At 43.9% G+C, this 144,179-nt stretch overlaps 1 protein-coding gene across 1 annotated transcript; it reads right to left on the reverse strand.

Annotated features, from left to right (window-relative positions):
• Positions 1-17,471: 17,471 nt before the first annotated feature.
• Positions 17,472-114,567, reverse strand: DCTD (dCMP deaminase). Its single transcript, XM_029581542.1, has 6 exons — positions 114,237-114,567; positions 113,832-113,943; positions 101,728-101,863; positions 47,875-47,991; positions 46,489-46,585; positions 17,472-18,929 (listed from the first exon to the last, which is right to left on the reverse strand). Exons 1-6 carry the CDS (start codon positions 114,497-114,499, stop codon positions 18,860-18,862), a joined length of 795 nt encoding a protein of 264 aa, XP_029437402.1. The 5' UTR covers positions 114,500-114,567; the 3' UTR covers positions 17,472-18,859.
• Positions 114,568-144,179: the final 29,612 nt, after the last annotated feature.

The following is a 144,179-nucleotide window of genomic DNA, read 5'->3' on the forward strand; positions in this document are numbered from 1 at the left end:
CTAGTTAAGCATGATACCCATCTACATGCTTGATCACAATTAGTAACAGTATCACAAGGGATATAATGCCATCCCAACCAAATTTCTATTGCTATAAGTATGCCCTCAATTCATATTACCTGGCTTGTGGCCATGACTAGCCATCACTAGCCTTCCAAGAAAGCAGGCCTTTACCAGATGCTCAAGTTTTGAGATGAATACATACATATCAAACCTTGGAGAGTGAAAAGGTAATAACAAAAGATCTCACTCTGCAAACAATATGCTCCTAAGGTTGATTCAATCGATATACTTTGCATGAAACAGACCTCATAAATAGGGCACCAAATCTGCACATTGTTTTCCTGGTGCCTGCTGTTATGAAACTCTGCCCGCGGGTTCCCCCTCGAGCAGGCCCTGCTCACCTTTTTGCTGCTTCTGCCCAACGCGGCATGTGCCACCGGAGTCGGGCCTCCCATGCGGCCGGAGCCGCAGAGTTGTTGTTCCTCCTGTGGCCCGGAGGCCACCCTGGTTTCTTGCCTTCTCCGCAGCAGGAGCTGCGGACTTTGCCATGTCATCTTCGCGGCACGGAGGCCGCAAGCCCCGGGCTAGAGTAGTGGCTGGAGCTGCCCCCGGGGCCTCTTGCAGCGGCTGGAGCCGCTGCCGTCTTCAGACCTGCTTCTTAGGCCAGCCTGCTTCCTTCCGACGCTGTGCAGGCCACTGTCCACGGTCCTGCACAGCCAGCTTCCTGCTCCTCCTAGGCGCCCGCTCGCCTCTCTATTGGATTTAAAGGGCCAGGCACAGGAAGTGTGCTGGCCCCACCTAAGGAGTGGATTTCCTGCTCTAGCCCTATAAAAGGGCTTCTCCGTCACTTCAATCTTCGCCTTGCATCAGAGTTACTTCACTCTGGAGGCTCCTGCCTGCCAGAGCTCCATCAGGTCTTCTTCGTGGAGCTTCTCTTCATTTTGTTTCATCATGTCAAGTCATGTTCGTGCCTGAGGTCCTCGTCCAGGTGTCCTGGTGTCTCGTCTTGATCCTCTGCTTCCTGATGTCCCAGGTTCCTTGGTGTCCTGCCCTTCTTGGTGTTTGCTTCAGTGCTCCTGAGCCTTCTGGTACCTGTCGGGCCGTGCTCTCTCGATGTCGTCTTTCCCGAATGTGGAGTAGACTACAGATGGAATTCGTTCCTGTGCTCCTGAACCATCTCGTCCTGCCAGCCTTTGTGGAGCTCCGGGCGACTTATGGCTCCGTCATCGAAGTTCTGCTTGGCTGGATTCTTCCCTGCGCTCGTCCTGTTCTCAGCGTGGTCCGTGACCAGCCTCCTCAGGCTGTGTAGGGCGCGCAGTGGGACAGGGTGGTCTGCGACCAGTCCCGCAGGTGGACTGAGTAGGGCGCCCTGAGAGACAGTGCCAATGTCCTTCCGCCCAATCTCTCGTCTTGTTTGGACTTCGTCAACTTCCTCGTCTCGTCCTGGATGCCGTTGCATCAGTCTTGGTGTCAAGTCTACGTCTAGTTCCTGATGTCGTCGCATCGACCCTGGTCCGGGATGCCGTTGCATTGACCATTGGTCCATGATGTCTTCACATCAGCCTTGGTGTCATGTCCTCAACTACCTTGGTGTCATGTCTTGATCCAGCCCTCATCTCTGATGTCGTCCGCATCAGCCTTGGTGTCATGTCTTCGTCTGCGATGCCGTAGCATCGATCTTGGTGTCATGTCTTCGTGTCAAGACCCGTCTGCCCTTGACCTCAGGCCAGGTCTGCTGCTCCATGCCGATCCAAGCGGCAGGTCCGAAAGGGCTCGGAATGGTCGGAGGACCATTCACATTCCAACATCATCATGTTGTTGGCCTTGGGAGCTTGAAGGCCTGGCAGAGGGTAAGACCGTCTGCCATGGTGGAACATGCCGTCAACCCTCGGCTCGGTCCTGGATCCGTCTGGGGTCGGGCTGAGGCCCAAGGTCACACGAAAACACCCTGCACGTAACGGAATGCAAGGTCTTTCGAGGCCGCTCACGTAACACTTGCTGTCCTAATATAGACACATGTAGTGCCTTATAATTTATCATCATTGGTCTGAATGAGTATATTTCCTCCAAATGCCATCCAATTATTTTTTAGGTTAAATTTTTCAAAATGCAAATAAATACATATTTTTTCAAAAATCATTCTTTACAGAGGTAAAGCAAAGTAGACACACTTATCTTAGGGATTGATAATTTAAATTTTCACTAAAGTGCAAACTCATCTACAGATGAGCATGCATGCACGATAGAGCTCCCATGCAGGAAAACAATGGAACCCAAGACTTGGCGATATAACAAAAAACCCTCCTTAAGTGTGAGGTTGCAAGAGCCACAGGAAACTGCTTTCTCAGTTGATAGAATGGAATGCATGAATGGAAGGTCTGAGATGCAATGACATGCCCTTCATGTTTCTCATAGCATTTTTTTTTTAATTCTCTAAGAATTGCCTATCTGTCCCAGATATCGGACCTGCAATGCATATTATCTTGGAATTGCCCACAGGAGTGAGGAGGCAAGTGCCATTCTCTGGCCTGGCATTCAATGATATCTGTCCACAAGCAGGGATATTAAGCCTTATAAGAATGGGCAGAAGGGTAAGAGTGCTACAGGGTGTGCGACAGCGCCTCATGCAGGCAACAGTGTGGCCTAAGCCCAAGACTTTGCACTGTTTCTGAGAGAAAGTATACAATATTAAGCCATTGAAGATGTGCGGAAAATGAGAGGCACAATCCCTATGTATCCCCATCTGCCACTCGAGTAGCAATAAAAATCTGGTGGCCCATAGCAAGGGAAACATGTTGAAGTATAATGCCATATATTGTCAATGCAGGCACCTATCCCTGCAGCATTAGCACGAACGGAAATTGTGAGTGCAATATGGCCAGACGTGAGAGATGGCTGTATCTCTGCAGCATCGCTGCATGCCCTTTGGATCCAACGATGCCTATAATATATGCACTAGCCAAGCACATTCCCTGGCTTTGGGCTGTGAGCAAGGGTGCACTCATACATGAATTAATTTTCAGAGAATTAAGGGTTGAAGGAAACCATGAGAGCATCTAGAGTTATTTCAGATGCAGACTGAGCTATAATATCACTGCTGAGAAAAGTAAAGCACTTGCAGAGGAACCACCCCCAGCTTGGGGAAAATCCATTGTCCACAGGCCCTGAGCCCAACTTGACTATGTAAGAGGTAGCTTGGGGTTGGGGGGAGAAGAGAAAACGAGAGACAGGTATTCCATCCCAGAACCTTGGAACAAGCAACCGTACAGTGGGGAAAAGGAAAACCACCAGGTGCACCTGAGGAATAAGTGCCGTGCCTGTGAACTGCTGCTCATTAGCATAGATCAACAGCACCAATGCTGTGCAAGCTATGAAGTCTCTTGCTGAACACTCGAAGAACTATCCTGCCTGAAAAAAAACAAATGGTCCACAGCTGAAGCAACAGCTCATGAAAGAGAAATTGGTGTGAAAAAGCTACTACCACTGGAAGCCGTCACAGGATACTTCTATAATGATCTGTTATATGTACCGGTCTTGAACAGGTAGAATGCCATCGGCAAAACATTCCTGATAGACAAGCTAGTGCTTCACTGTCCTCAACTGTAGGAATACCTGCATAACATGGATACACAACAGTATGACCTCTTCAAAGTCAGGCTGGTCAAATCATTCTTAAACCACAGACAGGAATAGTACGGGACCTGAAGAACAAATTTCCAGATGCAATAAATAATTTACAAATCAAAGCTGACAGCAAATTTCATAAAATCACCAATAGGAATAGGAATTTGAAATGTGCATGCTGTCTAAAGGCCAAGAAACACCCATGTTACTGACAGGGGTGAATCATAGCAGATGACAGGTGCATGGATGCCATAAATGACCTGCTAAAGAAAGACAAGGCTGACACACAGAAAATGCTGACATGCAAGTGTTGGAGGAGCCTCTGATTCTACCTGGTCTATAAGTCAGATAGTGATTGGTCATTAGCTGATTGAACCATGACAGTATGCAAAAAACTGCTTAAGGTACTGCAGATGTTTTAACCTGAAAAATGTTATTGTACCAGAGCGGCATATCTTAACGATGTTGGCAACTATATGAAAATAAGAGAAAATTGGGTTTGGATCTTTGTTGCAAAAATACATGTCCGACTGGGCATGCCAGAGCAGTCTCAATCCAAAGGAATACGAGTATTACTGCAATATCCCAATAAACCATGCCAGAGTTCATCCACAGGAAAATGAACTGAAAAAAGGAGAAAAAAGGAATAGGACCAAAAGAAGATTTTAAAGTACTCTTAGCAAGCACACAGGAACTGAAATGCTTGGTAGAATACAGGAGAGATGGTGGTGCATCTCTTATTACTATATTGCTTTTACCAGGCTAATCTATAGCTAGCTCACCTGCAGCAGAGGCTAGACCAAGAATGGTGCCCATCATATTGGATTCAACTGCAGGATTGAATATCCGAAGGAATGAGGTAATTCACCCTAACATGGCATTCCCCCGAGCTATGCCACTACTGTTTTGACTACAGACAACCAGTCAGTAGCCAAAGCTATAGCTTTTAAAAGACAAAGTGCATCTGTCAAATGGATGGAGAGTCAAAGTCATGGCAAGGATGGATTGTAAAATATTGAACACACAGCAGGAGATGTGCTGTGTATCTGGAACTGGACTGGTGCACCACTGTCAGCACTCTACCTGAGACACCAGAGCTTTGCTGCCCAAATCCACCAGAATACCTGGTTAAATTGGCATGTGGGCAGAACAGAGGCATCCAAGGTAATTGAATTGGGGCACTGGGTACCTAATGCCCAAATGCAATGCATAACATATACACCAGGATGAGAATTTAATTGATAAAATTTCCAAACATAGGGACCCTGAATATAATTGCTATCTGAAGGCCAAGCAAAACTTGCTCAACTGTCCGAGGAAGGTGAGCCCAGTAACAGATGCCATAATAGACCTGTTGAAGGAAATGACAATATGCAGTAAAAACTTGCAGAACAGAATGACCATAAGATAATGGGTTGTTATCTGGGAACATGTGAAGTGGGGTGTGATAAAAACTTGTCCATCTGGTGCTTTCAAGCCATGACTACTAGCTATGCCCGCCAGTTCATGGAACTCCAGGATTCAAGTCTGAAGGATGTATAAAAGCATCTAATATAGGTGGGATTAACATGGTTTGGAAGGTTCCTAGATGAAAAATCCCTGACCACTTACTGCATGGATTTGGAGAGACACCATTCACCTGAGAGGCTACCAGCATGGGATCTATGTTGGATTTTGCCAGGTACTTGTGACCTTAATTGCCCACTGTCTGAAAGAGGCTGGGCCCAATGGACTGGTGTGACCCAATACATCCATATTTTGGCAGACCATACCCACTACGCTCCAAATGCAAAAGGCTCATGCTATACCTAAAGCCTCCACACTCGCCCAAATCCCTTAGCTCCCCTGGAGGCAGGAACAACTGTTGGATTGGCGTGCCAAACACAGATACTTCTTTTTTTTTTTTTTTTTTAATTACCTTTAGTTGAGCACAAGGTCGGCTTCCAGTTACAGGGGGAAAAGGCAAGGACTTTGGCCTTCTGCACCCATTTGCCTTTCAGCTGTTTTTTTTTTTTTTGTTACAGCTAAGTCTACTCTGGCTGAAAAAACAACTACCAGACCAAGGCATTCATCGAAGGGAAGGATCCAAAGAAATCACCTCAGGATTTCTGAACTAAGGGAGGGACCATAAGGTATTACCACAGGAGAATGGGGCGAATAATTCTCTTCTTTGAAAAAAAAATTTTTTTTTAAGCAATCCCCAGTAGGGAGATGCACGTCCACCATCTGCTGGTGAGGGAGTGATATATATATCACTGCAGTGGTATATATACTGTGATGTCAGCTTTACTCCGTCTCCATCTGCTGGTAGAGGTGTATAACCCACTGGTTCTGGACCCACCTGATTGTATGCTAAGTAAAAAAGGGATCAGCAACAGGAGTCAAAAGGATAGCAAAAAGGGAGCAGAGGAAGGAGAGAGAGAGAACACTAACTGTCAGAGAAAGCAGGCAAGCACCCAATCAATACCCCCACAGTGAAAAGGGGAAGATGGGGGAAGGGAGAAGGAAAGGATAGAGCAATTCATCACAGCTGTGGTAGCTCCTCACCACTGAACAGGGGCTGGCCAAGTTTACAAAGGTTTATTTATTTTAAAAGGCTTAGATTACACTACTTCTGAACAAGTGACCCAGTGCAAATTACAATTTTATGTACAAAATACATAAAACATTTACAGGTTCAATGTTTACTCAAGACTATGGTAGGGAGGATCTGAGGAGGGCTGCAAAAAAACCAAACAAAAAAACAAAAAAACCAACAAAACGGTTATGTTAAAGTGAGACAGTGGCATTTAGCATAGAGTTGCCATACACCAATAGCAGCAGCAGCATTCAGAGTGAAATGGTTGTCAGTGAATGTGACAGGGTAATGCTCTGCTCCTACCCTACCTGATTCACGTGACCCTTCTGCCCATAGGAAGAAGTTTATTATTTATACAGAGATGTGGATTCTTACTTTAGAGAAATGAACCAGTCTGAGTGTATGAAAATAATTTCTTTATTTCAGATAAAAAAAGTGATAAAGCATATGAATAACTTTGAGACATTACAGTGCTAAAATCTCATTTGAATCACACAGTGCAGAGCTAGAAGTGTAAATAATGCAACAATAGCAACTGCCACAATAGAGATTAGATAAACATCTACTAAAGACATTTCTCTAGTAAAATAAATGCATTTCTAATACATATCTTGCTAATACTTGCTAGAAATAATAGCACTTAATTAGAAAGGGCTCTCATATGCAGAAAAGTAAAATTCCTTACCAGATCTCACAAAGTTATTTTTAGCCCGCTATTGTCTGTCTCTCTTGTGCACGCGGTCAATCAAAGTTCTGCCTGCATTGCTTTCTTTCTTTGTTAGCAGTGGTTTAAATAAACAGAAAAAGCCAGGTAGGGACTAGTCTGCTCCTTCTCTTTCAAAAAAAGTTAACAAATTTGCCCCCCTTCCTGAAGGCTTCCCAGTGCAATAAAGTTGCCTTCATTGCTCCCCCCGACAGGGCTAGCCAGGAAGAGCTCCCATTTTTTTTCTAACCCAGAGCAGAGATAAGAAATAAAAAGATCTTCTATTTTTTTATTTTTCTTTCTGAGCTTCCAAGGACACAGGTGTCAGTTGGAAGACATCCAAAAGAGGCCCCTTTCTAGTTCATGGCATAGGAAAAGCAATTCTCATGTCTCAATACTACTTTAACATTACTGACTACACTGAATATACTTGATTACAAATAACCACATTTTCATATTTAATAACATTTTCTGACATGCTGACAACAGCCATTTCACTAGTTTGATTATTAGCTTATTGTAGTTTATTTTGGCTAATTTTAGTTGCTGTTTATTATGCCTTCCTTGAAGGAGGTGTAACTTTGAGAGAGGTAATTTGTGTGTATATTTGGTCAATTATCTGAGGATTTTTAAAGCAAACCAAACTTATACACACAAGTTCTCTTTGAAAAGACTCTGTACATTCTGCAATGTATATGCAGACTTGATTGCTATGTGGGTTGTTATAAAACTAAAAGCAAATTTGCTTACCAGGTGCCTTCGGGTCGAAAGAGACAAAGAGAAACACGGGAGTCCGAGTTTGTTCTCTTTGTAGTATGCTAAGGCTCTTTTGCAATCTAGTGTATGCAGTAATTTTTCCCTATCATTTGCGTGAGGTTTAGGGAAAAAGATGGGTAGTTCTATGGTTTGATTGAGATGGAATTGAGAAACTACTTTTGGTAGGAAGGACGGGCGAGTCCTGAGAACCACCTTTTGGTGATGAAACTAAATATGGAGAATAATGGACCAAGGGCTGTAATTCACTGACTCGTCATGCTGATGTTACTGCTATCAGGAATACAACCTTCCATGTGAGGTATTTTACGTGTGCTGAATCCATGGGTTCAAACGGGGAAAGCATAAACTGTTCAAGAACTATGTTGAGGTTCCACGGAACTGGAGGTTTAGAGATCGGAGGACGAAGGTGAGTTAACCCCTTAATGAAACGAAATAGTAAGGGGTGATTGGATATAGGAATATTGTTAACTGGTCTATGATACACCCCTATGGCACTGAGATGAACTCTAATGAATGATGTTGCGAGACCAGCTGCGTATAGTGTATGAAGATAATCCATGAGTAGCTCTGGTGAGCAGTCCAATGGTGGTACACCCTTGGAAATGCACCAGGTAGTATAGCGTTTCCATTTATAGCTATAAGTTTTCCTCGTTGAGAGTTTCCTGGATTCTAACAAGATGAATTGTGCAGAAGTGGAAACTCCTTTTCTGTTAAAAGGAGCCTCTCAATCTCCACACTGTCAAGTGGAGAGATGAGTGTAGTGGGTGTAGGAGCGTCGCTTGATCTTGGCAGAGAAGATCGGGACGATTCGGTAATCGAATTAGGTTCATGATGGACAGTCGGAGAAGGAAATTGTACCACGGTTGTCTCGGCCAAGCCGGGGCTATGAGTATCAATTGAGCTTTGTCTGCTATGCACTTTTGAATTGTCCTTGTTATGAGTGATATAGGAGGAAAGGCATACAGGAGGCCTGTTGTCCACGGGATGAGAAAGGCGTCTTGAGCGATCCTGAATTGGCTTGGTCATATCGAACAGAATTTGGGACCTTGAGCATTGATCTCCGTTGCGAAGAGATCTATCGCAGGCATCCCCCACTGAATGAAGATGTCTTGGGCTACATCCAAACTGAGTGACGATTCGTGAGGATGAAAGATGCGGCTTAGCCTGTCCGCTCTTATATTTGCCACTCCCGGTAGGTAAATTGCTTACAGATGTATGCAATTTTGGTGAGCATGTTCGAAGATTGCCAGGGTCTCCTTGCAAAGGGACCATGAACTGGACCCTCCTTGTTTGTTGATGTAAAACATCACCACTTGATTGTCCTTGTATATCATGACCCTGCGACCTTTCAGGTGGTCTTGAAACACTTGTAGTGAATTTCGAATCGCTCTGAGTTCTAATAAGTTTATCTGCAGGGTCTGCTTGGAGATTGTCCATAACCCTTGTGTTTCGTAAATCTCGAGATGTGCTCCCCATCCCTTGCGAGATGCATCTGTGGTTAAGACTGCGTTATGAGGAGGGGAACTGAATAATGCCCCCTATGGACAGGGTGGAGTCTAGGAGCCACCATGTTATGTCCTGTCTCATTTCGGCAGTCAACGATAACTTTTGGTCAACGGTTGTATTGTTTCCATTGACGTTTTAGTCCCCATTGCAGGCATCTCATGTGTAGCCTGGTGGGAACCGTGAAAACAGTCGCCGCCATGTGGCCTAGAACTATCAAAACTTGTCTCGCTGAAGGTCTTTGAGTATGATTCAACACATGGAGAAGTTGATGGAGAAGTTGACAGAGTTGTGTTATTCTCTCGGTTGGGAGGTATGCCCGGTTGCAAGTGGTGTTGAGGCATGCTCCTATGAATTGCAGTTGTGTTGGTTGTAGGTGTGATTACTGAAAATTGACCACCAGTCCTAATTCCTGTAAGCACTCTATCACCTACCGGAGGTGGTCGATTAAGATGTCTGGAGCCGAGGCAATTATTAGCCAATCGTCCAGATATGGAAAAATGGTTATACTCTGTTGTCTGAGATGAGCCACCAGCACAACCATACATTTGGTGAAAACCCTGGGTGCAACCAATAGTCCAAAGGGAAGAACTTTGTACTGGTAGTGGTGACGCTTGTAGCGGAAGCACAGGTATCGCCAAGAGGATGGACGGATTGATTGGAATATGTGTGTAAGCATCCTTTAGATCGATGGAACACATCCATTTGTTGGGTTGAATCAGAGGTAGGATTGATTTCAACGATACCATCTTGAATTTCTCTTTGATCAGGAATTTGTTCAATTCCCGCAGATCTAGTATGGGGCGAAGGCCACCCGACCTTTTGAGTATGAAGAAATATGGGGAATAAAACTCCGCTTGTCGGGTCTTCAGGGGAAATCCATCAAATGGCCTGTTTGCGAAGCAAAGCAATTTCCTCCCCCAGTTGCGGTTGGAAGCTTTGAATCTTTAGAGTGGAAAGGTAGCATGGGTTTTGTGGTAAATTGGAGTTGGTAACCATGTCGTACTCTCTCTAAAATTCATTGATCGGATGTTATTCTTTACCAGGCTGCCAGGCAAGAATGGATTCTGCCAGATGGTGCTTGGTGTTGTGGTGGTGGCTGGGTTACTAAAAAGATGGCGTAGATTTTACTGCAGCAGCCGGTTGCTGTGCCTGCTGTCTTTGGTTACGTGCTTTGCCCCTACGTTGGTTCGGGTTACTGCTGTTGCGGCGTAGAATGCTGGTAAGATGGATACAGTTGTGTACAAAAGGACTGATAAGGCCTGTAAGGTCTGCAGGCATATGATTGTTGACGAGTGGATCAGACATAATGACGTGTGGTCGAGTAGTGAGGATGTGATATTAAGGATTGAACTGCTAGAGCTTCCTCTTTCAATTTGCCCACTGTGTCCTGAAATCGCTCTCCGAACAGGTTGTCTCCTGAGCACAGGAGGTTCGCCAGCTTCTCATGTCGTACTGGAACGAAACCATGCCATTCTACGGGCTGCAATGGCTGTTGCAGATGCTCTGGAAGATGTCTTGAATCACTCATATATCGACCGCAGGAGGTGTCGAGAACATTCTTCCATATCATGAAGAGGCGGTGGTATCTGATCTGCCGTCGAGGAAAGCATACCTTTTGTGGCTTGTATGCACTCATATAGGTATTGTACCATGTAGAATTGGTAGTGCATAATGCGGGCATTCAGCATTGAGTTGTGGTACATCTTCCTACCAAACTCATCTAAATATCTGTTATCCTTGCCTGGTGGATATGAGGTAAGAACATAAGATCATAAGAAAATACCATACTGGGTCAGAGCAAGGGTCCATCAAGCCCAGCATCCTGTTTCCAACAGTGGCCAATCCAGGCCATAAGAACCTGGCAAGTACCCAAAAACTAAGTATATTCCATGTTACCATTACTAATGGCAGTGGCTATTCTCTAAGTGAACTTAATAGCAGGTAATGGACTTCTCCTCCAAGAACTTATCCAATCCTTTTTTAAACACAGCTATACTAACTGCACTAACCACATCTCTGGCAACAAATTCCAGAGTTTAATTGTGCGTTGAGTAAAAAATAACTCTCTCAGATTAGTTTTAAATGTGCCCCATGCTAACTTCATAGAGTGCCCCCTAGTCTTTCTATTATCCGAAAGAGTAAATAACGGATTCACATCTACCCGTTCTAGACCTCTCATGATTTTAAACATCTCTATCATATCCCCCCTCAGCCATCTCTTCTCCAAGCTGAAAAGTCCTAACCTCTTTAGTCTTTCCTCATAGGGGAGCTGTTCCATTCCCCTTATCATTTTGGTAGCCCTTTCTCTGTACCTTCTCCATCGCAATATCATCTTTTTTGAGATGCGGCGACCAGAATTGTACACAGTATTCAAGGTGTGGTCTCACCATGGAGCGATACAGAGGCATTATGATATTTTCCGTTTTATTCACCATTCCCTTTCTAATAATTCCCAACATTCTGTTTGCTTTTTTGACTGAGGTATGCAACTGAGGTATGCGACTTTGTTTTCTTGAATCTTTGCATCGCAGATTCTACTACAATTGAAGCATGCGATAATTGTTGCATAGAGTAAGGCGATGTTTTCCGCATACAAAATTTTATATCAGTTTTCCTTGAAACCGCTGACAGAGAGTAAGGTGTTTCCCACGATTTCTGTAAGACGGTATGTAGGAGATCTTGTGGTGGAAGACATGTTGGTTCCCCTGGAGTATCGAAAATTTTTAGAAGACCTAAGATTTCTGATCTAGGGTTTGTCTCCTCACGGACCTCTAGGTGTAATACAGTACCCACTTTTTCTAAACATTTTGGGTACGTATGGTCCTCTGGAGGAGAATACGGTTCCTGCGGTTGTTCCTGTGGGCCTGACGGGAACCCGGTAGATGATGATGGGGATGTTTGGGGAGACATGGAATCGATAGGTGTATCTTGATTTTGAATTGGTGAAATTGGTCATTTTGTTATTGGGGATACCGGAGGCTCCATTGACTGTTCTCTGGAAGTATGTGTATTGTGTTCCGGAAAACTTACAGATAGTTCGTTAGACATCTTAAAGGATGATTGAAGAGTTTCATAAAACCCTGCTAACAATTGGGATAATTGAAAAAATGCCTCTTTTGTGTGAGGAGGCATTGTTGAACGACCAGATTGTTTTGGTAACTCACATGCTTTAGGTTGCACCGGAGGTGTTTGAGGGAAAGTACTTGGAACGTCATATTTGTTCCCCATCTTGCTGTCTGTGGCCTTAACAGAATCATCTGAGGATGTAGATGCATTAGAGGAAGTGACCTGTATTACTTCTCTATGAGATAAGGTCTTTGCGCCTTGTGCGTGAGATGACCTAGAAGGGCTTACTTCCCATGTTTCACTCATCCTCGAAGCCTTTTTGTGGTGTGAGTGATGTGAATGCCCATGGTTATAGCATGACGATGATCCTGTGTGGATCCCACGTTTAGATGGCGAGCATCTTCTACGTTTTGATTTTAAAACTGTAGAAGGTGAACTCGAAGAGCATGAAGTACCCGAGTGGTTTGGTGTTACATCTGGAGAGGTGTAATGAGATACCTCTGGGGACTCATGTCGTCGCTTTAACCCATATTGTATTTGATGAGATGGGTGTTTTGATTTATGAAATGCTTTCTGTGGTGCCTCTTGCGGTGCCGTATGCTGTCTAGGAGTTGGGCTCCTTCATGCTCTATGTTGTTGGTGTGTACTGTGCGTCGATGTCTTTGGCGCCATGTGCGCAGATGTTTTGTGCGCCGATGTTGTCTTGGGCGCAGAAGTTCTTTGCGCTGACAGTGTTTTGGGTGCAGAAGATAACTTGGGCGCTGAAGTTTTAGGTGCCGCTGATTCCGGCGCCGATAGTTCAGGGCCTCTCGGTCCTCTCGGATCCAATGCCCTATGTCTTCGCGGCAAGTCCTTACCTCCAAGCCTGGAAGGGTGAGGATCCCACGATGACGCTCGTTTTTGAGATGGAACCACTGTTATTGAGGGGTAGGGGTGTGCATTCGTTTTGAACTTAAATGGAAAACGCAACTTATTTTTTTTTTTTGACTTAAAAAAAAGATGAGGCGTAAACGATCGGATTTCCAACTTATTCAACATAGCTATGTTGAATACGTTGGAAATCGCGATTGTTGATCTAAATACAAATTTAAACCCCTCACCCTCCTTAATCCCCCCCCCCAAGACTTACCAAAGCTGGCCAAAAGTTCCGTGAGGGTCCGGGAGCGACGCGTGGGGAATCACGTGGCGCCGACGTCACGTGATTCCCCTCGGGTTCGCTCCCGGAACCCTCGTTGGGCCCAAAAGGCACTTTTGGCCAGCTTGGGGGGGGTCAGGAGGCCACCCTAAGCTGGCCAAAAGTTTCTTTTGGGCCCAACGAGGGTTCCGGGAGCGAACCCGAGGGGAATCACGTGACGCCACGTCACTCTGACGTGGCGCCAGACCCCTCCTGACCCCCCCAAGCTGGCCAAAAGTGCCTTTTGGGCCCAACGAGGGTTCCGGGAGCGAACCCGAGGGGAATCACGTGACGCCGCGTCACTCTGACGTGGCGCCGACGTCACGTGATTCCCCTCGGGTTCACTCCCGGAACCCTCGTTGGGCTCAAAAGAAACTTTTGGCCAGCTTGGGGGGGGCCTCCTGACCCCCCCAAGCTGGCCAAAAGTGCCTTTTGGGCCCAACGAGGGTTCCGGGAGCGAACCCGAGGGGAATCACGTGACGCCGCGTCACTCTGACGTGGCGCCGATGTCACGTGATTCCCCTCGGGTTCGCTCCCGGAACCCTCGTTGGGCTCAAAAGAAACTTTTGGACAGCTTGGGGGGGCCTCCTGACCCCCCCAAGCTGGCCAAAAGTGCCTTTTGGGCCCAACGAGGGTTCCGGGAGTGAACCCGAGGGGAATCACGTGACGCTGCGTCACTCTGACGTGGCGCCGACGTCACGTGCTCCTTGCAAAGGAGTTCAGGAATGGCGTCCTGACCCCGCTGGACCACCAGGGAGTTTTGGTAAGTCTTTGGGGGGGGGGGGGGGATTAAGGCGGGTGAGGGGTTTAAATTTTTATTTGCACATATGGACATAGACTCAACTTATGGAATTCTCCATAAGTCCATATTGACCGCAAATGGGACCCCCATTCGACTTATGGACTTATGAACTTAAACTTTTGGTCTGCACATCCCTATTGAGGGGCCAGGCGAAGAATGAGCCTCCAGTGGCTCCGATAAATTGAAAAGTTCCCTCATCCGATAAGCCCACTGTTTTTGGGCCCTCAGGGACATTCGGGAACAAAATTCACAATCTTTTAAATTGTGCTCTGGGCCCAGGCATCGGTAACCCGTCATGGCCATCCGTGACCGACATTACTTTGCCACAGGTACAGGGTTTAAATCCCAATTTTTTAGACATTTTAAGAAAAACAATAAAACGCTGAGGAGAAGTCAGTTCTGCGTGCGATCCCGCTCGCGGAAAAAACAGACTGAGGAGAATCTGTTACTTTCCAGCACGGGAACACACGTGCAGCCGCAGAGAGCTAAAATCTAATCTCTGCTTGATAAAGCTCTGCCTCCTGGACCTGATTGACAGATCCCATGACAGCATGGCTAATTCAGCCCTGCTATCAACAGGAAACTTCAGTGATAAACAACTAAGCAACTAAGCATTTTCAGATAGTTTTTAGTCATTCTGGCATTTTCTTTGCTTGAAGTGAATACTAGATTTCTGGGAATTCTCTTCACATTTGCACTGGAAATTAAAATGATTAAATTTTAAATAGTACAACTTGTTCATCCCTATGCCTGGTGAAGATGACCAATGGTGAAACTACTGCCCTCCAAGACTAAATGATAGCGTAGAACAGGGAAAAGTAACTACGGTCCTCAAGTGCTACAGTCTGGTCAGGATGCAACTTCATCTCACAAATATTCAATGCAGATATCTTAAACCCAACTAGTCTGCAGCACTCAAATATTGGAGTTGCCTATCTCTGGCTTAGCACATCTGGTTTGGAAATGGCTCTCTTCATTTGTAGCATTTCATTTGTTTAATTGGCAGAATGTGCTCACCTGGTTCTTTTGTTAGTATTTGATTTCAGCAGCACATTTGAGTGAAGGCTATGCAAACTTGTATTGCGTAGCCGGTGATAACGGGGGGGGGGGGGGGGGTATGCGAGCGGAAGAATAGGGTTAATGTCACATAGTTAGTGGGTAAGGGGAGGGGGAAGGGGAAAGCAAGGGGTCAATAGAAATAAAGGATTTTGAATTGAAGTGTAGGGATTGGCTGGAAGAACAGGTATGGGTAAGGACAGCTGGATTCGCGCCTCAGTTGGGTGCAGGACGGCTGAGGGAGCAGGCAAGGAAAATTTCCCTCCCTCCCTCCCTTATTTGCAGTATGATTGTATATAATAAATGTTATGGTTGTAAGTTCCATTGTCGCAGTGGTGGTGGTTAACACAAGCCCAATATGGTTGATTTTGTTATTGTGTTGTTAAAAGGCATTCGGGGGGGGGGGGGAATCTTGTGTAGCGTGGGGCTGCTACATGAGATGGCCAATGAGCAAGAGGGGGGGGGGGCCGATGCTGAAAGGCCGAGGTACTTACCCACGCTGGTGTGAGGCGGGGTAAAGCAAATGGACTTCATTGGAGTAGCTCTACCACTGGGTTGAGGTGGGGAGCAAGGCATTAAGAATCTGGTAAATGGGGGTGCGGTATATTTGAATAGTGTATTAATTGTTAGGGGCTCAGGTTATGTTATAATAAACTGCGGCCTTTATTAACCAAAAAACAAATTGTGTTGTGGTTTTTGGAAGAATTATAAAAGGGAGGGGTGGGGGATGTAAGGGGAAAGTGAGTCTTGCCTCTCCCAGTTATTACTCCATTTGGTCTTGTTTTGTAATGTTGCTTTTCTTCACCCAATTGAGGAGTCACAAAAATGCTAATAAAGTACCAGTGTGCCACTTGATTAAATCCATTCTTCAGTACTTTTGGAAGTAAGGCTTATTGAATTCTTTGTTATTAATGTTAAAGACCATTTAGAAGGCTGAACATTCCAGGCCAGAGACACTTGAATATAGAAGGTATTGACATATTCAGGAAAACTAATTTGAGTGGATGTTTGATACAATATTAATAATCTTACAATAAGTAGACAGTGAAAATTTCTTTTGATATTTTTAATATTAGTACATACAAAATTGCATTGCCAACAAAAAGTATACATAGAAAAAGAGAAAGCATTTCCCCTAACATTTGTTTTAAAAACAAATTTGCAACCTAATCTCTACCAAACAGTATTCTGAAAATAGATCAAAATATTTAAACACTTTTTCAAAGCATGAGGCATGTGAAAATGTTTCTTGCAACTTGACTTTAGTGTCATCTCTGAGTAACGCTTGGATTCAACAGTATTTCTGAAGGTGGAACACTGCACAAAAATATATGCTCCCTCTAAGAAATCACAAGCCTAAAAATGGCCCTCTGCTTAATACACACCCAACTTTACTTTTATAAGCAATCATCTACAAAGGGCAGTTAAAAAAAAAAAAAGGATGGTGGTCTGTTTTATAAAACTTTCATTCTGATTCACCAAATGTGGTCTGAAAACTAACCACTGGAAAGAGAAAAATAGACTGTCTTGGTTCACTGATGCAAAATTTAAACACAGAATTCAAATAATTCTCTTAGTGCTCCTGACCTTTTTATGGGAAAAGAAATGAGTAATTATACTAAAAAGGAGGGACAATTTAATGTGGGATGGATATTTATCTTAAGAAGTCAAGACATAATTTAGTCTATATAAGTTAGTTATGACACCGAAATGTGCTGGACTTAGGATAACTATATAGCTTCATTTCAACAGGGGCAGTCCTGATTTTATCATTGCATCTATAAACCAGCAATACATATACCTTTTATTTACATTTATTTCTCACTTGATCACTATGGTGCTCTAGGCAAGCTACAAAAGGAATTAAGAACACAAAATTATACAATTATAACAACTTTTTACAGAAGTGCATGGGTCTCACAGGAAAGCTGTTTCTCCAATAACCCCAAATCATAGCTATTTCCTGCAGGCTACTCATAATATGCATCATCTCTGGACAGTTATTAAACTGGAATAAGTCATCCATAGTTACATTGGCAGTAAATCCTGGACTGGCTCAGCCTGTCCCTTTCTATATGGAGTTGTATGTTTATGCTAGCTGAACTGCAAAATACAAATGTTAAACCAACCAGCAGTTATTCCTTCAACATTGCTAATTTGGAATATTTTCTTCTCTTTTTTCTAGTAAATATTACCATTTTTTAAAATTCATAAAAAAGTGAAGCTGCTGTGGTTTACTTTTTTTGCACACATTTTAATCTGATATACTCTTTTATAGGAGGGGAGAACTGAAAGGAAAGGGAGGCAGAGCTACAAATACTAGAGCTGTAAAATGCCATTTCATCATTCTGCATGTGACAAATATTAGAACAAAACAATTGATTTGTAATGGAGCTACAAAAGCACATAAATAACTAACAAACAGCACAGGCATACAAGACCTGCTTAAAACAGATGTGGGTACAAGATAGAATAATTGTTTTATGAAAATCCACCCTTTTTGTAAAACAGCTCTGTTGGAAGCTCAAATCTATGATGACATTCAGCAGCATATTCAGCATGAATATAAATTTGGATAATACAAATTATCAGTACTGATACAGGCCCTGAAGCAAACTAGATTCTTTGCAGACCAAACTTCTATTGGACCAACATAAAATATCCACATGCGATTCACAGGAGCTTTCAAGGTCACACAGAACCCTTCTTCAGATGTCAAAAGTCTGAAGAAGCGACCTGTGTGGCCTCAAGTGCTTGTGTGCATCACAGACTTTGGCTCATTTTTAAATTAGGCCAACAAAAAAAGGCTCCATTTACAATTTGAATGAATCAGAACTGTTATGGGTATGCTGAACTTAAAAGAATTTTACAAAGAAGCCCCCCCCCCAAAAAAAAAAAAATTGATTAATTCAGCAAACAGCAAAAAAATACAATTCCTCCAGTAGAACCCCTACCCTAACAGAAGCACATTCATCAAGTCATTTAGATAGTGTTTCAGAAACAGACTTGGTGGATCCAGCAATCAATTTTGTCTAGAGTAATGGATAGATGTTTATTTGTATAAAGCTGTGAGTCTATTATGTTAAATCATGTTATGTTAGTTATTGTTCAGTTGGCTATTGATATTCAATGTATGTTGATTAATTGTATTTCTTACTTTTTGGATGGGTTCATAAGTACATGCGTTATTTTCTGTCTTGTATTACTATATTGTATTAACATTGTTCTATATTATATAACATTGTTCTTCACATAGAGCATCTATTGATGAACAAGCAAGTTATAAGCTCAGTGAATGGAATGAAATACTTTAGACAGATTTAGATTTCATGTAAAAAAAAAAGCTGGGGAGAAAGGTTTCAGTGTTTCCATTCTTCAGATGTGTACTCTGGCAGGAGCCAGCTATGGCAAAGTTATACATAACTTCAAAATAAAAGGAATTAGCAGCATTCCAGAAAAAGATAATTACAATCACCTAGAGAGTTAAGACCTTATTCAAAAATGGCTTTCTTCCCCGTTCTGCACCCACGGAAAAAAATCTTTAATAAATAAGGCCCTTAATCAGAGGTTTCAGGCTTGACTGCCGCTGTTAATTGAATCAAAGTCAATGACAATCTGTCTGCGTTTTGGTATAAACTTCCTGGAAAAAAAAAGAAAAGCAGATATTAGCCAGAGAGTAGTTAAATCATTGTTTGCCTTGACTCCCATATAAATTAAAAAAAAAATGACAGGGGGAGGGGAAGAGAGGGAGCATTTTCTTTGGATTCATTTGTCATTTTATCTCCACTGGAGCCAATTATACTGTACCACACAGAGAGAAATTTAACAGAAAAACTAAAACAAAAAGACAGTGCTTAGACTACATATTCTTTAGCCACAGGTGTTCATAAACTGAGGGGAAAAAAACGTTACTAACATTACTGCTTTACAAACTGAGGCCCCGATGTAATAAGGTGCACTATGCTGTGCACAAGTCAGCATTCAATTCTGCATACATTTCCATGCATAGAAAGCAAGTTTGCTTACCTTACATGATGTTTTCCATAGATAACAGGATGAATTAGCCAGAATACCTGAGTGACGTCAGGATGAATTAGCCTTGACGCCTGAGTGACATCATCTGGCATCGAACTGACCTCTCTCTCAGATAGTAATCTTTTGCTCTACTAAGCATGTGAAGAAATTCCTATTTGGATGTTGCTTTGTGAAACCCCTCAGTCGATTTTACAGATAAATCTAGCTAGATAGTTCACTCTCCAGGGAGGCAGATGGATATTTAACAAGGCTAACTCATCCTGCTGTCCAAGGTGAATACCATTTATGGTACGTAAACTTGTTTTCTCTGTTGACAAGCAGGGCTGAATTAGCCATGATGTGGGGAGTCCCAAGCTGAAGACTGCAGCAGAGCATTTACTTAAATAGCAATCCAGATATCACCGTGGAGAGTATACTACTGAGTGAACAGGCTATGCAAAACTGTTTGTTCAAATTTACACTCAGTCTTTGAGAGATGGTCCAGACAGTATTTGGATGCAAAGGTGTGTTCTGATGACCAAGTTGAAGCTTTGCAGATGTCTTCAAGAGGTATGGCTCATACATAAGCTACTGATGCAGCCATGGCTCCAACTTGAGAAGCCTTTATAGTGTCTGTAATTTGCAGGCCTGCTAGCATGCAGCAGCATGGAATGCAGTCTGCTAGTCAGTTGGACAATGTACATTTGGCCACTGCTATGCCTATTCTATTCACATCATAAGAGACAAATAGTTGTGAAGCCTGAAGATGGGACAGAGTCGTTCTTTTGTAGTAAGCCAAGGCTCTCTCACAGTCTAGGGCAGTATTTCCCAACTCTCTCCTAGAGGAACACTAGCCAGTCAAATTTTCAAGATATCTATAATGAATCTGCATGAGATTTGCATACATGAGGTCTCCAGAAGAGGCTTGAAAAACATGGGTCTAGGGTATGAAGGGTTCTCTCACCTTCATGTGCATAAGGTAATCTACTAATGCAGGGATGGCCATTTCTGGTCCTTGAGAGCAAAAACAGGCCTAGTTTTCCGGATATCTACAATAAATATGCAAGAGATAGATTTATATACAATGGAGGCAATGTGTATGCATATTCATTGTGAATATCCTGAAAACCTTCCCTGTTTGTGGTTCTCAAGGACTGGAGTTGGCCACTTCTGTGCTAAAGTGTTGGAGGTCCCTGGAAGGAAGGTCACTTGCAAGACAGCTTGATATCTGCATGCCCATTCCTATATATACACACACACAAAGAAACAATTAGTGCTAAAACATAAATAAATAAAGCTTTGGAAGCCATCATTGCAGAGTTTGTTTGTTTTTTTAAATGTAATTGTTCTCATCATTTGCATATTATAGTACATGCAAAAGATGTTTTAGGATTATTATGTATAAAGACAGTAAATATAAAAGGACCAAGTCTTTTAGAGATATAAACTACATAAATTGTGTTGTCTGTCAAACAGAGGGAGAGAATGATTTCAAGTTCCATGAATGGAAGAAGGGAGGGAAGACAAACAAGGAGGAATTCCATTAGCACAAAGGCAATGTCTTGAAATAAGTTACAAACTATATTCAAATATATTTCTGTAGAAATACACATTTATCTTTGTTTATATCCAAGCATATCCATTATTCGTTCACTCATCTGCAGAAAAAATATCTAAAGTCCTGAGTAATTTAACCTTACAGAAACTCCTATATTCATTAAGAGATAACGTCATGCTGCTTAATAATCTCTCTCTAAAAAAAAAAAGTCTTCAAACAAATCTCATTACCTTAAATGGAAAGGGGGAAAAACTACATATCCCAGAATGCTTTTCCCATTTAAAACAAAATCAAAGTGACATCATTTAACACAGGAGAGAAAAGATAAACATTTTCTGAATGAAATAAATTAATATTTACTGTCTAAACTACTTAAATGATTTATATAGTTTCACTGCTGTTTTGCACTTAATTTGCTCAAAAGGAAAATTAACAATATATGGACAATGGCCAAAGTAGTGCTAGCAGTTCTTATCTCTTTTTTAGACAAAATCAAAGCAGATTTCTAATAGTTCTGTGCAATAAAATTTACTACAGTAAGAAAATATGTTATTATACATACAGATACACTGGTGTCATTGAGAAAAAATAGAATTATTGCATTCATCAAGCTCTGAGTTCTCACAAACACATACATGCATTGTTTTAATATACTAGTGACAGCATAACAAAATCAGTTTAAAAAGAATTAAACCCCCAAATTATCAATGCGTACCAAAGTGGCATCACATATGTAAATATTTTGAAAATTTTGAGATCTTCAAACTAATATCTAAATTCACTATAAATAAGTTTCTTTAACAATGAATAATCGTAATAAGAATATAAAAGTTTAGTGTAATTAAAATAAAAATTCATTAGTGCTCCCAAGAAGCAAAGCAAAATACAAACATATCTAAACTATAATAGTGTGGACTGAAGCCAGCAATTTTTTTCACAGTTTTTTCTTCTTATAAGAGATGTCTCATAGTGACACCTTCAATGGGAGTACATCTCCAGCTGTTTGAAATCTAAATTTTGATCTACTTTATGTCTGTGTAAAATATAAATTTATCTGACTTTGTTTCCTACACTGTTTTAGGTCTATTTTTGTTATGCATAATGGTGTTGGTAAGTTTCTCTTCAAGAGAAAAAAGGAGTCTGGCTGTAGATCAATATAGGCTGGTGAAAGAGAAAAAAATGGCTAGAAGTCTTATAGATAAGGGGAAGAGAGAGAGAGAAATAGAGAAAATAAATCTGGACTGAAGTGGTTTTCTGGCTTGCTAAGCACAGAAAATGACAAAGCCTAATTTTAGACTATAAACCAAGAATTTTAGAAACCGAAAGACAACTCAAGCATATTACAGCATATTGTTACAGTGCAAAAAAAAGACAAAAACCCACCCACATACAACAGAGCACAGAAATTACACAGATGCTCTAATCATACAATCATATTTCTCTCTCTCTCTCTCTCTCTCTACTAAGCACTGCTGGAGCCGCAGGTGTTGGTTTTGCTAGTGCTAGGATTCCCCCCGCTCCTCCATCTAATGCAGTGGTTCTCAACCCTGTCCTGGGGACCCCCCCAGCCAGTCGGGTTTTCAGGATATCCACAATGAATATGCATGAGAGAAAATTTGCATGTTATGGAGACAGTGTATGCACATTTTCTCTCATGCATATTCATTGTGGATATCCTGAAAACCCGACTGGCTGGGGGGGTCCCCAGGACAGGATTGAGAACAACTGATCTAATGCATGAAGAACAACAGGAGGAGAGTAAGACACACAAAAATGACTAACAAGAACAGCTATGAAAATATAGCAATTCTTTATCACAACAGGCAAGATTCCATGAGTAAAAACCTGCTCTCCATGCAATAAGCTTATCATGACTATCTTGGTCACCCAGAGTTTATAGGAGGAAGAACCAAGGCTTTTAAAATATAATTAAACATAAAATCAGCCCATTCATACATTACTCAAGATTTAAAGTTCTTGCGCATTCCAACAAAACATGCATTCATTCCAATAATTGGTCTCAAGCATACATTCACACTGGATGTCCCTTCACCATTTTTCTATTCAGTTGGACTCAATCCAGAGAGTCTTCCAAGCATTCCAGTGGTAAACTGTTCACTAGCTAAAAACTGTTCAGGGAACCACCCTCTCCATAAGCCTGAGGGTATGAGATCTCTTATCATGGCTAGGCTCAACCCAATCTTATATTCACCCTGTGCCTACTAGGGCAGACTATCCAACACCCCAGAAGTAAATTGTTCACTGGTTGAACCCTGCAGTGGAATCCCCTGCCCTGTTTTTATCAGCGGTAAACTAAAACATACAGATATAAAAATCAAATGTATCTATCTACTGTCGATATGCTGCAAAATGCCCAAATTGCAAACATTTCCTTAGGGATGGGAGGGGGAGAGCAGAGGGTTTCCATATTAAGGGAAAGGAAAGTCCCTTACTTACCAGAGACCTCTATATGGATCCCCCTCCGCAGCCGCCGAACATAAGCACTATAAAATGTTTTGCATGGGATTCAAGATGGCGGATCTTTGAGAGGACATAGTGTTTGAGTTCCTCTAAAAGCCTTTTTCTTGAATGGTTATTTCATGCTGCATACTATGTGCAAGAGGAGAATCCAGGAAGGGCCGCCAGCTACCCCCGTGGCTGTTCCCTTGCAGCCAACAATTGCAGAGTTCCTCACCCAACCTTCCGAAGTCTCTCCGTATATAGGTTCCTTTGCAGGGACGTCCATGGAGTAAACAGACCTCCCGCGGGACACAATCATCTTTGAGCCCTGGTGTGTCAAAAACTCCTCCTCCCATTTGCAGAATGTCATCAGAAGATGACACCTTGCTGCCACATGGATGGTTGCTGCGACCTGAAGTAGCGGTGTCTGGGGGAAGTATTGCTTAGTCTTGAAGGGAAAATCCTTTTGGCTTACCAGAATAGAATGACAGGCAGTCTTTGTTGCAAGATCTGGGTGGGTCAAGATGATGCCATGAATTTCCAGACCCAGACTTCAACTCCAGTTAGAGGTCAAGAGGTTGCTGGAAGCAGCTCTTTTTTGTTACTTCCAGCAATGAGGTTGCAGTAAGAGCAATTTATCATGCATTGCTAGAGAAGCTACAGATTGTTACTTTAGATTTAACTTGGTCTGCCTTGGTTACTTTGGAAAAATCCAATTCATTTCTTGATCTTCTGATAAAAACATTCATATTCAAACATTGTTCTTTCTCAAAAAGAGAAACTAGAGGATCTAGTTATCTTACAATCACAAACAAATGTAATTCAAAGTGATCTTGTTAATGTTATGAAGATAGAAAATGTTCCTGTGATGGAATTAATATCACCTTTGGACCTTTTTAAAAAGTATTTGTTTAAAATTTTGAAATTCTCTGTTGACGCTATTCCACCTATCTCCAAAGTGTATTACCGCTTAAGAGACACTATAGATGGACACGTCAAGGAATAGATATGGATTTGACTGAATTCCCAGAATCATCTACAGAAGCCCAGGTTACAAGTTTTGGAACTCTTGATTAAATTTATATTTCTATAAGATTGAGACTCAGTGTTAATATCTTTTTTTTCATAATAGGCAAAGTCCTTTATATGGGCAGAAGATTTGGGCTTTTCCTGACATTACTAGGACTACACTGCTGTGCAGGATGAAATTTCTTAAAATGTGCCAGGAAATTTTGGCTTTAGGAGCAACGTTTGTTCTTCGTTATCCCTGTAAATGTACAATGAAACATTTAACGTGAAATTTGTATACTCTGAGCCTTTTCCACTACGTTATTTGGATTCTCATACTGGTTATAGTTTGTCAACTTGTATTTTTGGAATGTATAACTGTATCAGAAGCTTCCTCTCTATTTTTTTTTCCCTTGGTTGAAATTTGCTCTATTAGGTCTTCTCTCCCCTTAATTTCCTATAAGTTACAGGGTTGCTCAGCTGTGTATTATTACTTTAATCACAAGATTTCAACTTATATTTAGATGCTGAAATTCCATAGTTTTTTTTCTGTAACAAGTTTTGCTTGTGATTAAATTGAAAAGTTGATAAAGTTAAAAAAAAAGAAAATGTGGATGCTTCCCAATGCAAGAACAAACACTGAATACTGACAGCCAGCAAAGATAAATTCTTTATTAATAAGACATCTTTGGAGCAATGAAAATTTGCCATAACAGTATAAGACAAATGCAGAGCTCGTGAGCTTTTCGGCTGTACAATGGATTGTGTGTGTCATCTCCCCCAAACCCACACACCAATGTAAGTTGGGTTCAGAAGGCAGAAAAAAAGAATCGCTTTAATACTGACCTTTGACATACTTTAGCATTCTTACAGCCAAGGCTATGGGGCGGATTTTAAGAGGGTTACGTGCGTAACCCTTTTAAACCCCTCCTGCGCATGCCAAGCCTATTTTGCAAAGGCTCAGTGATGCGCGCAAGCCCCGGGACATGCGTATGTCCCAGTGCTCGAAAAAAGGGGCAGGACATGGCCAGAGGCCTCCGAAGGCCCACTAGGCCGGTGCGCGCAACTTATGCCTGCCCAGAGGCAGGCGCAACTTAAATAATAAAGGTGGGGGGAGGATTTAGGTAGGGCTGGGGGGCGGGCGGAGGGAACGGGGAAGCCATCGGGGCTCCCCTAGGGCTCGGCGCGCGCAAGGTGCACAAGTGTGCACCCCCTTGCATGCGCCGACCCCGGATTTTATAACATGCGCAGGGCTGCCCGCATGTAGGTTTGAAAATCTGGCCCTATTTGCACAAGTCTGATCATTTCAATCTTATTATGATGCTATTATCTTTATGTTTCTGCTACCAACTGATCTGCTCCAGAGAACTCTTCAAAGCACCCTTACATATCAGCAGCACAAGTCATGTCCAACAGTAACTGATATTGCCCTATCACAAATGCAGTCCTTGAAACCACTCACTTATTGGACATTGTGACAAAAAAAATGTTTTATTTATTTATTAAGGATAGCATTGAAAAGTTCTGTTTGGGGGCTGCTGAGGCAGTGAGGCAACTTTTAAGACAGATGTTAAAAGAAGATTTTTACAGAAAAATATATGTATAGAGAGATAATGTCTATGCTGTTGCTTGGACAAAAAAAGACTGAGGAGGCTCATGAGGCAATGTGCAGTACAGCAAAAAGCACTACTAGCTGAGAGAGGTCCATTCGGTGCCATCGGATGATGTCTCTCACATCATGGCTAATTCAGCCAAGTTTGTTGATGGATAACTGGACTTCTGATGTAGCAAGAAGTTTTATACAAACAAAGTTTGCATGCAGATTAGTGCTCCTTCATTCAAATCCCATGCTAAGACATTAGCCATTAATCTATAATGCAGAGATGTTTGTAGGCTTTACTCCACTCCTTGTCAGAAGTGGAATAAAGTTTCTGCAGCTAGCATTAGGTTAGGGCACTGAACCGGGATGTTGAGTTCCTATATATCCCATAAACCAACAATCCGAGGATAACACCATTAAAAAAGGGATGAGTATCAGAGAAAATCTTTGGTGCTCGATTTGAACTAATCCACAGGCTCTTGCCCGCAATGGGCTTCAACCAGTATCATCCACAAAGGAGCACTATAGTAGACGTCATCTACTGTTCCCATAAACCTATCAATTTATCATAAAAATTATTTATATTTTAATAGCTATTATATTAAACCAATTTTTTCAAAAATACCTTTTCACTATTTATTTATTTATTTTTATATACCGAAGTATCAGTGTTGGCCTTCACTCCGGTTTACATATGAACAACATTATATATAAGAACTCAAAAGACATCATACATAAGAACTCAAAAACATTATACGTAAAAATCATGATAGGAATGTGGTAACAGTGAATATTAGAATCAGAGAATAGCTGTAACAAGAGATAACAAGCCTAACAGGAAACGACGGATTAACAAAAGGGTAAAACTGATAAATTGGCGGAGAAATAGTTGATCTAGCAAGGTGAGGTGACTAGAGTCGCATGACTGGAAGGGGGGTATAAGCTGGGATTGTAGGGTAGATAGGAGGGGGACATAGGGGAGTTTGTTCCGAGGGGGGGGGGGGGGCTGTGGAGGGAAGAAAGGGAGATTGTGCTGTGCAGTGGTTAGTTTAGCCTATCCCATCCTTGAAGGCTTGTTTGAAAAGCCATGTTTTGAGCAGTTTTTTGAACGATATGGTATTTCTTTCAGATCTTAGATATGTTGGAAGGGAGTTCCATAGGTGTGGACCAGCTATTGAGAATGCTCTTTTCCTGGTTGTGGAGAGTTGGCTGTGTTGCTGATGGGATTTCTAGACAGGCTTTGTTTGTTGATCTGGTGGTACGTTGAGAGTGTTGTCTTTTGATTAGGGTGTTAACGCTGTCGTGGTCATCGTGGTGAGTTGAGTTGTGTATGATTGCTAGAGTTTTGTATTCAATTCTCTGTTCTATCGGGAGCCAGTGTAGCTCTTTTAGGATAGGGGAGATGTGGTCTGATCTTTTGTGACCTGTGAGGATTCGGGCTGTGGCGTTTTGCAGTATTTGAAGAGGGTGAAGAGTTGATTTGGGGAGTGAATTGCAGTAGTCGATGCTTGAGAAAATCAGGGTTTGTAGGATGGTTCTGAAGTCTGAATGGTTTAGCAATGGTTTTAGGTGCTTGAGAATTGATAGTTTGTGGAAACCTTCTCTTATTTTCAAGGAGATGTGCTTTTTAACGTTGAGCTGAGGGTCAATCCATATTCCCAGATCTTTAACATTTTCTTTTAATTTGATGGGGTTGTTGTTGATGGTAATGGAGTGATTATGACGATCTCCTGTGTTGGTTCTTTCAATCAGCATACATTCAGTTTTTTCTGTATTGATGCATAGTTTCAGATGGTTTAATAGGATTTTAATTTTGTTAATGGTTGTAGCTGCGAGTTGTAGTGCATTCTCAATGGTGTTTGTGACTGGGATGAGGAGCTGTATGTCATCGGCATACAGGAAGTAAGTGACACTGAGACTGGATAGAAGTTGGCAAAGGGGTAATGTTGAGATTACTTACCTGATAATCTCCTTTTCCTTAGTGTATACAGATGGACTCAAAACAAGTGGGTATAGTATGCTCGTGCTAGCAGTTGGAGACTGATCTGACGTCAGGAAGTGTAGCAATTCAGTAATTTCCTTGCAAAAGCTTTTATGGATATATGTGTGACTGACCGATCGTTTAAATGAACAGGATTACCCTGACCAATTGATGGTAGCTGGAGACCGCCAGTGTTCTCAACCGGAAGGCGTCGACACCCGGCAGGGTGGAAGCCCTATATAAGCAAACATGACTTACCGTGAGTTGGCAAATCCCCATGTATACCGGCAGCCGGGCGGGATGCTGAGTCCATCTGCATACACTAAGGAAAAGGAGATTATCAGGTAAGTAATCTCAACATTTCCTAGCGTGTAGCAGATGGACTCAAAACAAGTGGGATGTACAAAAGCTACTCCCAGACTGGGCGGGAGGCTGCCCGAGGTCCGTTTAGGATTGCCCTCGCAAATGCTGTGTCCTCCCTGGCCTGAACGTCCAGACGGTAGAATCTGGAGAAGGTATGGAGGGAGGACCACGTCGCTGCTTTACATATCTCCGCAGGCGACAGCATCCTAGGTTCTGCCCAAGAGGCCGATTGCGCTCTGGTAGAATGAGCAGTGACCTGTAGAGGTGGTGGTTTTCTCGCTTCTACATAGGCCACCTTGATAACTTCTTTGATCCAGCGGGTGATGGTTGGCCGTGGGGCCGCTTCTCCTTGCTTCTTCCCGCTGTGAAGGACGAACAGATGGTCCGTCTTTCATACTGCTTCTGACATTTCCAAGTATCTGGCCAGTATTCTGCCGATGTCGAGATGACGCAGTATTCGACCTTCTTCTGACTTCTTCAAACCTTCCGTGGTTGGAAAGGATATGGTTTGGTTGAGGTGAAATTGTGAGACTACTTTGGGTAAGAAGGAAGGAACCGTGCGAAGATGGATAGCCTCTGGAGTGATTCTGAGAAACGGAACACGGCAGGACAGCGCTTGTAGCTCTGAGATGCGGCGTGCTGAACATACAGCCAGCAAGAACACCATCTTCAATGTCAACAAACGGAGAGACAGGCCTCGAAGGGGTCTGAAGGCGGATCCCGCCAGAAATTCCAACACTAGGTTGAGGTTCCACAGGGGCACTGGCCGCTTCAGTGGCGGACGAATGTGTTTGACTCCTTTCAGGAAATGTGAGACGTCTGGGCGTTTGGCAATGGTGTTGCCGTCACTCCTGGGACCGTAGCAAGACAGCGCTGCTACCTGAACCTTGATGGAGCTGAGGGACAGACCCTTCTGAAGTCCATCTTGTAGGAAGTCCAAAATGATAGGAATCTTAGCGGCATGTGAAATGGTGCTGCGAGAGTCGCACCAGGCTTCAAAAACTCTCCAGATCCTGATATATGTCAGTGATGTGGAGAACTTGCGTGCTCGGAGGAATGTGTCTATTACCGGCTCAGAGTATCCTCTTTTCTTCAATCTAGCCCTCTCAATGGCCAGACCATAAGAGAGAATTGAGCTGGATCCTCGTGGAGGATGGGACCTTGCAGCAGCAGGTCCCTGTATGGAGGCAGAGGTAGAGGATTCCCTGCCAGTAGTCTTCTCATGTCTGCGTACCAGGGTCTTCTTGGCCAGTCCGGGGCCACTAGAAGAACTAGTCCTCTGTGCCGCTGAATCTTGTGTATAATGGCGCCCAGCACGGACCATGGAGGAAAAGCATATAGCAGGATCCCCTAAGGCCATGGCTGTACCAGGGCATCGATCCCCTGGGATAGAGGATCCCGCCTGCGGCTGAAATACCTGGGTACTTGAGCGTTGGACCTGTCCACTAGTAGGTCCATGCCCGGCGTCCCCCACTGATCCACAATCATCTAGAAAGCTGTGGGCGACAGCTGCCATTCCCCCGGGTTTAGGCTTTCTCTGCTGAGGAAGTCTGCCGTGGTGTTGTCCTTCCCGGCGATGTGGACGGCGGAGATGTCCTGGAGATTTGCTTCCGCCCAAGCCATCAGGGGGGCTATTTCTAGGGATACCTGTCGCTTCTGGTTCCGCCCTGTCGGTTGATGTATGCCACTGTGGTGGCGTTGTCCGACATCACTCTGACCGTTCTGTTTCGAAGTCTGTGGGCAAATTGCAGGCACGCTAGCCTGACTGCCCGTGCCTCTAGTCGGTTTATGTTCCACCCCGACTCTTCTCTGTTCCACCGCCCTTGGGCGGTGAGTTCTTCGCAGTGTGCTCCCCATCCGTTCAGGCTGGCATGTCGTGAGCAGAGTCCAGGTTGGGGAGGACATTCTTAACCCCCGGCTCATGTGGCCGGGCTGCAACCACCACAGTAGCTGGTTCCGCACTGTGGTTGGTAGAGGCAGGTGTACGGTATAGTCCTGTGATCGTGGGCTCCACCGAGACAGGAGGGCGCGTTGTAATGGTCTCATATGAGCCCGCGCCCATGGTATCACCTCCAGAGTGGATGCCATGAGGCCGAGGACCTGTAGGTAATCCCGAGCTGTGGGCCGGCTGGCGCTCAGCAGGGCCTGCAGATGATTCCGGAGTTTCGACTTCCTTTTGGAGGTCAGGCTGACCTTGTCTTCCTGGGTGTTGAATTGAACCCCTAGGTATTCCAGCGACTGAGAAGGCTGTAGGGAACTCTTGTTCAAGTTTACAACCCATCCTAGGCTTTCCAGAAGAGCTATAACTCTGTTGGTTGCCTGGTGGCTCTCCTCTGGTGACTTCGCCCGGATCAGCCAATCGTCCAGGTAGGGATGGACGAGGATTCCCTCCTTCCTGAGGGACACTGCCACTACTACTATGACCTTGGTAAAGGTCCGCGGCGTGGTGGCTAACCCGAAGGGTATAGCTCGGAACTGGAAGTGTTGGTCCAGGACCTTGAAGCGTAAATAGCGCTGATGATCCCGATGGATTGGGATATGCAGGTAGGCTTCCGACAGATCTAGGGAAGTGAGAAACTCCCCTGGCTGTACTGAATTCTTGACAGAGCTCAGAGTTTCCATGCGAAAGCTGGGGACCCGTAGGTATTGGTTGACGGACTTGAGGTCCAGAATGGGCCGGAAAGTGCCCTCCTTCTTGGGCACGATGAAATAGATGGAATAATGCCCAGAATTCATCTCCCTTGCAGGCACTGGGATTATGGCCTTTAGGGACAGGAGCCTCCACAAAGTAACCTCTAGGGCCGTCCTCTTGATGGGCGAACAAGGAGATTCCACAAACCTGTCCGGCGGGAGTCGAAGAAAATCCAGGTAATACCCTTCTCGGATGATGGCGAGGACCCACTGATCCGAGGTAATCTCGACCCACCTTCGGTAGAAGAGGGATAGCCTGCCCCCAATGGCTGCTACCCCCGGATGGGTCGGCTGATTGTCATTGTGGGGTACGGCCGGGACCGGGACCCGAGCCGGTTCCCCTCTTGTTGTGCTTAGGCCGAAAGGATGGTTCCTGGCCTGCGAACGAGGTGCTTGGTAGCAAGTCCTGTAAGGGTTGAAGCGCTGAGAGGTTCTACCTCTGGATGGTCTAGGAAAGGGGCGCTGGGTCCTCCTTGACCGATCTTCTGGTAGACGGGGTAATGGGGAGGCGCTGCATTTATTGGCCAGTTTCTCAAGGTCGCTGCCGAACAGGAAGGATCCCTCAAAGGGCATTCTCGTGAGGCATGTCTTGGAGGAGTCGTCGGCCGACCAATTACGTAGCCAGAGCTGTCTCCTGGCCACCACTGAGGAAGACACTCCTTTGGCTGCTGTACGGACTAAGTCAGAGGCTGCATCAGTGAGGAACAAGAGAGCTGATTCCATTTCTTCTCCCGGGGTGTTGTTCCTAGCCTGTGATAAACAGGAACGCGTCACCACTGTGCAGCAGGTCGCAATTCGTAGGGACATGGATACCACCTCAAAGACTTGTTTCAGAATGGTGTCCATGCGCCGGTCATGTGTATCCTTAAGGGCCGTCCCCCCCTCCACCGGAATGGTGGTGCGCTTCACAATTGCGCTAACTATGGCGTCTACCTGGGGGCACGCCAGCTTCTCCTTGGTATCCGTGTCTAAGGGGCACATGTCAGCCAAGGCCCGACCCCCTTTGAACGAGGCCTCCGGCGTATTCCATTCCAGATCGATTAACTGCTGAGCTTCTTGCAGGAGGGGAAAATGGTGAGACGTTTGGCGCAGGCCCTCTAACAGGGGGTTCATTCTAGGTTCCTTTGAGGCATCGTGGCCCGGAATAGCCAGCTCCGACAGGCATTGAGAGATCAGGCCTGCGAGATCCCCTTTCAAAAAGAAGCGCCTCATGGTCCGATATGGTTCAACCCCCGAGGGCAGTTCTCCCTCCTCTGGGGACTCGTCTTCCTCAGGGCAATCTGAATCCCCATAAGTGGGGTTCCGGGTGGCGCGTGGCCGTGCCTAGGCCTTGAGGGTCCAGGGGCCGGGTCATCCGGTATGTATGGACCCGCTCGGGGAGCAGCCTGCATTGTGACAAAGGCATGAATCCCCTTGAATAATTCCACCCAGGAGAGCGAAGCAGGATCTGGTCTGAGGGGTACCAGGTCCCTCGGGGTCCCCGGCTGCTCACTGCTGCCTGCTAGGTCCGGGATGTTCCCTAAGGAACTGGCAAGTACACTGGGCTGCGACTGGTCCTGACCCGGAACTCCAAGGGCCTCTTCACATTGGGCACATAGGGAGTCTGCTTCCTCGCTCTGTGTGGCTCTGAGGTTGCATGCCGAGCAGAGGCTCATGCCTGATGCTGGAGGGGCCGGCGCCGCTGACGCATGGGCTCTCTGATGCTCCATGTGTGCCTGGCGTATCAGCGGGCGCCTATGAACGCGCACCTACCAATGTACGCCTAACAACGTGCACCTAACAACGTGCGCCTATCGCGCGGTGACAAACCAGGCAGGAAAATGGTGACCTCCGTGGCGGATTGCCACATAGGCAGACTCTGCGAATCCTTGCTTCCTCGGAGACCAACAAGTAAAGATGCACACCTTACCTTGTCTTCGGCGCTTCCCGGTTGCGACCCGGGCGGTCTCCAGCTGCGGGGGGAGAGGGTGAGTACCGTCACCACCGCGCTCAAGGAAGTGCACCCGCTGCCTCTGGGCTGCGCCCGAACTCGTCTCGCTTGGGGGCCAAGTCCACGGTCTCGGGGTTCGGTCCGGTCTCGGGGTCAGCAGTCCTGTGGAGCCCGATCCTTTCAGATTTTTAATGTTTTCTGTTTTGTTTATGTTGTAGAGAATAAATTCCCCTGAAGAAGACATTCGCCAAAACAATGCAAATGTCGGGAGTTTGTGGGAGTTGAAGGAGCAGTGACTAGGTCTTTTGGATTAATAATAGCAGAAAATTGTAACGCTGGTAGGAAGGTTAAGTGATCTAGAGCAGTATGTGAAGACTCAAGATAAGTATGATTAATTCAATAGTGAAAAGGGTTGTTTTTTTTTTTAATTGGTTTGATAAGATGAGGTTAGCTATTAAAATATAATAGATAATTTTTATATTAAATGATAAATTGATGGTAGATTTAAGAGTAGATGACGTGAACTAGAGTGCTCTTTTGTGTATGGTTTGTGTATGGTTTGTGTATGGTTGAAGCCAATTGCGGGCAAGAGCCTGTGGATTAGTTCAAATTGAGCACCAAAAACTCTCTCTGATACTCATCCCTTTTTTATGATTAGATTTATGGTGTTATCCTCGGATTGTTGGTTTATGGGATATTTGAATAAGAGGTATTTTGCCAGGTTTTTTTTTTTTTTTACTGATAAGGTCCTATATATGACATTTACATAGTAACATAATAAATGTCAGCAGAAAAAGACCCAAGTGGTCCATCCAGAATGCCTAGCAAATTTTTTCCCCTTATTTCTTCTTAGGGTTAGTGTTGCTCTGTGTAGCTTATCCTAGTCAACAAGAGTTACCTTTTTTTGCATTGTTTACCCACTAAGAATCCTTTCTGCTAATCCCATAGCCTATTGAATTTCATTACCGTCCTTGATCTCACTATCTCTAGTGGCAGGTCAATCCATGCATCTACCAGCCTTTCCATGAAAAAATACTTGCTGACATTGGTCCTTATTCAACCCCCTTGGGACTTCATATTATCACCCCTTGTTCTACAGTTTCTTTCCATTGAAAAAAATTTGTTTCCTGTACATTAATACCTTTCAGGTATTTAAACATCTGTATCTTATCACCCCTGCCTCTTCTCCAGTGAATACATATTTAAGTAAATTAATCAAATTGCTGCTAAAACAGAGGATAATGTAGATTCTGGAATCCAATAGCTTACAAGATCGGAGCTGCATGGGTTTTACCAGAGGTAGATCTTGTCAGACAAATTTAATCGACAGAGTGACCAGAGAATTGGTTCAGGGGAGTGCTAGATGTAGTATACTTTGGGTTCTATAAGGGTTCTATAAGGCTTTTAACATGGGCATCATACAAATATACTCCAAGAAAAAGGGTATTATTAGTGGTATGCCATAGGGATTGGTCATTGAACCGGTTGTTTTCAACATCTTAAGTGATATTGTGGAAGGACTAAAAAGAATGGTTTGGTACTATCTGCAAAAAGACAAACACCTGCAACAGGGTAGACAGCCAGGAAAGAGCAGAAAACATGAGGCAGAATCTAGCAAAGCTTGATTAATAGTTTAGAGTCTAGCAGTTAAGATTTAATACTAAAAGAAGCAGTGTCATGCACTTAGGTTGCAAAAACTCAAGGAAGAGATACAGTAAAGAGAAAATTATTTTAAGAGCAAAACAAGAGAAGGATCTTGGGGTAATTATATCTGATGATCATAAAAGTGGCCAAATAAGTGGAAAAGAAGATGGCAAAAGCCAGAAAAATGCTTGGATGCATAGGATGAGGAATGATCAGCAAAAAAAAAAAAAAAAGAAGAAGCTGATCCTGCCCTTGTATGAGAATTATACTGTGTATAATTCTTGAGACTGCACCTTCACAAAGAATATAAACTGCATGAGATTGTCCAGAAGGTGGCCACTAATAAAATGGTCAGTGGTCTTCATTCTAAAGCATAAGGGAAAAAGATTTAAACAAGTATACCCTAGAGGAAAAGGCAAGACAGAAGCGAGAGGACAGAGAAAATTAAATACCATCAAGGTATCAATGCACAGGAGGCAGGCCTGAAGGGGGTAGACTCAGGAGTCATCTAAAGCAATATTTCTTTACAGACAGAACTTAAGAAAAAAAAACAACATCTGAAATATCATACTGGGTCAGATCATCGTCCATCAAGCCCAACATCCTATCTGGACTATGGCCAGTTCGGGTTGCATGTACCTGGCATATCTCAAGAAATAAACCTATTACCTGTTACTCGCTCATTCGGCTAGCAATAGCTTTTTTAAAGGATGGTGGATGCATGGAACAGTCTATCAGGCGAGGCAGTGGGAAAAAGGACAGCATCTGAATTCAAGAAGGAATAAGCACAGCGGATCTCTGTGGGAGCAGCAGGGATTATAGAACTGAGTAGTGGTGTGGAAAGGCACACATGATAGAAACATGACTGGAGAAAATGAGCATATGGCCTATGTCAAAATATGTTTTTGGTGCAAAAATCATATTTTATGAATGCTAAGCATATCTTGTATGTTGTTTTTTTTAAACACCCAATTCATTAGCATCCATTAGCTTTCTGAACCAAGAGTTAAATTTCTTTTTAGTGTGTGCATTCTCCCCCCTTCCCCCAGCAAAGTTTGATATTTATTCCCACCTTGCCCCGTTCTCGTACCCCAAAGTTTCTGAAAGTTCCTTTAGCAGTGTTAGATGTTTTTAAATGTAGAGAAAACCTGAGGTTTGAAAAGTCATTCCAAATTTCAAGTTTAAAATTAAAATATTTTACAAAAGCATCCTTCATTAAGGTAGAAGCATACAGCTGTGAAAATGGAAGAGACATTTGAAGACCAAATTTATACTTTAAAAAATTCTAGCCCACCCAATTAGCTGTGAAGAGCTAGTGAGATACTGTATTGATATAAAGATCATGCTTCTAAAGTTTTTATGAGACAGGTGACATTATGTCGCAATCTGTCTAGTCAACTTCTTCTGTGATTACCATTAGGCTCAGGAACTGGAAAAAGTAATTTGGTTCACTAAGCAATTAAGTGTACTGGCTTAGCTGTACTAGATGCAAGGTAAAACTGGATTTTACCTCATGCCCTGGGTCTGAGGCAGTATTTATTGCACTTATAAAAGGGAGTTTATATTGTATATATGGTGACCTATAAAGATCCAGGATAACCATACATGGAATAGAATGTTTTACATGGTCATGCCCTCTCTTCAGCACAAAGTAGGATTTTTCTGAATGCCATTTCATAATACCACTCTAATCTGGTTCCCCACTTCCAATTTTCCTTTTAGTCACCCGAATTGCTTGGTTGATTAACACCTGTCATTGCGTATCTTTATAACAAATATTCATTCTAGATTATAAAGCCTTCACTGCTCCTAGAAATAGTTAACTTGTACATAGTCAATGAAATAGCTGGAAATAGACCCCCTAATGGCATGGGTGGAAGCAAACCTACAAGGGATCTTGGCCGCCCACATTGCGGGAAAAGACAACGTTGCTGCAGATTACCTCAGCAGAGAAAGTCTAGATCCAGGGGAGTGGAGGCTGTCAACCACAGCCTTCCAGTTAGTAATAGACTGCTGGGGAACTCCAGCCAGGGATCTTTTGGCAACCCAGTCCAACGCCCAAGTCCCCAAGTTCTTCAGCCGCAGACAAGAACCGCAATCCCAAGGGAGCGACGCCCTCATCCAGACCTGGCCACAGGAAGACCTGCTGTATGCCTTTCCTCCATGGCCACTACTGGGCAGGATCATCCGCAAGATAGAACACCACAGGGGGCTAGTACTTCTAGTGGCCCCAGACTGGCCAAGAAGGCCGAGGTACGCAGACATGCAAAGACTTCTGGAGGGGAACCCTTTGTGTCTACTTTCACACAGGGACCTCCTCCAACAAGGACCGGATCCTCCATGAACATCCAACTCTATTCTCGCTCACGGTCTTACCATTGAGAGGACTTGTCTGAAGAAGAGCGGATACTTGGGGGCAGTGATTGGCATCTTGCTCCGAGCACACAAGTTTTCCACATTTTTAACTTACATATGATTATGGAGAATATTCGAAGCCTGGTGTGAAGACCGCGACATCCCTCCGCGGACAGTCAAAATTCCAATGATCCTGGAATTTCTCCAGGACGGCTTGAAGAAGGGGTTGTCTCAACTCCATCAAGGTTCAATTGGCCGTGCTGGCCTGCTTCAGAGCCAAAGTGGATGGCATCAGTCTATCTTCCCATCCAGACGTCTCCCGCTTCCTGAGAGGGGTCAAGCAAATCTAACCACCACTAAAGTGGCCGGTACCCCTATGGAATCTCAATTTAGTACTAGACTTCCTAGCGGGAACTTCTTTTAGACCTTCACGTGGTCTGTCCCTACGGCTCCTGACCTTGAAGGCTGCATTCCTAGTGGCAATATGTTCAGCCCATCGCATCTCCGAACTTCAAGCACTATCCTGTCTGGAACCATTCCTCAAAGTCACACTGGGATGCATACAGCTACGCACTGTCCCCTCCTTCCTTCCAAAGGTGGTTTCTCATTTCAACCTAAACTAAAACATCTCGCTGCCATCTCCAGATGAGCATAAGGACTCAGAAGACTCACACCTCCTTCACCATCTTAACGTCGGCAGACTCCTAGTCCAATACCTGGAAAAATAGGAATCCGTACGAAAGACTGACCACCTATTCGTCCTTCACAGCGGGAAGAAACAAGGGGAAGTGGCCTCGCGGGCAACCATAGCCCGCTGGATCAAAGAAGTAATCAAGGCGGTCTATGTAGAGGCCTGCAAGCCTCCACCTCTACAAGTCAAGGCCCATTCCACCAGAGCCCAGGCAGTGTCCTGGGCAGAAACCAAGATGCTGTCACCCGCCGAGATCTGTAGGACGGCGACATGGTCCTCCATTCACACCTTCTCAAGGTTCTACCGCCCACACCATTAGGGGGTCTATTTCCAGGGACACCTGTTGGCTTCTGGTTCCTCCCTGTCGATTGTTGTAGGCCACTGTTGTGGCGTTGTCCGACATGACTGACGGATTCAGCCCGGAGTCTGTGACTGAATCGTAGGCAGGCTAGTCTGACTGCCCCGGCTTCCAGACGGTTGATGTTCTATCCTGACTCTTCCTTGTCCCTGGGCCGTCAGTTCCTGACAGTGGGCTCCCAACCCTCGTAGGCTCGCATCCGTGGTGAGCAAGACCCAGGTCGGTGGGAATAGCCTTACTCCCTTGCTCAGGTGGTCTTCTTGTAGCCACCATAGGAGCTGGATCCGTACCTCCGCCGGTAACTGGAGGCGGACGGTGTAGTCCTGGGACATCGGGTTCCATTGTGACAGTGGGAAACATTGTAGTGGTCGCAGGAGGGCCCTTGCCCATGGTACGAATTCTAGGGTTGATGTCATGAGTCCGAGGACTTGGAGGTAGTCCCATACCGTGGGACGAGCACCATTCAACAGTTTTCTCAACTGGTCCATCAATTTCCTTCTCCTTGTAGGGGGAAGAATGACCTTGTCCTGTTGGGTGTCGAACTGGACTCCCAGGTATTCCAGAGACTGGGAGGGCTGCAGACAGCTCTTGGTTGCGTTGTTGACCCATCCGAGGTTCTCCAGAAGATTCTTGACTCTGGTGGTCATCTGATGACTTTCCTCTGGAGATTTTGCCCTGATCAGCCAATCGTCCAGATATGGGTGAACGAGGATTCCTCGTGATGGTCCAGGATCCTGAAGCATAGTAAGCGCTGATGATCGTGATGGACCGGGATGTGCAGATAGGCTTCTAACAGGTCCAGGGAGGTCAGAAATTCTCCCGGCTGTACCGCCCTTATGACTGAGCGTAGTGTTTCCATGTGGTAGTGTGGTACCCTCAGGTAGAGGTTGACAGACTTGAGGTCCAGGATGGGCCGGTATGTTCCCTCTTTCTTGGGGATGATAAAATAGATGGAATAGTGTCCAGTGTTTCGTTGGTGCGTGGGCACTGGTGTTATAGCCTTTAAGGTGAGCAATTTGGTTAGTGTGGTTTCCACTGCCATCCTCTTGGAGGGGGAGCGGCAAGGGGATTTCACAAATTTGTCTGGAGGGATGCTGTGGAAGTCCAGAAAGTATCCCTCTCGAATGATGGTTAGGAACCACTTGTCCGACGTTATCTCGACCCATCTTTGTTAGAATCAGGCAAGCCTGCCCCCTATGGCTTCTTCCTGTGGATGGATCTGTTGATTCTCATTGTGGGGTGCGGCTGAGGCCTGGACCTGAGCCGGCTCCCCTCTTGTTGTGTTTGTTTCGAAAGGACTGGCCCCTGCCTGCGGGGCGAGGTGCTTGGTATATATTCTTGTACGGTCTGAAACGCTGTTATCCTCTGCCCCTGGATGTTCGGAGAGAGAGGCGTTGGCTTCTCTTGATTTGTTCTCCGGTAGCAGAGGTACTGGGGAATCACCCCATTTGTCTTCTAACTTCTCTAGTTCGCTTCCGAACAGGAGGGTTCCTTTAAACGGCATTCTCGTGAGTTTCATTTTGGAAGATGCGTCGGCTGACCAGCTTAGGAGCCAGAGTTGCCTTCTGTCTGCCACAATGGATGGGACGCCCCTGGCTGAACTGCGAACCAGGTCGGAAGTCGCATCCGTGAGGAAGGATATTGCTGGTTCTAATGTTTCGACGGGCGTGGTGTGTTCCTGGCCATTGACAAGCATGCGCGTGTCACTGCGGCACAGCAGGCAGTGACCTGTACTGTCATAGCTACTGCATCAAATTACTGTTTAAGGATGGATTCCTGACGTCTGTCTTGGGCATCCTTGAGTGCCGCTCCTCCTTTGACTGGAATGGTAGTGCGCTTTGTGACAGCGCAGACCATGGCGTCCACTTTGGGAAACACCGGGAGTTCTTTGGCTGAGAGTTCCAGTTGATATAGGGCTTCCAGGGCCCATCCTCCCTTGAAAATGGCCTCCGGAGCATTCCATTCCAGGTCGATCACTTGTTGTTCGTCTTGCAGTAATGGGAAATGGCATGAGGCCTGACGGAGCCCGACCTGAAGAGGGTTTGTCTTTGGCTCCGCTGTGGCGCTTGTGCCAGGGATGGCCAGCTCCTTCAGGCTCAGGGACACGATATCTGGTAGTTCATCTTTGGAGAAGAAACGCATCATGGTTCGGTATGGTTCCGTTCCTGGAGGGATTTCCACTTCCTCCAGGGAGTCTTGGTCTACCTCCGAGGTGTCCGTGTCCCCCAAGGTTAGGCTTTTGTCCGGGGCAGGCAGGTCTCTAGGAGGCTGTGGCTGTGTCACCGGTGGCGCTGACTGTGCCTGGACAAAGGTTTGCAGACCTTTAAAGAATTCCACCCAGGAAAAGGTTCCTGAGTCTATATTGAACCCAGGGGCGCACCCTGAGGGCCCCGTCTGGAGGGCCGAGCTGGGGATAGAGAGGTCCAGGGTACTATCAGTGGATCCAGATTCCTGTACTGGCTGGGGGGGGCCCTTGCCCTGGTTCTCCCAGAGCCGTCTCGCACTGTAGGCACAGGGCAGTAGCCTCTTCATGCTGCGCAGCTCTTATGTGGCAGGCTGGACAGAGGGCTTGTGCTTTGGCTTTCTTGGCTGGAGGTGCCATGGTTTGTGCGCGTAGGGGCGTTCAAACCGGGTCTGTGCATTTATATGCGCGTGCCGGGAGGCTTAGATATGCGCTCCAGGTGCGCCAAGGATTTGCGTGCAGGCTGCAAAGATATGCGTGCAGGCCGGTATGTGCGCGCAGCCGAACTTGTGCGCCCGGTGCTGTTGAGTGCGGCGCTGTGCACACAGCACCTATGCGCGCGCCACTGTGTGCACAAGTATGTTATGTGCCCGGCTCGCCCCTGTGCGCACGGTTCAGTTAGGCGGACAGTACGGCGATCTAGGGGGGAAATGGCGCTGGTGACCACGTGAGTAAGATGGCGACCCCCCTGGAGGGTCTCCACGTGGGAGGACCCTCAAGCCAGATCAGGGTCTAGCCTGGACAGGGCTGCTTAACCCGATGGAACAAATGCCGACGGGCGATCTGTGCGGCTATCCGAGCCACGGAGACCGGAGACTTAAGAAAGTTTGTACCTTACCTTGTCTCGGTGCTTTCCCGGTCTCGTGTTGGGTGGTCTCCGGCTGCGGGGGGAGAGGGAAATACCTTCACCGCCGTGCTTGGTCTTGCACCTGCTGCCTCTCAGCCGCTCCCTCCTGGGGGCTAAGTCCAGCTGCCGGACCGAGGCTTACCTCTGAGGGATCTCGGAAATCACCTCAGGAATTCTCGACTGGGGAAGGGACCCTTCGGTATCACCGCAGGAGAGCAGGGCTTGTCTTGTAGAGGTAAGATTTTGGAATTTTCTTTCTTCTTTGGTTTGGATTTCCTAACGCTGAGCAAGCATGTGTAGAATCCCAAACTGCTAAGGAGACAGAGAAATACTGAAGAGCAGAGCTTCCTGCAGGGTATATTAGTGCTAACATCAGAAAATCTGACTTCATTTCCAACTGCTATCAGGAGCACACTATATCCATTGGTCCTGAGTCCATCTGCTACACGCTAAGAAATGCATTGATTTACAACTTGTCATGAGGATGAGAGTAGGTTTTCTTCAGCAGATCACTGTAACAATGATAACTGAAGGCATTTTGTATTACTTACTACATGTTGAAAATTTAAAAAAAAATAGAGATTTTGGACATGCTTGGGACAGATATGAGAGGAGGGCTGAAAGGTCAGGTGGAAGTCATGGGCGGGGAGTTGGGTTTAATTTCAGAATTTTATGTACACATCTACATGAAGATAACAAATCTCAACTGGGCATATTGGATAGGCCAGTTTTGTCTTTATTTGCTGTTATTTACAATGTTACACAGAGAAATTATGCATAGATGTTATTTATTATCACATTTTCTTGCAGTATTCTTCAAAAGAGACCTATGAAGTCTGCAATCAAAAGTACAATATCGTCTAATTTATTTTGTTGATCCTGTAAAACATTACAGTCACCCAAAGTATCCTATTTAAATTTGTCATTTTATTTTTCTCCTTCAGAATCAGTACAGTTTTGGCATATCAGGGGATCAGAAAACAGCAAATAATAAATTTTATACTTCAAGGTAGCACTTTCCTGGGTCTAACATGTCTCATTGGTTTATAATATATATTTTTAAATTTTCAACATATAGTAAGTGTACTATATAAGTGTACCTGCCAGCAAGTGGTTTATAGGTGACATTCATGTTAGCTGATGGCATACAGTTTTACGACTTCATGGTGATACAACAACAACAACAAAACCCAACACAGCCATCAGTGAATGGTTTTGGTTTTGGCTTGATGTAGACAGGGATTTAAGCCCATTACTGGAATGGTGGCTGGTTCAGCACAGGCTTTTTTTTATGACTTTGGCAATGACTGCATGAGTATGGGAGTGAGGATGTAAGACATAAGTGTCTGTTTTTAACGTGGGGAGTGCGGCGTCAAAGACTGCCTTGCCATCAAGGTTGTGGCTGGTGAAATTTATGTTTGATATATACATTGATGAAAATGTAAAATATGTAATGCAGAAGTCTGTTCTGTCTGGTCCCAAATAAACCTTGAATAAAACCATAAGGATACTTTTATGACAGAACAGTTCCAAACCCTCTTTCAATCTCTTGCTCTCACAAGCGTCTTTAGTTTAAAAAGTAGCACAACTTGATAAAGGCAGTTGCCAGTACATTCCTTTTTAATATATTGAAAATAAAACTTATAACTTAATTAGACAAGTACTAAGCTGAAGCATACAGTTATCTCTTCTTATTACAATACTAAATCAAACTACACTGCAACAGCAATAGACTGAAAAAGGAAGCTATTTAACCCATTAAGTAGCTAAAGTACAGATATAAATACATGCACACTGTTCCCTCCTCCTGCTTTCCTCTTGGAATGTCCAGGTTGTGGATGTCAAAACATTCGAGAGACACTCCCTTTGACCTGCCACATTCCTGTGATGGTGAGCCCACTGGAATCCTCCCATTCCCTCCCTTCGCAATCTTCTCAGTCAAGATTTACTTAGCAAACTCAGCATTACTGTTTTCTGCACTGAACATGGTGTAGTTTTTTTTTTAATTTATATTTTATTAATTTATATATATATTTATGACATATACAGTCATTAATAATACAGATATCCATATCATAAGAATTTTTCATCATCAATCATCTAATCTTTACAAAGGAAAAACAAACTAAAACTTAGACTAGATATCTTAGTTACCATGAAATCAAGACAGACATCCCGTATTCAATGAGGAGCTTACTTAGGAAATTATTTTATGCAAGGAAAATGAAAGTGTAAGCTTCTCAACATTCAAAATAGACAACTAAAATCTCACTCTGCTTTATTTCCCAATAACTTTTTTGCTTCTAGAAAAGATTTTAAATCTTCTGGCTCAAAATATATATATCTATTGTTTTCATAGCTTACTAAGCATTTGCATGGATATCTAATTAACAAGTGAGCACCCACTTGTTCAGCAAGTGCTTTCATATCTAGAAATTGCTTTTGTCTCATTTGTGTCGCTCTTGTGATGTCGGGGAAAATCCAAATCTGATGGTCATGGAATTTCACTAATCTATTTCTAAAGAACAGTCTTAAAACATTGTCCCTATCAGAGGGAAATACGAATTTAACCAAGACCGTCCCTTTTCTTTCTACCACCTCTTCACTAGAGGATTCTAATACCTGAGAGATATCTAAGGGAGATGACTGTTCCTCCAAAAGATTAGTTGATTTTATGAAGTATATTTTAGAAATAGGAGGAGAGGCTTCAGTTAGTATTTGTAAAATTTCTAACATATACTTCCTAAACTGATCTTGTAATGATGAAAATCTAATTAATGGAAAATTTATAACCCTTAAATTTAGATATCTCATCTCATTTTCTAATCTCTCTTGATTCCTAGTATGTAATTTTTCCCCTTGTATTAGATTAACTTGTATCTTTTGTATTTGAGACACCTTTTGCTCAATGTCTACCAATTTCTCATTATATTTCTTTACTTTTTCCTCATTTAGCTCAACACGCTGATTCATCTGTAAAGTAATGGTAGTTAGTTTTGAAATAGCATTTTCTAGTGTAACAATAGCAGTCCAGACTAAGTCTAGTGTTATCACAGAAGGTTTCTGTAGATTCTTCATGGGAGATATTGCAGATGAGTCTGTCAACCCAGAATTCATCACTTCTACAAGTGTACTGGGTTGTCCGTCCAATCCTCCCTTCAAGGATGGTTCTTCCCTCTCTACTGAAAATATATTGGAGGATTCTTCCAAAAGTCCAGTTGGAGTATTAGCAAGTGGTGACTTGGCTTGCGACATATCCTGACAGGGTGGAGTTGGAGTTGCCGGAGCTCCCGGACTTAATGATATTGGCGAAGCAGGCAGGTCTAATCCGGGCTCCTCCGGATGGCTTGCAGCGCTTCTCTCGGGAGAATTACCTGAAGCTAGTTTGAGAAATTTCTCAATTTTTCTTTGAGTTGGGGATGTCAAGGGAGTTGCAGCTGCCATCTCCCTTAGGCGTCCTTTCCTCTTAGTATGCGGCATTTATTTATAATACTATGTATTATATCAATTGAGAATTTAACAGCACTTTCAATAATGTTCATTATGGATACTGCCTCAAAAATGGAGGAGAAAGTTATACTTAAATTAAAAGAATCTTGATTTACTTACATACGGAGAAGTGTGAAGAAAGCCAGCCAGACAAAGCCGCGCGCGCCCCTTAGGCGCGTGCGGCTTGGGCGTCGCGCACCATCGTCGACTGCGCGCCGTGGGCAGGACGATTTTATAGTCCCCACTGGATGACGTCAGACGTGGAAGTAATCCTGCCCGGCGGGGCAAAGCAAATTCTCACCCTCTCCGGCTTCAAGGTAATATATTTCCAGGTAAAGTCAATTAAATCCAGCATCTCCAGAACACCCACGGGCTTTTCTTCACTCCTTCTCCTCCGAACATGGTGTAGTTTTTCTCCAATTTTGAGTCACTAGTGTCTCTGCACCTGGATACCTTCCTGGCAGTACAGACCTGCTTGTAATTGGTCCCTCCAGATTCCTCTCATCCCTCTACATCTATTTATTTATTTAATAATCTTATCTCTCACTACCTCATTTATAACAGTTCACGCAGGTTACATATTCAACACTCAAACCTAAAACATACAATACATTAAAATTTAACACACAATCATATACTAAAATACAGCAAAATAAAATTCTAAAATCCTGGTTAGCATTAAGGTACTGACTAGGATTGGAATTTTCTGGGTATAGGGTCATTATTTGGGGGGTTTGAGTAAAAAGACTGCCTATATCATTATTTTGATTATTTTCTTGGTGATTTTAATGTGCATTTATCTCAGTGTCCAATGTCTTATTTCTATGTGTGACTATTATGATGATTACTACCGCTCCAGGTATGGAGGAACAATAATTAAGGGAATTCTTCTTTCAAGAAGAGTCTGCTTGTTTAATGAATATTGATTTTCTGTAAGAGATCTGAGGATATATGTAAGTGTTCGGATAGGTGTGGTAGCATAGTATGAATATAAAAAAAAAAGTTTAGGTTTAGATCTGCTTAGATAGGCAGTTGTGAAAGTCACAAGAGACAGGAGTTTCGTGGAATTTTAGAAGGTTCAGTTTGGCCAATGTTATGCTTTGTATTCTTAGCTAACCTCTGCGTAGATCTCATGGGTATAGCCAGAATATATTATTGCAGCTTTGCATTTGCTCTGACTGGTAGAGATCCTTAGAAAAGAAGTTGTCGATAAGTTTTAGCTAGTTACAGCCAAGTCCAGACTGGATATTGTTTTCCACTTAGAAGTAACAGTTTTTACTAGAAAGAGTTACACAGTAATATGTTAACACCCTAAAGCAACAAATGATCAATTATATACTATTTAATCAATGACTAATTATTAATGTATGACCTGAAATTATATAATGCTCTGTTTTTCCTGAAAATGGCAGAAAGACTGCTTTAGCTCTCTTTCTCTTATGCATAAGATAATAAAAGAAATATTACCAGAGTCACTAGGTGAGGTTATTGTCTAATAACACTTGGTCAGCGGGTTGGCAGAGCTTTGCTGACCTTCCTCAGATTTTCGGGGTTCCATAAGAGGCTGATCCAGCTTTTAGTTTTGCCTCATTTCATGCATATAGATGTAGTCTTATTTTTCTGCAACACCAGCTATATTATGGGGCAAAAACTAGGTCTGGATCAGTTTCATTGAGCTAACTTGAGTGAAGTAGCAACCCTAGTTATATTAGGTGGTTCAAGCCCTAGCCCTTCACTTATTTAAACTATATGACTACATCAGAAGGAATAAAACACTATGATTTATGGGGTTTTTTAAAATTATTTTTTAGTGCATGGACTCCTTTTTCCACAGAACACTTATAGCCTGATGCACTAAGGCTTTGTTTCTAATATCTATGTGAAAAATAGTTAGTGAATCAGGCCCTTAGTATTAAAATGACATTTTTTATGCAAGAACAATCAAGTCACTCAGGAATTCATGCCCACCTGTATGTAATTCTAGTTAAATCAAACAGACGTCTTGCAGCTACCATTTCAAGTTTATCATGGTATTTGTCGGACATGAAAATAACTTCTTTTATACCTAAAAAAATATTAAGAATAAAGGCACATTAGTGAATACTTATGAAAACACAGACAAGCCTCGAATATTGTAACATTATGAATGCATTTACTGACTTTCAATAACTCAGATCTGCTGTGATCAGTATTTTATGTTAATGGGACACGGTGGACATTCATCAACACAAAAAGTGAAGTCAAAAGATGTTTTCGAAGTTACTTCTAGTCCCAATATTGGTTACTTAAGGACCATTTTATTTCTTTACATGGTACTCTAGTCATCAAACTCTAGTCAAACTCATTGGCCAACTGGGGCTTTTCCAGTGAGTTAAATCCTATTATGTGCATGATTTTAAGAAGTCTGAATCAAGCCATATATGTATTTTATGTCCAGACAATTTTAAAATAATAAAACTTGATTAATGGTTTCAAAACAGTGGATATAAATGCATTGGGACAAATTAAATAATAGAAATCAAATTTGTGTCTGCTTTTCTGCAGATGGGCAGAAATTGATTTTCATTTCTATGATAAGCTCTAATAAACCCCAAATTACTGTAGTAGCCAGTGGAAGATGTAAAAGATAACTACATCATCTAGTGTTTCCTCATAACAACACTTTGTACAATTCGACTTTAACTAAACCCCTATTTCCAGCTATGCCGGACCTTCACAGCACATACTTGCCCAGCAGCCCACAAAATGAATTGTTTGACTTCCACGTACAGTTTTGTGGAGCTGAAGTGCACTTTAGTTCAATAGATATTTACATGCGATATCCTGAAAAAATATGAAACTACAGATAGCACACTTGCAGCAATGTTGTAGAGTAATAACAATTATAATAGAGGATATAATTAAAGTAGGATCATAGAAGGCTTATGGCATTTATTAGCAAAGATATTTTAAAATCTTCAAATATCTTCTAGGCATTATGTTCAAATTAAAATTTCATGTATATGTTCCCAACAGACCTTATGTCATGAAGAACTTTATTCCTTTTCCCCTAATCTATTCACAATATGTCAGAGCACAGTGAATTGACAGTAATTATATGCAATGCTTGCGTTGTTCTTTGGCAGCTCGATCTAGGAAGTTGCAAACCTAAATTAAAAACATGCTAAGAATCACAGAGGATGCAATTAGTCTTGGCAATGTTCAAACATAAGGCACTAGGAATATCTTACAAAGTTGATAGTGCAATTAATTTAGATCTAAATAACAGCAATTTAAAATCCAATATGTCTGATGAGGTACTGAAGCACTGAGAGCATTACAAAAGTGACAAACGAAGCCAGCACAGCTCCTTACCTGCCTGGATGATGAGTTTTGCACATTCGTTACAAGGGAACAAGGCAACGTACATTCTGCAGCCCTTCACGTCTGCCGAGTTTTTGTTCATAATGGCATTCAGTTCAGCATGGCATACTGTGGAGTTCAAAATGGAAAGGGAAACTAACTCTGTAGCAAGCACACATACATCCAAATTCATAAAGAATAAAATATTAAATAAAGATGAGGTGACAAAGTATCAGTATGGCATTAAAATCCCTCTACCTAAAATGAATAAAAAAATAAAATAAAAAGAATGCAATTTACTCTATACTAGAGAGCTGTTAATGAAGAGCAATATATTTGAACTCTAGGATAAGTACTTGCATTGCCACCACAATATGACCACAGTACAGCAAGATTACTTGCCTGCAACTGACATTCTCTAATAAAAGAGCTGCTAAATGGAGCTCATATACCTGAGTCATAGGATGGGACTATTTGTGATGAAGGAACATATATCTGGCCTGATTCATTAAGGCAGGGGGCAGGCAACTCCTATCCTGGAGTGCTACTAACACGTCTGGTTTTCAGGACATCCACAATGAATATGCATGTGATTTGTATATAGTGGAGGTAGTGCGTTCAAATATATCTAATCCATATTTAGTTGGCTGGCCTAAAAACCAGACCCATTTGTGGCACACCAGAAAAAAATAAAGAAAACAAACAAAAGTTTACAGTATGCAAAAAGTTCCAAAAAAGGAGAAACATTAAGAAAAATTATTCATTGCATTACCCTGTATATAGACCACTAATGAGGAGGCATTCAAGAAACATGTCGATGAAAAACCAGCACAATTACTCGTATTCTTTTCTTATGATGCTGAGGACCCATGTATCCGAAGTTACACTAGGCCAACAGTTTATGATGAAAGTCATGCACTCTGCGATCCAGTAAAAACTTCATCCCAAGTGTTGATTGGATTGCTGGCTGTGGCTTAGTGGCCCGCTGCTGCTGAGTATGAGCACAAGGGGCCTGTTGAATATGGGACAAGAGCAGAGGAGAATAACACCTCCTCGGCTGGAAAAGTGCCTTCTCTCCCTCATTCCTGGGTACCTCCTGGAAGAGGAAGGTGGATCCAGAGTGTCTGTAAAGAGCTGATGAAGTGTTGCAGTGTCTATGAATCTGCACTACTGCTTCTTTCACAGTCTCTGAAGAGATTCTCTTTAGTGCATGGCACATCTATGAGTCTTTTCCCGACCTTAACTCAGAGGTCTGACACTCTCGATGCCATTTCAAAAACAAAAAGGTCAAACAGACCATGCTCTTTGAAATACCTTCCTCACAAGAGTATTCAGGGTTCTGTCATCCTTCCCAGGGGGCAGTGATGAATGGGTTCTATTCCTTTTGGACTTCTTGAATTCAACCAAAGACTGATAGAGTAGCGGCCTCTTTTTGAATCTGGGAGTCTTCTGGACAAGATAAATCATGTCTGCTTTCTTATTAATGGGAGTAACAGAAAGGGTTCTCCCACATCCTCATCTGCACCTCCTGAAAGTTATGTTTTTCTTAGGGGGCTCCACAAACTGGGAAATATTCAGTTTCTGCTTTCATCCTCCATTCTTAAAGTATAGAGAATGGTCTCTACCTTTTTTTTTAGAATACAGCCAGTGAAGGAGAGGTCCTCAGAAAGGGGATTTCTTTCTTTCTGGGGTAGGATAAGAGTCAGGGGGGTGACACACTGATCTATCTTTGTCAAAAACAACTTTCAAGATCTATAAATATACTGCCAAGAAAATTCAGACCCCTGACTGGTAGGTCAGTGGTCAAGACCCAGACGATCCATGTCCCACTGCCAGCCTCAAAAAGGGGTGCACTTGTTAGCTGGGGCCTGGAACCCATGGAATTCTGGTGCCTTAGGGAAGCTTCCTACCCCAATGAACTGGAGATGATCATTGGGAATGCCACCATCAACATGGATTCCCTCCAGAAACTGATACTGGTAATGGTACAAGGCTTCTGGGCAGCTGGAGAGACTTGTATTGCAGCAGCTCAATTCCAGACTATGCTGACCCTGATGCTGGAGCACCATGGCATCACAGTACTTTATCCAAAGCCTGCTGTAGATTCTTGTCCCAAAATATTAGATTCAGCTATGTAAGAGAGAGCTCTTGTTGAGGTATCTTACGACAGTCATAAATTGCCTCTAGAAGCTTTTTGGCTTATATGTGAAGCCCGTGAAGCTCTGGGCTTGACTAATCATAGGTCGCAAGACCTATGATTAGCCGTGGGAGGAAACACTAGCAGGCAGCGCTTTTGTCGTGCACCGCTTCTTTCATGCTCCTACAAGCCCAGCACTGACCACAATAGCGTCCTTCTACACATTAACAGAACTCTGGTTCCTGAAGCTCCCTGAAGAAGGAGTTACATACTCTGAAACACTGCCGAGTCGGAGGACAGACTTCAGGATTATATACGCTGACAGTGGATTCAAGCTAAGTGCACATATCAGTAGTTATACATTATCTATAGCTCCAGATGGACAATATCTTGTGCTATAGCTCCAGATGGAGAATATCAGGATTTCTTGCGACCTATGATTAGTCAAACCCAGAGCTTTACAGGCTTCACATATAAGCCAAAAAGCTTCCAGAGGCCGACCTCTCTGGCATCCCCAGAACGGCTATGGTGCAGCCTCCCGCCATCGCTCCTCCCAGGTACCTACTAGGGTGCACGCACAATCCATGTCTTTGTACCACCCTTGGCGCAAACCTCGAGGGCGTTCCCTCATGCTGACGTCACGCCATCCGGGTATATTACCTTCACTAATTTGCTAGCTCGTTAAGTTAGCAAGGACTCAAATCCATTCTTGTCTACGCTACTCTGCCGCTTCCGTGCTGCCGCAGGAAGCTCTCTCTCTGCCCTTCGGGGTAACCACTAACCTGGGTACCCACTCCTCGGGGGCCCGCTGCTTTCTTTCAGGTGCCTTACAGGGAACAGTTACTTGCTCCTCAAGGGCCTGCTCTCCCTGCTTCGGTGCCTGTACCATCTACGACATACCTGGTGGAATCGCACAGCTACAGTAACACCTATTTTATTTATTTATTTAGCATTTTTATATACCGACTTTCCAGTAACAAAATTACTGATCAATTCGGTTCACATTCTAAACAATAACATTGACAAGTAAATGTCTTACAATGAACAGGTTGAAATAACTTGGATTAAGATATATGGGGTTAATAACATAATTACAAGCTACGGTGCCTAATGTAGGCTAGATAGAAGTTGATAGGTATAAGGTTGGGTTTTAATATTAGACTGCAAAAGTTCATGTGATTTCGAGAGATGATCTAAATAGTTCTTTAGATGGTTACCATGGAAAGTATCATTGGCAGGGATAATCCGCAGTTTGATGTTATGGGAAAGCTTTGTTGAATAACCAAGTCTTGAGTCTTTTTTTAAAAGTCATGGAGCATTGTACTGATCTGAGTTCTGACGGGAGAGTGTTCCAGAGTTTAGGACCAGCTGTGGAGAAAGCTCTTTTACTTAATGCTGACTTCATCGGTGGGATATGAAGGTTGTTTCTGTAGGCTTGTCTCACTGGTCTAGTAGAGGTGTGGAATTGGAGAGGGTTTTTGAGAGGTTTAGTGAGTACTCTAACTCGACATCTTGATATTCTCTCAAGAAATGACCACTCATCAGGAGGATGTTAAGAGAGAACTACAGAGGTTCTGTTAGAATCATCTCTACGCCAAGCTATCCAAATGTGAATTTCACAAAGAGTCAGTGCCTTTCTTAGGCTACATCGTTTCCAATCAAGGCTTTCAAATGGATCCACAGAAGCTGGAGAGTATCAAGAACTGGGCGCAACCCACCGGGTAAAAGCTCTCAGACACTTCTTAGGTTTCACCTCAGCATATCATCCTCAATCCAATAGGCAAACAGAGAGGATGAACAGGACACTCAAGCAGGTCATTCGTGCCTATGTAAACACGCGCCAGAATGATTGGAGTGAACTGTTACCCTGGGCAGAATTTGCCATTAATTCTCATCCAGCAACATCCACTGGATCAACACCATTCGAAGTGGTCTACGGACGACTAACACTACCTCCACTGCCACTTCAGTTATCAGTGTCATCCCAGGCAGCTCAATCTACTACCAAAGATATCCAATAACTTTGGACTCAGACAAAAGAGATGTTTGCTAAAAGCAGGACTTCGAGCAAAGAAAGGATACGATGCTCATCACTGCAAGGCTCCAGACTTCAAGCCTGGTGATAAAGTCTGGCTTGCCAAGAAGCACTTAAGACTTAAACTTCCTTCAGCTCGCTTTGCTCCTCGTTTCGTTGGACCATTTTCCCATTCTCCGACGACTGGGCAATCTAACCTAGTCTGAGGCTACCATCTACTTTAAAGATCCACAATGCATTCCACGTCTCACTATTGAAGCCATTGATCTTCAGTGAGTTCTCCAACAAGATACCTGAAGCTACACCCTTAGATGCAGAAGACCGAATACAAAGTAGACCCAGTTCTCGATGTAAGAAGATGAGGCAGAGTATGGGAATACCTCCTGGCATGGGAAGGGAATGGCCCTGAAGAAAACACCAATGTCTAATATCCTGGAAAAAGAGATGCTACAGGACGTCCATCATTTGCATCCTCAAAAACCAAGACCTGGTAGGAAATAGCGTGGACGCCCTTTGAAGGGGAGTACTGTTGCGTCCATCGGTCCTAGACGGCTTTGCCTCGTTTGCCTCACCTTATTTACGGCTCCTCCCACTTACCTGGGAAAGATGGCTACCGCCGTGTCTACAAGACAACCACTCTGGTGTCCCCAGAACGGCTATGGTGCAGCCTCCCGCCATTGCTCCTCCCAGGTACTTACTAAGGTGCAGGCACGCGCACAATCCACGTCTTTGTACCACCCTTGGCGTGAACCTAGAGGGCATTCCCTCATGCTGACGTCAAGCCATCCGGGTATATTATCTTCACTAATTTGGTAGCTCGTTGAGTTAGCAAGGCCTCTAATCCATTCTTGTCTATGCTGCTTCCGTGCTGCCGCAGCAAGCTCTCTCTCTGCCCTTCGGGGTAACCACTAACCTGGGTACCCGCTCCTCGACAGCCCTCTGCTTTCTTTCAGGTGCCTTACAGGGAACATGTACTCGCTCCTCAAGGGCCTGCTCTCCCAGCCTCGGTGCCTGTACCATCTACGACATACCTGGTGGAATCGCAAGGCTACAGCAAACACCTAGTGAGTACTCTAACTCTCAGTCTATATCATCCACAGTATCTCCATCACCCGGTCATGAAGCAATTTTGTGTAAGGGGGGTAAGTAACCAGCGCCTGTAACTCACTGATCCTGCGAGCGGATGTCAAAGCAAGAAGGAAGAGTACCTTCCAAGTGAGATGACGTAACTCGCAGGAGTGCAGAGGCTCAAACGGAGGTTTCATGAGTCGCGCTAATACTACATTAAGGTCCCAAGCAGGGGCTGGGGGACGAAGAGGAGGCTTGAGGTGCAGGAAGCCCTTCATAAAGCGCACTAGTAAGGGTTGTGTCGAAATGGAGACATCCCCTGTACCCTTATGGAAGGCGGCCACCTCACTGACATGTACTCTAATGGAGGAAGTATGTAGACCCGACTCCGAAAGGTGCCACAGGTAGTCTAGGAACTTCGTGGTGGGGCAGGTAAATGGATCCAACTCATTTTAAGTGCAACATAATGAAAAATGTTTCCATTTAGAATGATAAGATCTTCTGGTAGAAGGCTTTTGTGAAGCTACTAAGACCTGGGATACAGAGTCTGAGAGGTTGAGAGGCCGTAAAATTAGCCTTTCAACATCCAAGCTGTCAGCGCCAGAGCCTGGAGGTTCAGATATCGCAGTTGGCCGGTGTTCTGAGAGATTAATGATGGATCTGAGCCCAGGCGAATTTGCGAGCGGACTGAGAGATTGCGAAGGATGGGAAACCACACCTGTTGCGGCCAGTATGGGGCTATGAAGATCATGAGACCCTTGTCCCGACGTAGCTTCACAAGAGTCTTGCATATGAGTGGAAGTGGGAGATAGGCATACAGGATTCCTGTTGTCCAAGAGAGGGTGAAAGCATCCCTCGGTGGAGTCTTTGGACTGCGATGTAGGGAGCAGAAGTTGTCCACTTTGTGGTTGTGAATCGACGCAAAGAGATCTATCGTTGGATATCCCCACTTTTGGAATATGAGTTCCGCCACCGCAAGGTTCAGGGACCATTTGTGGGGCTGAAATTTGCGACTGAGTTTGTCCACTAGTACTTTGTCCACACTCGCCAAGTAAGTTGCTCTCAGTAGCATGGAATGAAACAGAGCTAGAGCCAAGATTTGCGCTACCTCCCGAAACAGTAGGTAGGAGCCGATTCCACCCTGCTTGTTGATGTACCACATCACTACTTGATTGTCCATCTGGATTAGGATTGCTTTGTTGGATAAGCAATCTTTGAAGGCTAGAAGGGCATATCTGATGCTGTGTTTCTGCTGCAGACCAGGTTCCCTGAGTCTGCAGGTTGTTGACATGCGCTCCCCAACCTAGAGTGGAAGCATCTGTAGTCAGAATTGTTTGAGGTTCTGGAGCTTGGAAAGGCATTCCTATGAGCAGGTTGGACTCTTGGATCCACCAAGCCAGTGAGAGACAAAGTTGCCTGGTGACACGGACAATATTGGACATTGGATGGTGGGCCTGAAACCACTGGGATTTTAGTGTCTACTGAGTTACTCGCATGGCAAGTCGAGCCATTGGTGTAACATGGTCAGAGGCCGCCATGTCTCACAGAACCACGAGCAGTCGTGGTTCTGTGAGACTGTACAGTGTGTACAGCATTGCAAATGTATGAGCTCGGTTCTTGGGAAGAAAAGCCTTTGCTTGGATAGTGTCGAGATCCGCTCCAATGAAGGAGCGGGATTGGGTCGGAGTCAGATTGGATTTTTGATAATTTACTAGAAATCCCAAAGACAGTAGTAGTCGCAAGGTGAGATGGAGGGACTGAATTACCGCCTCTGCAGACTGAGCCCTCAGTAATTTGTCGTCTAGATAAGTATAGACATGAGTGCCCAAGCGCCTTAAGTATGCGGCTACTACTGCCAGGCATTTCATGAAGACACGGGGGCCGATACCAGACCGAACGGAAGCACTCTGTATTGGAAGTGCTTGTTTCCTATGAGGAACCGGAGGTATTTCCTGTGAGACGGGGTAATTGCTATATGCATGTACGCATCTTTTAGATCTAAAGAGCAAAGCCAATCTCCCTGTTGAATCAGAGGGAGTAGAGAGCCCAAGGTTACCATTCTGAACTTTCTTTTCAAAGATGTTTGTTTAGGGCACGAAGATCTAATATCGGCCGAATACCTTCCGACTTTTTTGGTATTAAGTACCACCGGGGGTAGAAGCCCTTTCCTCTTTGCAGAGGGGGAGCTTGCTCTATGACATTGGCTTGTAGAAGGGATGTGATTTCTTCTTCTAGAAGGGAAGAGTGATCAGTGGAACTCCACATCAGATGAGGTGGAGAGAGTGATGGGATTGAAAGAAAGTTGAGATGGTAACCTTGAGATATCACCGACAGGACCCACTGATCTGTGGTGAGGGTATGCCAGGTGCTGATGAAGTGGCCGAGATGGCCGCCCACTGGTAGATGTGGCAGTGGCTGAGGTGGACAGTTGCTCTCTAGTGGGCAGTCAAAAACTGGAAGAAGGCCCAGGCTGCGGAGGAGGCTGTGGCTTCTGAGGCCTAGGCTGGCGAGGTTGAGACTTCTGATATGGTCAAGACAGAGTCTGAGGTGGGTAGTAACTGCGTGCCTTAAAGATGGTTCGTTTAGCCTCCCTTCTGAACGGGCATTTAGAAGAGGTGGAGAGCTCCATGTGCCCAGCCGAGAGTTGCCGCAACGTCTCGTTGTGGTCTTTAAGTTGAGCTACAGTCTCCTGAATTTTGTCACCGAAGAGGTTATCTCCTGTGCAGGGGAGGTCCGCTAACCTCTCCTGGACCTCTGAACACATGTCCGAAGATTTAAGCCAGGCCCACCTCCGAGCACTTATTCCAGCTGCTGACACTCTGGTGGCTGTGTCAAAGATATCGTAAGCAGAGCACACTTCATGCTTACCAGCATCTAGACCTTTCTTAAGAATGACATTGAACTGGCCCTGGAACTGATCAGGAAGGGAATCAGAAAGATCCTGGAGCTGCTTGAACATGTTCTTGTTGTATTGCAAGATGTAGAGTTGGTAAGTTGAAATACGGGAGATTAGCATGGCCCCATGGAAGACTACGACCAAAAGCGTAGAGGAATTTCTGTTCCTTTCCAGGAGGCATGGATAAATGAGGCCGTGGCCTTCTGGCCTTCTTCTGGGCGGACTCTACCACCACTGAATGATGGGACAGCTGAGTTTTCTGGAAGCCAGAAAACTCAACCGGTGGGACTGTTCTTGGATGCTCCCAGTTGCATTGAAGAAGGTCAAGGAGAACCTCATGGACAGGTAAGGACATTACCTCCTTAGGTGCATCGACAAACTGAAGGACTTCTAACATTTTGTGTCTTGAGTCTTCTTCAATCTGGAGAGTGAATGGTATAGATTGTGGCACTCCTGTGTTAATAGGGAACCAGTCAGACCAAGAGCCTCTGCATTTATTTATATAAAATGTATACACTGTAGATCAAAATTTATATGAAGTGTACAATAAACATTCATAAAATCCAAAACATACAATGTATAAATAAAGACAAAAAACAAAAATATGATAAAACAAATTGACATACTGTTTTCCTGAATGCACTGAAATGACCTTTTTTCACAGAATTTACACATTAGTCCCAACATACCTATGCCTACTAGTCTGTTAACCTTCATATTACTACTGATGTCTATATCAGAATTTAAAATTAAATGCTAAAAACTAAAAAACACTTAAAAAACCTTATGTTTAAGATAAGTTAATACAGGTTTTACATTAAGTAAAAATTAATTTAAAAAAGACTTTTCCCAACTTATTTAGATATCAGAAGAAGCTTGCAGAAACCAAAAACTCCATTGGTCTAAAATTTTAAAAAGAAAGTTTTCTTCTTTAACCCACAAGGCAGCGAATTCCAGAGCTCAGGTCCCTGGACATTAAAAAAAAAAGAAAGTCTTTCAGGAGATTCTGTAGGGAGACATCTCCTGTTTACCAATGATGCACCAATTATGAATTATAATAGCCATGTACAGGCCAAATTCTGACAGGCCCCAAAAAGACACTGTCAGCAAGAGAAGGAACTTTTGCCCAGGTGAAATTTAAACCTTGTTATTTTGGAAAATGAAGAGTCCTTACCCTAATATATTGAAGGATACCCTTATCAGAGGTGCCAATTTGTCAGGCCTGTGCAAATATAAAGCAGACAGAGAGGCAATGAGCTAAGATCCTAAGCAAGTGTCAGAGATGGCCAGGCAAGCAAAGGTCAGAAAGACCCTCAGCCTTAGAGAGAAGGGCAGCCTGAGACAGAGAAACACACTCTGGCACACAGCTTGGTATACAGACGTGGCAGATCTCCCCTGAAGGAATGAGAGAAGGGAAGAGGACCTGCAAAGTGGTAGGACTCTTCACGAAGTAATGGGGAGGGAGAAAAAAAAAGAGCTGCAATGCGGCAAAACACCCACCACAAACTTATGCATGAGCTTACAAATGTTTATCCGCTGGGAAGTATAAAATGGGGGACAAGAAAAAAAAAAGAAACAAGGAACGTACCCCCCAGGGGAGCGACCCTGAATCCAAAACAGAGCAGGAAGATTCGCAACAGACCCCCGGGGGAAGAGGAGGCACAAACCCTGAACGCATCCCCAGAGAGAACCCATAGAGCGAGAACCTAAGAACATAAGAAATTGCCATACTGGGTCAGACCAAGGATCCATCAAGCCCAGCATCCTGTTTCCAACAGTGTCCAATCCAGGCTATAAGTACCTGGCAAGTACCCAAAAACTAAGTATATCCCACGCTTCTTATGCTAGTAATAGCAGTGGCTATTTTCTAAGTCAACTTGATTAATAGTAGGTAATGGACTTCTCCTCTAAGAATTTATCCAAACCTTTTTTAAATGCAGCTAGAGTAACTGCACTAACCACATCCAATGGCAACAAATTCTAGAGTTTAATTGTCATTGAGTGAAAAAGAATTTTCTCCGATTAGTTTTAAAATGTGCTACTTGCTAACTCATAAGTGCCCCCTAGTCCTTCTATTATCCGAAAGAGTAAATAACCGATTCACATTTACCCATTCTAGACCTCTCATGATTTTAAACACCTCTATCATATCCCCCCTCAGCCATCTCTTCTTCAAGCTGAAAAGTCCTAACCTCTTTAGTCTTTCCTCATAGGGGAGCTGTTCCATCCCCTTTATTATTTTGTTCACCTTCACTTGTGCTGAGGTGTGCCTGGAAACTAAAGGGGGGAGGGGGGGGGCAGAGGCAAACCAGACCTTCCTGCTATCGAGAGTGGAAAAGGCTAGTTGTGGCCAGGTGATCGGAGAGAGGAGACCCCGGCTCAGGTGCAGGGAGTGACACAGAGTCATAGACGGTGAAGGGTGATAACCAGCCATGACAGCTGGCAAGCACCAGAGCCAGAAGCTAGCCTCCTTCCTGCACAGCCTGCTCGCTCTGCCAGCACCAAGCCCAGGAAGCAAGCCTCTCACATGCTCACATTCTCTAGCTCTCCAGCCAGAACCTGTATAAGAGGTAAACAGAAGTATTGCCTAAAGTTGGAATCAGGGGTAAATAAGTTAGCCATAAGTATTAATATCTTAAGCAAACTAAGGTTTATGACATGTGTGAAACTATCCATGATACAGAACTTTCTTTAGGGAAAACTGATGCTTAGCGGCCAGGATGTTAAAGATAGGAATTGTGTTATTTTCTAAATGCCATGTCCTGCCAAATCTGATAAATAAAAGTCTACTTTTGAGAAGAATACATGTTGTCTTTTCCCTGACTTAGCATTGCAAGTAAAGTGGGAGGGCAGCTGGCAGTGTCTTGTAGCAGACAGATCCCTCCACCACTAAACTTGCTTACAATTCATCCAGCCTTACCAATCTAAGGGGCTCATTTTCCAATATCGCATGCGATACCAAAAAGGGGCGTACCTTATGCTAATAAGCATGTGTATCGCAAATTGCGATAACAGCTATGCAAAACGCTCTTACCGCAAGTTGCACTATTAACCCAATTTGGACCACATTCCCAGTATATATCGCAGTTCACGATGTTTCCGGACAGCCTGTTTCAGTATGGAGAGGGAGAGAGGGAGGGAGAGAGAGAGAGAGAGGGAGGGAGAGAGAGAGAGAGGGAGAGAGACTTGCTATAGTGCCTCCTCCCTAGACAGGTATTTGTATCCCTATGGGAGGCCCACCTAGTAACTCGAGGTGGGGATTAGGTATGAGTGTAGGGGGTTGGGGGCCACTTTCACATTCAACATGAGACGTACGAACAGAACAGTGGCCTCTTGTGAAGATTTGCTGGCCTTCGGAGTGAGGAAACTCACTCCAAGATGGACACTCTACCTGGGCAACAACAAGCTAGGTGGAGAGAACATTGCACAAATCTCATCTTGGAGTGAGTTTCCTCACTCCGAAGGCCAGCAAATCTTCACAAGAAGCCACTGTTCTGTTTGTACGTCTCATGTTGAATGTGAAAGTGGCCCTCAACCCCCTACACTCATACCTAATCCCCACCTCGAGTTACTAGGTGGGCCTCCCATAGGGATACAAATACCTGTCTAGGGAGGAGGCACTATAGCAAGTCTCTCTCTCTCTCTCCCTCTCTCCCCTAGCCTGCAGCATACTGAAACAGGCTGTCCGGAAACATCATGAACCGCGATAAACCTTTACCAGCCTCTAGCGCACAACGTAACGCAAATGAAAGGTGTAGTTATTGGCTGCGTTAGGAGCCGCGCTAACACTGCGGCTGTTTCGCGGCACACGATAAATCCTCCCTACTTTACATTTGCTCCGCCCCCTGAATACAAAATTAAAAATTTGCATTCGCAAATCGCGTTAACAGCTGTTAGCGCGATTTGCGGAATTATCACCCGAGGTAACTCCTTGGAAAATGACCCCCTAAAAGAGGGAACAACCAGTAAATTCTGGCTTGAAGACCTCAAGGGCCAAACTGAATGACAGAATTTTAAAGCAGTATTGAATCTTAAATACAAACATTAAAATTTTAAATTTTATCCTCCATTTTACCTGCTGTGATCTATTATTTAAGTATGAGGAAACCTATTTAGTACTGTACCTCCTATACCAATTTGTTCTATATGACAGATTAAAATATCAAAGCAAAAGACAGAATTAATAAAACTAAACTAATTTGGTCCTTTATCAAACCCATGGTGTAATGTTTCAAGATTTAAAAGAAATAGGAGCTCTGTATTGTTCTTTTGGTAAAAAGGAAAGTGTTTAACTGGTTTTATACAGCACTCTCAATGGCTTTAGCCGGGAAAGGGATAGATGATATCAGTCTACAATTTGCTAGCTCTTTTACGTCACTCTGTGGTTTTTTAATTAAAGGATGTACTGATGTCTTTTTAAGAGAAGGTGGTAATTTGCCAGCTGTAAGATATAGATTAACAAGAATGGCTAGGGGCTGATAAATATCTTCAATCAGTACTCCCATCATGGCAGTACTGCAAGGCTATAAAGAACATGTGGTCAAATTCATGTTTTTTTTGACACTTGTTGAAATTTCTTCTTTGCTCATGATCTCAAAGGCTGAACATAGTGGATTTTCTTGAACAATGTCAAGGTCAATAGCATGGGAGCATTTAAAAACTAAATTTAAAATTTTGTTTTGAAAAAATTCTCCAAAGTCATTTGGTTTAAAAATGTTTGGAGTTGAAGTCGCAGAGTAGTTATTAGTCAGCCTAGACCAGTGATGGCGAACTCCAGTTCTCAAGTGCCACTAACAAGACAGGTTTTCAGGATATCTACAATGAATATGCATGAGAAAGATTTGAATGCACTGCCTCCATTGTATGCAAATCTATCTTATGCATATTTATTGTGGATATCCTGAAAACCTAGCCTGTTTGTGGAGTTCACCATCACTGGCCTAAATACTGCATGAAATAATTCTTTACAATTATTTGAGTTACATACAGCGTACTAATAGATGTTTTAGAAATTAGTACCACTGTTTTGTATTTTTTTCAAAGTGGAAAGATACTCTGTTTTATCTACATCTAAATGGGATTTACACCATAGACGCTTGACCTTACAGAAGTCAGCTTTTAGGTTTTTTTTAAGTCAGAAGAAAACCCAATTTGGCTTATTTGTATACCTCTGAGAAATATATTTTAAAGGTGCAAGGGTCCAACAATAATAATAAAGATGAATTACAGTTTTCAATAACTTCTGCGAGGTTTGTAAAATTAAAATTATCTTTGGCAGCCACTCATTGCGTAGTTCATCAGTGTCAATCAACCCTCGTTTAAAAGAAAAACTAGATGGTAAGGGAGAAGTGTGCTTAAAAGAAAATGATCGCTCCATAATGTTTCCTCTCAACGGATGTTCGGGCAATCATAACTGAACATCTTTTCACTGATAAATATCAGATCTAAAGTGTGGCCACAGCTATGTGTGGAATTGGAAACTCTTTGCTCTCAGCCTAGGGCATGCATAACAAGGAGAATGTAGGAGCACATCAACATGGAGGTTAAAATAGCCCAATAATAGGATGTTCAGTTCTAGTCTAATTTCTAATAGGGAATTTGTAACTGGGGCGTAATCATTATTTAATTTGCCAGGAGGACAATAAAATAGACATATGCCCTATTCCTTGCTGTTGAGGAACAGAAACTCATGTGGATGATTGATTTGTAAGGGGTGTGATCAAAGGTTTAAATCTTTTTTTAAACAGCCATGGTTTGGAAAAGCATTGGTAATTGACTAGACAGATTTGAGATATTATTCACATTATCACAGTCAAGGAGCCATGGCTCTGCGATGCATAAAATATCTGGCTGTGTATCAGTCAAAAAAATCATAATAAGCATCAACACATTTTTTTTTACAGATAGACTATTAATTACACATCATTAGCACACAAGTTAGGGACAGCAATGACAATGCTTTGTCACACATGAAAATAAATTGAATCTATGGATTGGAGGCCTTTTATATTTTTTTAGATAATCTGGCTTTAATGACCTTATCCAGAAATAACTTGAATAGTGTTGAAATTAATAGCCATCTTTCAGTACATTGTATTGAAGTACCTTTAGCTTGTGGATTAACCATGAGCCAAGATCAAAGAATGAAGGCCTAGAACAAAGTGCTACAACAAAGTGCCCACAAATTGCATATGAAGGGGCATACAAAGTAGCAAGCCCCTTTGTTGCACACCTTTGATGCGTGCTCCTCTGGCGCAGTGTACCACCAGTGATACTGCGGGAGTTTTGAGGAGCACATTGATGATGTCACAAGGTAGGTGGGGGCACCTCTCCTGCACAGCAGGAAATGCTGTTGAGACTGGGCAGAGTCCTGGCAGACAGACAGGCAGTAGAGCTGCTCATAGATGCAGCCTCTGATGACAGCAGGAAGCCGGTTAATGTTGTATCCAGAAATCAGACAGCACCTGCTGGGTCTGGTGTTCTGGAGTCCCCAGATGAATCTTTGGACCCTTATAGGACAAGAATCCTTGAAAAAGATCAGTTTCTGGAGAGGAGTGGAGACTCAGATATGGGACAAAGTGAACGTAACATTCAGCCAGCAGTAAGGCATGGAGGACCGGCTTGCACTTGGGAGGACTTGTTCATGAATCAGAGCCATATCTTCGTAACACCAAGAGCCAGATACCTGTAGCCAGTGAGGACCCAGAGTTCTAATGGGGTTTCTGGTGCTGTGAACAGCCTGCTCTCCTCCAGGATTGGAGGAGAACTTGCAAGGTGCTACATTTGTCTTTCCCTTCTAATCTGACCCTGCTGGATATATGGGGGTCCTGTATGTTTGTCCTATTAGACTGTAAGCTCTATTGAGTAGGGACTGTCATAAGAACATGCCATACTGGGTCAGACCATGGCAGAACATGCCATACTGGGTCAGTCCATCAAGCCCAGCATCCTGTTTCCAACAGTGGCCAATCCAGGCCATAAGAATCTGGCAAGTACCCAAAAACTAAGTCTATTCCATGTTACTGTTGCTAGTAATAGCAGTGGCTATTTTCCAAGTCAACTTAATTAATAGCAGGTAATGGACTTCTCCTCCAAGAACTTATCCAATCCTTTTTTAAACATCGCTATACTAACTGCACTAACCACATCCTCTGGCAACAAATTCCAGAGTTTAATTGTGCGTTGAGTAAAAAAGAAATTTCTCAGATTAGTTTTAAATGTGCCACATGCTAACTTCATGGAGTGCCCCCTAGTCTTTCTATTATCCGAAAGAGTAAATAACCGATTCACATCTACCCATTCTAGACCTCTCATGATTTTAAACACCTCTATCATATCCCCCCTCAGCCGTCTCTTCTCCAAGCTGAAAAGTCATAACCTCTTTAGTCTTTCCTCATAGGGGAGCTGTTCCATTCCCCTTATCATTTTGGTAGCCCTTCTCTGTACCTTCTCCATTGCAATTATATCTTTTTTGAGATGCGGCGACCAGAATTGTACACAGTATTCAAGGTGCGGTCTCACCATGGAGCGATACAGAGGCATTATGACATTTTCCGTTTTATTCACCATTCCCTTTTTAATAATTCCCAACATTCTGTTTGCTTTTTTGACTGCTGTAGCACACTGAACCGACGATTTCAATGTGTTATCCACTATGACGCCTAGATCTCTTTCTTGGGTTGTAGCACCTAATATGGAACCTAACATTGTGTAACTATAGCATGGGTTATTTTTCCCTATAAGCATCACCTTTTTGTACAGCGCTGTGTATGTCATTAGGCACTATAGAAATGTTAAGTAGTAGTACTAATAGTAGTAGTGGTGACATGCACTAAAAATATATTAGCTCAATCAATAGTTCAAATCTGTGATTCTTCAAAAGGAGCTGTTTCTAAGTTTGGGGAAACTGAACAAAAGACTGGAGAAATGGAGGGACATATTGCTTCACTGGGCACCTAAATCTCTTTGTTGCACACTTCTGGGGTGACTCGTATTAAAGAAAATTTGATTCTCCTTAATAAGTTGGAGGTCTGGAGAATGTGGCTAGAGCTAATAAACTGCGTCTGCTCAACCTTCCAAAAAATCAGCACAGGAGTTGTTTAAGAGATGTGTTAGAAACATGTTGAAAATCTCCCAAAAGAAAGATATTCTGCTCTTAAGAATTTATTATACCCCTGTTATGGAATGAGGGACAAATGAAGTGGAAGGAGTGTTGGACACTATTGATATATTTGCCTTTACAGTAGTCTTAGGATGAAATCACAACTAGAGATACACTTAATTCTCACCTTTAGTTCAAAATCAGACAATGATTTTAGTTCTCAAACACAAGGTATTTGCTTTTGTGGACAGAAAATTCAATTATTCTCAGATGTTGCCCAGATATCCCAAACTGAGGAGGAAATCTTTCCTCCAGTTGAAACAGCGGGTTGTTGCTTCCTTTTTTCAAAATTCCCATGCAAATGCATGTGTTATCAAGAGAACAATTTTCATTTTTGATTGTTTACATTTAGAAATGTTTCTTGCAGTAAGAATGTGGATAATTAATTTTCATTTTATTCTGGAGGTATAATGGAACTCAATAAGAATTTGATTAGGAGATATATATATATATATATATTATATACACATATACATACACACGAATTTTTTGGATTTAAGTTGTTTTCTTATTTCTCCCCCTCCCCTTTTGGATGTATTATGTTAATATTTTCCCATTTCTTACTTTGTTTCGACATCATAATTCATGATTTCTTTATGCTTTCACTGGTAATGTATTAAATGCAAATAAAATTTACATTTAAAAAAAATTGGATATTTAAGATTATAAAGAGGCCAACCGTTTGCCAAAAACACACCAGCAATACAAAACAAAACAAACATTACCCTTTCCCTTATAGGAAGATTCTCTGGAATTTGATAACAGATTGGTTGTCTCCTCGGCACCCAGCCAAAAACTGAACGTTGGTTTTGACTAGGTTCTTTAAATGACTTAGAAGCCTTTTTAGCTGCACTGGGGAAACTTAAGCTGAGTACTGGTAAGGCTTAGAACACAGCCTTAGGGCTGGGAAGATTCTACAGCTGCGCTTTTCAAGAAAGTCCCATAGGGCAGGGGCAGTTCCCGAGGAACCCCAGTGTGGCCCTTCAATTGGTTCACATCCTGGCTCCTGCAGTGAATCGCTACAGTCCTTTCAACATGGCCAGTAGTTACAGCCAGGAAGCAGACCAGCAGACTGCCTCCCTCACCACATGGCATAGCTCTACTGCACTTCTGCTGTTAGCTCTGAGAACTGCTATATATTTCATGAGCAGACATGATGGGTTAGGCAAAAGCTGGCCAGTATCAGCTGTAGATATGCCAGTGCCTCTGTGAACCCCTGCCTGCTAAATATTAAAAAAAGAGGCTCCACTAGTGCTCTGTTTTCTAGTCAAAGCACTGCTTACCTATATTATCACTTTTCTGCCTTTAAATGCTCCATTGTCTTGCCCCAGTCGGAGAGCTGCAGTGTGGTAGCCACAGCTGGCTTCCCTGTCTCTCCCACATGTATTTTTTTTATTGACTTTCTGAATATAAAAAAAATAAATAAAAATGCTCTGTTGCCCTCTGAAGCTGCAAGCAGGCAGCACTCCAACAAAAGCAGAGAGCTATCATGTGACTAGCGGGAATGCTGACTGTAGAACCTTTATCTGCTGATGGTAAGTTAAACTTGAAGGCATGAACATGTAAAATAAAAAAAAAAATCTTAAAAAAAAAAAAAAAGAGTTAAAATATTACTGGCTGTGTTTGTGTGTTAGTTTTTTTAAGCTAATAGTTGTTGCAAGTGTTAGGAATTGTGTGTGTTTAGACATAGAACTTTGTGAGTTTATCCCAGGGATAAGCAGTGGCTTTCCCCAAGTCCAAAGACTTTTCTTCCAGAAACCTTTTTTACATCCAGCTACACTAACAGTTTTCACCATATGCTCTGGCAACAAATTCCAGAGTTTAATTATACGTTGAATAAAAAATATTTTCTCCAATTTGACTTAAATGTATCACCTAATAAGTTCATTGAATGTCCTCTAGTCTTTGTTCTTTTTGAAAGAGTAAACAACCGATTTGAGTTTACCTGTTCCACCCCACTCATCATTTTATAGGCCTCCCTTTAGTCACCGCTTCTCCAAGATGAAGAGCCCTAATTTCTTTAGCCTTTCCTCATATAATAATCATTCCAACCCCTTGATCATTTTGGACAACCTTCCCTGTACCTTTTCTAATTCCATATATCTTTTTTTGAGATATGGTGACCAGATCTACACACAATGCTCAAGGTGTGGTCACACCATGGAGCAATACAGAGACAATATGATTATTCTCTGTTTTATTCTCCATTCTTTTCTTAATAATTCATAGCATTCTATTTGCTATCTTGGCCTCCACAGCACACTGAGCAGAGGATTTCAACATATTATCCATGATGATGCCTAGATCATTTTCTGAATGGTGATTCCCAATGTGCAACCTTGTATTGTGTAGCTATAAATTGGGTTGCTCGTTCCTGCTTGCATCATTTTGCACTTGTCCACATTAAATATCATCTGCCATGTGAATGCCCAGTATCCCAATTATGCAAGGTCCTCTTATGATTTAACAATTATGAATAATTTTGCATCATCAACAAATCTGATCACCTCACATCGTTCCCATCTCTATGTCATTTATAAATATGATAAAAAGCAGCAGTCCTAGTAAAGTTCCCTGGGGTACTCCACCTTTCTCCTCTGAGAAAATTGACCATTTAGCCCTACTCTGTTGTCTGTTAACCCGTTCTCACTTAACCAGGATATTGCCTCCTATCCCATGCCTTTTTAATTTCCTCAAACGTCTCTCGCAAGGTACTTTGTTAAATGCTTTCTGAAAATCCAGATACATTGTATCTACTGGCTCACTTTTATCCACATGTTTATTCATGCCTTAAAAAAAATGCAGCAAATTGGTGAAGTTGACTAAATACATGTTGATTTTGTTCCTTTAAACTATATCTGGCTATATGTTCAGTAATCTTGTTCTTTAAAACAGTTTCAAGTATTTATCCTGGAACTGACATCAGTCTCACTGGTCTGAGGTTTCCTGGATCACTCTAGAACCCGTTTTAAAAATCGGCTATACACTGGCCACCCTCTAATCTTCAGGTACCATAGTTGATTTTAACAGTAGTTTACAGGTCTGCAATTCAATTCTTCAGTTCTTTCAGCACTCTAGTATGCATACCATCTGATCCAGGTGATTTGCTACTCTTTAGTTTTTCAATTTTCCCTAGTACATTTTCAAGGTTCAATGAGATTTGTTTCAGTTCCTCTGAATGAATCCTCATTTTTAAACAGCCCTTCTGGCATGGGTATGTGCCCTATAACTTCCTCAGAAAAGACTGAAACAAAGAATTCATTTAATCTTTCCGCTAATGCCTTGTCCTGCCTTAGTGTTCCTTTTCCTCCTCAATTATCTAATAGTTCAACTGACTCCTTGAGGGCTTTTTACTTCAAATGTACCTGAAAAAGGTTTTATTATGAATTTTTGCTTCCACAACAAGCTTATTTTCAAATTCTGTCTTTGCCTTCCTTATCAATGCTTTGATCTAACTTGCCAGGGCTTATGCTGTTTCCCGTTTTCTTCATTTGATTCTCTTTTCCATTTTGTGAAAGATGTTCTTTTGGCTAGAATAACCTCACTCACATCATCTTTTTAAATTTATTTACAATATTTATATACCAGCTGTACCACGGCCTTAGGCAGGTTACATAAAATATACACAATAAAATGATACAAACTTCACAAAAGAAATGAAATCAAATAGTCCATTAGGCAGATCGCACTCACAGGTATGGAGTGCAGTCCCTCCAAATATGTGGAATACATAGTCTGGGCTTCCAGATAGTATTTTCAAACAAGATCCATGCCTGATTCAAACTCTAGACTTTTGCAACTGCTCCTTTCAATTTTCTCCTAATCATTTTATCATAATCTCCCTTTTCAAAGTTAAATGCCATCACAGTAGATTTCCTTAGGGGCAGATTTTTAAAATCCGGGGTCGGCACGAGCAAGGCTGCGCAAAATCGGCAGCCTGCACGTGCTGAGCCGCACACAGTCTGCCTCCATTCCCTCAGAGGCTGCTCCGAAATCAGAGCGGCCTTGGAGGGAACTTTCTTTCCGGCGCCCCCTACCTTCCCTTTCCTTCCCATAACTAACCTGCCCCCCGGCCCTAACTAATCCCCCCCCCACACCTTTATTTCAAAAGTTACGTCTGCCCGAGGCAGGCATAACTTGCGCGCGCCATGTTCCGGTCCGGGGGCTGGTCCGGAGGACGCGTCCACGCCCCCGGAACACCCCTGGGCTGGAACCACGCCCACGGCCCCGCCCCGGAACGCCCTGCCACGACATGCCCCCGACACGCCCCCTCCCCCCCCAGGAAAGCCCCGGGACTTGCGCGCGCCGCCGAGCCAATGCAACATAGGATCGGTGCGCGCAAGGGGGTGGAAGAGGAGGCAGCTTTTTGGGGGTTAGCCGTGTACCCCTTAGTGTCTTCCCTCCTGTTATCAAGTCCAATTTGATCATGTTATGATCACTATTGCTAAGTGGCTCTAACACCATTACCTCTTTCACCAAATCATGTATTCCACTAAGGATTAGGTCTAGAATAGCTCCCTGCCTCCCCTTGTCTGTTCTTGTACCAGCTGCTCCATGAAGCAGTCATTTATCTCCTTACATGTTCTGATGTGACATTTAACAAGTCAATACTGGAGTAATTGAAATTATCCATTATTATTGTGTTGATAATTGTGTTAGCTTTCCTAATTTCTGTTAGCATTTAATCCTTTATCTGTTCATTCTGGCCAGATGGGTGGTATTACGCACCCACTGTTATTCTATTCCCATTCTCACATGGAAATTTTATACATAAAGATTCTACAGTGCATTTTATTTCCTGTTTAACTTTTATCCTGTTTGACTCTATGCCTTCTAACATATAGTATCACCCCTCCACCAATTTGATCCATTCTATCACTGCGACATAATTTGTACTCTTTTATCACAGTGTCCCATTGGTTAACCTCCTTCCACCAGGTCTCTGAGATGCCAATTATGTCTGACTCTTCATTCAGTGCTATGCATTCTAACCCTCCCATCTTATTTTTAGACTTCTACGATTTGAATATAGACATTTCAAAGTATGTATTTTGTTTGTATTAACAACCTGCTTATCAGTTGACAGGGGTAATTTAGAATCTTTCTGCTCTGTCTTTACTTAAAGGCACTTAGAGAGGTTGCATAAAATGCCAAACTAACCCATCAGGATGCTCTGAGCAACTGTTGGCTTTCCCCACATTCTAATTTAAAAGCTGCTCTATCGCCTTTTTACATATAAATGACTGCACCCTTATTCCACTCTGGTTAAGGCAAAGCCCATCCCACCAGAATAGGCTCCCCCTTCCCCAAAATGTTCTCCAGTACCTAACTAATCTAAAACCATCTCATCCATGCATTGAGATTCTGGACCTAAGCCTGCCTCTGGAGTCCTGCGTGTGGATTGGAAAGCATTTCTGAGAATGCAACCCTGGAGGTTCTGGATTTCAGTTTCCTAAATTTTGCCTCCATAATTTTCTCCTGCATGTTCCTATGTCAGTGGTGCCCACATGTACAATAACAGTCAGCTCCTCCCCAGAGGTCTAAAATCTTATCTAGGTGGCGTGTGAAGTCCCTTACTTTCACACCAGGCAGGCAAGTTACTAAACGATCTCACACTCACCAGCCACCCAACCTTCTACATGTCTAATGATTGAATCACTCACTATAATGGCTGTCCTAACCCTTTCCTCCTAGACATACGGCCCCTGGAGATACATCAGTGCAAGAGGATAAGCCATTACCTGGACAGCAGGTTCTAGCTACAGGATCACTTCTGGCCACACCAAAGTGATGACCTCCTGACAGATGACCTCACTCCTCCAAAGCAGCACAAGTGCTGCTTGACTGAAGTTGGGATCGCTCTACTATGTCCCTGAAGGTTTCCTTTATATACCTTTCTGTTTGCCTCAGCTCCTTCAGGTCTGCCACTCTGCCCTTCAAAGATTGGACTCGGAGAGCCAAGAGCTCTCTGCACTGGGTGTACATATAGAACGTCTCACCAACTGGCATTTGGAGCAAAAGACTGGATAGCCCCCGATTTGCTGTTGCACTTTATTTTTTTGAATGTAATGTTTATTGAAGTTTGTATATAAAGAGCAAGCAATCAAACAATGCCACATTTAGTAGTGAGATACCTGAAAGCATTAAACAGCCATATAAACATTCCCCAAGAGGTATGAGTTATGTATCACTCACTGACCTAAAAACCACAACCAATTTTCCACACATCTACCCTCTTCCCTGCCCTCCTAACAAAATCCCTGCTGACTGCATCTTAGTTTTATTAAGTAGCTAAAATTTTTAAAAACATATTAAGGAGTAGGTATGTCTCTCAATTTAAGAGATTTTAAATTATTTGTTATCTTTTAAAGTCATACTGGTCGAGTTTAAAAGCCCTACTTGCACCAAAGCCGGGAGATATGTGCTCGACTTGAAAAAAAACACACAAGTTTGCACATATCTCCCGGTTCATACCCAAACATTTTTTTCGCAAAAAGGGGCAGGGAATGGTCTGGGTGGGGCATGACCGGGCCAGGTCTGTACCATGAAGTCTGCGTGCAAGTCTTTATATGCACAAACGCGTGCTGGGTTCCCCTACCACATTATATTACTTCTGCTATGGACGGTATGTAAATTGTGAAATATAAAAAAAAAAAAAAATAGGATAGTCAGTGGGGCTTTAAGAGTAAAGGCTAATAGGGTTAATGGAGGTAAGATAGCTAGGGGGTTTAGGAAGTCCTCTCCTTTATGGGGTGAACTGGGAACAAATTGGAGAAACAGGCAATTGCGTCAGCCCGGATATCTACTAAAATCCCCCCCATTTACATGCTTGAGGTGGCATTTGTGTGCACATGTGCGCGCCAATATAAAGTTGTGTGCACATGTACAAGTGTATAGCTGATTTATTAACATGAGCACGTATGTTATAAAATCGCCGTGTCCATGTGCACGAGCCGGTATATGCGTGCAAATGTGCACATGTGGGTCTTAAAATTCACCTCAGAGTTTTTATATTGATAACTAGGTGTCATTAGTTTGTGAATGACCAACAAGACAAATTAATCACTAAAATCAGGGTAAATTGTCTGATATTCAAACTAATTTACTCCTATTTAGAAGACTCCTTTTAAGTGGGATGAAGGTTATTTACTCACCACAACTTCTACCCACCCACCAGATTCTCATAATATGCCCTTTTGGCTACTTTAATTCTCCCTGAATAATAATTGGCACTCTGCTCCAAGACAACTTATCTTGTCATTCATTTCCTTTTTTTTCCTCGCTTCCTTCTGTATTTCCTTTGGCTCCATGAAAAACCATAGTACATTCCTCTTCACCCTCCTACTCTTTTTCTGGGGTGGGTAGAAGTTGTGGTGAGTAAATAATTCCACAGAATTCTCACCTTTTCAGATCAAGATAGTGATCTTTGTAAACTCACAGTTCTAATACTTATAAAAAATATATATATATATATACTAACTTACACTTGCTCACAAACACACTAAAGAAATTGTATTATTCCTAGCTTGCTTTTTGTTTTAATTCAAAGCCTAAACAAACTAAAGAAATCTCTAACTGATTTAATGAGGCATGATGTTTCAAGGACAAGAGTCTACTTCATCAGATCAGAGGAAATGCTGATAGTAGATGCAGCTTCTGCTGGAAGGTGAGAGCTGGATTTGCAAGTGTTGGTCTGCTAGGAAAGTATGGGTTTACAGTTTGCAGAAGAAATAGAGGATTGAACTTATTCGGTGTGTCTATAGAGTATGTTAAGGAAAATAGAGGAATGAATTAATCTGAGAGTGTTAAGTTGTAAAAGTCAATTCTTTTGCTGTGGAAAAGTGCAAGTGTTGTATACTGGAGAAGAAAATAAGAATCCTAGATAACTCCCTGCCCACCCATCCAGTCACTTATATAGATTGTTTCCCAAATTAGAAGGATGGAAATCTTTCACATTAAGAATCAATTAAGGATTTCCATCAACACATGAATAATTAAGCTTGACCTTAGTAATTGATTACTTGTAGTGTTATTGCAGACCAGTGACCAACAGATTAAAATAAAGTTCTTTAAATTTGATGACACGGTCCCACCCCTTATATGACTTTAAATAACTTTAATAACTGTTTAAAGATTGGGGGTAGTGAGGAAGTTATTTGGTCTGACCACAAAGTTATTTATTTTTCATTTAGATTGGTAGGAGAGAAGGGGATGGCTAGAGGAAGGAGGGAGATGAAGTTAAGAGGAAAAACAGATCAGGAAGAGTTTTATTCAAGGTGGGGTAATATTTGGAGATGGGAGATGATTTGATAGAGGTGGATGGAATACTTCGCTAAATGATGTTTTGAATGTGGTAGCCCCGTGCAAGAAAAAGAGTAGGAGGTTGAAGGGGAATGTACTATGATTTTCCATGGAGCCAAAGGAAATGAAGCGAGAAAAAAAAGGAAATGAATGACAAGGTAAGTTGTCTTGGAGTAGATTGCCAATTATTATTCAGGGAGAATTAAAGTAGCCAATAGGGCATATTATGAAAATCGGATTATATCTATGGAGAATAAAATTAAGGAAATATTTTCTATTACTCAGGAGATGTTAGGAAAAAACTGTATACCAAAGGTAGTTATTCCAAAGATGCTGAATGATGAGTTTTGCATGGTTTTGGAAGAATAAGGTAGGGAGGCTGTGGAGTCATACGATAAGTGAGACATATCTAGGTCTCGGGGGTTGACTGGAGGAAGGGCATAGGTAACAACTTAGTGGGGGAAGAGGCATGAATTCTTTTGAAGGGGTGGGCCAGGTAGAACTCCGTGGAATTTTACAAATACTACTATTTATGTACTCTGGATCCTTGTCCATCGTATTTGATAAAAGGCTTTTTGGAAGAACTGTGTGTGGGGGCTACAATTAATTGTGAACTGTTCTTTAAATGCAAGGATTTTTCCAATGCCTTTGAAGAGGACAATTTTTCATCATTTATTAAAAAAAAAAAGGGGGTATGGATAGGAAATTGCGTGCAAATTGTCACCCTGTGGCAAATGATCCTATTTTAACTAAACTTTTAGAAAAAGTAATAAACAGTACAATTGACTAAGGTATTTGGAGGAATATAACATTTTGGACGAGAGCCAGTCAGGTTTCCGCACTAGTTAGAGTATGCTGACAGTATTAATAGCTGTGAATGACTTAATCTGCCAATACTTACACAGGGGTGAAGCAATAGGGTTAGTGTTAGATTTATCTAGCACTTTCAGTTTGGTAGATCATGAGATTCTAGGATGAAGGTGCAGAGAACTGGGGTTGCAGGGTCAAGCTCTGGAGTGGATAACTTTGTTTTTAAAAGATAGATCAGAGATACATGTGAATGGAAAGTGTATGGAACCTTGTAGTAGGGATGTGCATTCGTTTTGAACGAATGCGCAATCTGCAACGTATAGGTCCCTATTCGGTGCATTCGTGGGTTCCCGAAACATATGGCGAACCCCGATGAATGCAACATATCATTATTGAATAACACCCCCACCCTCCTGACCCCCCCCCCAAGATTTGCCAAAAGTCCCTGGTGGTCAAGCGGGGGTCCTGGAGCGATCTCCTGCACTCAGGATGTCAGCGGCCAGTATTCAAAATGGCGCCGATAGCTTTTGCCCTTACTATGTCACAGGGGCTACCGGTGCCATTGGTCGGCCCCTGTCACATGGTAGGAGCAATGGACGGCTGGCGCCATCTTGTGCTCCTACCATGTGACAGGGGTCGAGTAGCCCTTGGTGGACATGGTAAGGGCTATCTGTGCCATTTTGAGTCCCCCCCAAGACTTGCCAAAAGTCCCTAGTAGGAGAAAAAGATGGCGCCAGCCGTCCATTGCTCCTGCCATGTAACAGGGGCCGACCAATGGCACCGGTAGCCCCTGTGACATAGTAAGAGCAAAGGCTATCGGCGCCATTTTCAATACTGGCAGCTGACAGCCCGAGTGCAGGAGATCGCTCCAGGACCCCCGCTGGACCACTAGGGACTTTTGGCAAGTCTTTGGGGGGGGGGGGGGGGCAGGGGGGTTGTAGTAAATTAAATTTAAAGAGTTGGGAAGGGATTTTTTTTGTTTTTCCAACTTTAATGGAAAACGAATACCAAATTCAACTAATGGATGAATAGGGTTTCCCCCTATGAAAACGAATGCAACATATTTGGGTCCCAACGAATGCAAATACCGAATCGGACAAATCTGTCCCTTCTGCACATCCCTACCTTGTAGTGTGGATTCCAGGTGTTGTGACCAGCGCTGCTCGACGTTTCCACGCTGCCCTCCTCACCTCCTTGGTGACTCCCTCTTGCTCATTCTGCCATCTTCCTCCGGCGTCTCCGGAGCGGCTCGACGCTGCAATCCACCATGTTTCACAAGGACACATGTGCGGTGCGGCCCCGACTGATGTACCAGCAATGGCACGAACCTCAGGGGCGTCGCCCTGAGATGACATCAGCAGGACCGGATATATAAGGTCTTAGAAATCGCTAACTAATCGAGTTAGCAAGGGTTATACCTAAGCTGCTCTGCCTCCTCAGACTTACCAGGGGTATCCGCTCCTCGGGGGCCTCGCTCTCTCTTTGTTTTTCAGGTCACAGTCAGGAACCGGCACTCGCTCCTCAAGGGCCCATGTTCCCGGACTGGTTGCTGAATACTTATTCTGCCTGGAAGTCATCGCTGCCTACTACACCAGTGAGTTACTCTCTCTCTCTCTCTTTCAGAGCATTCCCTGGAACCAGGTACTCGCTCCTCGAGGGTCTAACTCATTCCAACACCTGGACTACTTCTAGAGACTATTGTGTGAGTGTTACCATCAAGGTTCGGTTCCTGAACTCTGCATACTCTGCCTACTCATTATATTCAGTTTCTCTACAGCTCAGTTATCCAGGATTGCTGTTCCAGTACTTGAGGGACTACAGCCCTGCAGGGCACTTCCAGCTCACTACTGCCACCTCTGGTGGTTCAATATACTGTTTAATAAAAGAACTAGTGTGTGTGTCTCCATACTCTGAGCCTGACCAGTGGTCCCTCTCGGGATCTTCCCCCGGGGGTGTGGTCATCTGCCACCGGCCCAAGGATCCACCCACAACTACCTCAAACACCAACAGCAGGATACCACATGGTTCACCACTATCCCCTTTTCTTTTTAATATTGTTTTTACAGCCTTTAAGACTTGTAATCCTCAATTTGGGTTTTATGGGTTATATTTACGCCGATGATGAACAATTAGTTCGTCCATTGATGAAGGATCCTCTGTTGTCTTTGTATAAAGTGCAAGAAGGTTTGAGGTTATTGGGTAGTTGCATGGGAGAAAATAGGTTGGTTTTAAATGAGGGTAAGAAAGGATGGATTTTTTTTTTTTACTACTGCTGAGCCAGAGAGAGTTTTATAATTGAAGGTGGGTGAGACAATCTGTGCTCATACATCTGTTACAAATTTAGGGGTTCAATATGATAAGCTTACTTTTGAACCCCATATTTCTTTGATGGTGAGTAAGATCTTTTTAAAATTGAGACAGCTAAAGAGAGTTTAAGGCGTATTGAGTATTGAGGCTTTCTGGATAATTGTACAAGCATTGGTTACCCCAATGTTTGACTATCTTAATGGTATTCTGCTAGGGGTAACTATGAGGAATTTGCATTGGTTGCAGGTGATGCAGAACATGGCATGGTGTTTGGCTGTCCTAGAAGAACTAGTGCAAATCCTTTGATAGTGAAGTTACACTGGTTACCAGTTAAGGAAAGGATCATGTTTAAGATTGTGACCCTCATGATTAAGAGTAATCAATCCAAGGGTGTGGGCTTTCTATGCAAGTGCGGAGATACATATGAAAACGAAATTTACAATCAGCAGAAGGACCATTATAAAGCATGTTAAAAAAAAAAAAAAAGAAGGTACAGAAGGAAGATGTTTTCAGTATATGGGCCAATAATTTGGAATTCAGCAGGGCTGAATATCAGATTAGTGGCTAATTATATGGCTTTTAGAAAGAAAGAAGACATCGTTATTTCTACCTAATAATTAATGATGGCAAATGTTTTTATACCGACATGATTGTAGGTTTTAAATAATGTGTTTTATATTGTTTATTGCAGTTATATTTTATATGTTGTGAACTGCCCTGTCAGCTTGCTATATGTGCGGTACTGAAAAACTGAGAAATTGAAAAAACAAAATGCAGACAGCAGTCTAACAGCAGGATGAGGGCTATCCAGTCTTTTGCCCTGAGAACTATATATATGATTATCCACCTGTTGGTGAGAGGCTGTATGTGTGCATCTGGTGTGAACAAATGCAATCTCTGCAGGCCAGAATGACAGATCTAGAAAAGCTGAGGCAGATAGAGAGGTATTATAGAGGAGACCTTCAGGAACATAATACACTGGTCCTGTCAGAAAATACATTATTAATTTGTGTTTTATTAAATATTACCTATATTCAGTGTAATCAGTAATCAATAGGCCATAAGAGAAACGTAAGCATTAATTCCCATATGCCTTTTCTCTTTTAAACCTCAGCACTAGTCAAAAAGCCTCTGCTGGATACATTCCAGCCCCCCCCCCCCCCCCCTTCCCAGACCTTGAAAAGAACTGCTTTGAAGCTAATTCCTTATCTATAGTGGAAGAGGACTGTTAAAGGTTTGAATTTTATGGCCTTATGCAGCCTCAACCATTTGGTTTCTCAGGTATGTACAAAAAGTCCTCTTTCTTTAATTAAATGCACCTGGAGTTTCCCCCAGAAAGGAAGGAATACCTAATCTCTTATCTCTGAACTGTTAGAAGAAAGAAAAAAAACAAAAAACAGTAAAAGTGTTTTTTGCCTGGCACTGCCTCCATGAAAGGAATTCAGGCAGTTTTATTTTTTATTAAGCGGGAACCCTCCCATTTCTTCATATCCTGAATTTCAAAGGAAAACACAATTTTAATTAATCTGTTTGAAACTATTCAAGGTTTCAAACCATTTTCTTCAAAGGCTAATTATTGAAGTATTGACAGAAATAATACAGTTGCCCAAGATTATGGATTTTGGAAGTTATAAAATGGGAAGCGAACAAAGGACGGCACTACGACTTTGGCTTTTTCCTGACACATGTAAAGCTGAGAGAGACAAAGAGTGGGACTTAGCTTCAGATATCTGGTAAATATTTTATTTCAAGCATACAGAACCCTCTTTTTTAATCTAAACGCTATGGGGCGGATTTTAAAAGCCCTGCGCGCGTAAATCCAGAAGGATTTACTCGCGCGCCGGCGCACCTATTTTGCATAGGCTGCTGGCGCGCGTAAGTCCCCGGGCTTTCTAAAAGGGGCGTGTCGGGGCGTGGCCAGTGACGCGGCGTTTCGGGGGCGGCGACATGGGCGTGGTTTCGGTCCGGGGGTGTTCCGGGGGCATGGCCGTGGCCTCCGGACCAGCCCCTGGGACCGGGACACGGAGCGGGGCTGCCGGCCGGCGCGCGCAAAGTTAGGGGGGGCGAAGGAAAGTTCCCTCCGAGGCCGCTCCGAAATCGGAGCGGCCTCAGAGGGAACAGGCAGCACGCGCTGGGCGAGGTGCGTGCAGGTTGCACAAATGTGCACCCCCTTGCACGTGCCGACCCCGGATTTTATAAGATACGTGCGGCTACGCGCGTATCTTATAAAATCCAGCTTACTTTTGTTCGCGCCTGATGCGCGATCGCGCAATATTTTAAAATCTACCCCTATTGTTTCTAAATTGGTATATGTATTAGTTAAATAAAATAATGTCCTTGGTGGATATTTATTTAATCTCAATATTATCTGTCACTGTATTAAGGGTCTTCACATTAATTGTAGTGTATTGTTTGATTAGAATAAGATTTGAAAATAGAAATGTTTCATAGAATCATTTAGTGAAGGCCATCACCAATACTTCGGTATATAAAAACATATAAATAAATAAATAAAGGTTTTAAGAGATATTTTTCTTTATCGGGAATAAAGAAGATATTTTTACTACATGTTGTCTGGTTTTATTCTAGCGCATGCTATGCTGTATTAATTATTGGTTAACAAAATTCTGAAGTGAAAAGAAGTCACATCTCAAAATTAAATAAACTTCTGTCTATAAGGCAAGAAGGGTAGAAAAAAGGGATAAAGGGTTTTCATTCAAGCAGGATCCCCTGGTAAAAACTTTTAATTCTGCTAGTGGTAAACCCCAAAATTATTACTTTTTTCCACAGTCCAAACTCCAGTATGGTAGCCCATGTGTTGCTTTAGAGAAGCAAGGTCTCCTGGAAAGAGGACAGCAATTTGGTGCAGCAGGAAGTGATCCTGTAGCAAGGACCTGCTCTAAAGGTGATGCATTATCCTCTTGCACCGAGGCTGTGTTTCCTGGGGCACAAGAGAAAATAGTTATCACTGCCATAATAGTAGTCAATTCGCTCATTGGAAATGTAGCTAGCTGAGTGGTTAGTGGACATGCAGATCACTTGGTAGCCTGTCTTCCTGGTGCAAATGTAGCAGATGTCACACAACACCTAGATAGGATTTTAGAGAGTGCAGTGGGGGAGGGCGGAACCCAGCTATCACAGAAGGATATAGGAAGGAGCAAGGTGGGAGGTTCTAGAAGCCAAATTTAGACTTTTAAGTAGGAAATTTTAATCCAGAACCTCCAGGTTTATGTTCACAGAAATACAGAACCTGGCACAAGGGTTAATGGTGTCATAATGACTAGAGGAAAGATATTAGGTAAAACTACCTTCATATATACATATTTTCCACTTGTTACATTATTTTCCACTTTTTGTTACATTTCAAAGCGGATTACATCAGGTACTTTAGGTATTTCCCTATCCCCAAAGAGCTTAGTTTAAGGGGTCATTTACTAAACTGAGATATTTTATCATGGGAGGGGGTCAAATATCACAGGTGGGTGTTCCCATGATATTTTGCCCCTCCTGATGCAAAATTGTGGCAGTCTCGCTGCACAATTTTTTTTATCATGTGGAAAAACAAATACGGTAATCACGCCTACGTGCACAATGGTTGCTCACCTCAGCCTGGGCTTCCATCACTTTAAAGGGCTTGAGGCCCAAAATTCACCACCCCCCAACATAAAATAGCAAAGTCCTTCCCAGGAGGTCTTGGTAAACCCATACCCACCCCAGGACCACCTTTTGAGATATCCTTGCAATAAAAGAAAAAGTAATTAGAAATCGTGTGATGTCCTGCTCCACCCAAACCCCTCCCTTTTGCATTAAACCCTCCCTCGCCCCAAAGACTACCCTGTACAGTATTATGCCTCCCCCCCCAGGTGCCCCCAGAACCCCTTCCTCTCCAGATCCCTTACCAAAAAAATAAGTCACTTGTGGTCTAGGATAGCTCCCCTCCAAATAAGTACCTGGTGGTCTAGGGCTCCCCAGGCCCCCTCCCCACCAAACCTTAAAAAGATTAATTAGTGATACAGTGGGGACATGGAGTGCCTCCTAGCTCTGAGCCACCAACACCACCACCAATACATCTTTTTTAGATATTGGGGGATCCATTGGCAGGGGACAGGGTCCAAGGGGACTTTAGAGCACCAGGTACTTATTTTGAAGCAAAAGGCAGGGAGGGGGTGGGGTGGCTACCCTAGACCAAAGATTTATTTTTTTGGAAGGGTTTCAAGGGGTAGAGGGAGATTGTGGGGGCTGGGGGGGGGGGTTAATTCAAAGAGGAGAGGTTTGGGGGAGCTGGCCAACACTGCGCAATTTCAATTTATTATTTTTTTTATTGTTTTTACTTTTTCATTGCGGGAGCCATAGTGGGGTGGAATTTTGTTTAGAAAATGCACAATATTGTAAATTAAACACTATTTAATGTGTGTTATTGCTTTATCGCTGCTTAGTAAATCTAAGTTTGTACCTTAGGCAATGGAGAGTGATGCAACTTGTCCACGGTCAAAAGGAGCATCAACAGGATCTAAACTCTGGCTTCCCTGGCTCTCAGCCTGCTGCTCTAACTACTTGGCTACTCCTCCTACATGTCTTGCCCTACTGGGTTTTACCAGAACTTTTATTGTGAGAGGGGAAAAAAAAGGACATATCCCAGACAAAAATAGAAATCTAATAGCAATCCCTCACAATAATTTAACAAGTTACAAAAACTGAGGCTATTGCCCAAATATCTAGTCTCCAAGGGCCCTTATGGACAATACTCAGCCACTACCAATCTGAGCTCGGATGAAGTAACTGTTATGGGCAGCCACCAAATTCCTCCTCCACAGAAACATTATAGAAGCCTCCTTCAAGCTCTAACTCTATCCCCTCATCTAGGCTACTGAACTATAACAGGACTCCACTGAGAGAAAGGCAAAAGGATTAGTACAAATATGAACAAGAAAATTAAATTGCAAACTGTCTACTAAAGATCTCTCACAACTACAGTATTGCTCAGAATTTGTTTATATGTAGCTTGCCTAGCAGTTCTGAATTGGCTTGTTAACATTCCATAACATACTGCTCCATTTGTCTGCACAACAGTTGGACTGCTTCTAGATTTGCTATACTGCAGCAGTAACTGCTGTGTAAAGTAAAGCCTCTAGTTAGGTCACTTGTCAGCCACATGTTCTCACAGCACCACGCAGACAAACATTACCTAGGGAATAAATCAACAAGTGTTGATTGTTGCAACAGATTAAAAAATAAGCAAGGAGGACTGTATCAATCTATCATGAAATGTAAATGTGCAGCAGGAAGAGGGAAAAAAAATGATGCAGTCCATGGATATGACACCACCAACAGTTTCAACCCAAATTGAAATGCACAGGCAATGTAATTATGCAGACACCTCCTCTACAGACAGCAAGGCTATAGTTCTCAAACTTTATCACATCAAGAGCTACAATCACCCCTCCCTACCTCTACAGCTTTGCCTGGGATCTCCCCGAACATCCACTGTGTTTTGCAAAATTGTATTATTTCAACCACTTTAATTTACTTTACCTAGGGAAAGGAATACTATATATCTACATAGAAATTCTTTGACTCGACTCCTCTCCTCTCTAGCTCTTCTTTCAACAGTAGAACAAGTTACTTCACGCTCCTTTATGGGGGTGGGAGGAGATGTACAGATAGATGGGCCTCTCGGCTCCAGTTCTTGAGTAGCCAGAAATAGGCAGCCCAGTTTTACCTTGTGGGGAGGAGATAGTACCCTGTTCACACCTGGTCTCACTGCTGCAAGTAGGCCAGTAAGCGGAAGCTTTAGCATTCAGCTGTTTGTCCCCAGATTCTCTCTCCTTTCTTGGGCAAGTGGAGAAGCAACAGATGGCCCAATCTGATACAGCTCCACTCTGCATTGTGCGTAGGAATAGCGACAGAAGTAGACTGCCCCAATAGTCCTTCCGCTTTGCTAAGCAGGCAGGCAGTAGATGGGAAGACAACCTCACTCATTCCCAGCTTCGTTCTCCTTCATTGGGTGGGAAGGAGGTGGCAGATTGACTCACTTATACATAACTACATTCTCTCTCCTCTGGCTGGCAGGGAAGAGACAGAAAATTTCCCGTCAATAGCAGGGCTGAATTAGCCATGCTGTCATGGGATCTGTCAATCAGGTCCGGGAAGCGGAGCTTGTCAAAGCAGAGATCAGAGCTTTGCTCTCTGCGGCTGCACGTGTGTTCCCGCACAGGAAAGTAACGGAATCTCCTCAGACTGTTCTTTCCGCGCGCGGGATCACAAGCGGAGCTGTTCTTCTCCTCAGCGTTAATAAAACAAAACATGCCAAAATCGGGGTTTAAGCCCTGTAATTGCGGCAAGGTAATGTCGGTCACGGATGGACAAGACCGATGTTACCGATGCCTAGGACCAGATCACAATCGTGAAGATTGTGAATTTTACTCGAGGATGACACCCAGGGCACTGAAACAAAGGGCCTATAGACTTCAGGAACTTTTTGCCTCACCGGAGCCATCGGAGGCTCATTTGTCGCCTGCCCCTGCGATTCTATCGGCTCCCTCAAAAAAAGAGGGCATCATCATGGGATCCTCAATCCTCCAATCTTGGAGGTAAGGATGTGGCAAGCCGACAAAGGCCATCGGATTTTCAAAAATCCAAAGAGCCAGAATCGCTGGCGCAGGACACATTGGCGCCAAAAATCTCGGCGCATAAAACTTCTGCGCCTAAGGCGCCTTATGTGCATACAAAAGTGTCGGCGCATAACACTTCGGCGCCTGAAGAAGTATCAGCGCACAACATTTCTATGCGCATGGTGCCGAAGACACTTCTGCGCACGACGCCAAAGGACCCTGCACGCACGGCGCAGATTTCTGTGCGCAGGGCGCCAAAGACATCGGCGCGTCACATGGCGCCGACACCACCTGTGTGCCCGGCGCCAACCATATCTATGCGCACGGTGCCATCACGCCGATTACTCTTCCGCGTACGGAAACAGAAAGATATACACTCAAGTCTAGATCCACGCATAAATCCAAATCCGCGCATAAGACACATGAGCACCCATCTTATGTCTTACAAAATGAGTTGAAATGAAGACGTGGACCCTCGCACAGGTCTTCTTCAGCCTCTCGATCAATGACCTCACCTCATTCAGGTACTTCCCTTTCTTCAAGAGATAATTCGACAGAGTTTACAATAAAACGTAGAAAACGATCACTGTCTTCACGGAGAAGTCATACAGACTCGTCGTCACACTATTATCATAAGCACTCACGACACTTACACCACAAAAAAAAAAAATCGGCAAAGAGGAGTGCAACATGGGAAGTAAGCCCTTCCAACTTCTAAATCATCTCATATACCAACTTCAAATACCTTCTCCCACAGAGAGGTAATACAAGTTGCTTCCTCTACCGCTTCTACAGCTTCAGAGGATTTGAGGGACATAATATGCAACAAAAAACAGAAAGACCATAAAGTATACACTACTTTACCTCAGAACACTCCAATGCACCCTAAAGCACATGAGTCACAAGAACCAGATGATCGTACAATAATGCCCCCCTCGTACAAAAGAGGCATTTTATCAATTGTCCCAATCCTTAGCAGGTTTTTATGAAACTCTTCAGTCATCATTCAAAATGACTAATATTGCTGCTGACAGTTCTCCGGAACATAAGACGCAGACTAATAGAGAACAGTCTGTGGAGCCTCCGACATCTCCCATAGCAAACTGACCAGCTTCACCAAATTATAAACAGGATACATCCTTTGATTCTCCTTCACCGCAAACATCCCCATCATCATCTACGGGATTCCCATCGGATCCGCAAGAACAACCTCAGGAGCCATATTCCCCTCCGGAAGACCTTACATACCCAAAAGTTCTAGAAAAATTGGGAAGAATACTGCATCTAGAGGTCCAAAAAGAGACAGACCCTAGGTCAGAAACCCTTGGTCTCCTAAAAGTTTTTGACACTCCAGGGGAACCAACATCTCTTCCCCCACAAGAGCTCCTGCATTCAGTCTTACAGAAATCCTGGGAAACACCTTACGCAATCGCAGCGGTTTCCAGAAAAACAGACATAAAATTCCATATGAGGAAAACATCACCGTACTCTGTACCACAATTACCTCATGCTTCAATTGTAGTAGAGTCGGCGATGCAAAGATTTAAGAAAACAAAGTCACATTCCTCATACCACCAGGCAAAGACAAATATTTGGATGAGTTTGGTAGGAAAATATACCATAACTCAATGTTGAATGCCCGAATTATGCACCATCAATACAATACATATATGAGTGCATACAAGCTATAAAAGGTATGCGTTCCTCGACTGCGGATCAGATACCTCCGCCTCTTCATGACATGGAAGAGTGTTCTCGACACCTTTTGAGGTCAATCTATGAAGCATATGAAACAACATCTAGGGCATCGGCAACAGCCATTCCAGCCCGCAGACTAGCATGGTTACGCTCAAGTTCGATACGTGAAGATTTGCACGAAAAACTAACAAACCTCCCATGTACAGGAGATAACCTGTTCGGAGAACGATTTCAGGACACAGTGGGTAAACTGAAGGAAGAAGCTCTAGCAGTGCAATCATTAACATCACATCCTAACTATTCAACCACACGTCATTATATTGGATCTACTCGTAGGCAATCATATGCCAGGAGACCCTACAGATCTTACCAGTCCTTTCATACACAGGCTTACCCTGTGTACCAGCGTCTTGCTCCACAACAGAATACCTCAAACCAACGTAGAGGTAAACCACGAAACCAGAGACAGCAGGCACAACAGCCAGCTACTGCAGTGAAAGCGACTTCATCTTTTTAGTTACCCAGCCACCACCACCACATCAAGCACCACCCGGCAGGATTCATTCCTGCCTGACAGCCTGGGAGAGAATAACATCCGATCAATAGGTTTTGGAGGACCTAATCAGTAGGATTTTATTCCCCATACTTCCTCATACCCAAGAAGTCGGGTGGCCTTCGCCCCATCCTAGATCTAAGGGAATTGAACAAATTTCTCACCAAAGAGAAATTCAAAATGGTATCATTGAAATCAATCCTTCCTCTGATTCAAACCAACGATTGGATGTGTTCAATCGACCTGAAGGATGCTTACACACACATTCCAATCCATCCATCCTCGTGGCGTTACCTATGCTTTCACTACAGGCATCAACACTCTTTGGACTATCGGCTGCACCCAGGGTGTTCACCAAATGCATGGTAGTGGTGGTGGCTCATCTCAGACAACAAGGTATAACCATCTTTCCATATCTGGACGATTGGCTGATAATCGCCCCAACTCCAAACATCTTACTCGAGCACCTCCATAGAGTGATACAATGCTTGCAAGAATTAGGATTGGTGATCAATTTTCAGAAATCACACCTACAACCAACACAACAGTTACAGTTCATAGGAGCATGCCTGGACACTACGCGCAACAGGGCATACCTACCAAGCGATAGAATATCACATTTCCGTCTTCTGTTACATACCTTGAACCATACTCGGAGGCCTTCAGCGAGACAGGTTTTAGTAGTCCTCAGCCACATGGCAGCGGCGAATGTCATGGTTCCCAACACCAGGCTACACATGAGATGCCTGCAATGGGGCTTGAAACGTCAATGGAAACAGCACTCGCAACCAATGACAAAGAAGTTATCATTGACCGCAGAAATAAGAAAAGATATAACATGGTGGTTCCTAGACTCCACCCTATCCAAGGGAGCATTGTTCAGTTCCCCTCCTCACAACGCAGTATTAAACACAGACGTGTCTCGCAAGGGCTGGGGTGCACACCTCGAGATTTACGAGACACAAGGGTTATGGACAATCTCAGAACAGAACCTGCAAATAAATTTATTGGAACTCAGAGCGATTCGAAATGCATTACGAGTATTCCAAGACCACCTGAAAGGACGCAGGGTCATGATATACACGGACAATCAAGTCGCGATGTTTTACATCAACATACAAGGAGGGTCCAGTTCATGGTCCCTTTGCAAGGAGACCTTGACAATCTTCGAACATGCTCACCGAAATTGCATACATCTCCAGGCAACTTACCTACCAGGAGTTGGAAACACAAGAGCGGACAAGCTAAGTCACATCTTTCATCCTCACGAATGGGCACTCAACACAGAAATAGCCCAAGACGTATTCATGCAGTGGGGGACACCTTTAATAGATCTCTTTGCAACTGAGATCAATGCTCAAGTTCCCAAATTCTGCTTGATAAGACCAAGCCAATTCAGGATCGCTCAAGATGCCTTCCTCATCCCGTGGACGACAGGCCTTCTATACGCCTTTCCTCCCATACCACTCATAACAAGGACAATTCAAAAATGCATAGCAGACAAAGCTCAACTGATACTCATAGCCCCGGCTTAGCCGAGGCAACTGTGGTACAGTTTCCTTCTCCAACTATCCATCATGGATCCAATTCGATTACCGAATCGCCAGGATCTTCTTTGCCAAGATCAAGGGACGCTTCTACACCCGCTACACTCATCTCTCCACTTGACAGCATGGAGATTGAGAGGCTCCTTCTAACAGAACAGGGAGTTTCCACCTCGGCAAAATTCATCTTGTTAGAATCCAAGAAACTCTCAACAAGAAAAAATTATAGCTATAAATGGAAACGTTACTCTACCTGGTGCATTTCCAAAAGTGTACCACCATTGGACTGCTCACCTGAGTTGCTCATTGAATATCTTCATACACTATATACAGCTGGTCTAGCAACATCATCCATCAGAGTTCATCTTAGTGCCATAGGGGCATATCATAGACCAGTTAACAATATTCCTATATCCAATCACCCCTTACTATCTCGCTTCATTAAGGGGCTAACTCACATTCGTCCTCCGATCTCTAAGCCTCCAGTTCCATGGAACCTCAACATAGTTCTGGAACAGCTCATGCTTTCCCCATTTGAACCCATGGACTCGGCACATATTAAATATCTCACATGGAAAGTGGTATTCTTGGTTGCAGTGACATCAGCATGAAGAGTTAGTGAATTGCAGGCCTTAGTCCATTATTCTCCTTATTTGCAATTTCATCCCAAAAGGTAGTTCTCCGAACTCACTCATCCTTCCTACCAAAAGTGGTTTCCCAATTCCATCTCAATCAGACCATGGAATTACCCACCTTTTTCCCTAAACCTCATGCAAATGATAGGGAAAAACTACTGCACACACTAGATTGTAAAAGAGCTTTAACATACTACAAAGAAAGGACAAACTCCGACTCCCATGTTTCTCAACTCTGTCTCCTTTGACCCAAAGGCTCCTGGATTACCAGTGGCTAAACGCACCATTTCCAGCTGGATAGCAAGGTGCATCAAATTCTGTTACCATAAACAGAAACTACAACTACATTCAGAGCCGAAAGCTCACCAAGTCAGAGCAATAGCAGCCTCATTGGCACACCTTAAGAATGTACAACCCATAGACATTTGCAAGGCAGCTTCATGGTCATCGCTCCATACCTTCACATCTCACTACTGCCTAGATCAACAAGCAGCCACGAAAGCGAAGATAGGACAAGCAATCCTGCAATCTCTATCCTCCTGTCCACAGTGAGTGCCCCACTGTAAAAGATCATGTACAAACATATATATCAAAACAACGTGATCGGGAGCTTGAGACTCCCTTGACAGCATGGCTAATTCAGCCCTGCTAGCGACGGGAAAAAGCAAGTTTGCTTAGGGTAAATGGTGTTTCCGTAGATAGCAGGATGAATTAGCCATGCTGACCCACCCTCCTCCCTGGCAGTCACCAAGTCTTCAACTACACTAAGGCTTAATCACAGACTGAGGAGATTCCGTTACTTTCCTGCGCGGGAACATACGCACAGCCGCAGAGAGCAAAGCTCTGATCTCTGCTTTGACAAGCTCCGCCTCCTGGACCTGACTGACAGATCCCATGACAGCATGGCTAATTCATCCTGCTATCTACAGAAACACCGTTTACGGTAAGCAAACTTGCTTTTATTGGCTGCTTCAAGTACTGCTGGCACTAAAGCAAAGCTGGCTGTCTTTTCTAGCCCTATGATGTGTCTGCACCCCCAGGATGATCACCACTGTGTTAGGTTCAGGCTTCAATAACTAATTCACAAATAAGAACTTCTTTCATGAATATGTTATCTCCCATATCTTGAAAAGAGACAGCATATCTACTCTTAAATTTTGTAAACAGCTCCCCTATGAGGAATGGCTGAAGAGGTTAGGGCTGTTCAGCTTGGAGAAGAGACGGCTGAGAGGGGATATGATAGAGATCTTTAAAATAATGAGAGGTCTTGAGCGGAAAATAGAAGGACAAGGGGGCACTCCGTGAAGTTAGCAAATAGCACATCGGAGAAAATTCTTTTTCACTCAACGTACAATTAAGCTCTGGTATTTGTTGCCAGAGGATGTGGTTAGTGCAGTTAGTGTAGCTGGGTTTAAAAAAAGTTTGGCTAAGTTCTTGGAGGAGAAAGCCAATTAACTGCTATTAATCAAGTTGACTTGGGGAATGGCCTCTGCTATTACTGGCATCAGTAGCATGGGATCTTCTTAGTGTTTGGGTACTTGCCAGGTTCTTGTGTCCTGGTTTGGCCTCTGTTGGAAACAGGATGCTGGGCTTGATGGACCCTTAGTCTGACCCAGTATGGCAATTTCTTATGTTCTTAAGTAGGATCCCATAAACCTCTCCTGTTCAAGCTTCCGTGGCAATCTCTTGCCCCTTATATGCCTGGTGGAGACCCATACCTTGTCTCCTACTGTAAAATGGGGAACTTCCTCGTGTCATCTATCCATGAATTTCTTCTGCAAATTCTTAGCCCATTCCAATTCTCTTTAGACTTGCACATGTAATTCTGTTAAAGCATTGATCCACTGTGCTACTGCAGGGACCCTAGACTGTTAAGCCTCTCCTGGTGGAAATGAGGATGACCATAACTTACAAAGGATGGGTAGGTCTTAGTTGCTAAATGCTCAGACATATGCAAACACTGTCATAGGGAGTAACTGCATCCAGTTCATCAGATAAAAGCTGCAGAAGTAGCGGAGACGCTGCTCTAGAGTCTGATTTAGTCATTCTGTCTGTCCATCAGATTGCGGGTAATATGCTGACGACAAATGGACGTGCAACAAACTGGGAGCCTTGTTCTGAGACTATAAGAGATGGCAGATTGTGAACTAGCAGATCTGCTGTTTGGTGGGAAGAGGGAAGACCTGTAGTGGATATTAAATGGGCCATCATATCAAATGAATCCACAACTACTAGAATTGCAGTCTTCCCTTGTGAAGGTGTCAGATCAGTAATAAAGTCCATTGATACCAATTCCCATGGTCTTGAGGGTACTGATAATGGCACAATCAGTCCAGGACGACTACGACATGGCACCTTATTTTGGGAGCATACTTCACAAAAGGTAACATTCAGTTATGCAGCTCCATCAAAATTATTCTTTAATTTTGTGGCAACCATGATCATCTGCCAATGGAGAATCATGGCTGTTTCGAATGGCTTCCAAATGTAATACTTTCTGGTAAATAGAGTCAATCCTTTCTAAAAAGAAAAGTTTCTCGCTGGCTTCAAATAGTATCCTTTTCTCCATTTTTCAATCCCTGCAGCCACGCTGTTCAAACTCATCATGCTGCAAGTTCCCATGTATTACGTCTATCAAATCAGAACTTCTAGTTCTGAATGCGAAATTCTCCAGTCAAAAAATTGTGGTGGGAGCTTCTTGTTCTGCAGGTTCTTCCCTTTCTCTCCAGGACAGAGTATCTGCCTTAATGTTCATGGAACTTGGTCAGAATGTTAAAAACAAACCACGAAAAGAAGAGAGACCATCAAGCTTGCTTGGAATTCATTTTGCAAGTAGTCTTCAAGAATTCTAAATTCTTATGGTCAGTGAAAACCTGGACTTGTTTGCAGGCTCCTTCCAGAAACTGACACCATTCCTCAAAGGCCATTCCTAGTCATTTATTTATTTATTTAAGGTTTTTATATACCTGCATTCATGATACAATCACATCATGCTGGTTTACATATAAACAGGAGTGCAATATAGACATCAAACTGGAATTATCGTGCAGGAAAAAGCAGTTACAAATAACAAGGACTGATGAACTGGGAGAAGAGGGAAATAAAGGAAGAGATTAGTAACGGCTAAAACTATTTACAAAGAGATGGAGTTGAGCTGCCTGTTTTAAATATGTTGAAGGTGAGGGCATTAGTTTGAGTCTGGGAAGGCTTGCTTATCTAAAGGAAAACTAACAGAAAAGATTAATTTAACATCACCAGCAGGTTTGCCCATCTTTTTCATACCCAAGAAGGATCATTCCCTACAGTCTTGCATTGATCATTCCCTACAGTCTTGCATTGTCATAAATGTAATAATTCTTTTCAGTAGCTGTAAGTTTATGAATTTATGGATAAAGGAGGTCTTTAGGTCCCCTTCTCTGCAATAGTATAGCCCCCAATAGCCACCCTCAATATATCAGCCTCCACTATAAATGGTTACTGTGCATCTTGGTGTACTAGGATCGGGGCCGTCGTAAAGGCCTTCTTCAGATGATCAAATGCTAATTGCTATTCATGAGTCCACTTGAAAGAGTTCCCTCTTAAGGATCTCTTTTTTCAGGAGCTATACATTTGGAAAAGCCCAGGATAAAACATTGAAGAAAGTTCACATTGGATTTCCTTAATGTTTTTTTGAGACAGATCATTAGGCCACTGAGTTAACTTTCCTGGGGTCAATTGACATTCCTTTGGGCAAAATTCTGTGTCCCAAGAATTCCACTGATCCCTTGCTGAATTCATATTTCTCGAGCTTGGTATGCAATGTGTGTTTCTGGAGACAGTCCAGGACTTGACAGACTTGCTGATCATACTCCACTGGATCTTCAGTAGATACCAAGATGTCATCCAGGTAGATAACTACGCTCTGGTCGGACACGTCACAAAATATTTTGTTCACCGGGCTTTGGAACATAGCAAGAACATTTAAGCCAAATAGCATCAAGAGGTATTCAAAGTGGCCTCAGCATGTTTGAAAAGCTGTCTTTCATTCATCTCCCTCTCTAATCCAGACAAGATTATATGCTCCCTCAAATCGAGCTTAGCGAATATTTGAGCTACCTGAAGGCATTACAATAGTTCATTAATAAGAGGCAGGGGGTAGCAGTTACCAATCATTATGGTGTTCAATGCTCTATAATCAATGCAAGACTGTAGAGAATGATCCTTCTTGGGTATGAAAAAGATGGGCAAACCTGCTAGTGATGTCAAATGAATCTTTTCTGCTAGTTTTCCTTTAGATATTCCCAAAGGACTTTCACTGCTGGCTCTGATAAAGAATAGGTTCTTACAAAAGGGATTCTGCCCCGACAGTAAATCTATTGGGCAGTCATATGATCTATGTGGGGGAGAGAGCGTCAGCTCTTTTTGTCAAAAACATTTTGGTATACTGCATATGTTTCCATCAAATGTCCAATTCTATCATTGAATGCCAGACTACACAGAAGACCAGGATTCTCTTCTTTAAACCCTGCTTCCTAGACTTCTTCATTGGGCATACTATTCTGCTGACATTTATGTGCACCTCATGTCTTTCCAGCTATGGAAGACTGAGAATAACTGGGAAATGTGGCATTCTGATGAGATCAAAAACAAGGTTTTCCTGGTGGTCATGTATAGTTGTTATCACAAGAGATAAGAAAATGGCTTCTAACATGATACTTAATCCCTTCTGTCATATTCATTTATTTATTTAAAATCTCTTATTTAGTTTCTGATTATGCTTTTTTCAGCGCTTCAAAGTGGATTACATTCAGGTACTGGAGGTACTTCCCTATCCCCAGAGGGCTTACAATCTAAGTTTCACCTGAGGCAAAGGAGGGTAAAGTGACTTGCCCAAGGTCACAAGGAGCAACAGCAGGACTCGAACCCTTGTCTCCTGGTTCTTAGCCCACTGCTCTAACCACTAGGCTATTCCTCCACTCCTTCTTATATTCTGCTACTTCCAATTATCAATCCAGAGCGGATTACAAGAATACATTCATAAAACATTTTCTTTACAAAACATCATACAACAAAATAAAACAGTTAAATATTAAAATGACTCATCTCTATAAAACTTAACTGAGCAGATCATATGAGGGCCTGGTGTTGAAGAGTAAACGTGAGGTCCAAAAAACAAAACAGATTTGTCAGAGTCCATTATGGCTACAGTATGTTATCTGTTATTTTCCCAGGACAGTTTGACTGGAATAGTGACATGAGAGAGACATTCCCAGAGCAGTGTTGAAACTCAGAGGGATAATTAATCTCCTGACCCATTCCCTCTACTGGGGCAGGAAGTCTGTATTTTCCTCCTAGGGATGTGTTTGAATCTGAGGTCTGCTGCTGTAGGAATTTAAAAAATGCCCTGAAAGACCTCAATAGAGAGACAAACCTTATTGACAGTGCCACTTTTTCTCTCCTCACAAAAGTGACATTTCATGCCCTCGGCCAGCATGGGCTTTACAAAGGGAAACTGTCTGTTCATAGGGGCAACCTTTCAGGGTTTGCAGCACTCTTTCCCTCTCTTGACGCCTCTCTCAATTCTTGTACATAAAGTGAGCAAGGCTTCTAGGCTGGCGGGGGGGGGGGGTGTCTAGTTCAGCCAGTTCATCCATGATGTAGGCCACCAAACCCTACCAGAAGTGAGTATGTATTCCAATCCAAATCATCCACCAACTAATTGAACTCCATGGCATACTCAGTTACATTGTGAAAGCCCTGGAGAGCCCCAGGATCTTACTTTCTGCCAACTGAACGCAATCTGGGTCACTGAAGGCCTGGGGCAGGGCATTCAGGAATGTGTTTACTTGATTCAAGACTGGATCAAATCACTTCAGAAAGTGTTATCATAAACCTCACCTTAAGTGATGCTGACGGGTGCAAGTGCAGATTTAGGTGAAACCATAAATTGCACTAATACAGGAAGCCCCACAACCTGTCCCTATTACCACCACATTTTTCTGGAAATGGCAATCAAGGTTCTGGGGATGACATGCCAGGATGGGATTGCTGGCCTTCACTGGTGGAGTGGCCCTGAAGAACTCCACTTTCGACTGAAAGGGTCTGCAACCATTCCACTGCCTCTATAAGGTACTATACGGAAGCATGAAGCTGCTCCATTTAGCCCAACCACTGTTTCAGGATTTTCCAAGCTGTCACAGCATGATCATAACAACATAAGGCTTGCCATACTGGTCAGACCAAGGGTCCATCAAGCCTAGTATCCTGTTTCCAACAGTGGCCAAACCAGGTCACAAGTACCTGGCAGGATCCCAAGGGGTAGACAGATTCCAAGCTGCTTATCCTAAGAATAAGCAGGGCATTTCTGGAACTTTGCATTAAGAATTAATGGACACTTGAAGGAGATTTTCACCATGATACTATTGTAGCAATTGCCACGCATCTTCCGAAGAAGGCTCTGGTGCAGGAGTGAGCTACTTTCCCAATGTGGGGATTTATGGTAAATGATCTGCCCTACACAGATGGAGAAACAGGACACTGGCCCTTAAAAGCTTTAAGACATATGCTGGATGTTTCGGCTTTGTGCGGGGGCAGGTCACCCAAACGCCCTATAACCGTGACCTCATAGCTTGTTCCTCTGTACTGACTAGAGGGGCAGGCAGTATTTTATTACCAAGTTGTTTTCACAGAGGGTGGGATGGGTGGTTGGAAGAGGTGGTGTATGATTGTGTACTGTATGGTGGATATGGATGACTGTGGAAACCTGTGTGTCTGCGAAGGGCAGGGGTGGATCAGTCCTCTGAGACGGCCTTAACAGAGGCAGCAAACAGAGAACCTTGGGAGGAGAGACATTACAATTTCACATGATAAAAAAACTTTATGCAAAAAAACCAGACACATGGTAAAAGGAGAAAAAAAACCCACGACATTACTAATAGTGTCAGTACTAGGGGTGCATATCGATAAAATGTTCAGTTTGTCGTCCCCCCCCCCCTTTTTTTGTTTTCTTTTGTGTTTCATTAAGTCTTTTTTTCCTCCCATTTAGAGCACACTAAACCAAATTAATGCACACTAAACTTTTTTTTTTAATTGTGAATTTTGTTTCAGTTTAGAAACAAAATAAGCAATATCATCAACATTGCTTATGTTGTTAAAAACAACACTAACAGATTGCAAAGAGCAGTACTGCGAACCTGTCCGCTCTAAATGCAAAAATCACAAAAGGTATTGCCAAGCTCACTTTATAGTATACTTTTCACCGTTTGCCAAAACAATCATATACAATAAATTTAAAGTGAAAAAAGGGCCGGCATGGTTAAAAGGGGAGGTGAAAGAAGCTATTTTAGCCAAAAGATCTTCATTCAAAAATTGGAAGAAGGATCCAACAGGAGAAAATAGGATAAAGCATAAACGTTGGCAAGTTAAATGTAAGACGTTGATAAGACAGGCTAAGAGAGAATTTGAAAAGAAGTTGGCTGTAGAGGCAAAAACGCACAGTAAAAACTTTTTAAAATATATCCGAAGCAGAAAGCCTGTGAGGAAGTCAGTTGGACTGTTAGATGATCGAGGAGTTAAAGGGGCACTTGGAGAAGATAAGGCCATCGCGAAAAGATTAAATTTATTTATTTATTTATTTCAGGTTTTTATATACCGGCATTCGAGAGCGCAGTCCCATCATGCTGGTTCACATAAAACAGGGGTGCATTGTAAACATAAACTAAAACAATGGTGCGGAAAAGGCAGTTACATATAACAGGGTGATTAGAACTTGGCGGAGAAAGAAGAGAAAGGACAAGTTAATAATTAATTTAAACATGTAAATGATTTCTTTGCTTCGGTGTTTACTAAAGAGGATGTTGGGGAGGTACCCGTAATGGAGAAGGTTTTCATGGGTAATGATTCAGATGGACTGAATCAAATCACGGTGAACCTAGAAGATGTGGTAGGCCTGACTGACAAACTGAAGAGTAGTAAATCACCTGGACCGGATGGTATACACCCCAGAGTTCTGAAGGAACTAAAAAATGAAATTTCAGACCTATTAGTAAAAATTTGTAACCTATCATTAAAATCATCCATGGTACCTGAAGACTGGAGGATAGCAAATGTAACCCCAATATTTAAAAAGGGCTCTAGGGGCGATCCGGGAAACTACAGACCGGTTAGCCTGACTTCAGTGCCAGGAAAAATAGTGGAAAGTGTTCTAAACATCAAAATCACAGAACATATAGAAAGACATGGTTTAATGGAACAAAGTCAGCATGGCTTTACCCAGGGCAAGTCTTGCCTCACAAATCTGCTTCACTTTTTTGAAGGAGTTAATAAACATGTGGATAAAGGTGAACCGGTAGATGTAGTATACTTGGATTTTCAGATGGCGTTTGACAAAGTTCCTCATGAGAGGCTTCTAGGAAAAGTAAAAAGTCATGGAATAGGTGGCGATGTCCTTTCGTGGATTGCAAACTGGCTAAAAGACAGGAAACAGAGAGTAGGATTAAATGGACAATTTTCTCAGTGGAAGGGAGTGGACAGTGGAGTGCCTCAGGGATCTGTATTGGGACCCTTACTTTTCAATATATTTATAAATGATCTGGAAAGAAATACGACGAGTGAGAATCAAATTTGCAGATGACACAAAATTGTTCAGAGTAGTTAAATCACAAGCAGATTGTGATAAATTGCAGGAAGACCTTGTGAGTGGAAAATTGGGCATCCAAATGGCAGATGAAATTTAATGTGGATAAGTGCAAGGTGATGCATATAGGGAAAAATAACCCATGCTATAATTACACAATGTTGGGTTCCATATTAGGTGCTACAACCCAAGAAAGAGATCTAGGCGTCATAGTGGATAACACATTGAAATCGTCGGTTTAGAGTGCTGCGGCAGTCAAAAAAGCAAACAGAATGTTGGGAATTATTAGAAAGGGAATGGTGAATAAAACGGAAAACGTCATAATGCCTCTGTATCGCTCCACGGTGAGACCGCACCTTGAATACTACGTATAATTGCAATGGAGAAGGTACAGAGAAGGGCTACCAAAATGATAAGGGGAATGGAACAGCTCCCCTATGAGGTAAGAAAAGGTTAGGACTTTTCAGCTTGGAGAAGAGACGGCTGAGGGGGGATATGATAGAGATGTTTAAAATCATGAGAGGTCTAGAATGGGTAGATGTGAATCAGTTATTTACTCTTTCGGATAGTAGAAAGACTAGGTGGCACTCCATGAAACTAGCATGGGGCACATTTAAAACTAATCGGAGAAAGTTCTTTTTTACTCAACGCACAATTAAACTCTGGAATTTGTTGCCAGAGGATGTGGTCAGTGCAGTTAGTATAGCTGTGTTTAAAAAAGGATTGGATAAGTTCTTGGAGGAGAAGTCCATTACCTGCGATTAAGTTCACTTAGAGAATAGCCACTGCCATTAGCAATGGTAACATGGAATAGACAGTTTCTGGGTACTTGCCAGGTTCTTATGGCCTGGATTGGCCACTGTTAGAAATAGGATGCTGGGCTTGATGGACCCTTGGTCTGACCCAGTATGGCATTTTCTTATGTTCTTACTTAATTTACCTGTCCCTGGGCTATCAAATATACATCAAAGATTCTGTCTCCAGGTGTTCATTGCTATGTGCCTCACAAATCGCTTCCTGTTGGAAATCGGAGAAAGTACCTGAAATGGCAGATGTTTCGGGTCATGTATATGCCATACAACACTTAGATTGTCTCACATCAGTTAAGAATGATCACCTTGCATTTTTTTTTTTTTTATAAAACTTGGAAACCGCTATCAGTTCGGGATACATAGCGACATCAAGTCGAATTTACAATAATGGGTGTTCTATTTGACTATCAGGTGCACTCTTTTCTTCTCAACTATGCTTAATCATGGACATTATATGCAAAGTTAGACCGTCACTACATAAATGTTACCCTACTCAGAGATTGTCATTTTTACTTTATTTTGTATTCTTATCACACTCATCTTTGTTTACTTAGACTGGAAGCCTATAGTTTATTAAGTCATCTGAATCTTAGTAGAAAACGGATGGGAGGGGGGAGGAATGGGTTGGGTGTTAGCCACTTTCTCATGTTTTTGGCACTGGTCCAAGAAAACAAACCGGTAATTGATCCAAGGTGGCTGACAGCAATAAACACAAGTAGTTGGATCGATGTAGAACAGGACTTTATTGAATCTTGCCTGACTCCGGCCGAGTTTCGCTCGAAGAGCTGCCTCAGGGGCTAGTATAAATGAATAAAAGTACACACATACATATAAAATTGAGACAAGTAAAATGAAGTAACAAAATATTATATAAATAATAAAAAATAAAAAGTAAAAATGTATGTGATAATTAAAAATAATAAATTGTAATATCAACTCAAATGTGCTATCCCATTAACATAAATAGAGTTAGCCACTAACAAGACATTATGATGTATTATGTCCATACAAATATAATTCTAGTATTCTTCGGCCGAAACTCGGCCGGAGTCGGGCAAGATTCAATAAAGTCCTGTTTTACATCGATCCAACTACTTGTGTTTATTGCATGTTTTTGGTATTGTCATAACTTGATTGTAAATGCGTTGTAACCTCTTAAAATCTAATAAAATGTTAATTGCAAAAAAAAAAAAAAAAAAAAAAGAGAGAGACAGAAAGAGAACCCCAGTATTAAGAATGATGAAAAACTATAATTTAAACCATGAGGAATTAACTGTAATGAGAGTGTGAGTGAATTACAAAACTAAGAGCTCCTTCGACTGGAAGCAAGGAGGTTAAAACAAAATGAAACACGACAATTTATAATGTACTGATTTTAATCGATTAGTTTAATATATTAATAAAGATGTATTAGCTATTAATATTAGCTGTTAGATATGGTCTCTGTAATATGTACGTCACATTTTAATAAGTGGTCTTGATTGTAATAGAATACTGCACCTGAAATGTGTCCAATTTGTTTTCTATTATAATAAATGTTATTTTGTAAACTGTTGTGATCTTGAGTTGGAATGACTGTATATAAAATTTCTAAATAAATAAATACATTTCAAAGTGTAGTTCAATGGAAAAGAAACCAAAATGTCTCAAATTTACAGCGTGTGGTCTCTCTGCAAAATAGAAAAAAAAAAAAAAAAGGTAGGTAGTTTGTGCTCCATCACCCACAAGACAGAGAAACAAATGAATTTCAGGATAAGGGAGAAGAGCAACAAATCTTACCACATGGTGCAAAAGCAGAAAATATAGCATGAAAGCAAAGGTTAGTAGTCTACGTAAGAAGGTAAAATTGCACGTATCTAATATTATAGTTTTCTTGAATACTGCTAGACCAGTCATTATAATTGGGATTTCCTTCCTCCACAGCTAATGGAGACAGAGGACACGCCATTTTCTTACCTCACTCAGAGCTATAAAGGAGATGTGGCCCTAGATAAGATCAGTAGCCTACTGCCAAAGCACTGTGACCACTAGAAATCCCCTTTTATCCCTATTCTTGAACATATACTACGGGGTATTGGGACCAGTTAGCTAATATTAACAGCTAATACATCTTTATTAATATATTAAACTAATAGATTTAAAATCAGTACATTATAAATTGTCATGTTTCATTTTGTTTTAACCTCCATGCTTCCAGTCCAAGGAACTCTTAGTTTTGTAATTCGCTCACACTCATTACAGTTAATTCCTCATGGTTTAAGATAAGGGAAGCATCTAGGCAGCAGCAGAAGGGTGCTGTCAGTTGCACCTCACTTGATGCTCTTAGTCCCCCGTACTTTCTTCACCCTTGTCTTTCTGGGCAGGATCTTGACTGGTCTAGAAGTATTCAAGGATAGTATATTTTTAAGTACGTATAGTTTTACCTTCCTTATTATCCTGCCAGACCAGTCATTATGACTGGGACTTACCAAAGCTTCCCCTTGCTAGGGAAGACAGGGCTGCCTTACCAATCCTTACCTCGAAGGCAGCAACTAATTTGGATTGTGTGACCAATTTATGGTATTCAAGAAGGTGCAAGGATGACCATGCCGCTGCCTTGCTGGTTTCTTCCAGCGAGGCTGAGGCTTGTGTCCTTATACAGTGAGCTCAAGGTATTACCAGGACATGCTATCCCAATAATAGGTAGGCCAATGCTATTGCCTCCTTGATTCCTCGTGTGGTAGCCTTAGAGGCAGTCTACCCTATTTTGGGCACCAAGTATGAAGAACAGTTCATCTGTTCTATGTTAGGTATGTCAAGAGATTCCAATGTGAATTTTAAAAGTTCCTTGACAGCTACTGCTGCTGAGATCTGAACAGACCTTTGCTTCTCATGAAAAGCTGATCGTAACCAAGGTAGGAAATATGTAACCGGGCACGTTTTATATGTAACAAACCACGTTTGCTCAGTCTGAACTTAGTGAATCTCACAGTGGTATTATATTACAAGGCACTTTCTGCACATAATGCAAGCTTGCACTTATGACTGTAGTGCCCCCAGATAACAAAAACCCAGCACTACCATGAGGGAGTTGGGCTTCCCCTTCCCCTCAGTAAATAAGCACTCTCAGCCATGGGCATATCACAGCAGACATAGAACAATGTCAGACAGTTCATCTTTGAACTCTCTTCTTCCCATGGGAAAAAACAAATGGCTCAACATTACATACCACCCCCTGGCAGCCCCGCCTACTGATAAACAGACAGGGCTTCTACTTACTTCTGTTCCTGGTAGATAGAGGTTGGGGAAGGAGAGGGGGCAAAGAGAGAGAGAGAGAGAGAGAGAGAGAGAGAGAGAGAGAGAGAGAGAGAGAGAGAGAGAGAGAGAGAGAGAGAATAACTACAGACTCCTATTTGTTTTCCTATATTTTTTCCTGGAGGCTCAGAAACCTAGGCTGCTAGGTTCATGAACCTCCAGGAACCACTCTACAGAGGCTCCCAGACTCCACCCCAGGAACCTGGGTTAGCCATTGCTCCCTGGAGGCTCCACAGATCCCATAGGGTACTGAGATAATCTTCCAAGGACACAACCAGGATAGGTCCTGGAAGGATGATCCTGCTGGCAAACTTAACCCATAGTGGTGTTTGACCTAGGAGCACCATGGCCTCATCATCTCTGAAGAAACGTTTGCAGGGATACCACCTGCTTGCTTCACAGCCAGGGTATTAACATTTAAAGCCAGGGCTAAACCTGCTTAATCCATAGCCAGATCATTTTTATTCAAAAGGAGCATGCAGGGTTGAGCTTGTGTCATAGCTAGAACATTATCAATCAAGAGGAGTATACAGGTCTAACCTGTTTGCTTTATAGCCAAAATATCATTAATGAGGAGTTTGCAGATCTGAACCGATTTGCTCCATAGGCTGAGCATTACTACCTAAGGGGAATTTGCAGGGATGCAAACTGCTCCCCAAACCCTTTAAGAGGAGCCTGCAGCACTCATATTTCTTCTGGCTCCACTTCCTGAGCCTTACCATTTCTTATATGCTGCAGACTCTGAATAAATGCCTTGAAGGCCAGGTTACCCTTGATTAGTAAAGGGTGTGGTCAGGCAGTTTGCCTGAAGCATTAACCTCACATGTGCCCTGCAGCTGAAGTTAATTACTACTCTCTTCATAGCTCAAGTAAGTTCTGAAAACCTTTAAGGATCTATTACAGAATTTCCCAAAACATTTGCCCAATATGCCCTTACTGAAGGGCATTGCACCTGAGCAACATCTGAGCCACACCTTGAGTAATTAATACCTTGAGCAGGGCTACTGCCAATAAAGAACTCATCAGCTCTAAGACAGCTGAGCCTGCTACCCTGGTTTACTCTCGGGCCGATACAGTACAGTGCGCTCCATTGGACGCGCGTTTGACGCGCTAGCGTTATCCCTTATTCAGTAAGGGGCCGAAAACGCGCGTCCAATCCCCGAACCTAATAGCGCCTGCAACATGCAAATGCATGTTGATGGCCCTATTAGGTATTCCCGAGCGATTCAGAAAACAAAATGTGCAGCCAAGCCGCACATTTTGCTTTCAGAAATTAGCGCCGACCCAAAGGTCGGCGCTAATTTCTTCGGGCACCGGGAAAGTGCACAGAAAAGCAGTAAAAACTGCTTTTCTGTGCACCCTCCAACTTAATATCATGGCGATATTAAGTCGGAGGTCCCGAAGGGTAAAAAAAAGTAAAAAAAAAAAAAAAAAAAATTTGAAGTCGGCCCGCGGCTGTCGGGTCGAAAACCGGACACTCAATTTTGCCGGCGTCCGGTTTCCGAACCCGTGGCTGTCAGCGGGCTCGAGAACCGACGCTGGCAAAATTGAGCGTCGGCTGTCAAACCCGCTGATAGCCGCCGCTTCGCTCCAAAAGGAGGCGCTAGGGACGCGCTAGTGTCTCTAGCGCCTCCTTTTGCCTATTTTTACCGCCGGGCCTCATTTAAATACAGAATCGTGCGCACAGCATTTTTATTATATCGGCCCGTCTGTTAGGTACTAACCCAAGGAGATTGTCACACTCTGCAGTATTCTTGTGGGCCTTACCCAGCCTGCTTGAGAAACTTATAGGTGCATCACAAACATAGCATTTAATGCTATAGAAAACCAGGACAATAGTGCAGCAGTTACATCTGTTCCCCTGAAAGGTTAATTCCCTTGACGCTATATTTATTCTTCATTTTCCCTATAAATGTATATTCATTCATTTAAATTCTAAATTTATATTTTTTATCCCACGCAGTTGAGGTCAGATCTGGATGCTCACCTAGTCACTTAATTGAATATTTACAACATGCTTATCTGTCTCTGTTTTTTTTTTCTTTTCCTATGTTTCACATTTTCTTATAATTGCTCCTTTGACCTTGCTTCCTTCCCTTTTGGAATATTGAGACTGGTATTTTGCATTTTTTTTTTTTACTTAATGTTGATATAATACCTTGCATACTTGTGTTTTTTGAATCTCAAGATTTTTGTGTAACTATTTAGAAACCATAAATAAATAAATAAATAAATAAATAAGTGTTATGGTAAACGTTGCACTTGTTAAAGGTAAATTACAAGTTTGATGTAATCACATACTTTCATCTTCAGTCTTATTAAACCTGTAAATCTCCAATATATAAACCATTCTGGAGAATCTTTCAGTCTGGTGCAGTTATGTACATACCATAAGGGTATTTTGTATCCAATTTATCTGATGCTGTTCTTCCCCATGGTAGTGCATCATCACTGCAACCATTGGGCATGCCATTGTACCCAATTCCCACAATCTTGTTTTCTGGATTCACAATGCAGGCACCAACCTAAAGCAGAAAAGAGATACTGTGTGTCACAAATTATTATGCATACTACAGAAGAGTAATCTTTCTCCAACTGGTTTATTAGTTAATAGCCACTTCATTAACTTTCCCCAATACACTGCTAATATTTTCTAAGGGAAATAGACATACTTTTCAAAGAGTATGTCTATCAATTTGAAAGCTGGAGAGTCAAAAATCCTGACAGTTATACAGGGCTGGTAAATTCTTTGAATATCACATTTCATTATATGGTTTCATTTATTTAACAATAAAAGTTGTGGAAAATCTTTTAGCTATTATGTGGCCAACATCCTGCTTGCTGGATTCATGCTCCTTCACCATGATTAGGCTAGACAGAGAGTGAATGAATGCATCACCCGACCAATATCTGCTCCTGGGTACTTTCAAAATCAGCTGCAACATGCCCCTTCCTGTGGAAACCAAGTGTGGACCCAAAGACTACAATAATTATAGATTTTTGCCAATCTAACATTCTTAGGTAAAACAATTGAGAAGTCAGTAATAAATCAGCTGCTACATTTTTGGGGGGAAAACAACAGCTGCTTAAATCCTTACCAGTCCGAGTTCAGACAGGGCCATGCCACTGAGACCATCTTGTTGATTCTGTCCAATGACCCTCATCTTGACAGAGACAAAGGGAATAATAGCTTGCTGATCCTTCTGGATCTTAAAATTGTCATGTGATACAAATCAAGTATTCTATTTTACTAGGGAAGCTGAGATCCCAGAGTGTAGGTGGAAAAGTGCTTAACTGGTTATCATCATACGTGTAAGATCAGACACAATGTGTGTCTGGATACTTTCTGTTCCCAACAATCCCAGTGACATTGAGGAGTTCCTCAAAGTTCTATCCTCTTGATGACACTTCAGTTTGTATATGATGCTGCTTGGTCAGCTGATAAATAAATTTGTAAAAATATAAAATTTACTAATTTAGGCGTTTCATATACACTGTCATTCCAAAAGAAGATCACAACGGTTTACAAAATCAGCATTCATATTCTGGACTGTCACAACAGCAAATATATATTCTAGGTCAACACAACATCAAGTATATGTTAACTAGTAGGCTATGATAATAGTTTGTAATCCTTAATTTTCATTTCATTATTCTTCACGTATTAATCAGTAAGTTGTCATGTTGCACTTTACATCGCTCAATACTTATTGCTCATTCTACTAATATCTATGATTTTTATTTTTTTTTATAGTGAGGCTTTCAGCTTATTGATATTTTAAGTTTAATCATAAGTATTTCTGGAGGAGCCATGTTTTCAGTTCATTTTTTAAATTGTTTCTCTCTGTTCTCAGACATAATGTCTCTTGTAGAGAATTCCACAGCTTGGGGCCACTGTGGAAAACATTCAGTCTCTTATTTGTGTTAAATGTGTACTCTGTGGTGTAGGCACATTTAGAAGTCCATTGTTTTGCGGGCTCACTGCGGTGTGTATGGTTGAAGTGTCACTTCAATTAAGCAAAGGTTAATGTTGTTGATGATATTAAAAATTAGAGTTAATATTTTATAATGAATTCTGGATTGTACAAGAAGCCAGTCAGCGAGGGGGGGATGTGGTCAAATTTCCTTGTCCCTAGAAAGAGAGTCTAGCTGAGGCATTTTGTAGTAAATGTAGTGGTTTTAATAGTCCTGAAGGTAGGCCTAGGAATAGAGAGTTGCAGTAATCTATATTTGAAAATATTAGTGTTTGTAAAACAGTGGGGAAGTCCTGTAATTTTAGTAATGGTTTCAGCCGGTGTAATATTCTCAACTTGCAGTATCCTGTTTTAATTAGTTTGCTTATGTGCTTTTTTTTTATTGTAAAAGTTCTCATCGATCTGTATTCCTAGGTCCTGTACTTGATCTGAAGGTTGGCGGTTTGACAATAGAGGAATTTCTCCTTAACCCACAATTTGTTTTTTTTTGGTGTTTAGTGTTAGTTTTAGCTGAGATTGTCTACATATATGAAGGCAATACAACATAAACTGAGTCAATGCAGTTTTTTTCAAATGATTTGTCGAATGGGATGTAGAATTGTATGTCATCTGCATATAAGAAAGAGTTGTTTCCTAGTTCCGCTAATAATGTACACAGGGGCAACATATAAATATTGAATAATGTGGCTGAAAGTGCTGAACCCTGGGTGACATCTGTATTGATTGGGAAGGTGTCAGATATGAGATTGCCCAGTTTGACTTGAGGTGACTTATCTTCTAGAAAAGAAGAGAACCATTTGAGAACATTTCCATCTTTCCAATTTTTCTCTTCTGATGGCATAGCAGGGTATGGTCTATGGTATCAAAAGCTGCTGTTAGATCAATTAGTATCAGAATATAGGATTCATCGTTGTCAAACCCCTGTAGTACTCAGGGTCAGTTAAGGAAATAAGTAGAGTTTCTGTTGAGTAAAGTTTTCTGAATCCAAATTGGTTTAGGTATAGAATATTGTCTTCTAGGTGGCTAATTTGGGATAACACTGCTTTTTCTAGGACTTTAGTGATGAAAGGCTTGCATCCTTTGCTTGTAATGCCTGCTGCTCCTAAAGAAAAGACGCACTTCTTTATAAATAAACTTCTCGCTGTTTTGACTTTTAAGGCTGGTCTTTATTGGTCTTCATAGCCAGGGGTTTAAAACACTATCTATATGTAGGTTAAAGTCTCCTATGATTAGTGTAGATTCAGGTGTTGGAAGCGCTTTAGTGAAAATTTCAATTAGAGATAAGCAGTCATTTTGGAGTGTTCCAGGTGGGCAATAGACCATACAGACATTTAGTTGTGGTGATTTCAGTATTGCCACCTCGTAGGGAGGATTAATCTCAACTTTGTAAGGTTTAAGTTTAAGTTATTTTTTTTAACTGATTATTAATAAACCTCCACCTTTAAGTCTGTCTGGGGTGATCAATTTGATTTAAAAGAACATTATCTTTGTTTTTCAGCCATGTTTCGATAATGCAGAAGATAAATGATCTGCTAGAGGAGCTACATCCTTCTATCGGCAATATCTTTGCCAGTGATTGAACATTTAGTAATAGTAGAGTAACCATTAGGCAGGATGAGATTACAGGAAAGTTGTTACTTATCATGGGATGGATCCACTTTGCGCTTTTACTTTGCTTGTGTTTTGAGGTTTTCCCGAAGGTTTCTGTATATTCCTCATCCTGAGATGATTTCAATAAGGTACTGCACCCGCCCTCCTACCACCCTGAGGGCTGAAGGATGCAGAGGCATCGCTGGGGATTGAGCACATCGGCTCCACTATATTAGCTGTTTGGTAAAGGGGGTGTTTAAGTAGTTACTTTAGGGCGCACTCCTTTGTGCGCGTGCATCTAGCATTGTCTCTGTGATCTTCAGCCCTCAGCAAGGTAGGAGGGCACAGACCGGCTGGCACCAGCTGCTTCTTCCCTTCCCTGGGGGGGGGGGGGGGGGGGAGGAGGAGGAGGAGAAGGGAGTGCCTCCATTACTCAGGACCCCCTCGAGCCTTACTGCTCTGGGGGGAGCTGGTGTCGTGGCCTCATTAACGGAGCGCCAGACGCGCTCAATCCCCAGCATTGCTGCTGCATCCTTCAGCCCTCAGCGTGGTAGGAGGGCAAGTTGAGGGGTGATCAGTGGGCGGGCGCAGACCTGTTGGCGCTAGTTTCTTCTTCCCTTCCTGGGGGGGGGGGGGGAGGAGGAGGGAGCACCTCCATTGCTCAGGGTCCCCTCGAGCCTTACACTCTAGAGGGAGCCGGTGTTGGGGTCTACAAGGTCTGCTCAACAAAGGCAGATTGCTTGCAAGGCAACTATTAAAAACTGATTCTACCTCAGCATCCTACAAACTCAAATAGAAAAATAAATAGAAATTATATGGATAGGAAAGAAAGAACCAAATAGAGGATAATTCTTACTTTCTACTCAGCTTGTAATTTCTATTAAGCTTCAGGCTAAAAGTCTGGAGGTAATTTTAGATAACCTATGATGCGACTGATAAAACAGGCAAGCTCTTTTCTGGATAACAACAGAAATACAGGCATTAGCGCTCACCAAGAAAGACTACTATAATAGGCTTTTGGTTGGTTTACCCAGGAAGCACTTAACAATGCCTCCAACTGGCCCAGAATGTAGCTGTATGCATATCTATGGCATGTTATAGAGATCAGATGTCCCCTATTATGCATGACCTTCATCGGCTCCCAATGGGTCTCTGTATTTTCAAATTGTGCATGGGTCTTTTTAGTTATTATGGGAAAGGATCCAGTTAGTTTATGTAGACGACATCTACCATCTTACACTCCAATTCAACATTATAGTCTGCTCTACAGTTAGTCTTACTATGACCCATGAAAGGGCTTTTAATTAAGCAGCTCCAACTATTTGAAACCAGTTGCCCCTAGGAATGAAGAAATTATTTCAAATTTCATAAATTTCAAATTATTTCAAATTTCATAAAATGTATAAAAACTTAACTCTTTGGCTTTCTGACTGCTCACAGCTGGATCCTTCTATTGCTTCACTTTACCATATATTTATTTTTAGGTGTGGTAACTAATATGGAAGAATTTTGGCATGCAGTAGGTACACAGTATGTTTATTTATGTTTCAATGGCTATTGATCAAAGGGACTCTCTTATGATTGTTGAATGCTGTTTTATATTACTGCATTATTTTATATTATTGACAGCTATGTTTTAATCATACATTGGATTGTGATGTTTATTATTGTACCCTGCTGGGAGACCTTTTTAAGTGATCCAGCACATAAAAGAAAAATATCAATACCGTCTGACAATATTACAACTAACAAACAGTCAATAAAGTTCAGTTTCTTTGACCATTATAGGTCTCTGCTTGTTTCATGAAACAGAAGCAGAAGAGTCATTTTCTCTTGTCATTATAGATGTCTGGCAGAGTTTCCAAACAAATATGCATTTAGAAAGCATGATTTGAATTTCGACACAGTAGCAATGCTTTCCTTTCAACATTAAAGCAGACTTAGATTTTTGTTTACTTGAACATTTCAGCATTTATACAGTATACCATACCAGGGCATGCTACCTCAAAATACACATTTACAATGAATCCCTTCCAAGCTAACAGGTCAATACAGTAAAGTGCGGCCGTGGTTACCCTGCTCCTAACCTGCTTTCTACTCACTTTTCGGCCGCGTTAGTCCTACCTGCGATACACTATCCTCTTTAACCTACTCTTACCGCCTCTTTAAATCACCGGGTAACCCCTTCCGCCCGCGGCATGTATATTACATGTAAACGATCGAATTAGCTATTCCCTCCCATACAGTAACGCACGCCCCGACTATCACTTTTTTACCCTGCCGTTTTGCCGCGCGTTTAACCTGCTAATTTACCGCCTACCCCTACCCCTGCGTTAGAGGCAGGGGTAAGGATAGACGGCAAACTTTCCCCCAAAAGGAAACCTAAAATCACCTCCTCCCGAAGTGACTTGACATGTTACCAACTTACTTTTTGTTGCTTTCAGCCCCTTTCCTTCTCTGCCGTCCTCCGGAGGGGGCAGCCGGCGGTGAAAGCAGCTTGCAATGGTCCCCCCCGCGCAGGTCCCGGTTCTCCTGGCTCAGCCCTCATCTGAAGATTGTGAAGTCAGGTAAGAGCCCACTGTTCTGTGCCCTCTCCAGTCACGGCGCGAGCGAAGCGAAGCGTACTTTCATTGGCTTGAGCGCCCGTCAATTTGGGCCATAGTGGTCTGACCCACTATGGCAATTTCTCATGTTCTTGTGCGGCCGACCCCACTACCGGAATGGTAGTCTTCTTGGTCACTGTGGAGACCACCGCATCCACCCGAGGTGTTCTCAGACGATCCAAATGCTTGTTCAGCAATATAGCTTGGACATCACTCTCCCCACCTTCAAGCCTGCTTCCAGGGAATCCCATTCCCAGCTAATAAGCTTTTGAATCTTTTTAGAAATGGGAAAAGCACTGGGAGGATCCTGCAGACCATCAAGAACTGGGTTGACGCCCTCGCTGTCTGACTCCTCTGGATCCACCTTGACCTCCAGCTCGTCTAACACCTGGAGAATGAGATGGCGCAACTCTTCTCTTTTAAATATGCAAACTATCTGCCCTGGAAGCATCCACAGAATCCGGATCATCAATGGCATCAGGACCAGGACTCAGACCAACATCCGGGTCTACAAATACTTCAAAATACTGCAGCCAGAATACTAACAGGAAAAAAAAGAAGGGACCATATAACAGAAACTCTAGCAGAACTACATTGGCTACCAATTGAATACAGGATCAAGTACAAAGCCTTATGCACAATACACAAACTAATATATGATAAAGAAGCAGACTGGCTAAATACAGCTCTAAGAGTCCATGTCCCACAAAGGAACCTTCGTTCGGCTAACAAGGCACTACTAACAATCCCTACAGTAAAATCAGCAAAACTAACCCAAGTAAGAGAAAGGTCCTTATCACTGGCTGGACCCTTTCTATGGAACACAATGCCCACTGAGCTCACATTACAGAGTGACATCAAATCCTTTAAGAAAACCTTAAAGACATGGCTCTTTAAGCAAGCCTTTCCAAAAGAAACAGTGGGGGAGAGAGAGAATGAAAAATTCAGAAAAACGCAGCTAAGAATAAATGGCATCACAATATTATAAATACATAATACGGTAGAGAAATAGACCGAAATAAAGTACCTCAATAAACTTTCCCAGACTAATCCATCACTACCCAAAACGTTAACTTTATGAATGATATTGTAACAGTTTTTAGTTGGCACTTGTTAGAATGTACGATACCTACCTACATATACCTATTTGTAAACCGTTGCGATGGTATAGAAAAGTTTTTAAATAAATAAATATCTCTGGGAAGCTCCTGCGGCTCATCTGCGTCATCCAGGTCCCTGGGGACAGGGTCCAGAGAGAGAGACCCGTGATCCACAATGTTAAGCTGCATGGCCCAGAGAGCCCGCAGACCCCCAAGCGTGGTCTCTTGGACGACCCAGAGGATGTCTCCCTGGTTCTCCAAGCACCTGCCTTCTGAGCCAGGAAGGCGGCGTGCATCAGCAAAATAAACTCTGGGGAAAAGCCTCCCGAACCCCTCCCCCCAAGGCCTGCACAGGGCTACTGAATGGAGACTCCTCCCCAGGTCCCTGGAGGAGGGGATTCAGCGTTGCTGCGATCTCCCGCAGGAGAAGCAGGTGGGAACACTCCCCCCCCTCCCCCACCCCGATTGGGAGGCCCTCCTGAGCTTGGGCCCCTTGGAGGAGAGCAGCCCCCCTCCCCGAGGCACAACCTGTGCACAGGGAGTGGGGACTCGGGCAGGTGGACCAGGTCCCACATGCCTTTCAGGCTGCTGCCCACAGTTTTTCTACCAATTCTAAACAACCAAAAAATAGAACTAGCAGAGAAAGTACGGAACCTAGGAGTTATAATCGACTCAGAATTAAGCCTAAAACAACATATATCATTAAAAGTGAGAGAGGGATGCAGCAAACTCGTGGTTCTCAGAAGACTCAAACCACTGCTAACAACTACAAACATTGATTTTTGCAAGCACAGACTACTGTAATGCCTTACTACTAGGTCTACCATCACTCAGACCACTACAAATTCTACAAAACACCGCTGCAAGAATTTTGACCGGAAAAAGTAAAAAAAGACCACATCACAGAAACCCTAGCCGAGTTACACTGGCTACCAGTTGAACAAAGAATTCAATACAAAACACTTTGCACCATACATAAATTAATACACAACGAAAAAGCAGATTGGCTTAACACAGCCCTCCCCGTACACGTACCAAACAGAAATCTAAGATCAGCTAACAAAGCACTCCTTACAATTCCATCAATAAAAACACCAAGACCCACCCAAGTAAGAGAAAGAGAGCTCCATCTCTGGCAGGACCCATACTGTGGAACACCATGCCTTTAGAGTTAAGGTTACAAAGTGACAACAAATCCTTTCGAAAAAATCTAAAAACCTGGCTATTTAAGCAAGCTTATCAAAGAGAGTAGGTGAGTAGTGAAGCCGGCGAAGTGAGAGGTATGAACAAATGAAAAATGAAAATCAAACACACAACACCACAATCAATACGTGTGTAGCTGTATTTTATTGTTATATTACTTTGCCTTATCATCCATCACTATAAGATAAAGTGACACTGATAAAGTTAGCATTGCTTTTAATTCTGAAAAAAAAAAAAACAAAAAAAAAAAAAAAACTCCGAACAGTATTGTATCACACTCCAATTATTCTATTTTTTTTAAAAAACTATGTACCGGACAGATATGGCACTTGTGTAAAGTAATGTTTCAGCATCCTTATTTTTATGTGCCTATTGTAAACCGTTGTGACGGAAGCTACTTAACGACGGTATAGAAAAGACTTAAATAAAATAAATATCCCGGCAGAAAATACAATCTCCCTGTTAAGCAGACACACTGCTGCGTGAAGTGGACCTCACTACGTGATGGCCCCCGAAGCACTGCTGCTGAGCAACCGTCAGAACGCGGGAAAAAGGCAGAGACGGGCAGGCAGAGCAGGCAAAACGCAAGTCTACAGAAAAAAAAATGCGGCGCGCTGAAATCATGAGACCCCCATTGGGAGAAGGCTCCAGCACCTGCCCATACTGCTCCCACTCCCTTACCAGCTCCAACAGCTCTGGAGGCTGGCTGCCCCTGGTACAGCCCCCCCAGGCCGATTACTCCAGACTGGAAAATCTCCAGAGCCTCCACAGAAGCAAATGCAGGCTTTTTTATTTATTTATTTTTTTAAATTAGCTTTACCCACAAAGAGAAAGAAGCAAAAATCCCCAGCAGGGATACTTCCCTGGAGAGTCCAGCGCGGGCAGGAGGGGACCTCGAGGTACCAAGAGTGAGCCAGTCCCCTAGCTTTCAGGGGCCCTGGAAACAGTGGGCTGAAACGGCCAGGGGTATCGCCCTGCTCGACCCAAGGGATGGCCCGCCAATCGGAACCTGGCACCTCAGGAAACACTTCACAAACTTCCAGGTCAGTCAGGACTGCAGGTTTGCACTTCTATCATCTGCTGGAGACAGAGAAATACTGAGGGACTGGAGGTGGCACTCTCGGATATGTAGCAGTGACTCAAGGTTTTGTTCTCTTCCTCCATCTGCTGGTAGGGAGGTGTAAACCCACTGGTCTGGAATGATCTGGGTATGTCCAGGAAGGAGTTTTACCACAATAATAATAAGTACAATAATAAGCATAACATATCTAAAAATACATTAGCAAAAAACACACACACCACAATTTTTATTCCAAAAGTGTATCCATCCTGTACTACAAAAACTGGAAAATCAGGCGTTATAGCAACAAAATATGCTGTATCCTGCCACAAGTCCAGAAATGTAATCTGACACTAAGTGCAATAAGGACCAGATCCAAAACCTGAGAATTGCTCTGTCCTTTAACTTGTAATTATATTAAATCATCATAACCATGATGTAATTTTTCACAAATATTCCTTTTATTTAAAACTCTATGCTTTACTTTGGCAACACATGTACAAACTGTCATGCATCAGACTTGAGAAAAAGTCCCAATCCCTGTCACTAGCAGTCTCTGTTACGGTCCCGGGCCGGGCCCCGGGACCTCCACTTACTTTTAGGCCAGCCCGGGCCACTGAAACAACGACAAGGCCCGTCCTGGCCTCAGCCGCGGCGCTCCCTCCTTGAGGGAGATGCCGGCGATCTGCCACGTCTGGCCCCGCCCCCAGGCACGCACACGCACAGGGGCAAAGAATTTAAAGAGGCCAGCGCGGAAAACCAGAAGACTGCCTCCAGATGACATCAGATGCTGCAGGGATATTTAAAACCCTGCAGCTAGGCTTTTACCTTGCCTTGCAACGAGGTTCACTCTGAGTTGCTAATTGCTGCTTCGGATCCCGGATCTGGTCTTCGGCTTCTGACTTCTGGCTTTTGACTCCGGCCTCCGTCCCTGGACTTCCGATTCTGCTTCTGTCCTTGGCTTTGTCTTCCGACCTTGGCTCGTCCACAGACTTCTGACTTCAGCTTCTGTTCCTGGCTGGACTCCGGCTTCTGCCTTCTCCTCATCCACAGGTATCCGGTTCTTCACCTACCAGGGGGGCCTCGCCTAAGGCCCAGCGGCTCGGGACCTCACAGGCTCCTCTCGGGGGGGGAATCAAGGGCTTCCAAGGGTGAAGTCTTCATCAACCTCCTGGTGCCGGCTGCTTCCATGGCCTCTCTCTTCTGGTCCTCGATCGCAGAGGACCTCACCTAAGTCCCAGCGGTTCGGGTCCTCATGGGCTCCTCCCGGGGGGACCGTAGGCTTCCAAGGGTGAAGCCTTCCAGGGCCATCTCTCCAGCGCCGCCTCCCAGCTGCGAAGTCCACTGTGGGTTCCCACAGAGCATCACCATCCGTCTCAGCCGACTCAAGGGTCCACGTTCCTAACAGTCTCTTAATGTCTCTCCCCCCCCCCCCCCCCCCCCGATATGAGAAAGAGAAGTTAAAAAAAAAATTAAAAAAAAGAGTGAACCTCATTGGGAGGAAGAGGGTTGAGACTTGAGACTGCTGGGGAAGCAGGTGGGTTTGAGAAGCTCATCCCCTATACTCTCCCATCTCAAATAGTCTCACTTTCACCTCTTTCCCTCGCTGATCTTACACTTCCCCTACTGCCCAGAAGTCTCACCCTCATCCCATTCCCAGGGATCTCGTTTTCAGCCCTTCTGATCCTCACTCCTTCCCCAGCAGCCTCATGCTCACCCCCAAACACCCACCTCTAGCCACAGCAATCTCATTCTCACTCTCCCCCTCCCAGCAGGCTAGTCTCACAAATTTCTTACCGTCACGCTACAGCCACACCCTCCTCTTCAAGTTGATCCAATCTGCCAGCCATGCCTGGTGAAGTTCTCTTGCAAAGTATAACAGAAGTTCTAATGTGCAGCCTTATGCTCTCTCCCTCAGATGCTATGCCTCCTCACGCAGGAGTCCCCCCCTCTCCCCCAGCTGCTGATCCTTGCATGTGTCACCGACAGCATAAACGCTGACCCTCCTTTTCATCAGCTGGGACACTGATCTTCCTGCCACCATTGAGCATTGGCTAGCTGCAGTTGATATTCACTCTTCTAGCTCTCTAGGAGTCCCGCCCCCCCACCCACCCTTTGAGTGTTGCCACTGACTAGGCTGCTACTGATCTTCCTTTCCATGCTGAGCCACTGATCTTCCTGCCACTCCTCACCCAGATGACGGCTGCTGATCTTCCCACTTCTATGAACTTCTTCAGCTGCAAGAAGCCTCCTGCAATTGGCCCCACCATGATGCCACATGGTGATTGAACCTGCCCCACCTGTCTGCTTGTTATAGGCCCTAGATGACTGCTAGCTGCTTGTTATTGGGCTCCACAGAGAAACTTGGAAATACCTAGAAAATATTGGGTAAGCCATGGTCCACCCGTAGCTATGTTACTGTGGTGGGAAGGTGTTACTGGGGATGGAGAAGGGCATGTGGCTACAAAGTTCACCTAGGGTGCCTAATATCTTTGCATTGGGTCTGAGAAGTTACAAAATTATTACATGCTATGCAAAGTCCTAAAAACTTGTTTGCAAATTTCACAACATTTTTCATATAATTTTAAAGAAGTTGGTTTTGTTTCATTAAGTTCAATAATTTTTCTTGATGAATATTTACTTTCAAAAGTACCAGTTTCTTATAAATCAAAAGGAAACATTTTAGCATCCTTATTAGCTCATGTACAATATCTATAAAAATTGCAAGGTACAAGAAAAGGCCTTGCCTTCTTACATCTCAGTGGTAAAATAAAAATTCTGAATTCATTCATTTTTTCCCTATTTTGATTGTGAGGTGGTAGCTTACTTGTTTGTGACTAACATTAAATCTCTATCATATGAATGTGAACGAATTTTACAAGGCTTATTTTGGCATACTATACAAGTTTGCAGTATATATTCTATAGTCTTATATACAAATTAAAATTCTTGTCTTTTCTTACCTGAGAACTCGGATCTTTGCTTCGCTGTGCCGATAAAAAAGCTACAGCCATAAAATATTCAGGCCACTCCAAATAGTCGTCTCGTTTTTTACAAATAGTTTCATTTTCAAGCCTGACACACAAAACAAAGTTAAGAATAGAATGAAGTTTTCAACTTCAGATGAAGCACAAGAACTTTTGGTACCACATTATTTCCGTGATACTATTCGTAGAGTATCCTTTCGCCTTTTGGTTTATTTTATTTTAATTTTTTTTCACTCGTAAACTTAAGACACAAAAATGATTACTCTAGGTCACTTAAAAGAATACACCATGTTGTAATGTCCCGCCAAATGATTATTCCATCTGCTTTAAGCCTCCCAGATCACCCACAAAGTCACCTTTGCGGACTTAATCAGAACTCACCTGCACTCCTCCACTTCTGGTTGACACAGGGCTCTCGTATTGTTTCCTCCTTCCTCTGATCTGTTCCGGTCCAGGTCACTCACGGGGTTTTTTCCAGGTAGCCCCTTAGCCAATCCTGCGGGATCATTCTGGACAACCATAGGGACCATCACTGGGGACTGAGTCAGATGCTCCAAAAAATCAGCATCTCCCGCCACAGCTGGACTCCTAGACATCGCCAAATCGGTTCGCGCCACAACCGAGGCGGCGGGTAACGACGTCATTAGTCAGCGACGCCGGCTTTTCGCGATCGCCAGGGCTCAGCGACACCTCCCCTGACGAAACAATTTGCCGCACCTCCCGGACAGATAGAAAGGGCGTTGAGTCACAAACGCATCAATTGGGCCAGCAATAGACAAGACCGGGAGCTGCACAGGATGTCCTTCCTCTTGCACGTGGTACAGAGTAAAGTTTCTGTGAAATAAAGTAACCAAGAAATAAATTAGCCTGCAGATCGTCGGAACTCTCGAAGCCGCTGCTTTTCTAGGCCGCCTCTTCCCCATAAGAATAAAAATGTTTATGATCCGCCTTCTCGTCGTCCGTTTTGCTTTTTATTTAATTGTTTGATGTTTCTGAGGAATGGTGATATTTCAGTTTTTCTGTTGCATTGTATATAGAGTCCGGCTTGTGGCAGTTTCCAGTTTAGTTTCTGTTTGCACGTTTCTGTTTATACTTTATGGTCTTTTTATTTTGTATTTGGTGTGGACCTGTCTATGTTCTGCATGTGTGACAGAGGTAAGGTATTCTGCTACAATGTAGGTTCTGTGTTGGGATCTATAGCAGCATGGCTTGTTCTGTCTTCCTAAAGGAAGTATTGTATTTTAGTGTCTGGTGTAATAAGAAGTGTTGCCTTTTCATAGGTGCAGTTGTTAGTATTTGTATGCTGGCAGTTAGTGCTATTTTCCATTGAGAAGTTTAATATATTCAGTTTACGGCTTTCTGAGGGCAAGGGCATTGGCCAAGCCCTTACGTGGTGCCTTTTACTGTCTGAGAGAGAGTGAATACCCACACATTGTGTCAGAGCAGGTCTGGTGCAAGGAGATTGGGCGCCCTAGGCACCTTCAGCCTTGTGCTGCCCCCCAGCCCTGCCCCCGCTTGACTCCAGGGGCAGGAACCACATGTCGCCACACCCCACCCCAAAAAAAAACAACTCACAAAGCACCTGGTCCAGCGGAGAGCCCGGGAGCGATCTGCTGCTCCCGGGGCCTCGGCTGCCACTAATCAAAATGGCGCCGTGGCCTTCAGCCCCTACCCTGTGACAGGGGCCCTTACCATGTGACAGGGGCTACCGGTGCCATTGGTTGGCCCCATCACAGGGTAGGGGCTAAAGGCCACGGCACCATTTTGGTTAGTGGCAGCTGAGATTTAGGGGGATTTAGAGGTGCCGAGATTTAGGGGGCACCGCTGCCGCTCGCGGCCACTTCAGGCGGCAGAATTTTGAAAGGGCAAAATGTGCCCCTTCAAAATTCTGCCCAGCCCTTGCCTCACCCTGCCTTCCCCCCGGTGATCCAGCAGAGGGCCCGGGAGCGATCTGCCGCTCCCGGGGCCTCTGCTGCCACTAACCAAAATGGCGCTGTGGCCTTTAGCCCCACCATGCGACAGGAGCCAACCAATGGCACCAGTAGCCCCTGTCACATGGTAGGGGCTTGTTATAATCAGTGAGGTTTGGGTAGAACCTTGGACACTGTGGCAGTTGACCACGCCCACGGGGGGAAGTCCCGTGAGGGGTCACAGGTCAGGCTCAGCTTAGGACACACAAACACAGAGATTGATCTTTTATTAGACAATGTGATGAAGCCACCAGAGGTGGCAGTAGTGAGCAGCAGATGTAGCCCGGCTGGGCTAGTATCCCTCAGGCGCTGGAACAGCGACTCCTCTGGTAGCAGTGCTGTAGTGGAAAGAACTGAGAATAATGAGTACAGTGGAATATGGACAAAGCCCCAGTATGGAGAACCCCAGGATAGGGAGAGCAGGCCCTCAAGGAGCGAGTACCTGATCCCTGAGAGCTGAGAGGCTTGAAGGTAATGTACTCACACAGCGGTTCCAGTAGGAGATGGCACTAGGGCTGGAACGGAGGCAGGGCCTCGAGGAGCGAGTACCTGGTTCCAGGGAACAGCTCTGAGGTGAAGATGGTAGTACTCACTGGTGTTGAAGGTAGCGAATCCTTTCAGGCAGAAGAGAAGGTAGGAGCAGGCAGCGAGTCAGGGAACATGGGCCCTCGAGGAGCGAGTACCGGTCTCCTGATAGCGACCTGAAAAGTAAGTGAGGTCCCCGAGGAGCGGGTACCCCGTTAGTATTAAGAGTCCAATGGAAATTTGAGAGGCAGAGTTAGCTGGGTACGGAGAGCGAATCCTATCTGTAACAATCACCCTTGTTAACTCAAAGGCTAGCAAACATCGTAGGCTTTAAATATCCAGGCAGCATGACATCATCACAGGGGGACACCCTTGAGGTTCACACCAAGTAGGAAATAAGAGTGAGGGTCCTGCGGCGCACGCGCCCTAAGGTACCAGCAGAGCATGGCGGGAGGCAGCACCCAAGCCGGTCCAGGGACACCGGAGAGGACGGCAGGCAGACGCCGCGGCACCCAGGAGTCCATCCACAGCGAGAGGAGGTGCAAAGAAAGAAAGGTAGGCGGAGTGAAGCCGTCGGGAAGGGACGGTTGCAACAGGGCTGAAGGCTACAGCGCCATTTTGATTAGTGGCAACCGACGACCCGGGAGCGGCAGATCGCTCCCGGGCCCTCCGCTGGACCACCAGGGGGGCGTCAGGAGGGTGGTACGGGGGGGGAGGCGGGAGTTGGGCAGAATTTTGAAGGGGCACTTTTTGCCCTTTCAAAATTCTGTTGCCTGAAGTGGCTGCAAGCGGCGGCAGCACCCCCTAAATCTCGGTGCCCTAGGCACAGGCCTAGCTCACTAGTGGTTCCGCCGGCCCTATGTCAGAGGGACAAACACATTCTTGCTTTCAGTGTGTGGGTGTGTGTCTTTCTGTCTGACACACACGCCCACATTCGCACACTCTTGCTTTCAGTATGTGAATGTGTCTGTGTCTGAGAACAGGAAAGAGCATGCATGGGTGTCTGTGTCAGAAGAGAAACATCCACACACTTTCTCTCAGACACACGCACACTGGGGCCGATGCAATAAATGTGAGCAGAAAACGGATGCTTAGCTTTGAGCTCCCGTTTTCCTAACGCGCACTCAGCCACCTCTCCTGGGCTGCTGATCCAATATTAAAATGAAGGGTCGCGCCTTCTCAGAATCAGGCACACAGGAGAGATGGCTGTCAAGCCGGTTGGTAAAATGGACGCTCAGTTTACGAGGGTCTGTTTTCTCCTGCTCGTGGCATATACACGCCCAAGATACACGGCCTGACTGTGTATCTTGTGTGTATATTGGATGTCCAAATTATATTTTTCAAAGAATTTTTTAAATAAATACTGCTTTATTTGGTTCCTCCTATATGGTATCACTACGATACTATTAGGAAGAATCTCATAAAGCAGGATTTTTCTTTTTTTTTCAATGCACCCTTGAGTGTAGCATACCTTTTATGTCAGCCCTGGGCTAGCGTAAAAATTGCCGCATTGCAAGGGCATATTAGAAAATGTATTGGATCGTGGAGGTTAGCTAATAGCCTCATCTACATGGATTTCCATGTGATGAGCGCTATTAGCTACATGGAGATTTGGATGTGCGTTTTGGATGCGCTAATTCCCATATTGGATGCGCATCCATAACCCCCAAACCAATCACTTGTTAGGCTATGCGAAGCAGCTAGCACACGATATTGAATCAGCCCCGCTGTGTCTGAGGGAGTGTGTGTAAATAAAGTTTCATCAATCTGTAAATCTTTGTGTGATTATATGTGTCTGACATAATCAGGCCGATGCCGTATCGTGCGCACAGCTGAGCGCACAGCTTTACAGGCACTTGGATGCGTCCAAAAAACCTCATGCAATAAGCGCATCCAAAATGCGTGTCCAAGCCAGCACAAAGCTAATAGTGCTCATCACATGTAAATTCATGTTGATGAGGCTATTAGCTATTACCCCCGATGCAAAATAAAAATGTGTACCCGACTTTCACATTTTTACTCTCAAAAATTAATGCTTGCTCTGGGGTAGGTGGTAATTCTTGAGGAGCCCCAAAAGTTTACAAAACAGAAAATACTGCTTTTTCTGTAGTTCCTTTGACTTAATATCATGGTAATATTAAGTCAGTGTTACGTGCCCCGCCCGTGGCCGTCCCACGCATGGGCCTGCTCACCTTCATGGTTCCACAGCGGGTCCCGGGACGACCTCCCTTGAGGTAGTTAGCAGCCCTGCCAGGCCCCGGCGTCCCGCAGCGGCGGTCACCGGGCCTTTCACTGGGCGCCAGGCCTCACACCGAGGCTCAGCGTCCTTGGCTATGTTAGCCACGCCCCTACGCGCGCACGTGCAGACTGCCCGGACTTATGTAGGGCCAAGGGCGAGTCTTAGCTCTGCGGCGCACCCTGATTGATCCCTTGATATAAGGAAGTTCCTGTCTATGCTTCCTTGCCTTGGCAATCGGGTCAGTTTGTTCTAAGATTGCCTCTGCGTTTCTTCGTGCTGTTGCCTGTTCCTAGTCTCGTTCCAGGATCCTTCTGTTCCAGTTCTGTTCCTGACTTGTTCCTGTGTTCGTCTGTCTGTCTACCCAGGTAGTACCCTCGGACTGTCATACTGGTACTGACCTCAGCTTGCTTCTGACCTGCCTGCCGCAAGACCTCAGCCTGCCTTTGACCTCATCTGATCTCCGGTACCTGACTCCTGCTTTACTGACTATTCCTCGGACTGACCTCTGCATCTTGACCTTTGCCTGTCTGACCTTGTCTCCAGATTCTGGCTCTGTTCCTCGCTTTGTCATCACCAACTCTGTTCTGGTTCTCCTTGTTCCAATCAGCCTCCAACTTCGAACCCGATCGCGCTCCCCCTGTGTCCGTGGGCGTGGCGGACTTTCATTCTCTCAGACCCTGCAAGGCCCACCTAAGTCCAAACGGCCCGGGTCCCTACGGGCTCCTCCCGGGGGGACCTCGGGCTTCCAGTGGTGAAGCTCTTCACAGCATCTGTCTCCTCCAGTGCTCCACCCCCTGGGGGCAGTTACCTCCTGTTCCCTTTCAGGAGACATTCCTTCACTGTCCCAGGACAAGGGTCCACCCCCCGAGCGCAACAGTCAGAGGAACCAAAAAAAAAATTTTTTTTTAAAAAGTGTCGTTGGTGATCAGATTAAGAAAAAGGGCGCTCAATTAACACGCATCCATTTGCCTAACCCATGGTTGTGCACAAATTAGGAAAACAGACTCTCGTAAAATTGAGCATCCGTTTTCTTAACCCACTGACAGCCACCTTTCCTGGGTGCCCGATGCTAAATTTTCCCTGGCGCCTCCTTTTTACCACAGCAGCCCATCTAAATATTAAACCGGGCGCCCAGGAAAGGTGAATTGGCACACATTGAGAGCGGGCGGTCAATCATGAGTGCCCGTCTAATACATGCCGATATTGCATCGGCCTATGTGTGTGTGAGAGAGTGTGTTTGTGTGCCTGACACTGGCTTACAGTGTGATTGTCTCATTACTTGGTAACTGGTTGAAGAGCTGATTGATTGGCAATAGACTTTATTTACAGGCCAGGAATTCAGGATACATATATAACCCTTTTTCCATGGAGTTAGTTGATTCCAAAGGGCACACAAAAGAATTTGTGTTTGGGGCTGTCTTCACTAACATTGACCCCTCCTGCTTGTTTCCGCAAGGTATGGGTTCTTTCTAAGGGGGGTGAAGACAGACCTTCGTGGCCCAGGTGGTGCTGTGATTTCTTCCTAGCTCTGTGGGTATCTCTATCACTTGGTTGGTGTTCTGAAATGCAGGAACAGATAGGCGGAACTCGGTACTGGGTATTCAAAATAAAATTTATTGATCTCTGCAAAACGTTAAATCAATGTCTGATCAGGTATAACAGTGTGAGTTACAGCTGCAGGTTAGTCTACTTCTGTCTAGGTGTTCCTGAGCTCAAGTGCCCTGGTCTTTTGAGCTTTCCACTCTTGTATTGAATGCATGTGTCCCAGATGACTAAGGAAATCCTACCAGCGAGGGCTTCAGCATAGAAACATCCTACTTGAGTCCAAGGTTTACTCCTCTTTCACCCAACTTGCACCTGGTCCCTTAGGATGGAGAAATCTCTGGCAGCCTTCCTGTCTTCCTCTCCTTCCTGATAGCTGTGATCTCTCTGAGGAAAAGGTCTGATGTTAGAGGATGGAACTGGGCTATTGTAGCCTCAGCCCTAGAATGAGGAGGGGTGGATCGAAACCTGACAACAAAAGAGGGGGAAAACAAAAAACCACTGTAAAATCCAAGAATTTCTTCTGGAATGAATACTGTCACTGCAGCCCCTTTTCTGCTCAGATGGGTGGCCAGAGGTCTTCAGTTAACTGGCCTCTGGATCCATGTGACGGCCTTCACCATGAGTGCATCCAGTCAAAGCTATGAAAATAGTTAAAATTATCAACAAAGGCTCTCTACTCTGCTAAGCCAGGAGGCAGCCCCACACTGGCAGACAGTGCCTGGCAGGAATTCCCCGCGAACAAAACTTTACGAAGTGAGGGGGCTGGGGCTCACTCTGAAAGGGAAAACCAAACGAGCTCCTTACTTATCAAGAGCTAACTCAAAAGACCACACCTAACCTACATCTAGCCCCCACTTCTATTAAGGGAGTCTAACCATCTTAGACATCCTCTGGGGAAGGTGCTGATAGAATGGTACCTCCCACTGCTGTCTTAACTCCTGTGGCAGAGACCTAGGAATAATACATTTTAGCTCCTCCACTAGAGGTTGCCTGAGTGGGTGGACCTTGCCTAGGAGGTGGTTTTGAAAAAATCCCCTGGGCTGATATTTTCCTGCAGTCCGCCCCTGTATCACGACTGTAGCAGTCCACAGCTTCCTATGCTACAAGGTCAACTTCCTTTTTATCTCCAGTGCCAAGGATGGACAGGGTACCAAAAAGCTACATCAGTATAACTCAGTTAATGTGAGCGAACCCAGTGGTTCCTAATTCAATCCCCAAGTGGAGTCTTTTGCCTCCTGGTCAGCTAGCTCATAACTCACAGGTGGGAGTCATAATCATTGCTCAAGAGTGAAAGCTGGTGACCGGATTCAGGGTTTATGATAGCAGGGTTCTGAAAAGTACACTGGTGGCTTGGCCAAAGACTATCAATGCATTAACTGGACTAGGGACACTGCAGTGGCAGGATAAAATCCCTGGGTAGTTGAAAATGAAGGCTTATGACTCCAAGGGCCCAGACCTGGTTCCATTTGATCAGAAGGCACAGATGAGCAGGAGCAAAAATACAGGCTCAAACAAAGTAATATTAAAAAATAACTAATGGATATGATCACTTTTTTTTAAAGGAATGGATTGTTTCAATTCAATTGATTATAAGAAATTAGTTAAGTTGGAATATATTCTACTTCATCTGAACTACAGCAATATATCACCCCTGAAACAGACAATTGTGTTTAATAAAAAAAAATATCTGTAATTTGGTAAAAAAGGCTTTTATGCCAGGAACTCTGTGTTCCATCCTCTTTAGCACCGAGCCTGCCAGCCCTCACAGCAGCCTGAGGCTTAGCAATGGGCATAGGGACGACTACATGGCAACAAAGGCCCAGAATTTCAGATAAATAATTTTCTCACCTTCTGAGGGCATTATACATTAAATACTCACAATTTAGTTGACTTTGTGACTTCAACTTTTTTTTCTTTTAAATCCATTTCACAGTTTGCTTTTCTCAAGTTCCTTTATAATCTGAAACCTGCTATCTCACTTGGATTTTGAAGTTATGCCTTTGTAGGAAAGCAGGATCTCTGCTTACCTTCAATAGCTGTGAAATAAAAAGGTAAGCTTCTGCAGCGTTCTTTTTGACCCACATCATAAGCTGCTTGAAATCAATCTATCTTTTTGATCATGTAGTAGATACTGCTATTTTTCATTTCAATAAGCAATTGTAGAACAAAAATACTTTAAAAAGTGCTAATGTACACAAAAGGTGGAGAACGTTGCCCACTAGGGTTTTGTGAATTGCCATGACAAACTGACAGACAGGGGAAGGAATAGAAGAATATGTCAGCTAGAAAGCCTCTATGGCACCTCCAAATATATATGGGCTTTAACTGGCTACCATGTGAATGGTAAGTATCGCAATCAGATACTGTAAACACAAGTGGAGGAAGGGAACAGTATGTGAGATCAGACCAAGTTTTAATAAGGAGTCTAGAATACTCCTTACACCTGAGGGAATTCTATATTACACAGAATTCTGTATTTGCCTCACAGCATTAGGAATGGAGACCAAGAAGCAGCAATGATGGTAGTGGAAGCCTGTATGGGCTGGAAGAGAGGAAGGAACTGTGTAGTTAGCTGGCAGTGAGAAAAGAGTAGCGACAGATTTTCTCACATGGACTGGAAGAGTTAGCTCATGCAGGCCAGAAGAGATGAGTCTGCAATGTCGACCTTGGCCTGCATGGCCTAATCAAGGGAGGGAGCAATGAGGATCTGGTAGAGTCTGAACGAGTGACATGGACAGCAAGCATGGAGGAAGGCAGGAGAGAGCTGGGGATCTAGCTAAAGAGAAGCAACAGACAGAAACCTAGGGGGTCGTGCTAAAGTTGGAGAGCAGAGATTAAGCTGGGGGGAGTCTTGCTGAGATGAGGGGAGAGAACTGGGGGAAGAGCAGAGAGAGAGCTTGGGAGGGGTTCCAGCTATGGGGGGAGGCCTTCCTGGAGAGCAGAAGAAGAGAAAATGGGGTGGATTGAGCCTGCTAGGGCAGATATAGAAACTGGTGGAGGAAGGGATGGGAGAGGAGATTAGTGAGCAAACTGAGGGAGATATCAAGTCATCCCCGCATGGAATGCTGTATGGAGGAGGCGGGTTATAAACACTGCTAAATAAATAAAGGTGAGAGTTGGGGAGGGTTGTTGAGCCTGGGGGAGCGGAGAGCAATCTCGAGGGCCGGACTTTTATGATGGGAAAATTCTGCACAAAAAAATTAAAAATTCTGCATCTTTGAGTAATATCTTTTCTGTATTGCATTATAAATTATTATTCAAAGACAGTGATTACATTGTGTTATCTGAGCAAATAAAATCTTCAGAATTTAAAAATATTGTGCACAGAATTGCTGAAGAGTAACCCTAAAGTGAAATACAGGAAGGAAAACCAAAGTATATTACTTAAGCCAAAAGCATGTTCACAGTTGCCTCAATGCAAAATACAGAAAGCTAACCTTTACAATGTAAGCAATAAACATAATGAACTCTATCCTTGAAGGTTCCCCAACCATATTTATCCATGCACCCGTTGCCAGATACTGAGATGGGGAAAACATGAACTCTGGTTGCCAGTCAGGAGGTTTCATGGAAGAAAAGGAGAGAGATCCTCATTTTTTTCCCAAGTAAGAAAAGTGACCTGTTTTTATTTGGAAGGGGGGAAGGATAGGGTGGAAAGAGGGATTTAATTTGGTTTGCAAGCATTTTGCTTGGCTTCCAATGGGCACTTGATATAGTACTCCATCATTCTTCATTATCTGCTTCCTGGTAGAGGGGAATAATAGCCATGGATGGGCACTCTCAGGGCTGGTGCAAGAATGTTTGGTCCCCTAGGTGAATCTTTGGTCATGTACCTCCCTAACTTACCAATTGGCGGCAGCTTGAGCACAGTGTTCCCTCCTACCAGCAGCAGTGACTCCAGCAAAGTGCTTCCTTCTTTGGCAGTACTAGATCTGGCATAGCACCACTCTATGTCTCACAGTGGCAGGATTTTGCCGACCCCAAGATTTTGGCACTCTATGCAATCACTTAGTGGAAGCATCAGCCCTGAGCACTTTGCTTGCTGTAGGTACATTTTTGTTGAGATAAATGCATGAGGCAGAAGGTAAGCAAACAGAAATTCTTAAGGGAACACGTAACTTTGGGGTTGCAAATCTGTGCTTAAAACAGTATCCTTAAAGACAAAGAATATTTCTACAGCCATAATTCAGTGGCGTAGCCACAGGTGGGCCATAGCCCACCCACTTTGGGCTCAGGCCCAACCAACCACAATGCTAAAGCCATCACAACCAGAGACCATGCTTCAGCGCTGTCCGACACACACAAATCGAAGCATTCTGCATCGACACAAATTGCATTGCGACCACATAAACACAACACATCGACACAATCCCATCATCATGATTCTTTGATGCATTCTCGATGCAGAACCCAAGATGCACCGACACATTTGTGTCATCATGTGAATCCTCCCACGCAGGATGAACATAAAACGATGCATGCATCATCCAATTCAAAGAACAAATCATCATCAAGGGCTCATATGACAAAAGACCCCATTTTGGATATCTTATCAAAACCTCCATGGGTATCTCCTCAAAAACCACTCTTGATCAGTTTCAATCTCTTCACAGAGTGGTCGATCTGAATGCTCAGGATTATCTTCATGTTCCCATCATAAATCAACAAGTTTACAGGAGGAGCTGACACCAAGAACCTTACCTCCTAGACAGGAGCATGTCTCTTGTCAGTATCCTCCTTGCAGGCATAAGCCGCAAGAAGTTACCACTACAAATTTTACAACAAAAGACTCAAACTCAAAAAGACCAAGGGGATACTACTACTTTTTGCTCCCAAGAAGCCATAAAGCAAATATCGGCAATTATTACAAATCTCTTTCCTTCTTTACATCCGCAAGTTTCTCCACCACATATTCCTTGTCTTTCAGAGGACACACCGCACCCTACTACTGACTCACCGCGCTCTCCCAATCCAGAGCAGCCTACAGACAAAACGCAATCGTCTTGCTCATCACTATAGGATTCACCCGGAGACCGCTGTCCTGATAGCTCCATGGGTATTCCCTCCGATCCACCAGAGGAAATACCTGACCATACATCTCCTCCCAAAGATCTTTCATATTCCCATTTTATCGAGAAATTGGGTACTCTCTTCAGGGTTGAAATTATAAAATTACCAGACCCCAAAGAAGAGGTTTTTGGTATTCTAAAAATTCTAGATGTCCCTGCTGAACCATCAGGCTACCATCACATAAGTTGTTTTTAGTCTCTGTTTTATCAAAACTCCAGGAGACCCCTCAAGCAACAACTCCAGTCTCTAGAAAACCTAATCTGAAATTCAGATTACAAAAATCTAATATTTACGGAGTAGATCAACTTCCACATACATCAATCGTGGTGGAATTAGCTATGAAACGAGCTAAAAAGACCAAACTACATGCCTCTACTCCTCCTGTAAGAGATCAGAGAATTCTAGATGATTATGCTAAAAAATATTTTCAAAGTGCAATGCTCACTTCCCGCATACAGCAACATCAATTCCACATAGTACAATACCTGTATGAATCCCTTCAGCTGTTAAAATCATATCTCCATTCAGACACAGGAGAGCCCATCACACCTCAACCTTTCAATGACATGGAGGAAGGTCTCAGGCATCTTCTCAGGGCAGTATACAAGTCTTTTGAAACATCTGCCAGAACATCTGCAATAGCCATTGCAGCTCGTCGTATGGTGTGGCTACGTTCCAGTTCCATTAGAGAAGATGTTCATGAAAAATTGGCAAACTTCTCTTGTATAGTAGACAATCTTTTTGGAGACAGATTTAAGGATACAGTCACTCAGTTGAAAGATCAAAACATAGCAGTCCAATCTCTTTCAGGATCAGTGGACCCGCAAACTTCTTTTAGGTGCTATTTTCAAAGAAAGCCTACATATTACCAAAGACATCCATACAAAACTTACAACCCATATAGAATACATCAGTACCAATCTTACCAGCTACCTCGTTCACAACCACAAATAACTCAGCCTAGACCTCGCCAGAGGGAAAGGAAGCAACAAAAAATGGTCCAAACACCTCTACAAAAACCTACACAACCTTTTTGAAAATACCACAGCCACAGCCGGAATTACCGATCGATGGCCGAATTCAACATTACTTCCAAGAATGGCAGAAGATCACCTCAGACCAATGGGTGCTCCAAATTGTGAAAGAGGGATACCATCTCAATTTTCTCTCCAAACCTCAACTTCCTCATCTCACCACCAGGGTGACGAATGTTTCCACTGTTCACATACTAGACCAAAAACTACAAACACTGCCACAACATCAAGCGATCCAACTAATCCCAAAAAACAAGATCAGTTTGGGATTTTATTCCCAATACTTCCTCATTCCGAAACGCTCAGGTGGTCTCCATCCAGTTCTAGACCTTCGACCTCTAAACAAGTTCTTACGAAAGTAGAAATTGAAGATGACATCCCTCAAATTAGTTCTCCTATTCATACAGCAGAGCAATTGGATGTATTCTCTAGACCTCAAGGATGCATATACTCACATCCCAATACATCCCTCTTGCTTCCAAATGAACTCCAAACACTACCAATACAAGATTCTACCCTTTGGTCTTTCCTCCACTCCCAGAGTCTTCAACAAATGTCTGGCTGTGGTGGTAGCCCACTTACAACATCAAGGAATTTGTTTATTCCCTTACCTGGACGATTGGCTAATAGTTTCACCCAATCAGGACTCCTTGTCTCAACATCTGAAGACAACAATCACGTGCCTAGAATCTCTAGGTTTTCTAATCAATTACAAGAGCGAAGATAAACACTGTTATGATTAAGCGGTGTTTGGGTGAATTCTTGGGTACTGTGGCAGATGACCACGCCCATGGGGAGGAGCCCCGTGAGGTGCCACAGTACTGGGCTAAATGCAGGATGCACAAACACAGAGTTAGTTCTTTATACAGCTTGAAGTATATCACCATAGGTGGCAGTAGTGAGGTAGTCTGGATGTAGCAGTCTCAGGACCCTCGGCAGAGGGGACCCTTCTCACCCCATTGGTATAGGGGAATTGCAGTGTAGGTTTCCCAGCAAGGCAGTACTGTGGATGAGATAGACTGAGAGTTAGATTACTCACTAGATGGTTGTTGTAGGTATGCTATTCCACCAGGTTAAAGAAGATGGTACAAGCACTGAGGCAGGGAGAGCAGGCCCTCGAGGAGCAAGTACCTGATCCCTGTAAGGCACCTGAAATAAAGCAGAGGGCCCCTGAGGAGCAGGTACCCAGGTTAGCAATGCCCTGAAGGGCAGAGAGAGAGCTTCCAGCGGCAGTACAGAAGCGGCAGAGTAGCTTAGACTGGCCGAGACCAATCTTTTGCTAACTCAATGAGCCAGCAACTTAGTACAGGCTATATACCCGGATGGCGTGACGTCAGTAGAGTAGAACACCCCTGAGGTTAGCACCAATGCTGGAATAAAGATGTGGGTGGCATGTGCGCGCGCACCCTAGTAGGCCCTTGGGAGGACGCTAGCCATTCCGGGGACGCTAGAGAGGTCAGCTTGTACATGCAGCGGTAGCCATTTTCCCAAGGGAAGCGGGAGGAGCCATGAACAAGGTGAGGCAAATGGGGCGAAACCGTCTAGCACCGACGGCGCAACAGTACCCCCCTTCAAAGGGCGTCCTCCGGACTTCCTACCTGGTCTTGGTTTCTGAGGATGCATCTTATGGAATTCTTGTAGCATCTCTTTATTCAGTATATTTGCCAAAGGTGTACAAGAGTTATCTTCAGGTCCATAACCTTCCCATGACAGGAGATATTCTCATACTCTGCCTCTTTTTCTTACGTCAAGGACAGCATCTACCTTGTACTCAATGTCTTCTTCTGCATTTACTGGTGTAGGTTCAGGTGTCTTGTTAGAGAACTCATTGAGGATCAATGGCTTCAATAGTGAGACATGGAACGCATTATGAATCTTCAATGTAGGTGGTAGCTTCAGACTATAGGTGAGATTGCCTAATCATCGGAGAATAGGAAAAGGTCCAACGAAGCGTGGAGCGAAGCATGCTGAAGGTATTTTAAGTCTTAAGTGCTTAGTGGATAGCCAGACTTTATCACCAGGCTGGAAATGTGGAGCCTTGCAGTGGTGAGCATCGAATCCTTTCTTAGCTCAAAGTCCTGCTTTGAGAAGCATCTCTTTGGTCTGAGTCCAGAGTTGTTGAATATCTTTGGCAGTAGATTGAGCTGCCGGGGACGACACAGACAGTGGAAGTGGCAGTGGTGGCAATGGTAGTCATCCGTAAACCACTTTGAATGGTGTTGATCCAGTGGATGTTGCTGGATGAGAGTTGATGGCAAATTCAGCCCAGGGCAACAGTTCTGCCCAATCATTCTGGAAGTGTTCACATAGGCACGAAGAACTGCATCCTCTCTATTTGCCCGTTAGATTGAGGATGGTATGCCGAGGTGAAGTCGAGAGAAATGTCAAACTTCTTGCACAATGCCTTCCAGAATTTAGCTGTGAATTGGACTCCGCAATCGGAGACTATGTGCTTAGGCATGCCATGCAGGCGGAAGATGTGCGTAATGAATAGCTTGGCGAGCTCCATGGCGGTGGGTAAGCCTGGGAGAGCCACGAAGTGAGCCATCTTTGAGAACCGATCTACAGTTACCCAAATCGTGTTGTTACCTCCTGAGAGTGCTAAGTCCACCACAAAGTCTGTAGCAATGTGTGTCCATGGCTCGTCTGGTACTGATAAGGGTTGGAGTAGACCCCAAGGACAACCGGGTGGCGTCTTCTGTCTGGAACAATTTGCGCAGGAAGCAACGTAGGAGAATGTGTCCTCCATCATGGTGGGCCACCAGTAAAACCTTTGCAGTTTAGACAGAGTTCTGCATTGACTAAGGTATCCAGCCAGTTTGGAGTTGTGAGCCCATGCTAACAGCTTTTTTCTGAGGTTCTTGGGTATGATGGTTTTACCTGCAGGTACTGAGTGAGTAGCTGCCAAAATAACTCTTTTTGGGTCGATGATGTGTTGCAGTTCCTCTGAAAGATCCTTAAAGAGGAATGAGCGAGATAAGGCATCTGCTCTGATGTTTCTATCTCCAGGGTGGTATTTCAGCACAAAGTCGAATCTGTTGAAAAACAGAGACCATCTCACTTACCTTTGGTTTAGGCGCTGTGCGTGGCGGAGGTACTCCAAATTCTTATGGTCTGTAAAGACTGTGACTTGATGTCGTGCTCCATCGAGCCAAGGGTGCCACTCCTCGAATGCCATCTTTATTGCCAGGAGCTCTTTATCTCCTATTCCGTAATTTTTCTCTGCTGGAGAGAAGTGATTAGAGAAGAATGAGCATGGGTGTAAGGCCTTGGAATCACCGGCCTGGCTTAGCACGGCCCCTATGCCGACTTCTGAGGCATCGACCTCAACGATGAAGGGCTTAGTGGGGTCCGGATGTCAGAGACATGGCTTGCTCGAGAAGGCGTCTTTTAATTTCTGGAATGCAGATATTGCCTCCGTAGACCAATTAGCAACATTGGCACCTTTCTTCGTCATCGCTGTAAGTGGAACAGTGAGCGAGGAGTAGTTCTTGATGAAAGTCCTGTAATAGTTGGTGAAACCTAAAAAAACGTCTGAGAGCCTGCAGACCAGTGGGTTGAGCCCAATTTTTTATGCTCTCTAGCTTCTGTAGATCCATTTGGAAACCTTGGTTGGAAACAATGTAGTCCAAGAAAGGCACTGATTCCTTGTGGAATTCGCACTTAGACAACTCAGCATATAGATGATTCTCACAGAGTCTTTGCAGCACTCTTTTGACATCCTCCAGATGAGTGGTCATGTCTTGGGAGAATATCAAGATGTCATCTAAGTATATGACGACACATTTGTAGAGGAGATCCCTGAAAATGTCGTTCATTACATTTTGGAAGACAGCCGGGGCGTTGCACAGGCCAAAGGGCATCACTAAATATTCAAAGTGACCACCCGGGTGTTGAAGGCCGTCTTCCATTCATCTCCTGAGCGAATGCGAAGTAAGTTGTAGGCTCCTTTTAAGATCAAGCTTGGAGAAGATCTGTTATTATTTGCGATAATTGTGGGTGGATCCTTGGGCCGGTGGCAGATGACCACGCCCCCAGGGGAAGATCCCGAGAGGGGCCACTGGTCAGGCTCAGAGTTGGGAGACAGACACACACTAGATCTTTTATTAAACTGTATAGTGAACCACCAGAGGTGGCAGTAGTGAGCTGGAAGAGCCCGGCTGGGCTGTAGCCCCTCAGGTACTAGAACAGCGATCCCAGGATGGCTGAGCTGTAGAGAAACTGAATATAGTGAGTAGGCAGAGTATGCAGAGTTCAGGAACAGAACCTTGATGGTAACACTCACACAATAGTCTCTTGAAGCAGCCCAGAGGCTGGAATGAAGTAGGCCCTCGAGGAGCGAGTACCTGGTTCCAGGGAAAGCTCTGAGAGAGAGATGGTAACTCATTGGTATTGTAGGCAGTGGTGACTTCCTGGCAGAAGTAGTATTCGGTAGCAGGTCCGGGAACATGGCCCCTTGAGGAGCAAGTACCGGTTCCAGACTGCGACCTGAAAAGCAAGAGAGAGAGAGAGAGGCCCCCGAGGAGCGGGTACCCCTGGTAAAGTCCGATGAGGCAGAGTAGCAAGGTATGCAGAGAGCGAATCCCATCCGCAGCGATACCTGATGGAGGAAGCTAGGTAAACCGTTGCTACCTCGAATAGCTAGCAAAAACAAAAACCTTAAATATCTGGGCTTGATGACGTCATCTCAGGGGGATGCCCCTGAGGTTCGTGCCACAGCTGGTACTTGAGTCGGGGCCACGCGTGCGCCCATAGGCTTCAGGAGAACATGGTGGAAAGGCAGCGTCTAGCCGGTCCGGGGATGCTGGAGGAGAACGGCAAGATGACGCTGTGGCAGCCAAACCTCCATCAACCAAAGAGGGAGTCACAAAAGAGGTAAGGTGGGCGGAGTGGAGACGTCAGGCAGCGACGGTCGCAACAAGATCTTGGTGTTATGATATCGAGGTGTTTGGATTCTCAGGGGCAACAGTGATGTTATCTCCTACGGGGAGGAGCCCCTTAGGGAGACTGATGCACCGGGCTAGACTCAATAGCACAAACACAGAGATAGTTTCTTTTATTGTACAGCTAGGATGACCACCAGAGGTGGCAATAGAAAGCAGGTTAGCTGGTAGCAGTCTAATCCTTGGCGAGGGAGACCCGTCCCACAATGGTGGTGTAAGGCCCTGATGCAGATGTCCAATAAGGCACTGTAGGAGAGACAGACTGGCAGATGTTAAACACACTCCCGTAGCTGAGTAGAGAGAATCCCAATGAGCAGTAGAGAGGATAGGTGTTAGCAGTCCGTAGTCCTCAGCAGAGGAGACCCGTTCCACAATGGTGGTGTAGGGCCTGATGCAGAGAGGTAGCGAGGAACTGATGAGAGACAGACTGGTAGAAGTTGTACTCACTCTCTATAGCTGATAGATGGATTTCCAGCAGGTTGAAGAATGGAGCAGGCACCAGGATAGACACACAGGCCCTTGAGGAGCGAATACCTGTAAGAGGATAGGCACCTGTAAATAAGCAGAGGGCCCCCGAGGAGTGGGTACCCAGGTTAGAGAACCCCAAAGGGTGACGATAGCTTACAGTGGATAGAAGCGGCAGAGTAGCTTCAGACCGGGGCATACCGATCCTTGCTAACTCGGCGAGAGTCAGCAAATGGGCAACCTTAAATATGCGGAAGCAGTGACGTCACTCGAGGGGGTCGCCCCCAAGGTTCACGCCAACATTACTACAAAGGTAGGGACGCGCACGTGCCCTAGGAGGCCTCGGGTCAAGATGGCTGAACGCCGCACCACAGCTGCTCCAGGGAAGCCAGAGAGTGCGTCAAGGAGACACCACAGACACCATACTCCCGAGGCTGGTGGAGAAGCTGAGAGAAAGGTGAGGCATGTTGGGCGAAGTCGTCTCAGCCTGATGGATGCAACACTTGGCTCCTTGAAGTCTGTCAAATAGCTCTGAGATGAGAGGTAGCGGGTAATGATCTTTCACAGTTATCTCGTTGAGACCTCTGTAATCTATACATGGACTTAATGTTCCGTCCTTCTTCCTCACAAAGAAGAAGCCTGCGCCAGCAGGAGACTTGGAGGGTCTTATGAAGCCTTTTTGAAGGTTTTCCTGAATATATTCGGACATGGCTTTATTCTCTGCCACGGAGAGAGGGTGCACCCGTCCCTTGGGTGGTTCAGTGTTCGGCTTCAGATTAATAGCACAGTCATAGGATCTGTGAGGCAGTAATACGTCTGCAGCTTCTTTAGAAAAAATATCTTGGAATGATGCATATTGAGGATGCAACCCCGGCATCACTGGGGTAGTTGGCATGCAGGGTATAGGAGTGACCTCTATCAGGCATTTACCATGACAGTCTGGGCCCCATCGTGAAAGCTCCAGAGTAGCCCAATTGAATTGAGGCATATGCTGCTGCAGCCACGGTAGCCCCAGTACTATAGGGTGCATGGCCTTCTCTAAAACAAAGAAGGAGATAGTTTCAGAATGGAGAGCACCAGTCCGTAGGCATACTGGTTCGGTGAGCTGGGCCACCTCGCCCGGCAAGGGCTCTCCATGAATTGAAGATAGGAGTAGTGGAGACTTCATAATGGTAGTGGGAATCCGCAAGTGCTCCACTAATTGCTGAAGAATGAAATTACCTCCTGCCCCTGAGTCCACTAGGGCAAGAGTCTGATACTATAAAGGTCCACAGATCAAGGATACTGGAAGAGAGAGCGGAGGAGAGGGGGCAGCAAGACCCAAGAAGAGTCCTCCTGCAGGACTTAGGTCTGCCAGTTTCCCGGACATATAGTGCATGTTTGAACAGCATAGCCGGCTTGTCCACAGGGATGGACCCACAAAACAAGATGGTAACCAGTCCAGGAAAGCCACAGAAATGGAAAAACAAAAACTGGACCGATGCCTTGGAAAGTATTTTATTCAGTATGCCCGACTCTGGTCAAAGTTTCGCTCTATGGCTGCATCAGGGGCTCTATAACAGATGCATTAAATATAAACTTAGTACAGGCTATATACCCGGATGGCGTGATGTCAGTAGAGGGGAACACCCCCGAGGTTCGCACCAATGCTGGAATAAAGACGTGAGTGGCGTGCGCGCGCGCACCCTAGTAGGCCCTTGGGAGGAGCATGGCGGGAGGCAGCACCATAGCCATTCCGGGGACGCCGGAGAGGTCAGCTTGTAGACGCGGCGGTAGCCATTTTCCCAAGGGAAGCAGGAAGAGCAGTGAACAAGATGAGGCAAACAGGGTGAAGCCATCTAGCGCAGACGGATGCTACAAGCCCGTGCATTCCTACCCCCAGAAAAGAGTAGATCGACTGCTTCTCCTTGCAACAGATCTACTGTCAGCAACAAATTCAACAGCCCACCACATTCTGATTTTGTTCAGAGACGTATCAGCAGCAGTTCACATAGTACCCCATACCCATCTCCATTTACGTTGTCTTCAATGGGGACTGAAGGCTCAGTGAATTCAGTTCCTGATGCCCATGTCGAAAAAAGTTAACAATCATAGACTCCATGGCAAAAGAAATCAACTGGTGGCTAAATACAAACATTCTAACAGTGGGAGCTCCTCTTCAGGACCCAGTACATGACTTATTCCTAACAACAGATGCCTCAACATAGGCTTGGGGGGCAAACTTACTGCATTACAAAACTCAAGGGCTATGGACGCAAGTAGAAAGATTATATTCAATCAATCTTTTAGAACTCAGAGCCATGAAATATGCACCAAAAGTCTTCACACATCTATTGAAAGGTCAAACCGTAATGATACACACGTACAATCAAGTCACAATGTTCTACATAAACAAACAAGGAGGGTCAGGTTCCTGGACTCTTTGCAGGGAAGCCGTCTGGATATGGGACTGGGCTCTCCAAAATTAAATATTGCTAAGTCAACTTATTTACCAGGTGTGGCCAGTACGTTAGCAGATCGTCTCAGCAGAAGTTTTCACTCCCACGAATGGTCGCTGAACCAAACAGTTGCGGACAAGATATTCCTCCAGTGGGGTTACCCTTGGATAGACCTTTTCGCAACAGAACACAATCGGAAAGTTCCACAATTTTGCTCAGTCCACCCCAGCCCCATCAGATACAGACAGGATGCTTTCCTGATGTCATGATCTCAGTGTCGTCTTTATGCATTTCCACCAATTCCTCTCATATCAAGGACAGTTCAGAAACTGATACAAGATTGATCACGAATGATACTCATAGCTCCTGCATAGCCCAGACAACCCTGGTTCGCTTATCTAGTGCAGTACTCCAAAACTGATCCTTGGAATCTAGGTCAAGATCCAAATCTCCTTACACAAGAAGACGAAACCCTCCTTCACCCCCTCCATGACTCCTTTCACCTAATGGCATGGATATTGAATGTGAGATCTTAAAGGATTTCACTCTTTAAGAAGACATTCAGCACATCATTATAGCATCTAAGAAACCATCAACATGGAGGAATTACTCCTTCAAATGAAAGCGGTACACTACCTGGTGCCAACTCAAAAGGTTCCACCTTTTTCTTCAACGCCTACACAAATCGTGACCTACTTACTTCATCTTTCCAAGTCAGGCTTAGCTACTTTGTCAGTGAGTGCCTTAGCAGCTTATCATGAAAGACTCAATGGTATTTCCATAGCCTCACATTCTTTGATAACTTGTTTCATAAAATGACTTTTCAACCTCCACCCCCCTCTTCGAAAACCTCCAGTTCCCTGGGACCTAAATATAGTCTTGTCACACTTCATGAAACCCCCATTTGAACCTTTACAATCTTCTTATTTAAAATATTTAACTTGGAATGTAGTTTTTCTAGTCGCAATAACTTCAGCACACAGAATAAGTGAACTTCAAGCTTTGGTTCACTACTCTCCTTACCTGCAATTTTTTCATGACAAATTAGTTCTGAGAATTCATCCGAATTCAGAACTAATTCAGAATATCAGCTAAGCCTCATGCTAACAAAAGGGAGACTCAACGCCATACACTAGACTGCAAAAGAGCACTAGCATATTATAAACAAAGAACTCAAAGTTTTTGCAAATCTTTGCTAGTGTTTTTATCCTTCAACTCGAACTTGCTGGGGATTGCAGTCACAAAATGAACTATAGCTAACTAGATCTCAAACTGCATTTAATTCTGCCATAGCTCATCACAAGCTCCTTTGTCCAGCTGAGTTTCAGCACACCAACTTTGAAAAAAGGCATCTTCTATTGCCCATCTAAGGAATGTTCCAATGGAAGACATATGTAGAGTTGCAACTTGATCTTCAATTCATACCTTCACGGCTCATTACTGCTTAGACCACCCAACAACTTCATACAACATGCTTGGTCAAGCAGTTCTGTCCTGTGTTTTAGATCAGAATACCATGTCCACCAAGGAGTAAAAAAAAAAAAAAGTTCTGCGGTATGTAACAACAAGATTTTAAATCAATTCTTGTTCCATACCTGTACTTTTTACACTTATGCTTGGGGACTCCCAATTAGCAGGGCTAAATCAGCCTGCTTATCGACAGAAAAGAGCAAGTTTGCTTACCGTAAACAGTGTTTTCTGTAGATAGCAGGATGAATTTGCCATGCTTCCCACCCTCCTCCCTGGACATGTAGTTTTCTGCTATTCTTTCTATACATACAAAACCTTATAGCTTAGAGAACAACTGCCGTTGAGGAGCCGCGAGCTGCATGTGGGAAGTGCCACACATGAGCAGCACCGAAGACTTTGATCTTTGAAGAGAATGTCCAGACTGGCACACCGTCCAATGACATCACCCAAATAGCATAGCTAATTAATCCTGCTATCTACGGAATACACCGTTTACGGTAAGCAAACTTGCTCTTCTCTGGCTTTCTATTTTGGTTTTGTCTGCATGTTTCTGTTTCTAATTTGTAGTGCCTTATTTCTGTATTAGATAAGGGTTGGTTTCTGTTTTGCCTGTGTGTGATTGAAATGCAGTATTTCTGCTAACATGTAGTTTCTCTGTAGTAGACCAGCTTGTTCTGTTACTCCAGTAGGAGTATTAAATGTTCTAGGGCCTGGTGTAATATTTGCATTACTGCTTTTTCATAAGGTTACTGTTATTTGAGTCGAGAGTCAGTGCTGTGACTGTATCATATGGCAAGGTTCTAGATGTCTCTTTTTTTTTTTTGCAGGAGTTTGTTACTTCACAAAATGTTTACAGTGGAGTGATATGTTTTGCTGAGGTGACACCAGAATTTGAATTTTTTTTTTTCATGTTGGTTGTAATGTGAATTGTACTAGCTCTGCTCTACACCTGTTCTGGCTTTCTTCAAAGAGGATTCATGAAATAATACATTGATTTGTGTTTTATTACATGATTGAATCTGTTTGCTTGTTTACTTTGATTTTTACATGATATACTTGTGCATTTTAAACTGCAATAAATATAAAATAAATTAATACAGATTAATAAGGAATTTATAATGCTGATAAGTGCTTGAAATAAATAGGGTAAAATGTTTTAAAATTTCATGCATGATGCATAATGGCTGTTGCAACTACTTAGCCATTGTTGTTGCACTGGAGGTGGACCCTTGGCCTGGTGCAGGACTGGTACGGCCCTCCGGTCGAACCCCAGAGAGCGCCTGCCACCAGGAGTCGGAGCACATAAGGAGATAGAGGCTAGCTGGAACTTCGCCAATAGCAATCCGGGGTTTCTGCAGGTTGAGCCCTTGGGTACCCGGACCGCCTGGACTTAGGTGGGCCTCCAAGTGTCTCCCAGAGAGGTAGCGAAGGATTGTGCCTACCACGAGCAGAGGTGCATGGCTGTTGAAGATAGGGTCACCAGAGACCTCTGGAATGAGACAGGAAGAAAAGGTTCTCCGGGCGAGATAGGCAGTGCCTACTGGTTGAGTCAGAGGTAGGCCGCGAGCAGTATCAAAGTAGGCCGGTCTGTTGGTCACAGGAGCGAACAGCGTGTCAGAGTGTAGCGCAAGGGTCAAAGCCAGGGTATCCGTCCAAGGGTGGTCAGCCAAAGCAGGGGTCAGTCCACGATCATTCCGTACATAGTCAAGACGTGCAAGGGTCATTCCCTGTACGTACCCAGATCAGTCCAGACTGTGGGTTGAGCCTCCTTTCCAGCAGGTGGACTAAAACTGAAAGGATATCCTATATGAGCACAGAGCCTATACTATAACCCTTCAGTATTCGTCTGTCTCCAGCAGGTGTAGCAGCTCACCCTTCGGTTCCCTGCTTTAGGCTAGTCAGCCTTTCCCTTCTTCTTTTCCTCGCGGGTCAAGCAAGTACTTATTTTTAGGAATCTTCTTCCTGAAAAAAAAAAAAAAGTTCTAAAAGACAGTTTTACCTTTTGTTCTGTGTGGGAGACGGTTCTGTCTTCTGCCGGACTCAGGGGGGGCTTTGCCCCTTGTGCGCTGCATAGCCTGAGTCCGTAACCGCTTCCAGGTGTGGGGACCGAGTCTGGTGGTCCAGGTCTCGTCTCCTCCTCCTCTGGCTGCCAACAGGGTTTAGAACCCCCACTGCTGTGCTCAGTCTGTAAAAAAAAAAAAAAAATTAAACTTTGAAGATATATTTTTAAGTTAAAGTATTCCCCTACTTTTTAACTTACTTACGGCAGTAGACCAATTTTTTTCTTCTTGTGGTCTCCGGAGGACTTGAACCGGCAGCCAGATAGGCAGGAGTCAGCAGGTTTCCCCCCTGCTTAACTCCGGGCCTGCAGGCTGTCAGTCAAACCTTTTTTTCTGCTTTTTTTTCCCTCAGAGCGGCTCTCTCTATGCCAAGGCAGGCAGCCTGCCTCTCCTGTGGCCAGCCCTCGTTGCAATTTCCGCGAGAGGGCCTCTGCTCTGCCTGCCTGCTGGGTGGGGAAGGTCCCTCCTCGGCAGGGCAGGCAAATTGGTCCTTCTGTTCTTGGACTCTACAGTCGCCGACTTGCAGTGGTGGCTGTCGCTCCCCCATCTCCTTCAGGGAATGCCGCTCCAAACTCCACCACCGTGTCTTACATCAATCGCCAGGGAGGCACCCACAGTCCCCTGGTGGCCCTAGAAGCCAGCCGTCTCTTCGCATGGGTGGAACGGCATCTACAGTGCCTGGTGGCCTCCCACATTGCAGGCAAGGAGAATGTTCAAGCCGATGTCCTCAGCCATCAGTCGCTCGATCCTGGTGAGTGGGAGCTCTCTGACGCGGCCATGGCTTTGATAGTGGACAGGTGGGGTCCCCCCCATCTCGACCTCATGGCGACCCAGCGCAACTCCAAAGCCAATCAGTTCTTCAGCCGCTGGAGGGAGTACAGCTCGGAGGGTGTGGATGCTCTGGCTCTCTTTTGGCCGGCGGACGTCCTTCTGTATGTGTTCCCTCACCCCCCCCCCCCCCCCCCCCCGTGGCCCCTGGTGGGAAAAGTTCTCAGAAGACTAGAGCTCTACTGGGGACCTGTTGTTCTGGTAGCACCCGTGTGGCCACAAAGGCCGTGGTTCGCAGATCTCATCAACCTGGCAACAGACGGACCCCTCCGACTCGGTCATCTCCCTCGTCTACTTCGGCAGGGGCCTGTATTTTTCGACCAGGCCGATCGCTGCTGTCTAGCAGCCTGGCTTTTGAATGGCAACGCCTGAGGCGTAAGGGCTATAGGGAGGAAGTCATCTCCACCTTATTGCGGGCCTGAAAACAGTCGAATTCTCTGGCTTACGTGCTTTTCTGGAAGGTCTTTGAATCTGTTGGTGCGGAGTCGGTGTCCTAGTGCGCTCCGCCATGGTATCCTTGGTCCTTTCTTTCCTTCAGAAGTGCCTCTCCAAGAGTTTTTCCTTCAGTTCTCTGCGCGTGCAAATCTCTGCTCTCGGCTCCCTCCTGGGTCGGGTAGACGGCTATCCCTTAGCGGGCCACCCGGACGTGATCTGATTCTTGAAGGGTGTCAAACATCTACGGCCGCCTTCTCATCCCACTTGCCCATCGGGCCCTCTGTGCTGCTTCTTTTGAACTTCTCCGTCACGCTACGTTAAAAGATCTTACGCTCAAGACTGTCTTTCTGGTCTCTATCTCCTCCGCTCAGCGGATCTCCGAGATTCAAGCATTGTCCTGTCGGGAACCTTTCTTGCGCTTTTCTGATTCCGGAGTATCCCTCAAGACTGTCCCTTCCTTTTTGCCAAAGATTGTTTCCAACTTCCCTGTCAACCAGTCAGTAGAGCTCCCTGTTTTTCCCCAGACGAAATTGCAGGTACGACTGGCGGCAATCTCCGTAAGCTGGATGCCAAACAGGTTCTACTTCGCTATCTCCAGGTTACCAATGATTTTCGGGGCTCGGACCATCTTTTTGTCCTCTGGAGTTGGCCCAATCGGGGTACGCCGCCGTCTAAGACCACTATTGCGTGGTGGTTGAAGAAAGCGATCTCCTCTGCCTATCTTTGCCATGGTCGGGCGGTTCCCGAGGGCCTCAAGGCTCATTCGCTACGTTCTCAAGCTACTTCCTGGGTGGAGAGCCAATCGGTCTCCCCGCAGGACATTTGCAGGGCCGCCACATGGACGTCCTTGTATACTTTTTCTCGACACTACAGCCTGGATGTGCAAGCTCTGGTTTTTGATTCCTTTGGGCAGTAAGTGCTTCGAGCGGGACTGTCTCGGTCCCACCCAGTTTAGGGAAGCTTTGGTACATCCCAGGTGTCTGGACTGATCCGGGTACGTACAGGGAAAGGAAAATTAGTTCTTACCTGTTAATTTTCATTCCTGTAGTACCACGGATCAGTCCAGACGCCCTTCCCTGTCTGACTTTCTTTCTGTCCTCTCGAAGCTTGTTTCTTGCAGGTTCGCAGATTTTTATACTTCATTTTTGTGCAAGAATACTGAGCAATTACACCGGAAGCCTTGGTTGTTCAAGTACCAAGTATATGCAAGAGCGTATAGTCTTCACATGTTTTCTTACATTGTTTTTACAGTTGCTCAATTGAGCTTTACGGTTACTTGTGTGATCCTATTCTGGTTTTGTTATTTTCTGCTTGGACAATGGTTATACTGAAGGGTTATAGTATAGGCTCTGTCCTCATATAGGATATCCTTTCAGTTTTAGTCTGTCTCCATCTGCTGGAAAGGAGGCTCAACCCACAGTCTGGACTGATCCGTGGTACTACAGGAACGAAAATTAAAGGTAAGAACTAATTTTCCTTTTCCAGGCAGTGGTCAAACGTAGTCAAGAGGCAGGCAGTGGTCAGTTCCAGGCAGTGATCAACATAGTCAAGCAGGCTGAGGTCAGTACCGTGAATCAGTCTGAGGAGGTACGACAAAAGAAGGAATGAAGAGCAGGAATCAGGAGAGGCGCTGGAACACAGAGAGAACCATGGGAACACAGGAACGCAGGAGCACTGGAACAAGACAGGAACACAGGAGCACTGGAACACGACTGGATCAAGGAAGCAGGAAAACAGGAATGTAGGAACAGCAAACTAGCTACACTGAAGTGTCGACCCGATTGCGGGCCTCGCTATTTATAGTCCTGCTAGGAGACATCATTGGGAGGCGTCCAGGCTGAGGTTCCTGCCCTTGGCCCTTTAAATGAGAAGATGGCTGCGTGCGCCTAGGGACGGGGCCAAGGAGGCCGAAGACGAGGAGCCCCAACGGGAGCTCCGCTGAGAGGCCTGCGGCATGGAGGAAGCCGGAGAAGGCCGCGGTGAGCGTCAGGGATGCCGGGAGCTGGCAGCAGCAGCAAGGGAGTATGACCCGGAGCTGGTGGAGGGGAGCACGAGGTGAGTAAGTCCAGTTGCGGCATCAACACGGCCAGGACGCACAACAATTGTAGGGTGAAGTATATGGCATTATGTATCAAAAAGAATACAACTAGGTCTCTGACCTGCATGCCTACAGGCCACCCATGTTAACCTTATACCCACCCAAAAAATCAGTTCTGGCTACACCACCTCCATAATTAACACAATCTGGAATTTCAGAAGCCTCTCATTAACAACAACAAAATGGGAGTAGTAAAGGCCAGAACAAATTAATCAAGTCTAAAATGAGGTGTGTAGAGAGTTTGTATGCACAAGCACCCTCAAAACAAATAAAAATTATCTTTGGTAAGTTTCCGTTGCTGTCTGAAAATATAAAACATTCTCAAAGTGTGTGTATGTCCCAATTCATCAGCAGGAATGAAAAAACAGACGAGCTCTGAGTTACTGTGCAATAGTTTCTTCCCTTCTGAATCAGAGGAACTGCAGAGCAGACTACAGGCTCATTATGGCCAATTTCATCTCGGCATTTCAGAATTCTGATAACAGTTTTACAGTCTAAATGGGGTTGACTCCAAAAATGAGAAAATAGAACTGGCAGAGATAAGGACTTTAAATTATGAGATTAAAATCACTGACTTCACTCAAAAGTCCACCTTTGCAGCAGCAGTGTACTTTCAGGGACAAGTATCAAATAGCATTTAGTCAAGCTGAAAAGAACTAAACCGACTCCTCTGGCATTTACTTGCGTAGTAATTAGTAAAAGTTTGTGAGCACTTGAATCTGGCTAATGGTCATTGAAGATTTATTTCGACAAGATGTCAACACTGAAGAGCGAAATCAAGCTAGTCTGTAAAAATAATAATGGCATGAATTTATTTGGCAGTAGATGGGACTAGTAACAGTGCTAAGACATTCAGTCCTGAATACTAGAGTCTATTATAGCCTTATGTATATATCTGTATATTATTTATTTCTGAGACTAAATACTACCTATTTCTATGCTAGCCACTACTCTGGCTTTTCCTCCTCCCAGTTCAAGTACCCCTGTTTATTGTAACTTTTCACTCTCTCCCTCTCTCCTAGCCTATTGTTCACGAAGTTGTTAATTTTTAATGTTATTGCACCACTGTTTATTGTAAACCGATACGATATGATTGGTATCATGAGTGTCGGTATAAAAAAGACCTAAATAAATAAATAAATAAATAAGACTCAGATTACAGACAGCTACAATAAGGCACAGACACAAAATTACTTGGGAGAGCAAAGTTTGACTTAATATCTAGGATTACTTTTAATTTGCAGTTCACCATTTTAACCACCAGTGCACACCTAATCCAAAAATCACAACACTACATCTGGAGAAAAACTAAGACCTAGTTTCATCATTTTGCTATAAATTTTGCATGCGCAGTGCCTGTGATAAAAATAGGGGGCGTGGCTAGGGTAATATTTGAGTTACCGCAACGCACGCTATTTTTACCACTTCGCATAGGTATTTAACGTGCATTGTGCTAAAATTTATTGCACCTGTGATATTTTCACCTCACAGTTTGCAAAGTGCCCAGATAAGCACTTCCACATTTTGGGCTGCTCCTGGCTAGAGAGAGAGAGACTGGGGTTTTGATGGTAGTCTAGGGTTTCATGCACTCTAGTGCATGAAACTATGTCGAGAGTACAATGTACAAATCTCATCTTTGTGTACCTTTCCTTACTCCAAATCACATCAAATCTTCACTGATGTGTACTGTGCTATTCATACCTCTGACTGTGCATTTAAAACTGCCCCCAAACCTTAGATCACCATCAAAACCTCACCTCGAGTTACTAGTTGACCCTCCTACAGTGATATAGTTTGACTAATATGTGTGCCATCCCAGAGGCATTCTCTCTCTCTACTCCACTCCACCTCCCTCTCCCCTTCGAAACGGGATTGCTATAAATATCGCAAATCCGGCAGGGTTACTGGCATAATGAGCCTGTAAGGACATGCTTCTTGCTAGCTCCAGGTGTCAATTCCCTTTTTTATTTTTTTTTTATAAACAGGCTGTTTTTGGCAATTTTGAGCTGGGACACTCACTACATTCATAGCACACATGAGCATTGATACCTACATGTCGAAATCCCCGTTGGGCATGTAACCTGCAAAAAAAGATAAAGAAAAACTGGTGGGGAGATTCCAAGATGGCCACAGCACTGGAGAAAGGCCCACTAGGCCTTGCTGACAACGTGGCGGTGAACACTTTAACCATAGCGGTTACTGTAGCGACCACTACTAAATTGGACTCTATCTCAGCACAGATCGCGGAATTAAAGACTTCACTCTCCGAGTTCGGTCCCCGGATGGAATTACTAGAGGGACGTGTTTCATTAGTCGAGGATGATGCTCTTTCTAACACAAGGCAAGTCAAACAATTCAGGAAGTTGATGGTCATGCAAGACAAAAGGATGGAAAAGCTTGAGAACAGATCATGCCGAAATAATCTGAGGTTCGTGGGTTTTTGCCGAGGATATGGCAGAGAGCAATCTGGGGGACACATTGCTCACTTTGTTGTCTGAGGCCTTTAACTTAACAGCCTTAGCCTCTGGTCTTGTGGTGGAAAGAGCCCATTGGCTGGAAAATAGAAAAGATGGTAACTCCTGCCCGTGAGTAGTTATTGCTCGTTTTTTGAATTTTCTCCACAAACAAGCTATCTGGAGGGCTTCTCACAAGGTTACATCCCTGCAGTTCCGCAATTCAAGATTTGTCTGCTAAAGTGGCTCTCAAGAGGAAGGGGTTCGTATCTGTATGTTTGCAGTTAGCTGCCAAACAAGTGCGTTATGCCTTGCAGTACCCAGCAAAACTTCGGGTATGGCACAATGATACTGCTCATTTATTTGTTTCTCCAGAGAAGGCGCAGCAGTATGTGTCTCAGAATTTTACAACCTGACTTAAGTTATTCTGTTTGGGGATCAATGGACGGTGAACTGAACAGGTAATTTGCTGCTTTTGTTTCTGTTTCGCAGCAGGTCGGTTCTATCTGTATATTAGCAGCCATGTCTCCACATTATTGAATGCTTACTGTCCTGTTTGCATTGGAAGCCTGGGGTGATTTTTCTTTTTTCTTTTTCTCTTTTTTTGGGCTTTTTTGTCCTTGGTTGTCTGTGTATGGACATTTAGTTTTGAAGCTGAAGTCGCATACCCTTTTTGTGGGGTGCAGCAGGCATGATAAACTGACTGTTACTATTTCTTTTTCATTTCTTGGATGTAACAAGGGGCCCCAGG

This window comes from Rhinatrema bivittatum, chromosome 1 (genome assembly GCF_901001135.1).
Source record: "Rhinatrema bivittatum chromosome 1, aRhiBiv1.1, whole genome shotgun sequence".
Taxonomy (NCBI): Eukaryota; Metazoa; Chordata; class Amphibia; order Gymnophiona; family Rhinatrematidae; genus Rhinatrema; species Rhinatrema bivittatum.

Excerpts from the sequence above, each read along its gene's own strand:
- DCTD (XM_029581542.1), bottom strand. The coding sequence starts at position 114,499 with ATGACGTCGTTACCCGCCGCCTCGGTTGTGGCGCGAACCGATTTGGCG. Across the intron at positions 101,864-113,831 it reads GCAAAGATCCGAGTTCTCAG|GTTGGTGCCTGCATTGTGAA; the intron begins GTAAGAAAAGAC and ends TTTCTGCTTTAG. Across the intron at positions 47,992-101,727 it reads GGATACAAAATACCCTTATG|TATGCCATGCTGAACTGAAT; the intron begins GTATGTACATAA and ends TGAACTCCACAG.